Source organism: Bubalus bubalis, chromosome 2 (genome assembly GCF_019923935.1).
Source record: "Bubalus bubalis isolate 160015118507 breed Murrah chromosome 2, NDDB_SH_1, whole genome shotgun sequence".
In the NCBI taxonomy this organism is placed as follows: domain Eukaryota; kingdom Metazoa; phylum Chordata; class Mammalia; order Artiodactyla; family Bovidae; genus Bubalus; species Bubalus bubalis.
The window spans coordinates 68,522,570-68,666,748 of NC_059158.1; the positions used below are offsets into that span (position 1 = coordinate 68,522,570).

The 144,179-nt window shown below is 38.5% G+C and overlaps 1 long non-coding RNA gene across 2 annotated transcripts; it reads right to left on the reverse strand.

Annotated features, from left to right (window-relative positions):
- Positions 1 to 14,674: 14,674 nt before the first annotated feature.
- Positions 14,675 to 109,447, reverse strand: LOC123330746. 2 transcript variants are annotated; one of them, XR_006546841.2, is made up of 6 exons: positions 109,126 to 109,447; positions 66,231 to 66,293; positions 58,289 to 58,339; positions 56,785 to 56,843; positions 16,801 to 16,913; positions 14,675 to 15,998 (listed from the first exon to the last, which is right to left on the reverse strand). It is a non-coding gene; the product is annotated as an uncharacterized LOC123330746 (long non-coding RNA). The 2 variants fall into 2 exon arrangements; XR_006546842.2 differs by lacking the exon at positions 66,231 to 66,293.
- Positions 109,448 to 144,179: the final 34,732 nt, after the last annotated feature.

Below are 144,179 nucleotides of genomic sequence, written 5' to 3' on the forward strand. Positions count from 1 at the left end.
AAAAGAAGAGTAAATACTGTTAGGAAACCATTCAAGTTTTGTAAGCTAAATTCAGTTTTTGCAAGTACAAATATTACTACAAGTGATTTAAACAAAACATCAAAAAAGGTCTTACTCTACTTTTTGTTCCCATGCATCTACTACACGGTACAGTCAAATATACTACAACTCTTAGCTTTCATTATCTTCCCTTCTATGAAGGCAGGGACTATCCCAATCAATTGTCTATTCATAGTGGCCAGCATAATTTGTCCACCATTTAGTAGAGACACAAAATTAATTTTTGAATAAATGCCAACTGAAAGAATGAATCAACAATCTTAAAGCACCAGTCAATGTTCTCACTATCTTCAAGGAGCTTAGAGTAAGTCCTTAGAAATTGTTTTGGAAAAGAAACATCTTACCAAAAAAGTTCTTTAAATAGATTAACATATAAGTACGTGTATTGGTTGACCCTCTTTCCAGCCTGGTATATAAATTGTTGTATCTGTTTTAATACTTATAATTGCAGGAAAACCTTTTTTGTCAAAAATAGCAGGCCCTCTGCTATGACACTCAGTCGTCTAATTGTAGTCATCTAATTGTATTATAACTACTATTTATTCTGTATGTCTCAAATACCTGATAGCCTGTACCCTGTGCACAGGTTCACCCACCTAATTCACTACCAATGAAAGTTTTAATGACTGGACTACTAGATTATGCTTGCACTTAAAATTATAGTAGCTATAACACAATTAGATGGCTGTTTCTAAGTGCCAATGATGCTCTAAAGAAAGATATTGTGTAGCAAAAGGTAAGTGACAGCCTATTGAAATCCAGTATGAAAGGAGTATGTACCAACAAGGATGTCTCTCAACTTGTAATAGCAGAGGAACTCAAGCATGAACGATCAGAGGGCTGAAAAGTGTTGTCCCAGTGAAAGGTTACCATTCTTAATTCATTTTTCAGACTTGAGCTCTTTCTTAGGCACATAGCACAAAGACTGAAGACGTGGTTGCTTTCTTAGAGGGGAGGATCTTACAAACTACATCAAGTTTACACAGTAATGATCCATCCACTCCTTCCCTATAGGAATCTATGATCATCTACTCAGACAACTGTCATTTGTAGAAAATAAGATATATGCAGACATTTTAAGGATAGTCACACAAAAGGTCAGAGTTGACATCCATACCTGGAGAACTTAAATGTCAAGGAATCTCTGGAACAGTGGGGACATGCGTCAGATCATGCCATGAGCCATGCCGCGTAGGGCCACCAAGACAGACGGGTCATGGTGGAGAGTTCTCACAAACGTGGTCCACTGGAGAAGGGAATGGCAAGCCACTTCAGTATTGCTGCCTTGGAAAGCGCAGTAAACAGTGTGAAAAGGCAAAAAATATGACACTGAAAGATGAACTCCCCAGGTCAGTAGATGCCCAAAATGCTACTGGATAAGAATGGAGAATTAACTCCAGAAACAATGAAGAGATCGAGCCACAGTGAAAACAATGCCCAGTTGTGGATGGGACGGGTGATGAAAGTAAAGTCTGATGCTGTTAAAGAGCAATATTGCATAGGAACCAGGAATGTTACATCCACGAATTCAACGTAAATTAGAAGTGGTTAAACAGGAGATGGCAAGAGTGAACATTGACATTTTAGGAATCAGTGAAGTAAAATGGACTGGAATGGATGAATTTAACTCAGATGACCATTATATCTACACTGTGGGCAAGAATCCCTTAGAAGAAATGGGGTAGCCCTCACACTCAACAAAAGAGTCTGAAATGCAGTACTTGGGTGCAGTCTCAAAAACAACAGAAAGATCTCTGTTCATTTCCAAGGCAAACCATTTAATATCACAGTAATCCAAGTCTATGCCCCAACCAGTAATGCTGAAGAAGCTGAAGTTGAATGGTTCTATGAAGACCTACAAGGCCTTCTAGAACTAATACCCCCAAAAAAAGATGGCTTTATCATCATAGGGGACTGGAATGCAAAGGTAGGAGGTCAGATACTTGGAGTAACAGGCAACTTTGGCCTTGGAGTACAAAATGAAGCAGGGTAAAGGATAACAGAGTTTTGCCAGGAAAATGCACTGGTCATAGCAAACACTCTCTTCAAACAACACAAGAGAAGACTCTACACGTGGACTTCACCAGATGGTCAATACTGAAATCAGATTGATTATATTCTTTGTAGCCAAAGATTGAGAAACTCTATACAGTCAGCAAAAACAAGACTGGGAGCTGACTGTGGATCAATCAGATCATTAACTGCTTTTTGCCAAATTCAGACTGAAATTGAAGAATGTAGGGAAAACCATTAGACTATTCAGGTATGACCTAAACCAAATCCCTTATGATTATACAGTGGAAGTGACAAATAGATGTAAGGGATTAAATCTGATAGATTGCCTGAAGAATTATGGATGGAAGTTTGTGACTTTGATAGGAGGCAGGGATCAAGACTATCCCTAAGAAAAAGAAATGCAAAATGGCAAAATGGTTGTCTGAGGAGGCCTTACAAATACTGACAAAAGAATAGAAGTGAAAGGCAAAGGAGAGAAGGAAAGATATACCCATTTGAAGGCAGAATTCCAAAGAATAGCAAGGAGAGATAAGAAAGCCTTCCTCAGTGATCAATGCAAAGAAACAGGGAAAAACAATAGAATGGGAAAGACTAGAGATCTCTTCAAAAAAATTAGTGATACCAAGGGAACATTTCATGCAAAGTTGGGCACAATAAAGGACAGATGGTATGGACCAAACAGAAGCAGAACATATTAAGAAGAAGTGCCAAGAATACACAGAAGAACTGTACCAAAAAATCTTCATGACCCACATAACCACGATGGTATGATCACTCACCTAGAGTCACACATCCTGGAATGTGAAGTCATGTGGGCCTTAGGAAGCATCACCAGAACAAAGCTAGTGGAGGTGATGGAATTCCAGTTGAGCTATTTCAAATCCTGAATGATGATATTGTGAAAGTACTACACTCAGTATGTCAGGAAATTTGGAAAACTCATCAGTGCCCACAGGACTGGAAAAGGTCCAGTCCTTGAGTCCAGTCCTTGATTGGATTTCATTCCAGTCTCAAAGAAAGGCAATACCAAAGATTTTTCAAACTACTACACAGTTGCATTCATCTCACACACTAGTAAAGCAATGCTCAAAATTCTCCAAGCCAGGCTTCAACAGTACATGAATTGTGAAATTCCAGATGTTCAAACCGGATTTAGAAAAGGCAGAGGAACCAGAAATCAAATTGCCAACATCCGTTAGATAATAGAAAAGGTAAGAGAATTCCAGAAAAACATCTACTTCTGCTCTATTGATTACGCCAAAGCCTTTGACTTTGTAAATCACAACAAACTGTGGAAAACTCTTCCAGAGATGGGAATACCAGACCACATGACCTGCCTTTTGAGAAATCTGTATGCAGGTCAAGAAGCAACAATTAGAACTGGACATGGAACAATAAACTGGTTCCAAATTGGGAAAGGAGTACATCAAGGCTGTGTATTGTCACCCTGATTATTTAACTTCTATGCAGAGTACATTATGCAAAATGCCAGGTTGGATGAAGCACAAGCTGGAATCAGGATTGTCAGGAGAAAAATCAATAACCTCAGATACACAGATGATACCACTCTTACGGTAGAAAGTGAAGAGGAAATAAAGAACCTCTTGATGAAAGTGAAAGAGGTGAATGAAAAAGCTGGCTTAAAACTGAACATTCAAAAACTGAAGATCATGGCATCTGGTACCACTACTTCATGACAAATAGATGAGGAAACAATGGAAATAGTGAGATACTTTAACTTTCTTGTGTTCCAAAATCACTGCAGATGGTGACTGCATCCATGAAATTAGAAGACACTTGTCCCTTGGATGAAAAGCTTTGACTTACCTAGACATCATATACAATTATGTAAAGTTTAAAAATAAAATAAAATTAAAAAAAAAAGAAAGCCAAGACATTACTTTGCTGACAAAGATCTATCTAGTCAAAGCTATTGTTTTTCCAGTAGTCACATATGGATGTGAGAGTTGGACTATCAGGAAAGTTAAGAACCAAAGAATTGATGCTTTTGAACTTTGGAAGACTCTTGAGAGTCCCTTGGACTGCAAGGAGATCATATCAGTCAATCCTAAAGGAAATCAGTCCTGAATATTCATTGAATGGACTGATGATGAAGCTGAATTCCAATACTTTGGCCACCTAATGGAAAGAACTGAGTCATTGGCAAAGACCCTGATGCTTGGAAATATTGAAGGCAGGAGGAGAAGGGGATGACAGAGGACGAGATGGTTGGATGGCATCACCAACTCAATGGACATGACTTTGAGCATGCTACGGGAGTTGGTGATGGACAGGTAAGCCTGGCATGCTGCAGCCCATGGTGTTGTAAAGTCGGATATGACTGAGTGACTGAACTGAACTGTGCCAGATCAGGTGCTCTGAGAAATAGATGCTAAATTGGGATAGAAATGAGAGAAATTTATTGGAAGAAACTCCTCTAACAGACAAAGAAAAAATGGGAGTAAGAAAAGAGTGAGTTTTGCCCTAGATCTTTGTCATTTCTCTTGCCTCCTTTCATGCATGTGGGATGATATCATACAAAACACTACTTGATTCATTTTACTGGTGACCTTCCAGATGAGGAAGAGATGACCAGCACATTGGAGGTCTCAGTAAGTCACATGTACTCCAGAGGGAAGGAAATAAACTTTATTAAGATTCAGGGACCCACCATAACCATAAAATTTTAGTAGCTAAATGGTCAAGGTCTGTCATGACACCCTCTTCAAAGTAAAGAACAAATTATCACATTGTGTACATCTTATCTGGAGAAGGCAATGGCACCCCACTCTAGCACTCTTGCCTGGAAAATCCCATGGATGGAGGAGCCTGGTGGGCTGCAGTCCATGGGGTCACGAAGAGTTGGACACGACTAAGCGACTTCCCTTTCACTTTTCACTTTCCTGCATTGGAGAAGGAAATGGCTACCCACTCCAGTGTTCTTGCCTGGAGAATCCCAGGGACAGGGGAGCCTGGTGGGCTCCCGTCTATGGGGTGGCACAGAGTTGGACATGACTGAAGCGACTTAGCAGCAGCAGTACATCTTATCATGATGCTCAAGATGTAATATTTAGATAAAGAATCACTGTGCCGGTGGGCTTCTTCCATCTTTGTAATCAGTGCATTTCACATCAATATCCAGGATAAGACTGTCAGCTTTAAGTGAGTCGCAAAGCAGGAAAGAGCTCTGCTGTAGGTCTTGGCTATAGTACAAGCAGCCCTCACACTTGGACCATATGATCTGGTCCACCTTGTGGTGTGGGAGGTACCACTGGTGGGAAGACATAACATATGGCAAGTTCCAATTAAAGATTCATAAAGTGGGTCTCTTGAAGTTTGGGGGCAAGGTATTGCCACTTGCGGTATAAAATTATACATCTTTTGAAAAATAATTCCTGGTGTGTTGCTGGACTTCAGTAAAAATGGAATATCTGACCATGAATCACAAAATGAACATATGGCTAAACTGTCCATCATGAGTTGAGTCCTATAAGACTTACCAATGATAAAGTACTGTGAACTCAGAAACAATCCTTTATAAAGTGAAAATTGTAGATCTGCAACAGAGCACAAACAGAATTGGAATCAACCACTGTTACACCATGTCCCTTCTCAGCTCATTCTTACATCTGTATGATGAATCTCAAATAATGAGCTAGAGGAGGAAGAAAATCCTCTAAATGGACAGTTTAGGTTCAGTGTACCTTTTTTTCCATTTTGGATAAAATCAGTGAGTTTATAACACATTCAGAATTATAGACAATGGTAAAAGCCCAACTAACTCTTCTGGGATATGGAAAGAAAAAGACTATAAGTTTCAGTAGGAGATTGGATTAAGCATGTGGATTATCTACGAGATAGGCATATGTAAATGGGCATTAAGTATGAAGATCTAAGTATCATGAGTCAATGTTCACTAAAAAATATCTACCATAGAAGATGCAGTAATCAACCAAGTAGGCAAAATAACTCAACCAATTAATGTCAGCCAGCCTCTGTTATCAGTCAACTCAGTGTTGGCCTGAGGAACAGATGAATGAAGTGGCAGAAAAGAACATGAATGCACCAACACCATGGACTCCCACATATCAAGGCCAGTTGAGCTACTGGATTTCCAGCCTGTCAACAGTAGACATCAATGTGGAGCCCTGATATGGCACTGTTCAAGGAGTGCATCTAACTACACGAGCCATCTCCATCTGAGAGGGACCATTAGTTTATGTTCATAGGACTAAATAGAACAATGTATTCCAGGCGTGGGTTTGATTTTATTTTATTTTTTTGTCCAAAGGCCTCAGCCAGCACTCTAGATAAGAGATTATGAAAAGCTTGAGCCAAAGTATGGAACATATTAAAAAAAAAAATAACTAATAAACAGAAACCTCAACTAAACAGATTTAGAAGACCAGAATTTGAAGCTCTCATGCTCCATGATGATAGCAGAGTCCAACAGGAAGAAGAAAGAATCCTCTTCTTTCCTGACAAAGACTCAGCCAGTGAAAAGCCATAGACTGTTTTCTACAGCTCTTTAACTTCTTTTTCCTCTCTATAAAAAGCATTCTTCTTCCCTTGCTGTGGGGGAACTTGCATGTGGTTCAACATGGTTGCAGATCCCAAACTGCAGTTCTCTGCTGATCATGAATACATCCATATTTCCTGGAGTAACATATGACAACCTATTGTTTTAGGTCAAGATTTTGGTGTGACCAGAGAAGACTCCCAGTGGCTCTGGGGCTAGTGAGCAAACAGTTGTGGTACCCCAATTGAGTCCATTAGTGCTCACTGTTTTTATCTCTGACCTTGAAATTTGAAGAGATGTTTTTCCTTGGAATTGATCCCATGATCTCCTTGTATTTGAAGCCCTCTAGGTTTTATTCAAGATTTAAAACTTTCATCTTTCTTACTAAGGCCTTGTTCTGTATGTGAGAAACAGTTTGAGACTTCAGTCTGATCAGATCATTTCAACTAAAGCTGGCTGAAAATGCCTTCAGCCTAGCTCCTTTGGAAAGGGGCTACTTTAAATGAAACTGTGCCAATGCAACCTCTCTTTTGGAAAGGCTATTCTTTAGAAACTAGTTGAAAAAGCCTTTGACCTAGCTCTTCCAGAACTAAGCTGTTTCCTTTGAACTGACTTGTATTCAGGCTTGCAAGCTGTTTGAACTGAGCTGGCTGTGCTGTAAGCTGCTTAAATTGTTTCAAAATTGTTCTTTACTGTAGAGGAAAGGCCTCTAGGGAATGGGATCCCAGTTATCTAAATATAATGAGGGCTCCCCCGGCACATGGACTGCAGCCTGTTTTATGTTTAAGAACTGCAATCCTTCTTTATGTGCATTTCTAACCAAATGGACCAACCTGACCAAAGGCGGTTTAGAATACCATTATAGAGAACTTCTGAAATCCCTAAGCTTAATTTCCTTAAAACTGAATTGGATTATAATAGTTCAAAAATTTCCAGAACTGAGTGGAACGCTTATTTCAAATAGTAATTGGAGGTTTCTCAATCTTACCTCATGCGAAGAGTTGACTTATTGGAAAAGACTCTGATGCTGGGAGGGATTGGGGGCAGGAGGAGAAGGGGACGACAGAGGATGAGATGGCTGGATGGCATCACCGACTCGATAGATGTGAGTTTGAGTGAACTCCAGGAGTTGGTGATGGGCAGGGAGGCCTGGCGTGCTGCAGTTCATGGGGTCACAAAGAGTCGGACACAACTGAGTGACTGAACTGAACTGAACTGAATCTTATCAGGAATCTAAGACTACCACTCTGCAAAACACTATTTTAAAACTGTTTGAGGCAAACAAATGATAAAATGACCCCTTAAGCCCCAGGCTCTTCTTCCATGGCTTTTTTTTCCCCTTGGGTTCCACCTCTGGTGCCATCTTGTCTCTCTTACTCAGCTCATCATAGCAAGACTTCCCCTCCTTTCCATCTTCCTCCATCCCTTCTACCCCCATGCCTCCACTATAACTTCAAGTCCCCACACTAATTATTTCACCAAGTTTCCCCTTTTTACTGAAACTATCCCCACTCTCTTTTCTTCTGAACTTGTCAGAATGTCTTCCTTTAAAATTAAGTCTTCTGATAACTCCGGGAATTGGTGATGGACAGGGAGGCCTGGCGTGCTGCAGTTCATGGGGTCGCAAAGAGTCTTTCACGACTGAGCAACTGAACTGAACTGAACTGATGATCCAGAAGCTAGACTCTTAAATTCTTATATTCCCTGGACTAAAGTTGAACTGCAAACCACCATCAAAGATTCTCCCAAAGTAATGAAAGATTCTCACAGATTTTCCAAGTAGTTCAATATGTTATTTGCACTTATCAATCTAGTTCCTCTGACTTATATCAGCTAGTTCATATGACTGTCAATGAAGGCCAGGATCAGCATGGGGAAAATTCTGAAAGGTATCTAGAATTAAAACTGGGAAACCATCCAATTAACTTATGATGTGATTAGGCTTAGACAATCTCTAGGCAACTTCATCTAGCAATTTCTAGGGGCTTTCCAAATTCTGTTGATTAGAACAAAATTCATGTTGCACATAAAAATCTGACTAATCTGTCTATGATTATTAAAATCAATTTCAGAATGTTTTTAATGAAAATTCTGATCTTTCTTAAGACATTGATTCTACCTGGGTAGCTTCAAACATTTTATTAATGGGCTCAACCAGGATGTTTCTCTTTTAATAAAAAGGACTGGGATGAAATAGGAAATTATGTCCACTCCAGATTTAGTTAATTGAGCAAGCCAATTTGATCATACTCTAAATGTGCCACCTCCAAGGAAGATAGATAAAATTCTTAATCTTCAACTCCTGTAAATGAAGGCTTCTAAATGAAACCAAAATCCTCCTAGTTTATGCCATTACAGCAAATAGCCACGGTGTTAGGGATTGTTACAAATAAGAGTTTTAGTTAACTTCAGCCCTCCAACCAGCCTTTTCTGTATCCTCCCAATTTTTAATGAAAGGGCTCTGAGGAAATACAGGGGTTCTTTCCAATCCTTCTTCTTAACAGTTTAGAGAAACATTTCTCCTGATTGGGGATGAATCTCTTCTATGTATAATTGACTAGAACCACACACTTGGTACCCAACTCTACTACTATAAAACAGCCTCTGTTTCATAGTACTAACTCATTTCAAATAATTGGGATTTCTGATGAACATCAAGAGGTTCCTATCTTGGAATGCATTTCCTTTTTTTTAAAGGCTCTTTGAGAGATATATACACCCTTTTCTCCTTAGTTCCTCTGCCTTTATCCATTTATTACATCAAGATTTTTTAGAGGGAGGAAAATGTTGGCATTCTCCCAAAAGGGGGAAGTAATTCTAGATTTTGACAGTAGTTATCAAAGAAAACAATCAGGTGAATTAAAAGACATTTCAACATCTTTTATTTATTTCATCTCTGATGGTACTAGAGCAGATTCTGGAAAGACTAATCATTTGACCTTAATAAATCACCTACCACTTCCTTATGGGCAAAATCTCCAACAGATGTTGGCAAAGCTCAGAGTGCACTTCCCATTAAAATTCAAAAACTCCCCACAAACCTCTCCCCAGAATTAATCCATAACCTATAAGTGAAGAAGCCCTTCAAGGCATAAAACTCATAATAAAAGATTACAAGTTTCAAGTCTTCATGATTCCTTTTACTGGCCCCTGTAACATTCTCATTTTACCAGTGAGAAAACCTAAAGACCAAGGGTGATGATTTACTCAAGCCCTCTGAACGATAAACAGTAAACAACATTGTTATCCCTCAACACCCTGCTGTTCTTAGCCCTCATACATTACTAACATCCATTCCCACCAGAAGTAAATTCTTTACTATAATTGATTTATGCAGTGTGTTTTTTAGTATTTCAGCTGATGAAGCTAGCCAATACCTTTTTATTTTCACCTGGGAGGAAAAACAATTCACCTGGACAATAATGCCTCAAAGCTGTTAATAGTCCTTATTTTTTTTGCAAATTCTAAAGGCTGAACTGGATGACATAAAGTTCCTTAGAGTGTTACTTCGTTATAACATGTGGATGATTTGCTTTTTTGCTCCTCTTCTCAAGCCTCCTCCCAGGAAGAGAGCATCTACTTGCTAAGGCTTTAGCCTTAAAGGGACAAAAGTTTGCCCCCAAAATTGCTGTTTTCCCAAACTCAGGATTGATATATAGGGCATCTGATATTAGATATCAGGACAGGAATTATTCCTAGATCCAGATAGACTTCATGGTGTTCTAAGTGTTCCCAAACCCAAAATTTAGCACCAGCTACCAGGTTTTCTGAGGCCAATTGGTGGTTGCTGAAATTGGATCCCAAATTTCTCTCTTATGGCCAAGCCTCTGTATGTTTTACTCAGCAACAACCCCAGCCTAATTTTATGTGAAGAACTGAATGAAGAACTTAGGCATCCCAATTATCAGATTCCCTTTTTTACCCCTTTTTTCTACATGAAAAAGAAGGGAATGCCCTTAAGAGGACTCCCTAACATGGGGACCACCATCATTTATCCACATTCAGTTGGCAACTGAGTCTTCATTGCCCAACTTAAAATCATAATCAAAGATCCATGAGAACTTTGTGCTCCTTGTCCCTATAACTCTGAAGGGTTTAAAGTCCTATCTACAGAAGGGTGACAATTTTATCAGAGGAAAACATACAAGCTATGATGTCTGTCTAGGGATTTGGGGCAAGAAAAGGAATCATCATCTTGGTAGGAATTAGATCATCAGGAAGAGACAGAATTGCTGTTACAGAATGGGGCTAGAAGAGATACCTATGGGACCCAGCTGACCCAGTTTGGGACCTTGTGGTACTCTCTTGCCAAGCTAAGTGTAAATAGACAGATATAGCAATGCAGGTACAAGAAGAACATGGTGACCAAGGGATTGGATGGCTGAAGAACAACACTCTAGGTCATGCTACCAGATGAGCCACAATCAGCAGAAGTGGTGGTAATGGTGCAAGAAAACTAAAAACAATAGTACAGGGGAAAGAAAGCAATTGTGGCCCTAAGATCAACTGTAGCAGCAGGGTTGGAATTAATTCTGTTAACCTCCATTTTCAGGCCCACAAGAATCCTGGAGGAGCAGCCCCTTAAATATATACAGAAAAGTAGATACATAGGCGGAGAAGGCAATGGCACCCCACTCCAGTACTCTTGCCTGGAAAATCCCATGGACAGAGGGGCCTGGTGGGCTGTAGTCCATGGGGTTGCTAGGAGTTGGACATGACTGAGCGACTTCACTTTCACTTTTCACTTTCATGCATTGGAGAAGGAAATGGCAACCCACTCCAATGTTCTTGCCTGGAGAATCCCAGGGACAGGGAAGCCTGGTGGGCTGCCGTCTGTGGGGTCGCACAGAGTTGGACACGACTGAAGTGACTTAGCAGCAGCAGCAGATACATAGGAGAAAAGGGGAGAGGGCTATAATGAATATTAAGATGTGCTACTCAGATCCTCCTTCAGGGAAGGACTAGCTGCCTTCAGGATTTGTTACAGTTTTATGAGTTATCTATTGCTGCTATCAAGTTATCCACCAAACTTAGAAGCTTAAGAATTTATCTCAGATTCTTGTAGGTTATCGATTCATATATGGCTTAGCTGGGTGCCTTTTGCTCAAGGTCATTCATGAGGTTGTATCAAGCTGCTGGCTGGGGCTGCACCTGTGTCTGAAGATTCTACTATGTGGGGTATTTGGAGGGTCACTTCCAAGCTTAATGACATGGTCCTTCAGTACCTTACAAGTGACCCTTTCTAGAGGGCTATCTCACAACATGATAGCTGGTTTCCCCAGGGTGAGTGGCTCAAGAGAAAGTGTGAGAAGGACCATCACCCCAGGGTAGCCACAGTTGGTGACAGAATGAGGAACAGAACAAAAAGGCCCAATCATTTCATTTTAACATGGGTGGTTGACAGGCAACACACCTCCAGGCTCTGTGCCAGACTGGCCTGGGCACTGTCAGGCCTGAATCACAGTTCAAACTTTTCCTCTGGCCAATCCTACTTACCCCTCCTTCGTCTCATAAGAGTTGATCCCTAATAAACGTCTTATACTCCAAACTTCATCTTCTTTGTGTGCGTGGTGGGAGAAGGTGGTATTATTTCCTTTCTTCTTCTTCCTGAGTGTTTTCCTCCCAGGAAATTCCAAGTCTCCTTTTCTAATTCACTACTTTCTGCCCACTGACCATGGCTCTAGCACAGTGGACTGGAAAGTCCAATCACCCCTAAGCCATAATGGTCTTGTAATATTTTTTTCCCAAGGTAGCAGCTACCACCTGGTCTTATACTTCATATGGTTTTGGTTATAAAGATGGTAGAGGAGTTAGGGAGACGTTCTCAGAGGATTTTCTTAAATTAAGAGATCCGCTTAGAAATTAAAGCTAGAGACAAAACTAACTTTCAAATGGCAATGTTTTTTTAATTTCACCAAATCTATTTAGTAAACAAATAATGATTACCATATGAGAGGTTCTCTCATTGAGATACATGGAAAAGTGGCAGGAGGCAATGAAATAAAGCAAACAACTCAGTTTAGTTTTTACTTTTGTTAATAAATTAGTAATGGTTTTTTTTTTAATTTAGAATGTACATACTACTTAGGTTCAACCTCTCAAGATATATTATTCTTCAGTGAAATAATTCTCTAATTCTTTGGAGAGAACATAAAAGACCAAATGTAATACATACAATTTAGAAGCAGAGTTATAATGAAAATGCAAATTAATTCAAAGGTCCATAGTGAGATCATTCAGCCATCTGGTCGCTAATGAAGTTCTTAATTGTTATAGCATCAGCACCCCAGTCAGAAGACAAGATGGAGAAAAAAATCTGTTGCCTTTTAATATTTAATATCTGCTGTCTTATAATATTTTTAAAATTTTAATTAAATTTCAAGAAATAGTTTCCAGCTCTGAAACATTTTTTAATACCATGGAGCACTGCAAACCTTGTAAATACAAAACTTAGAATTTTTTTTTGAATAATTATTTCCCATGCTGTGTAATGAATAGAAAACTTAAACACTATATTCATAATTCAGCATACAAAATATGTAGCAATAGGGATTCTGTAAAGAATAACATTAATTCATCTAAGACATATTTATTAGCATCCATACTGTGCCAGAAACTGTTACAGGTATTGGGCAGATACAGTAATAACCAAAGTAGACAAGATTCCCTGCCTTCATGGCGTTTGCATTCTACCCCAGGAGACACAGAGTAAAGTAAATAAATAAAATACATAGTACTTTAAATTAGTTAAAAGTTATAAAAATAAAAGCAGAGAAGAGTGATATGAAATGTGACTGAGGGGTGGGGAATGAGAGTTGAAAGTTTAGATTCTGTGTTGAGGAAAGACCCCACTGAGACACTGACTTGAGTGAAGACCTAAAGGAAGTGAGGCGATGAGCCTCACACACATTTTAGGGAAAGAACGCCTACAAGCGGAGAGAGCAATTGAGAAATCCCTGAGGCAGGGTTCAGTCTGGCGTGGGTAAGAAACAGCAAGGTGGCCAGTACTGCCATCGAAGAGTGAAGGAGGGCACGATACCAGAGATGAGGTTTGAGATGGGGAGGGCAGAAGTATGCACTGAGGGGCACAAGGAGGACTTGGGCTTTACTCTGAGGAAGATGAAGAATTTTGAGCACAGGTGACATGGTAGGATCTCACTGAGTTTTAACAGAATTACTCCAGTTGTCCTGGGGAGTTGTAAATGGAGCAAAGTTAGAAATGGGGACCCAAGTTCAGAGCTACACCAAGAAGAGAGGTGATGGGGATTTGTCCAGGATGATGGCATCCGTTGTTGTTGTTCAGTTGATAAGTTGTTTCTGACTCTTTGACACCCCATGAATGGCAGCACACCAGGCTTCCCTGTCTTTCATATCTCCCAGAGTCTGCTCAAACACATGTCCTTTGAGTTGGTGATGCCTCCCAACCATTGGATGATGAAATGTCATCCTCCGTCACCCCCCTTCTTCTCCTACCCTCAATCTTTCCCAGCATCAGGGTTTTTTCCAGTGAGTCAGCTCTTCACATCAGGTAGCCAAAGTTTTGGAGTTTCAGCTTCAGCATCAGTCCTTCCAATGAATACTCAGGGTGGATCTCCTTTAGGATTGACTGGTTTAACCTCCTTGCAGTCCAAGGGACTCTCAAGAATCTTCTCTGGCACCACAATTCAAAAGCATCAGTTCTTCAGCACTCAGCCTTCTTCATGATCCAGCTCTCACATCCATACATAACTACTGGAAAAACCAAAGCTTTGACTATACAGACCTTTGTCGGCAAAGTGATGGCAACAGAGCTGGTGAGAACTGGTCACTTTCTCAGGTAGAATTTTTCATTTAGTGAGGACTTCAAATACTCAGAACATTTTACTTTACTCTGTAATCTTTGTCATATACAAAAGTGAAAGTGAAGTCGGTCAGTCGTGTCTGACTCTTTGCGACCCCATGGACTGGAGCCTACCAGGCTCTTCCGTCCATGGGATTCTCCAGGCAAGAATACTGGAGTGGGTTGCCATTTCCTTCTCCAGGAGATCTTCCCAACCCAGGGATTGAACCCGGGTCCCAGCATTGTAGGCAGACGCTTTACCATCAGAGCCACCAGGGAAGTCTGTTTCAAAAGAACCAATACATGTGACAGCCTAGGACAACCTTAGTAAAGTGACCCAAGAGCCCTTCAATATCCAGTCTTTTTCTCCTGGCTGCTTCTGCTAATCTCTTAATCTGTCATGCTTTTTCTGTCCCTTCCTCTTTCCCTATCCTACCCTTGAACTCTATTTACAATGGTTAAATTTTTGTATTAACTTGACTGGCCCAGAAGATGCCCAGGTATTTCAGTCAAGCATTATTTTTGGTGTGTCTGTAGAGTATTTCTAGAAGAGATTAGTACTTGGATCACTGGACTGAGGAAAGTAGATTGACCTCCCCAATGGAGGTGGGCACCATCCAAGCCACTGAGTACTCAAATGGAATAAAAAAGAGAATGCAAGTGAATTCTCTCTCTGCATGACTGTTGAGTTGAGACAATGGTTTCCTGCTCTTGGACTGGCACTTTACACTCTTGGTACTCAGGCCTACAGACTCAAACTAGAATTTACATCACCAGTTTTTTGGGTCTCCAGCTTCAATGTGGGATTTCTCAGTTTCAGTAATTTCATGAGTCAGTTTCTTATAAAAAAATCCCATTTAACATTCTTACCTACTTATCTGTCTCCGATTTGTTGTATTTCTCTGACTATTAATATACTACTCAACCCCATGTATCAAGACTCATTATGGAAGTGATTCTTCTTATATTACAGCTTTCTTATTTTTTACAACTAAAAGGAAATTAATTCCTCTTTGCTCCAACCACAGGTGTCTTTCTACATCTCTCATTTCTCCCTTTGGCATTGTACCGCAGTACAATCCTTATCACAGCCATTAAAATACCATCTCTGTACCTTCCAGTTTCATGAACAGTGTTGTGGATGTTTCTTGAAATTACTTCATATCCAATGGGCATTTGTTCATAATTAGACCTAGCCAAAAAGTGAAGACCAATTCTTTATACACTTGGCATTGCCATGGTTGTTAGGGATACTGATATCAATTGTATGAAATTAGCTCTGTGATTTTTTTTCCCAAGGTAAAAAAAGCCAAATTATTAGCATCTTAAAATGGCTGGTAAAAAGAAGACTAAAGAGAGAAGAATAAAGTGATGTAGTCATGGATACCAACTAGGTAATATAATAGGGTCTCTAGACAAGAGCAGAGTGTAAGATTTGGACTAGAGACAGAAGCAAAAATTGGAAAGGACCTTGCATATAGGACTTCATACCAGAAAAATCAAATAAAATTCAAAACTCATGAAGGGAAAATTAAAACAAATAGAATTAAAATGATTCTAAAGGTATAAGATGATGACACAAACCTGCCAAAAAAAAAAAAAAAAAGGATATATCATACAGAGTCCATCAGGAGAAGCTCATTTATTGTTCAAACAACTATAGGAATAACAAACCAAATGTATGTTGGAAACATTTATAATCAGTCAGCTATAAAAGTAGAAACTATAGATGCCTTTCCCAAAATAGAAATATAATCCCAGTCATGAATAAGTTGAAATCAAGGTCAAGAATATATCAGTATGACATATTTTGGAGGTAGAAAGTCACTAAAGTCTTGGGAAGAGTTCATTGTTATTAGTTCAATCTAAAATGAACCTCTTAAAAATAAATAAATAAATAAAATGAACCTCTTAAAGAGAAGTCGAAGAAATGAGTCAATACACAGGATCAGATTGTCAAACTAGATTCATATGACTCAGGTTTTACTCAATATCAAATTTTACTATATAATTGTAAGAATATTAGGCATTCAAGAAGCTCAGATGAAGCAGAGTGAGTTCCAGGACATTAACAGTAATTCCCTAGGTCCTTTCTTCCCACACGAAGAAACATATGGGAGACGTGCACCTCTAGCCTAGGATAAAGTCTGAAAGGGTGGCTCTTGGATTCCTCATGTAGCAGGCCATGTTTAAATTATGAAATGTCTCAATTTAATACTCAGCAGCTTTCCGTACTCTATGTGTACCTTTCTGTACCCATTCTCCAAAGAGCCATGTCATTTTTACTGGGTTTCATTTATTGTATGTAATCCTTAAAGATATCCCTCTATGGTCACTTAAAAAATAAGGTCTATACCTCCTAGCAAAATAATATTAGTCTATTTACCCAGAGGTCCATTTGGCAAGGAGACTAAAATGGTCATCTGCCTTCTTTTCCCATTTGGTGAAGGAAGAGAATGAATCCCATGGATCCTGGCCAACTGCTTTAGCATCTTCCTCCTAGGAAGTATAAGACGATGTTTCTTATGACAGTGTGGTGCTTTTTGTAAGAAAATACAAAGTGAGTTTCGGAAAGGGGAGTGAGAGGTGTATCATGAAAGAATTAAGGTAAATAAGTATTTACAAAATCCGTGAGTCTACAATTTAAAGAAAAGAATGTGAGAATGGTATTTGGAAGAAAGATAAAATAAATGATAATTCTATTGAGGATACTTTTCATAGGGTGGGGAGAAACACAGGCTAAAGTGTTTAAAAATACAAAGAATGTAAAATGGTCTCACATTATTGGTAGCGACAACAATTCCCAAGCTGGCAATTTGCCATTAGCCATGAACTAGATCACCTCCCTTCATAAACAACTTACATATGTTGAAAAAATAAAAACCACATGTGACAGAATATTAAAATGAGATCCTTCCTGCTTCCTGCAGCTGAACAAGAAGATAATGGATGCTCTATCCCTGGGTGAGTGTTACGCATCATGACCTAGAACCCATTAGATGATGTGAGATAATGGGACCCCAACAGAAGACACTTTTTGAGGAGTGTTCTGCCCCAAAAGCCAAGGGTCATAAGAAAAGCTGTAGCAAAGCTTCAGTCTGAGGGAAATGTAGCCTGCATCCCAGGAAGATGCAAGGGGATGTTCTTAGAGTGTCTCAGAAAACCCTGAATGTGTTCCCAGAAAGGGGCAACTTCAAAATCTGGAGGCTCACAGAGCACCAATGATCTTAGGTAATAGCTTCCCTGTCCTCCTGCCCCATCCCCTCTCTCTTTCTTCTACCTGCAGATTTCTCCCATTAGCCGCCTGAGAGAAAATAGAAACTCTATAACAATATGGAAAGAGAGAGGAAAGATCAATTTTCCTGTATTTAGGGTCTGCCTTTCAGTCTCAAAAGTTTGATTATTATCTGAGACAGGACTGTCTTAATTACTGAATTGAGATATGATGTGTGTGTGGGTGCGTGTGTGCACACACATGTGTGTGTGTGTGTGTGTGTGTGTGTGTGTGATTTCTATTACCTAAAAGTAACCAGAAAATATATTATCCAGTTGTCAAGGTAGGGGTAATACCCACTGATCAGATTTAAAGAGACTGTGAGGGACAAAATGAAATTGCTTTGCAAATATACCATGTGAAAACTGCTTGTTCAATGTATTGGTCACATTTACTTACTTGGTTTAATCTTAATATCCCCACAGAAAACATAATTAGCCTAAAGTAACTTAACTGGAAAAAAAATGAAAAAATTCAAACTGACTCTAAAGGAAAAGCATATGATTTAAGCTACTGTTTCCATTCATTAAAATAATGAATCAATAATTGGCATGTAATCAAAAAGTGCACATTTGTTATTTTACAAACTGAGGAAATGCATAGAAGAAAAACAAAAGAAAAATAATTGCATTCTATCTTGCAGCTAATAACCACTATAATAGCACTTTGGATTGCATCTTTTCAAATATTTCATAGATGAAAACCTCTGAATATTTTTTCTACTAAAAAGGTATCATTTCCATATTAATAAATATAACTTTTAATATTTTTGTGACTCTTTAAAAATTTATTTTTAATTGGAGGATAATTGCTTTACAATATTGTGTTGGTTTCTGCCACACATCAACATGAATCCTCCATAGGTATAGGTATGCGCCATCCTTCCTGAACCTCTCTCCCACATTCCATGCCCTGCCACCCCACTAGGTTATCACAGAGCATGAGGCTGAGCTCTGCATCATACAGCAAATTCCCTCTGGCTATCTATTTTACATGTGTTAGTGTGTATGTTTCCATGCTACTCTCTAACTTTGTCCCACTCCCTTCTTCCCCCACCCTACCTGCAAGTCTGTTCTCTGTATCTGTGTCTCTAGTCCTGCAGGAAAATAGATTCATCAATACCATTTTTCTAGTTTCCATATATATAAGTTAGTATATGATATTTGATTTTTCTCTTTCTGACTTACTTCACTCTGTATAACAGGCTCAAGGGTCATCTACCTCACTAGAACTGACTCAAATTTGTTCATTTTTATGGCGGAGTAATATTCCATTTTACATATGTACCACACTTCTTTATCCATTCATCTGTCAATGGACACCTAGGTTGCTTCCAGGTCCTGTCTATTGTAAATAGTGCTGCAATGAACATTGGGGTGCATGGCCTTTAAGAATTGTGGTTTTCTCAGGGTATATGCCCAGTAGTGAGAGAGAGAATTCTAGAAAAACATCTATTTCTGCTTTATTGACTATGCCAAAATCTTTGACTATGGGATCACCACAACAGTTGAAAATTCTTTAAGAATTGGGAATACCAGACCAGCTAATCTGCCTCTTGAGAAATCTGTATGCAGGTCAGGAAGCAACAGTTAGAACTGGACATGGAAAAAGAGACTGGTTCCAAATAGGGAAAGGAGTACATCAAGGCTGTATATTGTCACCCTGCTTATTTAATTTATATGTAGAATACATCATGAGAAACATTGGGCTGGATGAAACACAAGCTGGAATCAAGATTGCTGGGAGAAATATTAGTAACCTCAGATATGCAGGTGACACCACCCTTATGGTAGAAAGCAAAGAACTAAAGAGCCTCTTGATGAAAGGGAAAGTGGAGAGTGAAAAAGTTGGCTTAAAGCTCAATATTCAGAAAACTAAGGTCATGGCATATGGTCCCATCACATCATGGCAAATAGATGGGGAAACAGTGGAAACTGTGGGTGACTTTATTTTCTTAGGCTCGAAAATCACTGCAGATGGTGATTGCAGTCATGAAATTAAAAGACGCTTACTCCTTGGAAGAAAAGTTATGACCAACCTAGACAACATATTAAAGAGCAGAGTCATTACTTTGCCAACAAAGGTGCTTCTAGTCAAGGCTATGGTTTTTCCAGTAGTCATGTATGGATGTGGGAGTTGGACTATAAAGAAAGCTGAGCACCGAAGAATTGATGCTTTTGAACTGTGATGTTAGAGAAGACTCTTGAGAGTCCCTTGGACTGCAAGGAGATCCAACCAGTCCATCCTAAAGGAAATCAGTCCTGAATGTTCATTGGAAGGACTGATGTTGAAGCTGAAACTTCAATACTTTGGCCACCTGATGTGAGGAACTGATTCATTTGAAAAGACCCTGATGCTGGGAAAGATTGAATGTGGGAGGAGAAGGGGACAACAGAGGATGAGATGGTTGGATGGCATCAGTGACTCAAAGGACATGAGTTTGAGTAAACTCCTGGAGTTGGTGATGGACAGGGAGGCCTGGTTTATGAGGTTGCAAAGAATTGGACATGACTAAGCAACTGAACCTCAGATATGCAGATGACACCACCCTTATAGCAGAAAGTGAAGAGGAACTAAAAAGCCTCTTGATGAAGGTGAAAGTGGAGAGTGAAAAAGTTGGCTTAAAGCTCAACATTCAGAAAATGAAGATCATGGCATCCGGTCCCATCACTTCATGGGAAATAGATGGGGAAACAGTGGAAACAGTGTCAGACTTTATTTTTCTGGGCTCCAAAATCACTGCAGCCATGAAATTAAAAGATGCTTACTCCTTGGAAGGAAAGTTATGACCAACCTAGATAGCATAAAAAGCAGAGACATAACTTTGCCAACAAAGGTTCGTCTAGTCAAGGCTATGGTTTTTCCTGTGGTCATGTATGGATGTGAGAGTTGGACTGTGAAGAAGGCTGAGCGCCGAAGAATTGATGCTTTTGAACTGTGGTGTTGGAGAAGACTCTTGAGAGTCCCTTGGACTGCAAGGAGATCCAACCAGTCCATTCTGAAGGAGATCAGCCCTGGGATTTCTTTGGAAGGAATGATGCTAAAGCTGAAACTCCAGTACTTTGGCCACCTCATGTGAAGAGTTGACTCATTGGAAAAGACTCTGATGCTGGGAGGGATTGGGGGCAGGAGGAGAAGGGGACAACAGAGGATGAGATGGCTGGATGGCATCTCCGACTCGATGGACATGAGTCTGAGTGAACTCCGGGAGTTGGTGATGGACAGGGAGGCCTGGCGTGCTGCGATTCATGGGCTGCAAAGAGTCGGACACGACTGAGTGACTGATCTGATCTGAAGCAACTGATCTGAAATGAACTGATGCCCAGTAGTGAGATTGCTGGATCATATGGTGATTTTATTCATAGTTTTTTGAAGGAATCTTCATACTGTTCTCCATAGTGGCTGTATCAATGTACAATCCCACTGACAGTGTAGGAGGAGTCCCTTTTCTTCACATTCTCTCCAGCATTTATTTTTTGTAGATTTTTTGATGATGGCCATTATGACTGGGGTGAGGTGATACCTCACTGTAGTTTTGATTTGCATTTCTCTAAGAATAAACAATATTGAGCATTTTTTCATGTGTTTATTAGCTATCTTATGTCTGCTTTGCAAAAATGTCTGTTCAGGTCTTCTGCCCACTTTTGATTGGGCTGTTTGTTTTTCTGATATTGAGTTGCACGTTGTTGTTGTCATTCAGTCTTTCAGTTGTGTCTGACTATGACCTCCATGGACTGCAACATGCCAGGCTTCCCTGTCCTTTACCATCTAGAGTTTGCTCAAACTCATGTCCCTTGAATTGGTGATACCGTCCAACCATTTTGTCCTCTGTTGTCCCCTTCTCCTCCTTCCTTCAATCTTTCCCAGCATCAGGGCCTTTTCTAATGAGTTGGCTCTTCCCATCAGGTGGGCAAAGTATTGGAGCTTCAGCTTCAGCATCTGTCCTTCCAATGAGTATTCAGGACTGATTTCTTTTAGGATTGACTGATTTGATCTCCTTGTTGCCCAAGGGACTCTCAAGAGTCTTCTCCAATACCACAGTTCAAAAGCATCAATTCTTCAGTGCTCAGCCTTCTTTATGATCCAACTCTCACATCCATACATGACTGCTGGACAAACCATAGCTTTGACTAGAAGCACCTTTGTCAGCAAAGTAATGTCTATGCTTTTTAATATGCTCTCTAGGTTTGTCATAGCTTTTCTTCCAAGGAGCAAATGTCTTTCAATTTCATAGATGCAGTCACCATCTGCAGTGATTTTGGAGACCAAGAAAATAAAGTCTGTCACTGTTTCCATTGTTTCCCCATCTACTTGGCATGAAGTGATGGGACCAGATGCCATGATCTTAGTTTTCTTAATGTTGAGCTTCAAGCCTGTGTTTTCACTCTCCTCTTTCACCTTCTTCAAGATGCTCTACAGAGAATTACAGTTCCTCTTCACTTTTCTGGCATAAGAGTGGTGTCATCTGCATATCTGAGGTTATTGATATTTCTCCCCACATTCTTGATTCTAGCTTATGCTTCATCTAACCCAGCATTTCACATGACATTCTCTGCATATAAATAAGCAGGATGACAATATACAGCTTTGATGTGCTCCTTTCCTAATTTTGAACCAGTCTGTTGTTCCATGTCCAGTTCTAACTGTTGCTTCTTGAGCTGCATACAGATTTCTAAGGAGGCAGGTCAGGTGGTCTGGTATTCCCATTTGTTGAAGAATTATCCACTTTGTTGTGATCCACACAATCAAAGGCTTTGGCATAATCAATAAAGCAGAAGTAGACATTTTTCTGGAATTCTCTTGCTTTTTGATGATCCAGTGGATATTGGCAATTTGATCTCTGGTTCCTTTGCCTTTTCTAAATCCAACTTGAACATCTGGAATTTCATGGTTCATGTACTGTTGAAGCCTGGCTTGGAAAATTTTGAGCATTACTTTGCTAGCGTGTGAGATGAGCGCAATTGTGCGGTAGTTTGAACATTCTCTGGCATTGCCCTTCTTTGGGACGGAAATGAAAACTGACATTTTCCAGTGTGGTCATTGCTGACTTTTGTGTTTTTAAAAGTTTACTGGAAAAATCTTTTCATAAATGAGACCTTTTAGTTTTTTTATACTTTAAATGTTGTAAATGTTTTCCCATTTGTCATTTGCCCTTTAATTTTCCTGATTATTTTTCTCTTTTATTACATAAAAGTTAAAAAGCTTATTTAATCAAACCTAGAAACAGTTTTCTTTGGGAGCTCTGATATCAGTGATAAAAAAAAATCCACCTGCTTACAATATTACATTGATAATTATGTAATTTTATTCTAGTACATTTCTGATTTCACTTCATTAAATATTTCATTTTTAGTCTCTGAAATTTATCTCAAGGAAAGATGTTTTATATATAAAAAATTCCAACTTTGCATACATAATTATATTGTTAAACTCCAATCAGCCAGAGACTAGAACAGGAACAAGCTTATAATTCAACAGAATCAGATTTACTGACCTAGTGAGATGAGACACTCCAGAGGAACCATGGATTGCTACCTTTTACCAGAGAGAAAGGACAGAAATGTCTTTTGTAAGCTTTGAGTTCTCACATAGTATTATGAAGAGGAGATAAGTGGCTCTGCGATCAGTTATGAATTGGTTACTATTTCTGAGGTGGGACTGGAGAAGCTGGGTTAATTTGGATTGGGTGCTGTCACCAGACAAGGATGGCTTAGAAATTGTGTATCCCCAGTAACAGATGAGTGCAGCAAAGTGGTCCAGGGCATCATTAGTACAAAAATGATAGTTACGCAGAGTATTGATTTGACACTTTTCAGTTGCTGTATAACCTCAGAAGAAACAGTGGTTCCTGTCAACTTTGGAATAGGTTTTTCCTGTGTCTGTACCCAAAACCCTCATAAAAAACTGCATTTCTTTTTCTGTACAAGATGATTTTCATTCTTTCAGCCCCAGAAAAGCTTTTAGTCTTTCTATATTTAATATACACATTTGTATATGTATATATTTAATAACAATCTATTGGTCATTCTTTAACACACTAATCTGAAATGTATTATTAATCATATTTCTATATATATTTGAACACTTCTTTTTATTTTATCCTAATAACCTTTCTGATCATAGTGGCTCCAGAATTCTGATTTTAAAAGAGATACAATATTCTCTTCCTCATTCTAATGTCTGATTCTTTTCATTTTTTTTATCTTGAATTTTAAGTTTAATATTAATATTGTAAAATGTGCTTATCAGTTAGGATTAACTTCAACTATGAGTATGAGAAACCCCAAATGACTCTTAACTATTCTGGAAGGTTAGTGGTCCAGGACAGGGTGCTTTCTGTGTCAGGGAACAGGTGCCTCCTGTCTTTATTACTCAGTTGTGAGTAGACTGAAGTTTATGGTCCTGGATAGGTGTAACCATGTTCCCAGCTGCAGGATAGGGAGAGAAATGAAGGCTGAGGAAGGGATAAAGATGAAGCAGAGAGCAAAGAGCACATAAATGCTTTTCTTAAGGAAGGTTTTGAGATGCTTATAGGACACTATAAGCTTACATCTCATTGTCTAGAGATGTCACGTAGCTATACCTACTTGCACGGAAGGCTGATAAATATGGTTTTTATTCTAGCCTCCTATGAGCTGAGCTAAAAATTCCGTTACCATGGAGGAAGAGGTTTTCAGAAATATGGGATCCACTAGTAGACCCTATAGTAATGTACCCAATGTCTCTCCTCCAATTCTTTTGTAAAATTTATTTTTTCCTTTCATTGGTATCAATTTTTTCTGTCTTGTATTTGTTTAATACATTTTGATTGAAATAGTTAATTTACAATGTTGTGCTATTAACCAATTCAGATATAGAGTAAAATGATTCAGTCATATATATGTTTAGATTCTTTTCCTTTATAGGTATTACAAGATATTGATATAGTTCCCTGTGCTGTACAGCAGGTCCTCTGTGGCTACCTATTTTATATATAGAAGCGTGTATATTTTAATCCCAAATTCCTAATTTATTCATTCCCCCCTTCTCCTTTGGTAACCATAAATTTGTTTTCTATATCAGAGAGTATATTTGTGTTTTGTAAATAAGTTTATTTGTATCATTTTTTTAGATTCCACATAAGGGATAATATACAATATTTGTCTTTCTCTGTCTCACTTTCTTCACTTAGTAAGATAATCTCTAAAGTTTTTGCACAGCAAAGGAAACAAAAAGACAGCTTAAGGAATGGGAGAAAATATTTGCAAAGAATGCAACTTACAAGAGCTTAATTTCCAAAATATATCAAAAACTCATAACTCAACATCAAAAAAGAAACAACCCGATGATAAAGTGGGAAGATACAGATAGATATTTCTCCAAAGAAATACAGATGGCCAACAGGCACAAGGAAAGATGCTCAACATTGCTAATTATTAGAGGAAGGCAAATGAGAGGTGAGGCAAATTAGAGGAAGGCAAATATGAGGTGAAGTTATCACCTCACACCAGTCAGGATGTCCATCATCAAAAGTCTGCAAATAAAAATTGCTGGAGAGGCTGTGTTAAAAAAGGAATACTCCTCAACTGTTGGTGGCAATGTAAACTGATATGTCCACTTCAGAGAACAGTATGGAGGTTTCTTAAAAAACTAAAATATTTTTACCATATGATTCAGCAGTAGCATTCATGGCATCTAGCTGGAGAAAACTATAATTTGAAAAGATACATGAACTCCAATGTCCGTAGCAACACTATTTATGATAATCAAGACTTGAAAGCAACCTGCTGCTGCTAAGTCACTTCAGTCGTGTCCGACTCTGTGCGACCTCATAGACGGCAGCCCACCAGGCTCCCCCATCCCTGGGATTCTCCAGGCAAGAACACTGGAGTGGGTTGCCATTTCCTTCTCCAATGCATGCAAGTGAAAAGTGAAAGAGAAGTCGCTCAGTCGTGTCCGACTCTTAGCGACCCCATGGACTGCAGTCTACCAGGCTCTTCCATCCATGGGATTCTCCAGGCAAGAGTACTGGAGTGGGGTGCCATTGCCTTCTCCATGAAAGCAACCTAAGTGTCCATCAATAGATGAATGGATAAAAACACTGTGGTATATATACATAATAGAATATTACTCAGCCATAAATAAGAATGAAATAATGCCATTTGCAGCAACATGGATAGATCTAGATATCATGTTTTTTATATTTGTTATAGAAGAATGTACCAGAAATTATTATTTTTTTTTTACTGTCCCAAGGATTCTCTCTATATCCTCCTTAGAGGCAACCACTATCAAATCTTTTAGTATTACATTCAAAAAATATTTTTACAAAACATTAGGTTTATGCTGCCATTTAAAAAATGTTTGTTTTTACTGTAGATGATAAGGATTTAGTGTTTTTCACCACCACTTTCCCCAACCACATATTTCCCATCCATCTAGGACCCAGTTTATTCTTAGTTATATCAGCTTATATCAGTAATTATCAGCTTAGTTATATCAGGAATTATAATTCTTAGTTAGATCAGGATTCATTTTTCATGTAATTATGAATAGGTAAATATTTAAAGCTGAGCCATGTAGTGTAAAATGATTACATTTTTCTTTTACAACTTCTCCCAACTAATTGTTTTGTTTTACTTAGTTTTCTAGTTTTTCTCTATATTATCTGCTGTCAGTCATTCTCTCAATTTAATCTTCTTCAGATCAGATCAGATCAGATCAGTCGCTCAGTCGTGTCTGACTCTTTGCGACCCCATGAATCGCAGCACGCCAGGCCTCCCTGTCCTTCACCAACTCCCGGAGTTCACCCAGACTCACATCCATCAAGTCAGTGATGCCATCCAGCCATCTCATCCTCTGTCGTCCCCTTCTCCTCTTGCCCCCAATCCCTCCCAGCATCAGAGTCTTTTCCAATGAATCAACTCTTCGCATGAGGTAGCCAAAGTACTGGAGTTTCAGTTGCGGCTAAGTCGCTTTAGTCGTGTCTGACTCTGTGCAACCCCAGAGACAGCAGCCCACCAGGCTCCCCTGTCCCTGGGATTCTCCAGGCAAAAACACTGGAGTGGGTTGCCATTGCCTTCTCCAATGCATGAAAGTGAAAAGTAAAAGTGAAGTCGCTCAGTCGTGTCCAACTCCTAGCGACCCCATGGACTGCAGCCCACCAGGCTCCTCTGTCCATGGGATTTGCCAGGCAAGAGTACCTCTCTATATACCTCTGCTCCAATCTGTATTGATACATCATTAGCACACATCTTTCATCCTTTTATTTCCCTTAATTATCACTAAGAGAATTCTTCTTACTTCTCACCCTCTGATTCCTGATCCTAGGTTCCTCTTTTTGGTTCAATCCCACTTTTTTGATGGGAGTAAAATATTTCAGTAGGTAATAAAGATTGTTGTTTGGCATGAGGAAGAAGGGGGAAGGTTTTCAGAACCTTCCCTTTTGAAAGTATGATGGAAATTTGTTCTTAATCTATTTCATGTTTGAAATTATATGCTGAAACTTTTGATATCTAAGTGATAGAAATAACTTCTGGACTTGTTATATGCTATGAACTACTTATAAGTCTCTTGTTGTTTTTTAGTCACTAAGTCATGTCTGGATCTTTGCAATCTCATGAACTGTACCCTGCCAGGCTCCTCTATGTCCATGAGATTTCCCAGGCACGAATACTGGAGTGGGTTGCAATTTCCATCCCCAGGGAATCTTCCCAAACCAGGGATCGAACCTGTATCTCCTGCTTTGGCAGGTGGATTCTCTACTGCTGAGTCATAGCAGTGTTGCTTACCAATTGCTTTAGTCTACCAAACCATCTGGCAGCGTTCAGGAAAAAGTTGGGAAATGTTAGGTTTGAAGCTCTGATTAAATCCAGTAAGATCAATAGATCTATGCCATGCAATTGCCATATATATCAATCTGTGTATATACATATGAGTGTATGTGAGTATATATATATTTATATATATAGTCTTATTCCATGACTACGTTGTGCCCAACTCTTTGCAACCCCATGAAATACAGTACACCAGGCTTCCCCATCCTTCACCAATTCTTTGGACAGAGATCCTTTAGAGTCAGGAAGCATTTTCCTGTATTCAGGTGAACAAACCCTTGCAAAAAAAAAAGGGGCGGGGGAGAAAAGCCCACCATTAACAGTCTTTCTATTTGGGTTAGCCATGTATTTAATCTTTTCCTACTGAAAAATCTGAGTGAGTGCCATTGTGGACTTTTGACAGGATGAGGGTTTACACTAGAGGGCTCTTATCCCTCCTATGGACTCTATGCACCTTTCTATGTACAGAGTTTGCTTAGATTTCCATTTCTTACTACTCACAATAGCACATGACTGTATCTGGAAGAAGAACTGGAGTTAAGCTGATTTCACCTGTATTTACCTAGCCATATTAAAGTTAACAATGCAATATTAGTGGGATTTTTTTTGCTTGCTTCAGCAATTAGTTTCAATTAATATTGTTTACCCTGCCCTCCCCACCACTCTTTGATAATTGTAGTCTTTTATTGGAGGAAACTTTTAGAAATTTGCTCCTCTTAGACTTCCCTTTATTTCTGCAATTTTAATTGTTCAATGGCACCCCACTCCAGTACTCTTGCCTGGAAAATCCCATGGACAGAGGAGCCCGGTAGGCTGCAGTCCATGGGGTCATGAAGAGTCGGACACTTACTGAGCGACTTCACTTTCACTTTTCACTTTCATGCATTGGAGAAGGAAATGGCAACCCACTCCAGTATTCTTGCCTGGAGAATCCCAGGGATGGGGGAGCCTGGTGGGCTGCCGTCTATGGGGTTGCACAGAGTCGGACACGACTGAAGCGACTTAGCAGCAGCAGCAGAGTAAAGACAAAATAATAGCTGTACAATAAGTTAAAATTTCATCATTTTGATTTGAAATTTTGAAGAAAAAACACAGCACTATTTTTTTTTTAGAAATTAACAAAATGGTAATCTTTTTTTTTTTTTTCCTATTTCACCAGAACTGGTTACTAAAATCCAGAGTTGAGGACAAAACTTTGCCAAGTACCTGATTTTCTGAAGATAGCAAAATCAGGGAGGAAAAAAGAAAGACACTTCTGAATTCATTAGAAGACAGACAAATGATTTCTATTACCTTCTACTCTTATCCCTGAGCTTCCTAGCCCCAGTCTATATATATTTAAAACTAAATAGGAGAGAGTTGTGAGAGAGGAGGAGTCACAAAAGTCCCAAGGCATTGACTGTGTTCAAAGGAAGAGTCCACAGAGAATCAAGGGGAAAGAGATCCTGAAGAATCACTCATAACAGCTGAGGATGCCAGTGAATAAAGAAGACTAGCATTTCATTCCTCTATTAGAATACTTCTGAAGCATCAAATTTACTGATCTTCTCTCTGCATTTATTTGAACTAGAGAGAAAAGAAATAGAGACAGCAGGGCAGTGAAGAGTTCAACCATGTAGCAATCTTCACTTCCCTCACTTGGCATGTCTAGCCTGTGGCTCAATTAGATACAAAGAAAGTTAGCCTGACCTTTATCCAAGATTATCACCTGCTTGAAAAACAACCTCAGTAACAAGTAGCTATGAGTACTCTGCTGGGGTATATATGAAAAAGCAGAAGTGAAAAAATCTTGGCAGGAATGAGGATATCTCCATAGGGCAGCTGAAGAACTCAACCATGCCTTCAATGAAAGTGATAACATTTGTGTGTCTGCTGGCAAGACAACATCAATGGCCAGTCAGGACTCTCCAGAAGAGCAGCAATAGCAGAGAGAAGACCACAACACCACCTAAGAAAGAGACATTTGTCCTTTTCCACCTTTCATATTCCCTCTTACCAGACTCCAGCTTCAAAGAGATATTGATCTAGAAGGCAGAGTGGGGAAATGAATGGAGAAGACTGTTCGTCCTTCCTACTTCAAGATGAAGCTCAGCTATTCTTGGAAAGAGGTGATAATGAAATTGAATATGAGGTAGATGCTTTTAAACTGGGTTCAACCAAAAATAACTTTTTAAATAATGATCAAAGGGTTATAGGATCTATCTGAGATAGCTTTGGGGGATGATAGTGGGTAAGTCTGCATGGTCCAGTTGGGACAACCACTGGAGGAAAAGATTAAACAAGTATTATTATGTTCATATCCTCTTAGGTTTATCCTATTATGAGGAATAAATGTAGAATAATAATATAACTTTATAAGGCCAAAGAGAAAAGAATATAGATGAATTTGGTTTTCTTTTTTCTTTTGATTAATAAGGATATAGGCAAGGATGTCAAAAGAGATACTGAAGAATTTTGACAATTTAAAATCGCCAGCAAAGAATTTTATGTCATGATTCTTAGAAATCAGCTTTTGGTTGTCAGAAATTAAAAAAAGTCTCAGAAATATTTTCACATTCTATTTTTCAAATGATTGAACATCTCATGTACCAAACATCGGCTAATTCACTGAGACATAACACATCTCCTCCTGTTCTCCTGAAACTTTTTTTTTTCCTTCGAGATGCTCAAAAGAAAAAACTTCTCAGGACACTTAACAAGGGCAAAGAAATCTCTAGGATCGATGATCTTTCATGTGAGAGAAGAAAGAATGTCTAAGTACTTGCTATGCACTAGATATTTTTATGATCACTGCATAATTTAATCTTCCATGTATAAGTATTTGTTCCCATGTAGGGAACAGAATTATTAAGTAACTTGCCCAAGTTCAAGGGCAGTGGCCGGGAGGACCAACCCCATGTCCAAGGAGCCATGGCTGTCGAGGGCCTAGAGGAGCTATCCCACATTGAAGGTCAGGAAGGGTGGCGGTGAGGAGATACCCCTCATCCAAGGTAAGGAGCAATGGCTGCGCTTTGCTGGAGCAGCTGTGAAGAGATACCCCATGCCCAAGGTAGGAGAAACCCAAGTAAGACGGTAGGTGTTGCAAGAGGGCATCAGAGGGCAAACACGCTGAACCCATACTCACAGAAAACTAGTCAATCTAATCACACTAAGACCACAGCCTTGTCTAACTCAATGAAACTAAGCCATGCCTGTGGGGCAACCCAAGATGGGTGGCGGGTCATGGTGGAGAGATCTGACAGAATGTGGTCCACTGGAGAAGGGAATGGCAAACCACTTCAGTATTCTTGCCTTGAGAACCCCATGAACAGTATGAAAAGGCAAAATGATAGGATACTGAAAGAGAAACTCCCCAGGTCAGTAGGTACCCGATATGCTACTGGAGATCAGTGGAGAAATAATTCCAGAAAGAATGAAGGGATGGAGCCAAAGCAAAAACAATACCCAGTGTGGATGTGACTGGTGAGAGAAGCAAGGTCCGATGCTGTAAAGAGCAATATTGCATAGGAGCCTGGAATGTCAGGTCCATGAATCAAGGCAAATTGGAAGTGGTCAAACAAGAGATGGCAGGAATGAATGTCGACATTCTAGGAATCAGCAAACTAAAATGGACTGGAATGGGTGAATTTAACTCAGATGACCATTATATCTACTACTGCAGGCAGGAATCCCTCAGAAGAAATGGAGTGGCCATCATGGTCAACAAAAGAGTCCGAAATGCACTACTCGGATGCAATCTCAAAAACGACAGAATGATCTCTGTTCGTTTCCAAGGCAAACCATTCAATATCACCGTAATCCAAGTCTATGCCCCAATCAGTAATGCTGAAGAAGCTGAAGTTGAACTGTTCTATGAAGACCTACAAGACCTTCTAGAACTAACACCCAAAAAGATGTCCTTTTCATTATAGGGGACTGGAATGCAAAAGTAGGAAGTCAAGAAACACCTGGAGTAACAGGCAAATTTGGCCTTGGAATATGGAATGAAGCAGGGCAAAGACTAATAGAGTTTTGCCAAGAAAACGCACTGGTCATAACAAACACCCTCTTCCAACAACACAAGACAAGACTCTATACATGGACATCACTAAATGGTCAACACCGAAATCAGGTTGATTATATTCTTTGCAGCCAAAGATGGAAAAGCTCTATACAGTCAGCAAAAACAAGACAAGGAGCTGACTGTGGCTCAGATCATGAGCTCCTTGTTGCCAAATTCAGACTGAAATTGAAGAAAGTAGGGAAAACCACTAGACCATTCAGGTATGACCTAAATCAAATCCCTTATGATTATACAGTGGAAGTGAGAAATAGATTTAAGGGCCTAGATCTGATAAATAGAGTGCCTGATGAACTATGGAATGAGGTTCGTGACATTGTACAGGAGACAGGGATCAAGACCATCCCCATGGAAAAGAAATGTAAAAAAGCAAAATGTCTGTCTGGGGAGGCCTTACAAATAGCTGTGAAAAGAAGAGAAGCGAAAAGCAAAGGAGCAAAGGAAAGATATAAACATCTGAATGCATAGTTCCAAAGAATAGCAAGAAGAGATAAGAAAGCCTTCTTCAGCGATCAATGCAAAGAAATAGAGGAAAACAACAGAATGGGAAAGACTAGAGATCTCTTCAAGAAAATCAGAGATACCAAAGGAAGATTTCATGCAAAGATGGGCTCGATAAAGGACAGAAATGGTATGGACCTCACAGAAGCAGAAGATATTAAGAAGAGATGGCAAGAATACACAGAAGAACTGTACAAAAAAGATCTTCATGACCCAGATAATCATGATGGTGTGATGACTGACCTAGAGCCAGACATCCTGGAATGTGAAGTCAAGTGGGCCTTAGAAAGCATCACTATGAACAAAGCTAGTGGAGGTGATAGAATTCCAGTTTAGCTATTCCAAATCCTGAAAGATGATGCTGTGAAAGTGCTGCCCTCAATATGCCAGCAAATTTGGGAAACTCCGCAGTAGCCAGAGGACTGGATAAGGTCAGTTTTCATTCCAATCCCAAAGAAAGGCAATGCCAAAGGATGCTCAAACTACCACACAATTGTACTCATCTCACACGCTAGTAAAGTAATGCTCAAAATTCTCCAAGCCAGGCTTCAGCAATACGTGAACTGTGAACTTCCTGATGTTCAAGCTGGTTTTAGAAAAGGCAGAGGAACCAGAGATCAAATTGCCAACATCCTCTGGATCATGGAAAAAGCAAGAGAGTTCCAGAAAAACATCTATTTCTGCTTTCTTGACTATGCCAATGCCTTCGACTGTGTGGATCACAATAAACTGTGGAAAATTCTGAAAGAGATGGGAAATACCAGACCACCTGATTTGCCTCTTGAGAAATTTGTATGCAGGTCAGGAAGCAACAGTTAGAACTGGACATGGAACAACAGACTTGTTCCAAATAGGAAAAGGAGTACGTCAAGGCTGTATATTGTCACCCTGTTTATTTAACTTCTATGCAGAGTACATCATGAGAAACGCTGGACTGGAAGAAACACAAGCTGGAATCAAGATTGCCGGGAGAAATATCAATAACCTCAGATATGCAGATGACACCACCCTTATGGCAGAAAGTGAAGAGGAACTCAAAAGCCTCTTGATGAAAGTGAAAGAGGAGAGTGAAAAAGTTGGCTTAAAGCTCAACATTCAGAAAACGAAGATCATGGCATCCGGCCCCACCACTTCATGGGAAATAGATGGGGAAACAGTGGAAACAGTGTCATACTTTATTTTTCTGGGCTCCAAAATCTCTGCAGATGGTGACTGCAGCCATGAAATTAAAAGACGCTTACTCCTTGAAAGGAAAGTTATGACCAACCTAGATAGCCTATTGAAAAACAGAGACATAACTTTGCCAACAAAGGTCCGTCTAGTCAAGACTATGGTTTTTCCTGTGGTCATGTATGGATGTGAGAGTTGGACTGTGTAGAAGGCTGAGCGCCGAAGAATTGATGCTTTTGAACTATGGTGTTGGAGAAGAGTCTTGAGAGTCCCTTGGACTGCAAGGAGATCCAACCAGTCCATTCTGAAGGAGATCAGCCCTGGGATTTCTTTGGAAGGAATGATGCTAAAGCTGAAACTCCAGTACTTTGGCCACCTCATGCAACAAGTTTACTCTTTGGAAAAGATTCTGATGCTGGGAGGGTCTGGGGGCAGGAGGAGAAGGGGACGACAGAGGATGAGATGGCTGGATGGCATCACTGACTCGATGGACGTGAGTTTGAGTGAACTCCTGGAGTTGGTGATGGACAGGGAGGCCTGGCGTGCTGTGATTCATGGGGTCGCAAAGAGTCGGACACGACTGAGCGACTGACCTGATCTGATCTGCCCAAGTTCACTCAGCCATATAAATGCCAGAGCAGTAATAAGACACCATATTTATCTGGTTCCAAACCCTGTGTTTTTTTTGACTACAATCAAGTGGCTTCTCTATGAAATAGCAACATAGAAGTAAACTATATATGTAGAAGAGATATCTATAATTTACAACTTGGGGATCAGAGCATAAGGGACCACAATACTGAGCGTTATAGAGAAAATTCCATATAACATGAAGTCGTTTAGTATTTTATCCTTAAGGTATAATTCCCTACTATGTGTATATGTTATCACTCAGTCAAGTCTACTCTTTGCGACCCCATGGACTGTAGCCCACCTGGCTCCTCTGTTCATGGAATTCTCCAGGCAAGAATACTAGCATGGATTACCATTTCCTTCTCCAAAAACTGCCTACTAAAGACCCATAAAAAAATGAGTGCCTGTGTGAAAATGAAAGCGTTAGTCACAAAGCCATGTGCAACTCTTTGCAACCTCATGGACTGTGGCCCGCCAGGCTCCTCTGTTCATGGAATTCTCCAGGTAAGGTTGGGATGCCATTTCCTACTCCAGGGGATCTTCCCAACCCATTGATCGAACCTGGGTTCCCCACATTGTAGGAAGATTCTTTACCCTCTGAGGCACCAGAGAAGCCCGAGTACATGTGTAACTAAAATCATATGAGGTAATTTCAATAAAACCATTTTGAATTATTTAGAGGAAATGTAATTATTTTAATGAGAACTTCCATTTACTATAGAATTTTCTAATATAACTATTGTAACCATAATTTTCAAATACTTACAGAAATTAATTTCCCTTGTTGCATTATCATATTGCCTAGAAAATTTGCAACATATTGCCTAGAATTTACAAACATGAAAAAAAGAGAAAAATAATCTTCTCAGGGTAAATATTGCTGTAACTCTCATCACAGAGGGACACACACCATGGTTTTGTATTGAGAGCTTCCCTGGTGGCTCAGCTGGTAAAGAATCTGCCTGCATGTGGGAGACCTGGGTTTAATCCCTGGGTTGGGAAGATGCCCTGGAGAAGGGAAAGGCTACCCACCCCAGTATTCTGGTCAGGAGAATTCCATGGACCATATAGTCCATGGGGTGACAAAGAGTCAGAAGCGACTGAGCGACTTTCACTTCACTTTGTATTGAGAAGTATCATAAAGACAAAGTAGTCAGAAAGGCTACATTCTGACCTTGGGTATATACTGATGTTCCCAATTATTATATGATATCATAAGAAAATGCTTATACAAGTAATATTTATTCTTATCTATATACATCCTGGCATTTATAACTTTAATTAGGATGTACCTAATTTCGAACGTTTATTTATTTGTCAAGCATTTTTAAGGAAGCTACTCTCAGTTTCTATGAGAAATGAGAAATAAGAACCAATAGAATCTCTACCAGTAGGTGATTAGTATGGAGTAAGCCACATGGAATGTATACATAATTTCTGTAATACAGGATTATATCTGAAAAGTGCAAGAAATAAATGCAGATATGAAAGTTCAAAGCAGCGGTTACTTTCAGCCAAAGGAATCAAGCATGACTTTTTGAAAGAGGCAGCATTTCAACTAGGCTTAAAAATGATCTTTGAAATATATTATATGCCTGTTGAGTATTTAAGTGAGGTTAAAATAATGTTTTTCCTGTTTTGACAAATTTATATAGCTTATTTAATAATTTCTTATTAGTGAGTCATCTGTATATATCCCTGTAAGGAAAAATACATTTTAAAATATGCTGGATTCAACTTACTCGTATTTTATTTTGAACATCTGTACACATTTACATATATTCCAGGAGACTGATGGGGTTTTCTTTCTATGTACCATCTTTATAAAATTTTATTATCAGGTTAACATAAATCATGTAGCACCCCATCATTTTCCATGCGCTGGAAGAATTTATCATGGGGATCATAGTCCCTTGGAAAATAAGAAATGATCCTAGTAAACACATCCTGCTTTGGACCCATTTTCCTTTAGAAAACTCTTATGGAGTTTTCAGTTTCCTCCATTGCTACGGACACACCAATAACACTGTTCATGTTTGTTATTTTTTTCTAAGTTCATTGCAGTAATCAATATTCTATAGAAAATTACTGAGATTTTAGAATTCATTTTCATAGAATTTTAGTTTTCTTCCTCCTTGCAGTCTTTTAACAGACTTCTTTTCTGTCTCTGTAACTCTGTTCTTTCTCTAATTTTGTTAATTGAGTCTTTTAAAAAGTTATCTATTTTCACCAGAAGGGCTGGTCCTCTAGATGTCTGAGATTGTAAGGTACAAATGTGGGCAGGGAAGGATATGCTAATTGCATTGTAATAAAGACATTAGAGGTAGCAAAAAGAAAAATATTTTTAAAATGAATGTATTTTAATTGGAGGGTAATTCTTTTATAATATTATGGTGGTTTTTGCCATACATTGACATGAATCAGCCATGGGTGTGCATGTGTCCCCCATCTTGAACCCCCCTCCCCACTTCCTCCCCATCCCATCCCTCTGGGTTGTCCCAGTGCACCAGCTTTGAGTGCCCTGTTTCATGCATCAAACTTGGACTGGTCATCTAGTAACATATGGTAATATACAAGTTTCAATGCTATTCTCTCAAATCATCCCAACCTCCCCTCTCCCACAGAGCCCAAAAGTCTGTTCTCTATATCTATGTCTCTTTTGCTGTCTTGCATATAAGGTCGTCATTACATTCTTTCTAAATCCCATTTATATGTGTTAGTATACTGTATTGGTGTTTTTCTTTCTGTCTTACTCCGCTCTGTATAATAGGCTCCAGTTTTACCCCCTCATTAGGACTGATTCAAATGTGTTCTTTTTAATAGCTGAGTCAGTGAACTGAAATGGACTGGAATGGGTGAATTTAACTCAGATGACCATTATATCTACTACTGCAGGCAGGAATCCCTCAGAAGAAATGGAGTGGCCATCATGGTCAACAAAAGTCCAAAATGCAGTACTCGGATGCAATCTCAAAAATGACAGAATGATCTCTGTTCGTTTCCAAGGCAAACCATTCAATATCACCGTAATCCAAGTCTATGCCCCAACCAGTAACGCTGAAGAAGCTGAAGTTGAACGGTTCTATGAAGACCTACAAGACCTTCTAGAACTAACACCCAAAAAAGATGTCCTTTTCATTATAGGGGACTGGAATGCAAAAGTAGGAGTCAAGAAACACCTGGAGTAACAGGCAAATTTGGCCTTGGAATATGGAATGAAGCAGGGCAAAGACTAATAGAGTTTTGCCAAGAAAATGCACTGGTCATAACAAACACCCTCTTCCAACAACACAAGAGAAGACTCTATACATGGACATCACCAGATGGTCAACACCAAAATCAGATTGATTATATTCTTTGCAGCCAAAGATGGAAAAGCTCTATACAGTCAGCAAAAACAAGACAAGGAGCTGACTGTGGCTCAGATCATGAGCTCCTTGTTGCCAAATTCAGACTGAAATTGAAGAAAGTAGGGAAAACCACTAGACCATTCAGGTATGACCTAAATCAAATGCCTTATGATTATACAGTGGAAGTGAGAAATAGATTTAAGGGCCTAGATCTGATAGATAGAGTGCCTGATGAACTATGGAATGAGGTTCATGACATTGTACAGGAGATGGGGATCAAGACCATCCCCATGGAAAAGAAATGCAAAAAAGCAAAATGGCTGTCTGGGGAGGCCTTACAAATAGCTGTGAAAAGAAGAGAAGCGAAAAGCAAAGGAGAAAAGGAAAGATATAAGCATCTGAATGCAGAGTTCCAAAGAATAGCAAGAAGAGATAAGAAAGCCTTCTTCAGCAATCAATGCAAAGAAATAGAGGAAAACAACAGAATGGGAAAGACTAGAGATCTCTTCAAGAAAATCAGAGATACCAAGGGAACATTTCATGCAAAGATGGGCTCAATAAAGGACAGAAATGGTATGGACCTAACAGAAGCAGAAGATATTAAGAAGAGATGGCAAGAATACACAGAAGAACTGTACAAAAAAGATCTTCACGGCCCAGATAATCACGATGGTGTGATGACTGACCTAGAGCCAGACATCCTGGAATGTGAAGTCAAGTGGGCCTTAGAAAGCATCACTACGAACAAAGCTAGTGGAGGTGATGGAATTCCAGTTGAGCCATTCCAAATCCTGAAAGATGATGCTGTGAAAGTGCTGCACTCAATATGCCAGCAAATTTGGGAAACTCAGCAGTGGCCACAGGACTGGAAAAGGTCAGTGTTCATTCCAATCCCAAAGAAAGGCAATGCCAAAGAATGCTCAAACTACCGCACAATTGCACTCATCTCACATGCTAGTAAAGTAATGCTCAAAATTCTCCAAGCCAGGCTTCAGCAATATGTGAATCGTGAACTTGCTGAAGCTGGTTTTAGAAAAGGCAGAGGAACCAGAGATCAAATTGCCAACATCCGCTGGATCATGGAAAAAGCAAGAGAGTTCCAGAAAAACATCTATTTCTGCTTTCTTGACTATGCCAAAGCCTTTGACTGTGTGGATCACAATAAACTGTGGAAAATTCTGAAAGAGATGGGAATACCAGACCACCTGATCTGCCTCTTGAGAAATTTGTATGCAGTTCAGAAAGCAACAGTTAGAACTGGACATGGAACAACAGACTTGTTCCAAATAGGAAAAGGAGTTCATCAAGGCTGTATATTGTCACCCTGTTTATTTAACTTATATACAGAGTACATCATGAGAAACGCTGGACTGGAAGAAACACAAGCTGGAATCAAGATTGCTGGGAGAAATATCAATAACCTCAGATATGCAGATGACACCACCCTTATGGCAGAAAGTGAAGAGGAACTCAAAAGCCTCTTGATGAAAGTGAAAGTGGAGAGTGAAAAAGTTGGCTTAAAGGTCAACATTCAGAAAATGAAGATCATGGCATCCGGTCCCACCACTTCATGGGAAATAGAAGGGGAAACAGTGGAAACAGTGTCAGACTTTATTTTTCTGGGCTCCAAAATCACTGCAGATGGTGACTGCAGTCATGAAATTAAAAGACGCTTACTCCTTGGAAGGAATGTTATGACCAACCTAGACAGCATATTCAAAGCAGAGACATTACTTTGCCAACAAAGGTTCGTCTAGGCAAGGCTATGGTTTTTCCTGTGGTCATGTATGGATGTGAGAGTTGGACTGTGAAGAAGGCTGAGTGCCGAAGAATTGATGCTTTTGAACTGTGGTGTTGGAGAAGACTCTTGAGAGTCCTTTGGACTGCAAGGAGATCCAACCAGTCCATTCTGAAGGAGATCAGCCCTGGAATTTCTTTGGAAGGAATGATGCTAAAGCTGAAACTCCAGTACTTTGGCCACCTCATGCGAAGAGTTGACTCATTGGTAAAGACTCTGATGCTGGCAGGGATTGGGGGCAGGAGGAGAAGGGTTCAACAGATGAGGTGGATGGATGGCATCACTGACTTGATGGACGTGAATCTGAGTGAACTCTGGGAGTTGGCGATGGACAGGGAGGCCTGGTGTGCTGCGATTCATGGGGTCACAATGAGTCAGACACAACTGAGTGACTGATCTGATCTGATCTGATATGAAGAATTGATTCACTGGAAAAGACCTGGAGGAGAAGGGGATGACAGATGATGAGATGGTTGGATGGCATCACTGACTCAATGGACATGAGTTTGGGTAAACTCTGGGAGTTGGTAATGGACAGGGAGGCCTGGTGTGCTGCAGTCCATGGGGTCGCACAGTCAGACATGACTGAGTGACTGAACTGAACTGAATATTCCATTGTGTATATGTACTGAACTTTCTTATCCATTCTTCTGCTGATGGACATCTAGATTGCTTCCATGTCCTAGCTATTATAAACAGTGCTCTGTTGAAAAAGAAAAATAGTATTTTTATTAAATGAAATACTTCTTTAGTAGTAAGAGTAAAACAAGTTTGGGTTTTCTGTGGATGAGAAATATTGTCAGTATTGGTAACACAATAATGTTTTCAATATTGTATTATCCCCATTTAAATAACTATTGTATATTGATAGGCAAGTATATTTATCAATCAAAATATCTTCAAATATAGGCAATATGGACTAAGGCTTATATTTATCCAGAAAAAAGTACACTGAAAATCAAGAAATGTGTTGGCTGGTCATGATACAAGGATGGGAAAACTGTTTTAAGCATTTTAGCTTCTTCTTGTTCATCCTGTACCAATAGGGGATGATCCTGGCCCCATCTTCAGCCTCCAAGGGTATTTTGACAATGAGTAAGGAAATATACAAAGTATTTTGAATTTGTATAAATGGGTGGTTAATAAGAAAATGCAAAGTTGTTTAAAAAATATATTTAAAGACATATCTTTCCTGGCTAAGATTAATATATTTGGATCTTGACCAGAATATTTATCGTGTGCTTTAATTTGTTTTTGACCAAGCTAAATGAAATCAAGGTTATTAAAGAACTGCAGCCTCTCATCTCAAAGCAGTGTTGTAATTCCTCCCTTAGGTACAGGGAGCTGGCAATGTTCAACATCAGCCTGTCTCCATATTGAAATAGCTAGAGCTGCTTCCCAAGGAAGCCTCCCTTATTTATATTGTTGGCCCTCTCCTCTTCTATCAGCAAGCACAAGTACAATGAGATCCCAGAACAAATGAGCTTATTAAGATCATGCTTAGACATATCGTTTTTCAAATCACACTCTACAAGACAGATATGCTGGCAAAGCTGTAATAAATGTCAAGGCTCAAGGCATCCACCATTCTTTTCAGCAGCCGATGGCTTGGCTAGAAAAGCTTTTCATAAATTTTAGTGCACACCTGTCAACTGGCAGGTGTGATAGTCTGCTATCACAGAGCCTGAGCTGTGATTTCTGGGCTGGCAAAGCCATCATCGTTTTCAGAGCAATCATGTGCTTTTCTCTGTTTGTGACCAATGAAATCTATGTGATCACACTGAGAATCGGTGCGTCTTGGCAGACCCGCCAGCGCAACTCATCACATAGAGATTATTTTAGATCGGCTGCCATGAAGTGTTATTTCCCATTTGTTAACACAATGGGGTTTCATGACAACAACTGAAATACATTCATTTGTGTATGGGTTTTGTATTTACAGTTACCAAACCCATTCCACCTTTCAAGTACTCCTTTAACCATCCACAATAAATCTTCTACCTGAAACAACTGCGAGCTAATTATGTCACATTTTATGTTAGAGAGGAAAAAAACTTTTATTTTAATAAGGTAAATTTGTGAGTTAGAAATAAACTTTTGATCCAAATCACGTGAACTAAAATTGTATGCCATATGCATGCATATACGTGTGTGTGTGTGTGTGTGTGTGTACATGTGTATGTGTATGTTTAGAAAGTTTCTGAAAGGAAATTCAAACTGTTAATAGTGACACCAGTAAAGAGAAAAGGAGATTTGGAGATAGGTAAGTCAAGGATCTTCCATTATCTTTGCTATATATTATGATAATACTTGGATTCCATGATAATATATTCATATATTCCTTGTGTAATAAAAAAGTAAATTTTAAAACAGAGAATCCTAAATATTGATATCAAGAAGAAAATAGGGCCCCAAAGGCCACAGTTAGATCAACAACGCCATGCATTTATGGAGTGCTTTCATATATACTGTATCGCTAAACCCTCACAGACACTTGGTGGGATGATTGAATGAGATAGCATTCTCACTTACATAGGTAAAGCCTGAAATTTAATGAGGCTCAGAGACATGGCTAAGTTTTCAGTTAAGTTCCTAAGTTAGGACTAAGAACCTGAGTCTTCCAGCATGATTGAGGCTTCAGTTGCCTAAAGTAAGCCCTACTCTCTTCTTCATTTTCTGCTCTGAAAGCATCAACAGCAAATATATTCTTACTGTCCTTATGTTTGCTATAAAACTCTTTTTTTCATTTTAAGTACTTCTGACATATATATATATATATATATATATACACACACACACATATACACACACAGTATATATTTCAAGTTATCAATATAGTCACAGTTTTATATTAATCAAACAGATCAATCACTTCATAGAATTTCTTAGACATAAACAGATACAGGAACATTCACAAAAATTTTAATACTAAGATTTCCACTTAAGAAAAAAATAACTGTAATTATGTTCAGCAAAATTTTTTTTTTTTTTTTCAAAATCATGGCAAGTGCAAGGCCTCTGGTTTTTCTAATGGATGCTTGCCATAAATACCATTCAAGAAAATAGCTCCTAAGTGAAGATATTAATTTCCATTAATGGCATAGTCCATCAGAATTAATAGCAATTCAGCAGTTGAGCACAGGTACACTTACAAAAGAGTAATCTATTAACCAATAATTCCTTAAGACAAAAGTTTCATGTGAAAATTTTAGGAAAATGCTCACCTTCCCACCCCTTCTATATCTCCAAGTCTCTACATCTTTATAGTAATAAAATAATTTATAATTATTTTCCTTTTCTCAACCCCTTTTGCAAGTGATTTAGAGGAGAGAATAGACATCGGGAAAGGGCTCATATTTGTTTTGACACAAAACATAACAAATATGCCAATTTACATGCACAAAGACTGCATTCGCATACTAAAGATTCCCTATATAGCCCATGGAATTCTCCAGGCCAGAATACTGGAGTGGGTAGCCATTCCCTTCTCTAGGGGAATCTTCCTAACTGAGGGATCGAACCAGGTCTCCTGCATTGCAGGCAGATTCTTTACCAGCTGAGCCACCAGGGAAGCCCAAAGATTGCCTGGTGACCTATAAACCACACCTGCAGCCTTGGCAAGGAGTCTGGTGATTGCTAACTCTGTTCCTGGCCCTCTGAGGAACTACAGTTGAGGGTGTGGATGAGGGGGAAATGTTTTGGAGGGGGATTCAAAATTTCCAAAGTCAAGGAAGTCAACCACAATGAACCATCACAACTACCAGATAGCTAGATCTCACATGCTTTATGAAAGCACCATGCTGCTCTTCAGCTCTGTCACTGTTTGAAACTGGCCCCCTTTACGCTTTCCTCAGAAGACCAGGTACAAGCAACTAGCTGACCTCCCTTTGGGGCTGCCACCCGAGCTTCTGAACTGGAAACATCAGCTCTGCTCTCTGCCAGGTCATAGGGTACTCTCAGTCCCACCCTCACTCTGGCAGACGTTGACCAAAGCCATTATCGATTGAACACAAAGACATGTTACACTCTGTCATTTTGGAAACACAATTGTAAAGGGGAGATGATAAGCAACAGCCGCAAAACAAGGATTGAGAACTACTGCTCCATTCCTTCCCCAGTTGAGCCCACCTCTGCTGCTTGCCTGGTGACTCTTGGGAATGGGCAAGCATTTACCATGACTACCTGTTGAACTGAAACATCCAGGCCCTGGAGATGACTATGATTTCTGCATCCTGTACCTTCTTCCGATGTCCCTAAATCTGCACTAGCAATTACCCAACTAGGGTCTTCCTGAATGGAAGAGCTACAAGAGTCCTGTCTTTTGTTTATGTGAATTTAGAGGCAACACAAATTCATCACATTTAACAAGTGACAGCCATTTTGATCGGAGAAGGCAATGGCAACCCACTGCAATACTCTTGCCTGGAAAATCCCATGGGCAGAGGAATCTGATAGGCTGCAGTCAATGGGGTTGCTAAGAGTTGGACACGACTGAGCGTCTTTGCTTTCACTTTTCACTTTCACGCATTGGAGACGGAAATGGCAACCCACTCCAGTGTTCTTGCCTTGAGAATCCCAGGGGTGGGGGAGCCTGGTGGGCTTCCATCTATGGGGTCGCACAGAGTCGGACACTACTGAAGCAATTTAGCAGTGGCAGCAGCCATTTTGATATTTGTCTTTATTTCCAACATTTTTATGTCTTCTAATAATTGCTACAATGTATTTAATGTGTATGAGGTATATTTTTAACAGCTTTACATTGGTTAAGTAAATAACTTAATCCTAAAAACAACTCTAAGAAGATACTACTATTATCCACAGTTTATAGATGAGCAAATCAAGCCCTAGAGAGACTAGGGAATTTTTAAAGAGCAGATATATGGTATCATCTTGCTGTTGAGTCTGGGATCTGAACTGCTTTTTCATTTCTTAATTTCTCTGCCCACTTGCTCTTCCTCTGCCTGTATTTCCAGACAGAGGACCAGAACACTCAAAATTTCTAGGTTCCCTAGACATCTTATATAGTTAGCCTCATGTACTGAAAAATAAACTAATTAAACAATTTATCCTGAAATTAAAAGCCTTGAGATTTTATCTTACTGTATTTGACAATCTGAAAGAGTAACTAAAAGCTGGCCTTAATAGTTAAAATATTTTCCCTTAGAATGCTTAGGTGATATACTCCCAAAGCCAAGCAATTTACTGAGAAGTGTTATAGTTTATAAATTACTTTCTACCCTAGGGTCCTAAGAAAATGGGAGAAGGCACATCTAACCTTGAAATCCCTGCTGACCTCCTCAGCTCCTTGTAAGAAATGTTCTAGTTCTGTGCACATGCAACTTTCCTTTCAGTCGCTATTGAAGTTGCCACTTGATGAGGGATTGAGAAGGCTTCTGAATAAAACAGAAAGGACACTTGCACTAATTCCATCCCCAGACAGTGACATTCTATCTCAGATGAAATAAAGCATCAAACATGTTGGTTTTAGAAAAAGTTTAAAGGAAGCCCTGGCACTTAAACGAATCTACAGCTTGGTTTCCAGCGTGAAAGGGATGTTTTAATTAATGTCTTACTCTGCTACATTTTGGTTGGGCATTTTCCTCTTTCCTTCTTCTCCCCTAGCACTAGGAGCCCAGCACTGGTCTGGGTACCAAAAGCACAGAGACAGTGCCTATGGTATCATCCCTGCTCTCCAGGATTTCAATTGGTTTCTACAGCAATTTCAGCTCCCTGAGACACATTGTTTCCAGGGGCAGATTTATTTTCATATTTTAGGCTGCCAGCTTCCCAAGCTCAAATTTTAAGTCACATTAATTGTTCCATTGTTCTCTCTAACTGTCATCCCAATGGCCTCGGAAACAAATACCTACATCTTGGCCTAAACTGGTGATCAAAAATTGTAAGTAAATGAATGAAGCAGTGGAGACTATCAATCCAAAGGAAATGCTCATTAAATGCTGACATGGAAACCATTAATGCCTGAATAGTTGCAGGGAGTGTAATCAGACTCCTGATTAATTCAAAACTGTGTTCTTCAGGCAGACTATGCAATCCTGAACAAAATGGGGCTTTTCCCAATCTAGCTAGATTCCTATGAGGTAAGGATTTAAAGGAGACATAGGATCTATAAATAGCTTCTCTGCTGCAAGGATCAATAGTTGAGAAATTTAAGCAGACAGTAAATAGCTCAGCTGGTTCATTTCTCTGATGTTCTTGCAATAAAGACTTGGCTGACTGCCTTTTAAAATTTTTTTAGGGCTTTGTTGCATTCAGTTTGATATGAAATGGTAGCTTTTACCAAAGGAAGGTGTAGGGTGATTTTTTTTTTCATTTGTAAAATATAACCAATGTGTTAGTTGTCAAATTGTAAACAAGCTAATGTTTCCCTAGCTGCACTGCTAGAGGCTGTCCTCACACATTAGGTCATCTTCTGGCTGCAGTTCTAATATCCCTCACTGAAGGTAGGGCAGCTCAACACACACAGCTTTACGATCACCCCAAGGCTCTGATTCCATTAGTATTTGACCAGGCTGGGGTGAAGAAATAATATAAAAATCTGAGGTACCTTTATAGACAACTAGGTGAGGAAAATGCTATTTAAAAAAGGTAAGAGAAAAGGAAAAAAATAAATAAACAGGTGCCGTGTACTGAGCCCAGTCACATAGTAAATGCTCAGTAAGTATGCGATTTCATTGTTGACACCGTTACGGACTCTAACAGAACTGTGCTACTACATTATAGACTCTACAAAAATCACTTTTTACAAATATGTGAAATAAGTACTATTGTTGGTTCCATTTACAGATTAAAAAAACTGAGTCTAAGAAAGACCAAATGATTTAAGTTCACTCAGCTAGTCAGCGATCCAAACGAAATGGGAACTCCAGTCTGATTCCAAAGCAAAACTCTAACCTGGATCAGGCTGCTATTGACAATGAGATACTAATTCAGTATAAGTTGTTAGTTTCTTGGATAGCATAGAAAGTCAATTTGCAGTCACTTTGGGGTTAAATAATACACCCAAGAAAATTAGAGATCCAATACACCCAAGAAAATTAGAGATCCAATACATTCAAGAAAATTAGAGATACCAAAGGAACACTTCAAGCAAGGATGGGCACGGTAAAGGACAGAAATGGTATGGACCTAACAGAAGCAGAAGATATTAAGTAGAGGTGGCAAGAATACACAGAAGAACTGTACAAAAATATCTTCATGATCCAGATAACCTTGATGGTGTGATCACTCACCTAGAGCCAGACATCCAGGAATGTGAAGTCAAGTGGGCCTTAGGAAGCATCACTATGAACAAAGCTAGTGGAGGTGATGGAATTCCAGTTAAGCTATTTCAAATCCTAAAAGATGGTGCTGTGAAAGTGATGCGCTCAATATGCCAGCAAATTTGGAAAACTCAAAAATGGACCCAGGACTGGAAAAGGTCAGTTATCATTCCAATCCCAAAGAAAGGCAATGCCAAAGAATGCTCAAATTACCGCACGATTGCACTCATCTCACAAAGTAATGCTCAAAATTCTCCAAGCTAGGATTCAACATTACATGAACTGTCAAACTCCAGATGTTCAGGTTGGATTTAAAGAAGGCAGAGAAACCAGAGATCAAATTGCCAACATCTGCTGGATCATTGAAAAAGCGAGAGTTCCAGAAAAACATCTATTTCTGTTTTATTGCCTATACCAAAGCTTTGACTGTGTGGATCACAACAAACTGTGGAAAATTCTAGAGATGGGAATACCAGACCACCTGACCTGCCTCCTGAGAAATCTGTATGCAGGTCAAGAAGCAATAGTTAGAACTGGACATGGAACAACAGACTGGTTCCAAGTTGGGAAAGGAGTAAGTCAAGGCTACATATTGTCACCCTGCTTATTTAATTTATATGCAGGGTACATCATGTGAAATGTCAGGCTGGATGGAGCATAGGCTGGAATCAAGATTGACAGGAGAAATATCAATAACCTCAGATATGCAGATGACACCACCCTTGTGGCAGAAAGTGAAGAAGAACTAAAGAGCCTCTTGATGAAAGTGAAAGAGGAGAGTGAAAAAGTTGGCTTAAAGCTCAACATTCAGAAAACTAAGAACATGGCATCCAGTGCCATCACATCATGCTAAATAGATGGGGAAACAGTGGAAACAGTGACAAACTTTATTTTTAGGGGCTCCAAAATCACTGCAGATGGTAACTGTAGCCAAGAAATTAAAAGACGCTTGCTCCTTGGAATAAATGCTATGACCAATCTAGTCAGCATAGGTCCGTCTAGTCAAAGGTATGGTTTTTCCTAGTCATGTATGGATGTAAGAGTGGGAGTATAAAGAAAGCTGAGCACCAAAGAATAGATGCTTTTGAAATGTGGTGTTGGAAAAGACTCTTAAGAGTCCCTTGGACTGCAAGGAGATCCAACCAGTCCATCCTAAAGGAGATCAATCCTGAATATTCAATGGAAGGACTGATGCTGAAGCTGAAACTCCTAAAGTTTGGCCACCTGATGCAAAGAACTGACTCATTGTAAAAGACCCTGATGCTGGGAAAGATTGAAGGCAGGAGGAGAAGGGGACAACAGAGTATAATATGGTTGGATGGCATCACCGACTAGATGGACATGAATTTGAGCAAGCTCCAGAAATTGGTGATGGACAAGGAATCCTGGCATGCTTCACTTGTGGGGTTGCAAAGAGTTGGACATGACTGAGTGACTAAACTGAACTGAATACACTCAAACCTTACTTGCCTATTGTGGCAGCTCACAATAAAGTAACTGTATGTGTGTGTATATATATATATATATTTTGAATAAAAATGGGGTCACTTTTTATATTACATATGTAATTTTTCTTCTTATTACAGCATTTCAGTGCATTCTTTCAAGTTAGCACATACTGATCAACGTATTTTTCTCATAACTTCATTCCACTTCATAGTAGAATAAACTATTTGCATCTGAACATTCCTCTATTAGAGAGCATCCAGGTTGTTTCCAGATTTTACTTTGACAAACAATGCTACTATAAAGAGTCTCTATATGTGTATACAAGATACACACACACACACACACACACACACACACATTCATACATATATTTTTATTTATTTATATGTATATGTGTTTGTGTTTGTGTGTGTGTATGCATACACACATAGACAAATACATTGGAGACTGTATTCCCATTGATAGCTTCCAAATGTAGAATGACTGACCAAATAGGTACAATTTTTTCTGAACTGTTTAATTATGTTTTATATCCATCATAAATGCATGTATGTTTCTCCATTTCTTCTCTATATCTGACTTATTCCTATTTTGGGGTTTTGAAAATCTGGTTGTTAAAAAGTGACTTCAATATTATTTTTATATTTCTTGATTAGTCAAGATGTTCCCAGGTGGCTCTGTGATAAAGAATCCTCCTGTCAACGCAGGAGAGGCAGGTTTGATCCCTAGGTCAGGAAAATCCACTGGAGGAGATCATGGCAATCCACTCCAATATTCTTGCCTGGGGAATCACATGCACAGAGGAGCCTGGTGGGCTACAGTCCATGGGGTCGCAAAGAATCAGACAACTGAGCAACTGAGCACACAAAGATATTAAAGTATAGTTACATTTTACTATTTTCTACTAAGTCTTCATTATAAAGTTGTCCAGTTTTCTATTCGGCTGTGTTTTTGGTAAGTTGTATAAACTCACAGTGTGGTACTGTTAAGGGCTGTGAAGATCTGAGATTTTGTCCTATTTGCAAGCAAACAGGTAGTCTACTGTAGTTCTGTGGATGCTGGAAGAAGACACAAGATACCTGGATCAGAGCCAAAGGGCACTGTTTCTCATATCACAGGAGGCCTCATGAGTGTCAGCATATTTGTGTCAGTCCCCCGCCTCCAAATCCCTTCTGGGTGCCAGATGATGCTGCACATACAGTGGGTTGTACTACAGGAAAGAAACCTGGCCATAAGCATGCCTGTTCTTTGCCTTGGAGGGAGACACTATCTCTATCTTCCAAGGATATTTGCTAGTCATACATCTTTGAAAAAATTAGTCCTGAACAAAACACAGTTAATGCCTCGTTCGTAAGACTGGCAGAAACACAAAAGACCCAAGGAAAATAGGCTCCCAGCTATTAGTGAAATCAGCCTTTGATCAAGTATATTGCACACTTTTTCTCTCAATCACTACCTACAATAGCATTTGTATTTTGTCAATGTCTTTCCTCCTTCCTGTCATTCTTGGTCGGCTATGCATACTATTTTCATGTTAGATTTAGAAGTGTTGTTCTTGTTCAGTCACTCAGTTGTGTCCAAATCTTTGCAACCCCATGGACTGCAGCACACCAGGCTTTATGTCCTTCATCATCTCCCAGAGTTTGCTCAAACTCATGAACATTGGGTCAGTAATGCCATCCAACCATCTCATCCTCTGCTGTCCCCTTCTCTTCCTGCCTATAATGTTTCCCAGCATCAGAGTCTTTTCCAATGAGTCAGCTCTTTGCATCAGGTGGCCAAAGTATTAGAGATGCAGCTTCACCATCAGTCCTTCCAATGAATATTCAGGGTTGATTTCCTTTAGGATTGACTGGTTGGATCTCCTTGCAGTCAAAGGGAGAAGATTCTCAAGAGTCTTCTCAACACCACAATTCAAAAGCATCAATTCTTTAGCACTTAGCCTTCTTTATGGTCCAACTCACATCCATAGATGACTACTGGAAAAACCATAGCATTGATTATATGGACCTTTGTCAGTAAAGCAATGTCTCTGCTTTTTAATACCCTGTCTAGGTTTGTCATAGCTTTCTTTCAAGGAGCAAATGTCTTTTAATTTCATGGCTACATTACCATCCACAGTGATTTTGGAGCCCAAGAATATAAAGTCTGTCACTGTGTTTCCATTGTTTCCCCATCTATTTGCCATGAAGTGATGGGACCGGATGCCATAATTTTAGTTTTTTGAATGTTGCCTTTTTCACTCTCCTCTTTCACCTTCATCAAGAGGCTCTTTAGCTCCTCTTCACTTTCTGCCATTAAGGTGGTGTCATCTGCATATTGAAACAATATCCCTAATTTTGGTACAAATTATTGCTTTCTTCCCGGTTTAAATGAAAACAGGTTATTTTCTAATTGCCACTTTATGAAAGCTGCCAATTTACATGTCCATTATTTCTGTTTTTGTACTGATAAATGTGTAATAAAAGGCATAGAAAGGGAAGCCCATGTGGACTTTTGCCCCATCAAAATAAGGACTTAAGGTTACTAACTCCTTTCTATCAACTAAATTGCCACAAATTCAAACGATTAGCAATATTAGAATCATGCACAGAATAAGATATAGATACTGAAGCAGATCAATGTTTTGTGACACTTGAAGTGGTGTTTGAAGTATGAAAACACAAAATTACAAATACAACATCACTCCGGCCTATACAAATGTGAAGTTCTGAAGTGTCAGCCAAGCTCGTTCAGATTCACAGTAAATCTGCTCTATCTGGTAAAGGATATGAAAAAGAAAGTTGAAACCAATCACAAGATGAAGTTTTTGCTTTTCTGGGCCATAGTACTGCTTTATGACTCAGCTAAGTATGTAGCTTTGATCCCTCATGGAAAACTTTCCACAGTCTCTGCCCTTTCTGCCTTCATATTATGGTGAACTTCAGTCCACGGTGAATGAGGTTTTGTGGAGTATATTCACTGGGTGCAAAATAATCACATCAGATCCAGCAGAATTACCTAAGTACTGGGGGGCAGGGGGGACAGGAATGGATCCTAAAGCAATTCATCCTACAGGTGCCTTCCTGTGACCTCTCAACAGTTTGTAAGTGTGCTAAAATCTGTGCTAAATGGATTTGGAAGGCAAGCAGAGAGTTTCAGAAGTACCAGAATATATGGAGTGACCTTTAGGAATGTGCATGAAATGAACTGGGATGAAGTATTTTCAGACAAGCTTAGTTCTTCCTGTATGTCTTTATGTCTCCATACATATATATCTTAATACAACAGCAATTGGCCTAGCTGTCTCTTTTTCTCTGAGTTGCTCCAGTCACTTGGTTCATGTTTTACAGTTAGCTGTAAAACATAAATAATATTGGTTGAATGCCTAATATGTACATGGTATTCTATAAACCATAAACACATAAAAATTATTATAACACTGCCAAATGGCAACCCACTTCAGTATTCTTGCCTGGAGAATCCCATGGACAGAGGAACCTGACTGTCTACAGTCCATAAAGTTTACACAGGGTCAGACATGACTAAAGCAACTTAGCATGCATGCCCAAGTTTTATAAAGCTTACAGTCTTCTTATAGAAATAAGGGCTTCCATGGTGGCTCAGTTGGGAAAGAATCCACCTGCAATGCAGGAGACCTGGGTTCAATCCCTGGGTTGGAAAGATCTCCTGGAGAAGGGAATGGATACCTACTCCAGTATCCTGGCCTGGAGAATTCCATGGACTATACACTTCAGCTCAGTTCAGTTCAGTTGCTCAGTCATGTCCAACTCTTTGCGACCCCGTGAATCGCAGCACGCCAGGCCTCCCTGTCCATTGCCAACTCCCAGAGTTCACTCAGACTGACTTTCATCGAGTCAGTGATGCCATCCAGCCATCTCATCCTCTGTCATCCCCTTCTCCTCCTGCCCCCAATCCCTGCCAGCATCAGAGTCTTTTCCAATGAGTCAACTCTTCACATGAGGTGGCCAAAGTACTGGAGTTTCAGCTTTAGCATCACTCCTTCCAGAGAAATCCCAGGGCTGATCTCCTTCAGAATGGACTGGTTGGATCTCCTTGCAGTCCAAGGGACTCTCAAGAGTCTTCTCCAATACCACAGTTCAAAAGCATCAATTCTTCGGCACTCAGCCTTCTTCACAGTCCAACTCTCACATCCATACATGACCACTGGAAAAACCATAGCCTTGACTAGACGAACCTTTGTTGGCAAAGGTTCTCTGCTTTTGAATATGCTATGTAGGTTGGTCATAACTTTCCTTCCAAGGAGTAAGCGTCTTTTGATTTCATGGCTGCAGTCACCATCTGCAGTGATTTTGGAGCCCAGAAAAATAAAGTCTGACACTGTTTCCACTGTTTCCCCGTCTATTTCCCATGAAGTGATGGGACCAGATGCCATGATCTTCATTTTCTGAATGTTGAGCTTTAAGCCAACTTTTTCACTCTCCTCTTTCACTTTCATCAAGAGGCTTTTAGTTCCGCTTCACTTTCTGCCATAAGGGTGATATCATCTGCATATTGAGGTTATTGATATTTCTCCCAGCAATCTTGATTCCAGCTTGTGCTTCTTCCAGCCCAGCGTTTCTCATGATATACTTTGCATATAAGTTAAATAAGCAGGGTGACAATATACAGCCTTGACGTTCTCCTTTCCCAATTTTGAACCAGTCTGTTGTTCCATGTCCAGTTCTAACTGTTTCTTCCTGACCTGCATACAGATTTCGCAAGAGGCAGACCAAGTGGTCTGGTATTCCCATCTCTTTCAGAATTTCCCACAGTTTATTGTGATCCACACAGTCAAAGGCTATGGCATAGTCAAGAAAGCAGAAATAGATATTTTTCTGGAACTCGCTTGCTTTTTTGATGGTCCAACAGATGTTGGCAGTTTGATCTCTGGTTCCTCTGCCTTTTCTAAAACCAGCTTGAACCTCTGGAAGGTCACGGTTCATGTGTTGCTGAAGCCTGGCTTGGAGAATTTTGAGCATTACTTTACTAGCATGTGAGATGAGCGCAATTGTGTGGTAGTTTGAACATTCTTTGGCATTGCCTTTCTTTGGGATTGGAATGAAAACTGACCTTTTCCAGTCCTGTGGCCACTGCTGAGTTTTCCCAATTTGCTGGCATATTGAATGTAGCACTTTCACAGCATCATCTTTCAGGATTTGAAATAGCTCAACTGGAATTCCATCACCTCCACTAGCTTTGTTCATAGTGATGCTTTCTAAGGCCCACTTGACTTCACATTCCAGGATGTCTGGCTCTAGGTGAGTGATCACACCATCGTGATTATCTTATCTCACACTTACATGTACCCTTTTTGATATCTCAGGTTTGTGCTTTCCATACTAGCAATTCTAATAAATTTAATGGTCTCTTTAAAATATTATATGCATAGTATGTGTGTGTATGCTAAGTTGCTTTAGTTGTGTCCAGCTCTTTGTGACTCCATGGACTATAGCCCACCAGGCTTTTCTGTCCATGGGATTCTTCAGGCAAGAATACTGGAATGGGTTGCCATGCCTACCTCCAGGGGACCTTCCCAATCAAAGGATCAAAGCTATACCACTTATGTCTCTTGCATTGGCAGGTGGAGTCTTTATCTCTAAAGCCACCTGGGAAGGCCAATATGCATAGTACATTTGTAATTATTGATACTCATTATTGAAAATATTTATGATGGGAGAGAAACTTCTATTTAGACCTGATAACAGTAAGAGCTGTATCTTCTGCTTACAATTGCACACATCAGCTTTTTGGAAGAATTTACCACAGATAACTCTGACTCTGTACATTTCTACCCTTGTTTCTCTTGTCTTCCCACATATATCCCACAACAGGATCTCTGGGATGAGTTCATATCAAAATATGACCTCCAATCCTGCACATTTCTGAGAAGACATCAGGTGAGGTGGTATGGTGGAAAACTTCTAGAAGCAAGCCCTACTTTGATTCACAGATGTGATAGCATACCTCATAAATATATCTCCTAAACTACAAACAGAAATATGTCCACCCAAACTAAATGTATCCCTGAGTTTACTTCCCATGTCTACATCCTCAAAATTTCTGTAGTCACACAAATCTTGTCATACAGGACAGGATAGATTTAGGATCCTAGTAGGAGACAGAGTTCTTGACCAAGAATAGTCAAAATGCCTTTGTCTGCAAATATTTAAAAACCATATGCCATATGAATACACTGCTAAGGTCATCTCTGGTCCTTGGAAGCAACCCAAGCAAAAGAGGGCTCTGAGCTTAAGATCAATTAGCCTCATAGTAAGTCTGTCTCTGAATCAATGATGTATGAAACCAAGGAACAAATATTCACTTTGTTGGCCTTTTTCATGAGTATCACAGGAGAATAAGGTCAGGTGTAGATTGCTGCTGCTGCTGCTAAGTCGCTTCAGTCGTGTCCAACTCTGTGCAACCCCATAGACTGCAGCCTACCAGGCTTCCCCGTCCCTGGGATTCTCCAGGCAAGAACACTGGAGTGGGTTGCCATTTCCTTCTCCAATGCATGAAAGTGAAAAGTGAAAGTGAAGTCACTCAGTCGTGTCCGACTCTAGTGACCTTATGGACCGCAGCCTACCAGGCTCCTCCACCCATGGGATTTTCTAGGCAAAAGTACTGGAATGGGGTGCCATTGCCTTCTCCACAGGTGTAGATTAGTGATAGTCAAATTATACTTCTTCAGGCTTGAGCAAGGATTAGGGTGTGAAATCAAGCAGATACAAAAAAGAAACTTTAACAGGAAAATAGGATGACAGAGTTGAGATTCTAATGAAGAGGTAGAAAGTATCAGATGAAAGAGATGGGAATATGAAAATGAGTATCAGAGTTCAGGATTACCAAATGAAACCACAGATGCCACTACACCCAGAGATGCCCTCTCCATTGAAACCTAGTTGTCTGGTAACACCTGGATACAGCCAAAGGCATTCAGTATAAGAACTTGTCCACTCCCAGAATATGAAAGAGAAGGTGTTAGTCTAAGCGGTTAAACAGTGACATACATCTCTAATCACCCTGGTTTGGTTGACACTCTAGTGGTTTTCAGAGGAGTTTCTTTCAAATGCATTACTCTGAATGAGTAATCCAGCTGAGGAGATTAGTGCTTATATGGGTCTATTAGTAATGGCACTGACTTATGTTAAGAATTTCTAAACATTTTCTTTTAGGACTATCAGACATTTTTGAGCTTGGGAATTTACAGTCACCGGCTATGGAGGGTTAGGGTTGGCACCATCAGGGAGAATCTTTTTATTACCAAAAAGTAAGCAATCTTCCCTAACCACCCTCCCCTGCCAAAAAACACCCTACATTTCCAGAAAAACATCGCCATGCTCTTTGAGTTTAATGTCAAATCTGGGAAGGGGATACCAGTAGTGAAGTTTAGATTAGAGGCCCAATACTTGGTGTGGGTAGTCTAATGCTCTTCTTAAAATAATCTTTCCTGGGAAAACTACAAAAATTTACAGGGTTCAGGTAGGAGTCAGAGAGCAAACCGAACTACACACCCCCTTCCACTGAAACAATGTTGCTTAAAGGGATGACCCGAGGTTCACCTGTATCGGAACTTCTAAGGGTGCTGGTTTAAAATGAAAAAATCGCCAGCTCACAGAGACTTAAGGAAATGCAAACTCTGCATATGGGTCTCACACACATGCATGGCTGACAAGCATCCCAGTGAATTTTTACAGCCTTTGCACTAACACCTGAAAAGTGGCAAAGGCTGCCATCAAGGAGTGAGGCTGGATTGAAGGAAGGATCCTTAGCCACCATCAAACAGTTCAAGGAATTGCCTCAAATTACATGGCCAGAGTCATAGAGAATTCCAAAGTGGAGACACTCACATTTGAATTGTCTCTTCCCTCCTCCCTGAGCTATGCTTGCTGAAGATTAATGCCTTACTCTTTGCGACACCAATTTGACTTTGCTGTTTCCCATTATGGCTCCTTTGCTTTCATTCTCTCCCTCTTTTGACAGATACAACTTTATTTGGATGTTCCCATGGTCCTCCTGTGCTTTCTGGACTCACTAGATTGAATGGAATCTCAAATCCAACCTACGCTCAGTGATATTTTCTCCCTCTGTGACATTCCTAAAATGTTACCATGTGATTTTGGCTTGATTGGCAATTGAAAGGGAACTCTGGGGCACTTCTCTCTTTTTAAACACTGCTAATCATCAAAACCATGGTCCTTATCACATATCAAACTATATCTCTCTATAATTAGCACCATTGCTTATAGGTCTGCCTTCTGTTAATATACTTCAGGTAATTGAGTTCCTCTTCCACATGACAGCTATAGCTATATTCTAACTGATAAGTCTTTAGCTTTGCATGTTTTATAATGTTTGCATTTCCTTAAGTCTCTGTGAGCTGGTGATTTTTGTGCACGTGAAATGAGAATTGTCTCAATTGCCATCCCTATGATTATACATTCCTAACCATGCCCTCATTAGATAAAAAACTCCAACAAAACTGTCCTCAGAAGAGGTTTTGTTTGTGCTGTTTCAATGTGTGCATGGTCAATCACTTTAGTCATGTCCAAATCTTTGCCACTCCATGGACTGTAGCCCACCAGACTCCTCTGTCCATAGAATTCTCCAGGCAAGAATACTGGAGTGGATTGTCATGCCCTCCTCCAGGGAATCTTCCTGACCCAGTGATCAAACCTGCATCTCTGTGTCTCCTGCATTGTAGGCAGATTTACTAGCTGAGCTGTGGTTGTTTCAATAGTGGTTCTCCAACCAGGGCAGTTTTCTCCCCCACCTCCCACTCTGACTACAGGGAACATTTGACAATGTCTAGAGACACTGACAGTGCCTACACCTGAGAGGGGTCTTTTGTGGACAGATGCCAAACACACAAACATCCCGCAATGCCCAGAATGTCGCCCCACCTTCCCCTTTCATCCCTACAACAAAGAATTATAGAATTATCCAGACTAAACTGTCAAGTGTTGAGGCTAAGAAAACTTTGTTAGAAAACCTCAAGTCAATATAGAAAAATGTGTACAATGATTTACTTGCTACTCACTCTTCCTTGAGATTCCTTTCAAAACAGGCAAAATTTTCACATTCCATGTCACCTTTCGCCTGGAAAATTGTTAAAACATATTTTTACAAGTTAGGATCATCACTGACAATGTTATAAGCTACTAACATGTTTATCTCAGTGGAAAAGGGGAAAATTCTGGTTCTTTGGACATATTCCGTTGAATGTTTTGTCTGTACATAGTCTCCACCTGGTCTGAGAGAATCATTTGCCCTTGACGTCTAAAACAAAACAAACAAACAAAAAAAAAAACAGAAATAAAATAAAACAAATGTCAGCACATGAGAATCTGGCTTGGAGGTAAGATATTCAAAATCAGCCTTCTATAAACACTATCTTTAACTCTACTCCAATAAAAATAGACATTAAACACATTTAAATTGCCTATGAAGTAAAGATGAAGCCCACTTTAATTCATTTGCATTTTACAATCATTCATGAGGTATTTAATATGTGCTGAGTGCTAGGTCAGATGTTAATGATATGAGAGAAAACAAAATCTCTAACTTTGACAAAGAGTCTGCTGAGGGAGAGAGAAATATAAACTGTTCTCAGAGCAGATGACATTCCTGTTCCATCAAAAAGATGACTCAGAAGAGTCGTTCTTCATCTTCTGCCACCAAATCTTCCAACCCACCAGCATCTCTAAAACTGTATGCTCTGCCTGTGCGGTGACTCAGTGGATTCACTGTCCATGTTCTACATAGACCAACTTCTCTCACCTCTGTCTAATCAATGACTTTCCTCAGGTCATTGATTATCAGGTCATTGATATCTCCTTTCTCTTCTCTCTCATTACATCATGTTTTGCTCCTCTTTTCTGTATCACTGATATCATCATAAAAGCATGCTGTACTATCTATAAGTCTCAGTCTCATCTCTATACCCTCACCTCTTCTGATCTCCTTTCACCCTCTTAGCTCAAACTATCAGTGTCCTTTGATACAGATCATCTCTGTCTCCTCCTTAAAAAAAAAAAAAATATATATATATATATATATATATATTTTAACTTGGTATTTTGTACACCATATATTTCTGATTTTTTTCTTACCTATATGGTTGCTACTTCTCAGTCTTCTCTGCTGGAACTTTATCTCCCCAACCTTGAAATGCTATAGACCCCTTACTCTTAGATGATCCTATCCACTCCAATGGCCTTCAACACATTCTATGTGCTGATGACCCTCAGATTTCTATTTCCAGAATGAATCTTTCCTCTAAATTGTAATACTTTGTACTAGGATGTCTAATGGGCGTTTCAATCCTTGCAAATCTGAAACTGGGCCCTTGATTCACCTCCCTACTGCTTGCCAAACATGTTTTTCCTCTAGAGATTCTTATCACAGTAGTTACTGCCATAAAGCATCTTATGTCAAAAATCTGGTGTCATAACTTTTCTTCAAACCCATCAAATGAATATTGATAGAATTAGATTTGAATAGTACCCTGCCCTAACCTAATGTCTCTCTCTTGGGTTCATCACCTGGTACTCCAAGAAGTCTCTGCTCTGGTAAATCAACAGCCAGTTCTGCCCCTAGAAGCCAGAGAAAAATATTTTTAAATGAAAATTATATCACATCACCCAGGTCCTTATGACAGAACACAAAGAATAACTAAAGACCCTCTTGATGAAAGTGCAAGAGGAGAGTGAAAAAGTTGGCTTAAAACTCAACAGTCAGAAACTAAGATCATGGCATCCAGTCCCATCACTTAATGGCAAATAGATGGGGAAACAATGGAAACAGTGACAGACCTTATTTTCTTGGGCTCCAAAATCACTGCAGATGGTGACTGCAGCCATGAATTTAAAAGACGCTTGCTCCGTGAAAGAAAAGTTGTGGCCAACCTAGACAGCGTATTAAAAAGCAGAGACGTTACTTTGCCAACAAAGATCCATCTAGTCAAAGTTATGGTTTTTCTAGTAGTCATGCATGGATGTGAGAGTTGGACTGTGAAGAAAGCTGAGTGCCGAAGAATTGATGCTTTTGAACTGTGGTGTTGGAGAAGACTCTTGAGGGTCCCTTGGACTGAAAGGATGTCCAACCAGTCCATTCTAAAGGAGATCAGTCCTGGGTGTTCATTGGAGGGACTGATGCTAAAGCTGAAACTCCAATACTTTGGCCACCTGATGTGAAGAATTGACTCATTGGAAAAGACCCTGATGCTGGGAAAGATTGAAGGCAGGAGAAGAAGGGGACAACAGAGGGTGAGATGGTTGATGGCATCACTGACTTGATGGACATGAGTTTGAGCAAGCTTTGGGAGCTGGTGATGGACAGGAAACACCGGCATGCTGTGGTTCATGAGGTTGCAGAGTTGGACATGACTAAGCGGCTCAACTGAACCCAGCTCCTGGACACTGTGTGGTAGTTTTCCAACATTCAGAATAAAATCATAGTCTTTACCTTTTCGGGCTCAATTTAAATTCTCACTTCCATTTCCAGTCATTTTCTCCTTGCTCATGACACTCTGTTGGCCTTTTTGCAAGTTTCACCTTCTTACCTCAGAATCTTTATAATCACTGTAACTACTTCCTGAAACAATTTTTCTCCAGGAAATCACATGGCTCATCCCTTACTATGTTCATGTACTACTCAAATATCATTTCCTAAGAGACAACCCTCTTAATATTAACTTTTCGCTAACCCCATGCTATGCTATGCTATGCTAAGTCACTTCAGTCATGTCTGACTCTGTGCGACCCCATAGACAGCAGCCCACCAGGCTCCCCTGTCCCTGGGATTCTCCAGGCAAGAACACTGGAGTGGGTTGCCATTTCCTTCTCCAATGCATGAAAGTGAAAAGTGAAAGTGAAGTCGCTCAGTTGTGTACAACTCTTAGCGACCCCATGGATTGCAGCCTACCAGGCTCCTCCGTCCATGGGATTTTCCAAGAAAGAGTACTGGAGTGGGGTGCCATTGCCTTCTCTGTACCTTGTTATAATTTTTTCTAGCATTTATCACCACCTGATTTGCATTCTAATTTACTTGTTTGTATATTTACTGTTTATTCCACTATTATATAAATGCCATAGCCACAGGATTTTTGTTTTGTTCTCAACTCTATCCCTAGAGAAGGAAATGGCAACCCACTCCAGTGTTCTTGCCTGGAGGATCTCAGGGATGGGGGAGCCTGGTGGCTGCCATCTATGGGGTCACACAGAGTCGGACACGACTGAAGTGACTTAGCATAGCATAGCAACTCTATGCCTAGAGCTAAGAATTGTCCTTGGAGTATCTTGGGCACTCAGATATTCATTTGACTACTGAATGAACTAGTCTCCATATTCAGCAAGATAGCACCTGGTACACGCTTTCTTAACTTTTGTAAACTTTATTCATTTCTCTTATTTACCAAGCTTATACTTTTGGAAGCAGTATACTAACCCTATGTTGTTTATAGGTAACTGGAAATAAGCATTCATTTGTAATACTTTCTATATTTGGGCACATCTTACCCTGAGGTAGAAATCAAACAATATATGATACAGTGAATACAACATACCACAGCACATCAATTAAGTACAAATAAGTGATTAAAATAATTACCAAGACAATCACATTATTTTAAATAATCTAATTTTTAATACTTTTAGTAATTAGGAAAAATATATTTAGTAATTAGGAAAAATTATATTTATATATATTAGAAGTTTGTATATTTAAGGGATGAAACAAGATGACCCAAGATGCCATTCTAGAGATGGGTGCAATTTGAGCTCTTCAAAGAGGAGGGCATGGCCACCCACCTAGTATTCTTGCTTGGACAATGCCATGGACAGAGGAGCCAGGTGGGCTACAGTCACAAACAATTGGACAGGACTGAGCACCTAACACTTTCACTTTCAAAGAGAATTGTAGTATATTTTGTGGTTGGTCTTAAATATTTGATACAAGAATCAGTGTCTGTCTTTTCTGAATTAGGTTTTGATGTGTTCCCTGACATGTAGGATTTGAAGTTCAATGAGCTGACAATACTAGAACTTTGCTTTCTTAGTAACAAATGAGACATGTACTTGAAAAGTAGCCTAATAACTGTGTAATCTAAAAAATATCTGAATAATGGTAGCGAGTCATAACTTGCAGAGAAAGAAATTGATGTTCCCACTGTTCCTGAGCAGACTTAGATTAATTGTCAAACTTTCAATGAAGGAGTGAAGAGCTGCTTGCCTCAATCTTGTTGAGAATAAAGATTCTGACACTTCTTATTTCACATTACAAAGGTAAATAAACATATTTAATGCAATATATTAAAGCACAGCGTTGGGAGGAAAGAGGAACTGGCTTCTAATTTTTGCTCACCCCCTGAGAAGTAGTATGACCTTGAGCCCCAATTTCCCCATTTTTATCATTAATAACAGGTGAAGGGAGTGAGATAAAATAATTCTTTGTGTCTTCTACTTGAGACCAATTTGCAATATAAACCACAAAGCCACTTATTGGCAGTTCTACAGATTATACTGAATGTAAGATCATTTTTGTGCCTTTTAACATGGACAAAGATATAAAATATATCCATGGCATAAAATTTTTTCATAAAATCAATTAGAACAATAGGAAAACCCCCCAAAATCAGTTCCTTCAAAACTCAAAAATTAACCAATGGTCTGTAATAATCCAAGGAACATTCATTCAATAAAATTGGCTCAATCTTGGTAAAAAGCAGCGAGCTTTGTGGTGTCTTAACTTGCCCTGTCCCCATCTGCTCTTACCACCTCTGTGATATCTTTAAAAACCAACAGCTTTGCAGTCTACTGTGAAAATCTTCAGTTTAGCAGTCACTTGGTGGAGCAGAATGAATTCAGGGCTCCCCACAAAGTCAGAGAATTATTGTTAGTTGATCTGCCTGACAGCTGCCTGAAAACCACCACTTAAAGGACTTGTATTTATTTCACTGGATTCAGAACTTACTCGATGAGAAAAGCCCTTTGGAAGGGGTAGTATTTGTCTAAAATGATTAGGGGCAATTGTTTAAGATTGCAGCTGCCCAAAGTAGTGATAACAGTTGGGGAAATCAAGAGGCTCACCAGAAAATATAAAAGGAAACACTAGAAATTAGATGTCCATATGGGGCTTTTAAAAGTTCTGACATTTTCTTGGAAAAGAAGGCCACTCATATGTGCAGGGCTGCACTCAGGAAAGACTGTATTCAGGACTGTGTAAGTTCTGAGGAAAGCCTCAAAAAAGTCCTAAGCTCTCACTGATAGCTCTGCGTAATCAGGAAGTGAAAGTTGAGACATAGTGTAAATTGCCAGAGCATTTGTGTCCAAACATGCACACAAATCCCCTTAGAAAATACTGGGAGAATTATTGATTCATTACATGTGAGGAAATCTCTATCCAATCATCAGCTGACCACTGAGGTAACTAAACAGAGACATCAGAGGCTTCATGTGACAAAGAATACAGAATTGGTTCAGTTCAAACAGAAAGACAATTCTTTGTGAAGATGGCAAGAGTGGGTGGGATGTGATTTCCAGAGTAACCACATATTAGTAAAGATGTCCAGTTTTCAATTAAAAAATCATGAGACATGAAATGAAACACTAAAGTATATTGCATATGCAGGAGAGATTAATAGAAACTGCCCCTAAAGAAGCCCAGATGTTACTTAATAGAAAAAGATATTAAACCATTCATTATAAATATGTTGAAAGAACTAAAGGAAACAATGTCTGAAAAATGAATGGATATCAGAGGAAAGATGTCCCAAATAGAAAATAACAAAAAAAGAGATGTAATTTTTTTTTTAAGAGTGAAATAGAAACACTGGCATTAAATTCAAACAATTTAAGTGAGGGAAAAAAAAAAAAAAAAGTACCAGGAAGTATCAACAACAGCTATGAGCTGAACAAAGGAAAAATTAGCAAACTTGAAGATAGGTCAGTTAAGAATATGTAGCCTGAGGTACCGAAAATAAAAAAGAATGAAGAAAAATGAGCAGAAACTCAGACTTATGGGATAACACGTAAAAAATGAGAGTTCTGAAGCAGAGAAAGAAAGAGGCAGAAAGAATACGTGAAGAATCAATGGCATAAAACTCCTGAAATGATAAAAAATATTCATCTACCTATCCAAGAAGCTCAATAAATTCCAAGTAATAAACTCAAAGAGATCCACAGCTGCACACATAACAGTAAACATTTTGAAAGCCTAAGACAATAACTTTCAGTGTAGCAAGAAAGACATGACCAAACATGTACAAGGGACACTCAATAAAATTAACAGATGATTTTTCATCTTCAGCTATGAAGTCCAAAAGGCAGTGTGATGACATTTTCAAAGTGCGGAAATCAATAATTCCATACTCAGCAAAACTATTCTTCAAAAATGAAGATGTTAAGATATATCATGGACAAATAAAAACAGAATTAATTGATAACAGATGTGTCCCACAAGATTTAACACAAGGAGTAAGGACACTAGCAAGAAATTCGGAGAAGGCAATGGCAACCCACTCCAGTACTCTTGCCTGGAAAATCCCATGGATGGAGGAGCCTGGTCGGAGTCAGGCACAACTGAGTGACTTCACTTTCACTTTCATGCATTGGAGAAAGAAATGGCAACCCACTCCAGTGTTCTTGCCTTGAGAATCCCAGGGACAGCGGAGCCTGATGGGCTGCCGTCTATGGGGTCGCACAGAGTCAGACACGACTGAAGTTACTTAGCAGCAGCAGCAGCAGCAAGAAATTTGAATCCACAAAAATAAGAAAAGAGAAGTTAACTATATAGGTACAGATAAAAGAGACTAAGTATCTTTTATATTCTCTTACCTTGTTTAATAACTGTTGAATAAAGCAATAATTATAAAACTATGTTGATGCTTGTAATGCACAAATATGTAATATAAAAATATTAATGTATAAAGATTATAATAATAGCATAAATGAGGGAGAGGAACTATAGATATGTTGGTGTAAAATTCCTGCCTTCAATTGAATTTAAGCAGGTATGAATTTGAAGTAGATCATTGGTGTCAACATGTTGATTGTAACACTCAGGGGTACTTGGGGATTACATATAGTCAAAAATATATTAAAATAAATGAAGTGAAGTGAAGTCACTCAGTCATGTCCTTACTCTTTGTGACCCCATCGACTGTAGCCTAACAGGCTTCTCCGTCCATAAAATAAATGAGGGAATGAAATGAAATATTAGAAAATATTTAACACAAAAGAAGAATGGATGAGCAAAGGAAGAATAAACATACAAATGACATATAAAAAATCAAAAAACAAGTTAGCAAAGTGGATAATAAACAATTTCCAGCTACATGCTGTTTAAAAGAAACATACTTTATAAGACAAGTTAAAATTATGAAAATTAAAAGGATGGAAAAATATATACCATGCAAATAGCAAAAGAGGTATCATGGCTATGTTAATACCAAACAAAAGAAACTTAAAGACAAAAGTTGTTACTACAGAAAGAGGAGGATATTTTATAATAAGATGGTCAGTATTATTATTAGGAAGGCATAATTATAGCCAATATATATCAGACAACAGAAACTCAAAATATATGTTAACAAAAATGTATGAATTTAATAAGAGAAATAGACAATTCAACAGGAATAGAGCATTCAAGACTCCATTTCAAATAAGTCTTCTACTACATGATTATATCAGAAGAAATAAGGAATATAAAACTTGAACAACACTACAAATCAACTAAACTTAACGGGTATATATGTATTTAAAGTATTCCACATAACAACAAAAGAGTACACATTTTTCTCAAGCCCACATGGCTATACTCCAGTAAAGAATGTTTATGAGGCCATAAAAAAGCCATACTAAATATAAACTGCTGAGAATTATTCAAAATATGTTATTTAATATCTGACTACAAAAATAGAATCAAACTAGAAATCATTATCCAATGAGAACTTAGAAAAGTCACAAATATTTGAAAATTAACACTCAGTGGGTCAAAGAGAGAATCACAATTAGAAACTATGTAGGTATGATTGAAAACAAAAACATAACATATTAAGTTAAGAGCAGATTGTGAAAGCAGCATTTAGTGAGAAACTTACAGCTGTAATAGCCAGTGGTGGATTCAGTTTGATATTTGGCAAAACTAATACAATTATGTAAAGTTTAAAAATAAAATAAAATTTAAAAAAAATAAATAAATAAAAATAAGAAAGATGCAAAACAAAGTATATACATTGTATAGTCCTTCTGTTTCTGTCATTTGTCAAGGATTTATAAACCAAATTCACTGTTCTTCATAAATCTGACCTCATTTCAGTTATTGACCCTTCATTTGAGAGAGTACCAGCAATTGTGATTAACTCGGTTAACTCTCGGAGAAGGCAATGGCACCCCACTCCAGTACTCTTGCCTGGAGAATCCCATGGATGGAGGAGCCTGGTGGGCTGCAGTCTATGGGGTCACTGAGTCGGACACAATTGAGTGACTTCACTTTCACTTTTCACTTTCATGCATTGGAGAAGGAAATGGCAACCCACTCCAGTGTTCTTGCCTGGAGAATCCCGGGGACGGGGGAGCCTGGTGGGCTGCCTTCTCTGGGGTCGCACAGAGTCGAACACGACTGAAGCGACTTAGCAGCAGCAGCAGCAGCAGCTGTTAACTCATGTACTACTGCTGCTGTCGCTTCAGTCGTGTCCGACTCTGTGCGACCCCATGGACGGCAGCCCACCAGGCTCCCCCGTCCCCAGGATTCTCCAGGCAAGAACACTGGAGTGGGTTGCCATTTCCTTCTCCAATGCATGAAAGTGAAAAGTGAAAGTGAAGGCGCTCAGTCGTGTCCGACTCAGCAACCCCATAGACTGCAGCCCACCAGGCTCCTCCGTCCATGGGATTCTCCAGGCAAGAGTACTGGAGTGGGGTGCTACTGCCTTCTCCGAACTCTTGTACTAATTCCTGAATAAAGCATAGACTCATCAGATCAATTTTTTTTATCATGAATGTTTGTGATCATGTTATAATTCAACAATTTCATATGCAAGTGCTAGCTAGCTTCACTGCTCAAAATTTAGAAGAAGAATAAAAAATTTAAAATGAATTTTTAAAAGCAAAACTGACACATGTATGAGGTGCATTTTGCTGTTGTATAATTGTAAGCACGCCTATAGGGATGACCACTTTTTATTTACTGCACTACACTCATAAGAACCCTTTTGGTTAGCTGTCTTAAAATTTAAATCAAGACTATTTATTTGAAATATATATATAGTATCTTCCCATTCTATTTCATTGCAAATATTGAGATTTGTCTTCTCTACCTACTTAATTGATATTTCATGTTTGATTCTCAAATACTTTGACATGGTGAATAATCATACCTGAGGAATTGTACTTCATTCTTTCAACAAAATAAGCTGTTTTCCAAACCCCATTTAGCAGATTAAAATTAGCACACTTTCAGTTATTCAATGTTAAAAATTTGTGTACTTACATGAGGTCTTTAAGGTCATAGGTGATGCAAGAATCAATTCTCCTCCTGTATCAGTCACAGTTACTATATACACGGCCATGATGAATATGTGGAGGAAAAAATATTCAGATTTATACACTTGTACAATTTTGTATATTCTGATTCTGTAAAAATTGATTTATTTTTTATAGGAAAGAAAAAGCCGGCTGTGATAAAGCAGCAAGAAGACCAAGGGTTTTATCATCAGTGCTCAAGGGCACTGAAACTTTGCTAGCTTACCAATTCACATGGCTGACTTAATATACTAGAGTAATAAATTTTTAAAAGCCATTCTTTTCTGTAGCTTTGGTATTAAAGTGCCAATACTATGAATAATAAAGGGAGAATCATAAAGGAGAAAACCAGAAAGTTTCGGTTGTGTTTGTGTTACCTAAAGAAGCAATGGGGAGGCAGTTGTAACCACCCAACTATCACTTGGATAGTGTTGATTTAGACCCATCCATGCTTGCATTTTGTGTTTTTCATACATAAGTGTATTACAAAAGGTGAACTATTTTACTATTTACTTAAATAATACCATCCAAGATATACTAGAAATTTCTCTAATAGATATAACTGAGTTGCATCTATCAAAGAAAAGAAGAAAAACCTTAAATCAATAACCTAAATTTACATCTTAAGAATCTAGAAAAGGCAGAGGAAACAAGATCCAAAGCAAGCAGAAGGAATGAGGTAATAAAACTTAGAGCAGAGATAAACAAAATAGACAATAATGAAGTAACAGAGAAAAATCACCGAAACCAAAAATTTCTTCTTTGAAAAATCAAAATTAACAGTTAACACATTACATAACAAAGGAAATTTAGAAGTTCTCATTAAGAAATAGCTACCGACAGATTCAAGAGGAAAGAGTTTCCTCTTTTGATGTATTAACAAGTAAAGAGATTAAATAAGATAAAAAATATATCACAAAGAAAGCCTGAGCCCAGACGGCTGTAGCGATGACTACGAAACGTGTAAGGAATAACTAAAATGAATCCTTCACAAATTCTTCTCAAAAGTAGAAAAAAAGGGACTACGCCACAATTCCCTTTTGTAAGGCCAGTACTACAATGATAACAAAAACAAAGACATAACGAGAAAACTATAGACCAGTATCTGTTATAGATGCAACAATTCTCAAAATACTAACAAACTGAATTCAGACACATGAAAAAGATTATACATGATGACCTAATGGGATTTATCCCTGGGAGGCAACATTGGGCTGACATTCAAGAACTATTAATGTAAGTCACCATGGCAAAAGACTAAAAGACAAAAGTATATGATAATTTCAGTTAGTGGAAAACATACCAATAAGTATTCAAGATCTAAATAAATGGTAAGATATCCCATTTTCACAGATCAGAATTAATATTGCAAAGAAGGCTGCTGCTGCTGCTGCTGCTGCTGCTAAGTCGCTTCAGTCGTGTCTGACTCTGTGCGACCCCATAGATGGCAGCCCACCAGGCTCCCCCGTCCCTGGGACTCTCCAGGCAAGAACACTGGAGTGGGTTGCCATTTCCTTCTCCAATGCATGAAAGTGAAAAGTGAAAGTGAAGCTGCTCAGTCATGTCCGACTCCCAGCGACCCCATGGACTGCAGCCCACCAGGCTCCTCTGTCCATGGAAGTTTCCAGGTAAGAGTACTGGAGTGGGTTGCCAGTGCCTTCTCCGATTCAACACAATCCCCCCAAAAATTCCATCTGGCTTATTTATAGACATTGACAAGTTGATCCTAAAATTCACATAGAAATTCAAGGGTCAAAGGTAGCCAAAACCATCTTGAAAAATAGAAAAAAATTGGAGAAATCACATATCCTGATTTCAAAACTGACTCTAGAATAACTTCCAGTTTTTGGTTCTGCATGTAAAGAACTTGAAGTCACCATTCAATGCTAATGAGTAAAATGCTAACCAGAATGAAAAATCAGTAACTCTCCTATGATCTATAAGAAAGGGCAGGACACAACAGCTGCTCTCAAGACAGGAGAGATGAACAGGGAAGTACAGAGATTTGTGGCTTGTTAGAACAGAATCTGATGAGTAATAACTACCACAGGAACCAGTGCTGGGGTAGGACAAGCTGAACGATAACTTACGAATTGCTTAAACAAGTGAACAAGTCTCAGAGTTAAAAACTCCAGAAGCAGAGAGTCATGGGGAGAGATGCGGGTGCTCCACGATATGATGAGATTTATCTTCAGTAAATCAACCAGATACCCACAATAAATATAAGAGAAAAAAAATTCTGTCTTGCTTCTGGAAGGGTGAGGGAAAAAGGGAAATATTTTTAAATAGGCCAGAGCACTGTGCTGTTCTTAACAAGGCCTGCCTTCAGGGAAAACTACTTAACCAAAATCTATATTACTGGGGTTTTATCAGAGTCTAACTGAACCAGGAAAGGAAAACAAACACCCAACTTACACTCACTATTGCTGTCCTGTCCCATCTAAGCTGTGAAAAGAAATTGAGAAACACATGTTAAATTCACAGTTTAAAGGCACAGACATTAAAAGACTGACCTAATCAAAGACTAGAGAATGTTTTCCCTATTCCCATATCTCACCACCATATTAGTAAAGGCTTATTTAGAGAGGTTTCTTTTACCCAGTACATAATGCCTAGCTCGGAGAAGGCAATAGCACCTTGCCTAGCTGCTGCTGCTGCTAAGTTGCTTCAGTTGTGTCCGAATCTGTGCGACCCCATAGATGGCAGCGCACCAGGCTCCCCCGTCTCTGGGATTCTCCAGGCAAGAACACTGGAGTGGGTTGCCATTTCCTTCTCCAATGCAGGAAAGTGAAAAGTCAAAGTGAAGTCGCTCAGTCGTGTCTGACTCCTAGCGACCTCATGGACTGCGGCCTACCAGGCTCCTCCGTCCATGGGATTTTCCAAGCAAGAGTACTGGAGTGGGGTGCCCCTGCCTAGCTACTCAGAAACAATTTTAAGACACACCGAAAGGCAAACAACAACAAGAAAAAATAATTTAAAGAGACAGTGTCATAGGGAAGAACAAATCTGACCCCATCATGGATGTTTCTTTTACTTTAACCTTTGTATTCTATTGCTTTTGGTGCAAGTTAAGAATGTTGCCTCAATATTTAAGGAAATCTGGAAAACTCAGCAGTGGCCACTGAACTGGAAAAGGTCAGTTTTTATTCCAATCCCAAAGAAGGGCAAAATGTCAAAGAATGTTCAAAGTACCACACAACTGCTCTCACTTCACATGCTAGCAAGGTAATGCTCAAGATCCTTTAGGCTAGGCTCCAACACAGTATGCGAACTGAGAACCTCCAGATGTACAAGCTGAAATTAGAAAGGGAAGAGATAGCAGAGATCAAATTGCCAACATCCACTGGATCATAGAAAAAGCAAGGGAATTCCAAAAAACCATCTACTTCCGCTTCATTGACTACACTAAAGCCTTTGACCGTATAGTTCACAACAAACTGTGGAAAATTCTTAAAGAGATAGGAATACCAGACCACCTTACCTGCCTCCTGAGAAACCTGCAAGCAGGTTAGAAGCAACAGTTAGAACAGAAACCTGTAAGAAGCAACAGTTAGAACCAGACATGGAACAATATACTGGTTGAAAATTGGGAAAGGAGTACTTCAAGCCTGTATATTGTCATCCTGCTTATTTAACGTATGTGCAGTTCATTATAGGAAATGCCAGGCTGGATGAAGCACAAAGTGGAATCAAGATTGTTGGGAGAAATATCAATAACCTCAGATATGTAGATGATACCACCCTAATGGCAGAAAGTGAAGAGCAGCTAAAGAGCCTCTTGATGAATGTGAAAGAGGTGAGTGAAAAAGCTGGCTTAAAACTCGACATTCAAAAAAGCAAGACCATGGCAACCAGTCCCATAACTTCATGGCAAATAGACAGGGAAAAAATGGTAACAATGATAGATTTTATATTCTTGCGCTCCAAAACCACTGCAGATGATGACTACAGCCTTGAAATTAAAAGAGGATTGCTCCTTAGAAGAAAAGCTATGAAAAACCTAGACAGGGTATTAAAAACCAGAGATATCATTTTGCTGCCAAAGGTCCCTATAGTCAAAGATATGGTTTTTCCAGTCGAGAAACTGAAGAATTGATGCTTTTGAACTGGTACTGCAGAAGACTCTTGAGAGTCTCTTGGACTGCAAGGAGATTAAACCAGTCAATCCTAAAGGAAATAAACATTGAATATTCACTGGAAGGACTGATGCTGAAACTTAAGCTCCAATGCTTTGGCTTTTGCTGCTGCTGCTAAGTTGCTTCAATCGTGTCCGACCCTGTGCAACCCCATAGACGGCAGCCCACCAGGCTCCCCCATCCCTGGGACTCTCCAGGCAAGAACACTAGAGTGGGTTGCTATTTCCTTCTCCAGTGCATGAAAGGGAAAAGTGAAAGTGAAGACATTCAGTTGTGTCCGACTCTTAGCGATCCCATGGACTGCAGCCTACCAGGCTCCTCCATCCATGGGATTTTCCAGGCAAGAGTACTGGAGTGGAGTGCCATTGCCTTCTCCCATACTTTGGCTACCTGATGTGAAAACTCAACTCATTGGAAAAGACCCTGATACTGGGAAATATTGACGGCAGGAGAAGAAGGGGATGACAGAGGATGAGATGGTTGGATGGCATCATTGACTCAACGGACATAAGTTTGAGCAAACTCCAGAAAATAATGAAGGATAGGGAATCCTGGTGTACTACAGTCCATGGAGTTGCAAAGAGTCAGACACAACTGAGTGACTGAACAACAAGAATATAGCCTGAAATATACAGGATAGCCAAGGCTCTGACCCTTAAAGATATGACATGATCCCATTCAAATAGACACAAGAAGTTTCATAACAGGGAATAACATTTGTCTTGGAGGTTTATAGGAACACTGTGACTGGACCTACATGGACAGAGGCAAGAACGAAGGCTTCTGGAACCAAGAAGTTTGCAACAACCAATCGCACCCATCCTCTCTTACTATTAAAGAAAAGCCTGAATTGTAACTCAGGTAAGATGGTTCTTTGGGACCCTGGTCCACCATCTTCTCTGTCTGCTGGCTTTCAGAATTAAGTTGCTCTTCCTTGCCCCAGCAACGAATCTCTTGATTTATTGGCCCATCATGCAGTGAGTGCTACAAGCCTGGACTCAGTAACAGTGGCAAGCACTAGAACCAAGCATTGCAGGGCTGGTGGAATGATCAAACTGGAATTTTAAACAACGGTGATTAATATACTAAGGACCCTAGTGGATAATGTATACAGAAGGCAAGAAAATATGGGCAATGTAAGCAGAGAGAATGAAGACACTAAGAACACACCGAAAAGAAAGTCTAGTGATTGAAAAGAAAAACAAACAAACAAAAAAACTGTAGCAGAAAAGAAGAATGTCTATAATGGACTTAGTACTGGGCACATGACTAAAGAAAGACTCTTTCAACTAAAAAGGATATATCAATAGGATCCTCAAAGAAAAAAGAAAAGGCAGGAAAAAAGAAAACCCACAATAGATTATCCATGGACTATGGGACTGTGGAATGTCTAACAAAAAGTACAACATAATTTGTAATGGGACGACCAGAGAAGAGAGAAAAGGAGTATTTAAAGCAAGTTTACTTTCAACATGAAAAAATCAATTAATGTAATCCATCACATCAAAAGACTAAAAACTGAAAACCATATGATCTTATTAATAGATGTGGAAAAACAATCAACAAAATCTAACACCCTAAATTAAAATCATTTAATTAATGATTAAAAAAAAACCCCTCCAAATTAACAAGGAATAGAGGAGAATTATCTCAATTTGATAAAAACCATCTCCAAAAATCCTACAGCTAACATCATATCAATCGTGAAAGACTAGAAGTCTTCCCATTATGATAGGGTACAGGACAAGGAGATCTCCTTTCATGGCTCCTTTTAACATTGAACCAGAAGTTTTTACTAATGCAACAATGTAAGAAAAGGAAATAAAAGGTATACAGATAGAGAAAGAAGACACAAACTGTCTTATTTCACAGATGGCATAGATAGAAAATACAAAATAACTGACAAAAAACCCTTGGAAGGAATAAGCACTTATAGCAAGACTGCAAGACACAAGGTTAATATAGAGAAGTCAGTTGCTATGCACCAACAAACAAGCAGAAATTGAATTTAAAACAATATCATTTATATTAGCACCCAGAATAAAGTACTTAGATATAAATATATATGTGTGATTTATATGAGGAAAATTACAAAACTCTAATGAATGAAATCAAAGAAGAATTAATTGGTAAGACATTCCATGTTCATGGATAGGAAGAATCAATATGGTCAAGATGTTAGTTGTACCCAACTTGTCTATAAATTCAGTGAAATCCCAATAAAAATCCCAGCAAGTAATTTTATAAATAATGACACACCAAATTTAAAGTTTCAGTGTAGAGGCAAAAAAAAACTCAGAACCAACGCAGTCTGCAAAGAAAAGAACAAAGTTAGAGAACTGACACTTCCCAATTTCAAGACATATTATAAAGCTACAGTAATGAAGACAGTTTGGCACTGACAAAAGGACAAATATATCAGTGGAAAAAAAATTTTAAAGAGCCCAGAAATATATACCCCATAAATGCAATCTATTGATATTTGACAAAAGAGCAAATGTGATACAATGAAGTAAAGATAGTCTCTTCAACAAATTATGCTAGCGTTCATATTTTGCATGTGAATATAGAGACAGATATTACTGCCTTCACAAAAATTAATTCAGAATGGATCATATACCTAAATGTAAAATTCTAAGCTAAAAAAACCCTCAGACGACAACATAGGGGAAATCTGGATGAGCTTTGTTTTATTATACAAAAAAAAAGATACTTTGCATGGAAAAAAAAAAAACTAATTTATAAGCTGGTCTTCATTAAAACTAAACTTCTTTCTCTGTTAAAAAAACTGAAAGAATGAGAAGACAAATCAAATACTGAGAGGAAGTACACCTGCCAACACATGTTATATCTTTTTAATTACAGCCATTCAAACAGATTAAGCCAGATATAGAAAAGCAAATACTGTATCATACCACTTATATGTGCACCCTGAAAAAAAGAAATCAAACTCACTTAGAGACAGCAGATTGGTGGCTGACACAGGTAGGGGTAGGGGTGGGCAAAATGAGTAAAGGGGATCAAAAGATCCAAACTTCCAGTTATAAGATAAATATGTCCTGGGAATGTAATAGATATCATGGTGACTATAGCTAACAATTCTCTCCCGTATATTTGAAAGTTTCAAAGGGAATAAATCTTAAAATTATTTTTTTCTTGTGATGAGAACTTTTTAACTCTTTGGGAAAAGAAAAGAAAGAAAAACAGCGAGACACTTTTGAGTGAAAAGTGTGAAATAGTGTGAACAGTTACTAGCCATTTAAAACTCTGGCTCTTAGAACTTTTCTGAAATATATGGAAACTCCCAACATGAGAAATAGTTGTAATTAACCACTGACAAAGGAAAACACAGACAATGGAAGTAATCAACTCTGTCTACTAAATAAAGCAGTTAAAACTACTAGAATCATCACGGACAACTGGGCAACGTTAAGTAAGAATGGAACTAATGTTTCCAGGAGTGAAGAAGCAGACCTCTAGATTTGATCTTCATTGTTTACTTTTTGGGGATAATTCAGGTACTTCTGCAAATATGTTAACTCCTTCTCACAACAGGAGACAGCATGATTTGAAAGAAAAAGTAAGTTTTAGAAGTGCCCCTCCCCCTACTCAAGTTCCAATTCTCAAAAACTTGCCCTGAGGCAAGTCACTTAACCTCTCAGAGGCTTAGATTTTTCATCTGCAAAATACATTTAATAATATATTATTGAACAATATGTGAGGATTAAATGAGACTTTTAGGGTATGTTAACAGAACCGGGCATTATAGTAAAGATTAAATAAATGCATGTCAAACAGATTAATGTGTTAAATTAAATAAATGGCCTGTGATTTGGGATATTTTTCAAGATATAGAACTTGTTTTAGAAATTCCAGTTCTTACACCAGTTCTTACACTAAACTCTAGTGATCTGAAAGAGTATAGGCTTAATGTAGAGATGTCCAAAGTAGTTTACCTATTGGGAGAACCTAGTTCAGTGACCTGTAAAAGCATTCCCCACTCCTTTCTGAGTATTAAAGGATTTTATATCTGTACCTTCTTATGGAAAAGGTTCTTGAGAATGTCAGGTCTGTAGTGCACAGTATCCTTCTTGAGGACAAAATGTCCATTTACAGCCCTAAGTTAAGGATTCTCCACAATAATGCTGTTTCTTCTTAAAAAGAGAGGAACAAAGAGAGTATTTACCTATCTTAAATTGGTCTTTTTTGAAATATGCTCAAAGCTTCAGCAGGTCTGTCAGAAGCTGACCTATGTCCACTTGAGGTTTTTTTCATTATGTGACTGTCTATTTCAATCTCCCAGATATATTAATATTTCAAATAAAAATAATACAGAGAATGAAAAATTGCCACTTGCAGCAACACGGATGAACCTAGAGATTATTAAGTAAGTCAGACAAAGACAAATATGATATCACTTACATGTAGAATCTAAAAAAAGTTATACAAATCAACTTATTTACAAAACAGAAACAGACTTACTAGAAAACAAATTTATGATTACCAAAGGCAGAGAGATAAACTAGGAGATACAAACCATTATAAAGAAAATAGATAATAAGCAAGAATTTAGAGTTTGATCAATATGATAACCTATAACGGAATAGCCTCTAATGGAAAAGAATCTGAAGCTGTATACTTAAAACTGCTGCTGCTAAGTCGCTTCAGTCCTGTCCGACTCTGTGCGATCCCATAGATGGCAGCCCACCAGGCTCTCCCGTCCCTGGGATTCTCCAGGCAAGAACACTGGAGTGGGTTGCCATTTCCTTCTCCAGTGCATGAAAGTGAAAAGTGAAAGTGAAGTCGCTCAGTCGTGTCCGACTCTTAGTGACCCCATGGACTGCAACTTACCAGGAGTACTGGAGTGGGGTGCCATTGTCTTCTCCATATTTGAAACTAGCATAATACAAACATTTGCTAAATTTTTTAAAAAACAGAAGGAAAAGCTCTAATTTAATGTGATTTATTTTTGAATTTTTTTCAAAATGATCAAATATATCAAAGAAAGCTACATGAATGAAAGAGAAGAGGTATTTTAAAATATAGAGGTGCTAATCAGAGGGAACAAGGTCAACTAATAGAAGTCAGTTAAAAGTTAAGCTTATCAAAGTTTAACCTAATTTTCATCCAGTCCTAGATATAATATGATGCTGAATTGCAAGTCATTTCAGTTTAACAAATGTAGTGCTTACTATGTACATGGCACTACTGCTAGCTACCTGACTTCTCTCATTCCCTACTCCGAGTATTGTTAGATGTGGTCCTTTTAAGAATCCATTACTACTTTCTAAAGGAAAAAAAAAAAAAAAACAAATGGGACCTCAGTTCAGTTCAGTCACTCAGTTGTGTCCAACTCTTTTCGACCCCATGAATTGCAGCACGCCAGGCCTACCTGTCCATCACCAACTCCCAGAGTTCACCCAAACTCATGTCCATCCAGTCAGTAATGCCATCCAGCCATCAACAGATGAATGGGAAAAAATGTGGTATATTTATAGCATATATTCTATATAATGGAATAGCACTCAGTCATAAAAAGAATGAATTTTGTCATTTGTAACAACATGGATGGATTTGAAGGGTACTATGACATCACCAACTCAATGGACATGAGTTTGGGTGGTCTCCTGGAGTTGGTGATGGATAGGGAGGCCTGGTGTGCTGCAGTTCATGGGGTTGCAAAGAGTCGGACACAACTGAGTGAACTGAACTGAACTGATGCCAAGAGAAATAAGTCAGAGAAAGACAAGTACTGTATGATATCACTTATATGTGGAATCTAAAAGACAAACTAGTGAATATAATTTAAAAAAAAAAAGAGGGAGAGAGACTCACAGATATAAAGAACAGAGTGTGGTTACCAGTAGGGAGAAGGAAAAGGGTAGATGCAAGACAAGGCTAGAGAATTAAGAGGTACAAACTAGTGGATTGGCCAAAAAAGTCCATTCAGGCTTTTCGTAGCATTGTAGGAAAAGCTGAATGAACTTCTTGGCCAACCCTAATATTTATGTATAAAACAAATGAGCTACAGGGATATATTGTACAGCATAGGGAATACAGTCAATACTCTCTAGTAACTATAACTGGAGTACATAACCTTTAAAAATTGTGAATCACTAGGTTGTACACCTGAAGCTTATGTAATATTGTACATCAACTACACCTCAATAACTTTTTTAATTTAAAAAACCACTACTGCTTTTGACTTGCCTCTCAGAGTATTAAAGACAATGAATCATGGTTTAAAACAAACAAAAAAAAAAACTTTGGGTTTCAAAAAATAACTTCAAGTAAATGATAAAAACTATATCTGATAAGGGACATCATATAAGTCATATCTTGTAAAGCAGTTTGTATCCATAAAATACAGAGGACTCTTAAAACACTAAAAAAGACAGCCTAATTAAAACATAGGCAAAAGGTTTACACTGACATTTCTCCAAAGTAGACATATAAATGGCCAATGAGCATATGAACAAATGTTCATCATTTATCACTTCAGTTCAGTTCAGTTCAGTCGCTCAGTCCTGTCCAGCTCTTTGCAACCCCATGAATCGCAGCACGCCAGGCCTCCCTGTCCATCACCTACTCCCTGAGTTCACTCAGACTCATGTCCATCGAGTCAGTGATGCCATTCAGCCATCTCATCCTCTGTCGTCCCCTTCTCCTCCTGCCCCCAATCCCTGCCAGCATCAGATTCTTTTCCAATGAGTCAACTCTTCGCATGAGGTGGCCAAAGTACTGGAGTTTCAGCTTTAGTGTCACTCCTTCCAAAGAAATCCCAGGGCTGATCTCCTTCAGAATGGACTGGTTGGATCTCCTTGCAGTCCAAGGGACTCTCAAGAGTCTTCTCCAACACCCCAGTTCAAAAGCATCAATTCTTCGGCACTCAGCTTTCTTCACGGTCCAACTCTCACATCCATACATGACCACAGGAAAAACCATAGCCTTGACTAGACGGACTTTGTTGGCAAAGTAATGTCTCTGCTTTTTAATATGCTATCTAGGTTGGTCATAACTTTCCTTCCAAGGAGTAAACATTTTTTGATTTCATGGCTGCAATCACCATCTGCAGTGATTTTGGAGCCCCAAAAAACAAAATCTGACACTGTTTCCACTGTTAGGCAATACAAAAAGAAATATAATGAGATACAAGGTCACAATCAGTAAAATGACTAACATACAAAAGATAGAGAATATCCAGTGTTGGCAAGGATATGGAGAAATTGGAACCCTCAATAAATCTCTATAAATGTAAAATGGTACAAGAAGTTTGGTGGTTACTTAAAATACCAAACAAAAAGTTACTTATTATCTAGCAATTCCAAGAGAACAGGAAAACAGAAAAATACCACTACACAAAAATTTATACATGAAGGTTCATAGCAACATTATTCACAAGAGCCAAAACGTGGTAGCAATCCAAATGTCTACAAATTGGTGAATGAATAAACAAAATTGTATATACATAAACACAGTATCATTCAGTCATAAAAATAAATGAAGTTCTGGTATACATGCCATAACAGAGATAAATTTTAAAAATGTGCTAAATGAAAAAGGTCATACAGAAATGGGCATACGCCTATGATTCCATTTATATGAAATTTCGGAAGAGACAAATACACAGAAATAGAAAATAGAATAGCTTTTGCCAGGGCCTGGGATAAACAAGGAATGGGTTATTGTTAATGGACACACGAGTTCTTTTTTAGGGTGATTAAATGTTTTAAAGTTAGTGGCAATGGTTGTTCAACTATGTGAATATCTGAGTTACACGCTTCAAAAACATGAATTTTATGGTATGAGAATTATATTTAAATAAAGCTGTTATTATGGAAAGCAGTCTGAGTCATCTTTCATTTCAGATATACTCTGTTAAAAAAAAATGGACATTTTCACTCGTAACCACACAAATACATGTTTATGAAGATTTGGAAATGTGGATATCTGACTTTTCCATAATTGATGAAAAAATATCCTCGTGTTAAAAATCAGCCAGTCATTTCTGTGTGCATCTATAGATCCCTGGACAGTCATAAAACTTATTTGACTATTTCTGGTATTCATCCAACATACTATCATGCATATGGATCATTCCTGGAAAGGCTTCCTATACCTTCAAAACTAAGAGACATTAATAAGTTATATTGAATTTTATTAGGCCAAGGTTGTTGTTCAGTAGCTCAGTCATATCCAACACTTTGTGACCCCATGGACTGCAGCACATCAGGCTTCCCTGTCCTTCACTGTCCCCCAAAGTTTGCTCAGACTCATGTCTATTGAGCTGATGATGTCATGCAACCATCTCATCCTCTGTTGCCCGCTTCTCCTCCTGTCCTCAATCTTTACCAGCAAAAGGGTTTTTCCCAAAGAGTCAGCTCTTCACATTAGGTAGTCAAAGTTTTGGAGTTTCACTATTCAGGACTGATTTCCTTTAGGATTGACTGATTTCATCTTCTTGTTGCCCAAGGGACTCTCAAGAGTCTTCTCCAGCACCACAATTCAGTTCAGTCGCTCAGTCGTGTCTGACTCTTTGTGACCCCATGAATCACAGCACGCCAGGCCTCCCTGTCCATCACCAACTCCCGGAGTTCACTCAAACTCATGTCCATCGAGTTGGTGATGCCATCCAGCCATCTCATCCTCTGTCGTCCTCTTCTCCTCCTGCCCCCAATCCCTCCCAGCATCAGAGTCTTTTCCAACGAGTCAACTCTTTGCATGAGGTGGACAAAGTATTGGAGTTTCAGCTTCAGCATCATTCCTTCCAATGAACACCCAGGACTGATCTCCTTTAGGATGGACTGGTTGGACCTCCTTGCAGTCCGAGGGACTCTCAAGAGTATTCTCCAATACCACAGTTCAAAAGTATCAATTCTTCAGTGCTCAGCTTTCTTCGCAGTCCAACTCTCACATCCATACATGACCACTGGAAAAACCATAGCCTTGACTAGATGGACCTTTGTTGGCAAAGTAATATCTCTGCTTTTCAATATGCTATCTAGGTTGGTCATAACTTTCCTTCCAAGGAGTAAGCGTCTTTTCATTTCATGACTGCAATCACCATCTGCCCATCTGTGATTTTGGAGCCCCCCAAAATAAAGTCTGACACTGTTTCCACTGTTTCCCCATCTATTTCCCATGAAGTAATTGGACAAGATGCCATGATCCTAGTTTTATGAATTCTGAGCTTTAAGCCAACTTTTTCACTCTCCTCTTTCACTTTCATCAAGAAGCTTTTTAGTTCCTCATCATTTTCTGCCATAAGGGTGGTATCATCTGCACATCTGAGGTTATTGATATTTCTCCTGGAAATCTTGATTCCAGCTTGTGCTTCTTCCAGCCCAGCATTTCTCGTGATGTACTCTGCATAGAAGTTAAATAAGCAGGGTGACAATATACAGCCTTGACGTACTCCTTTTCCTATTTGGAACCAGTCTGTTGTTCCATGTCCAGTTCTAACTGTTGCTTCTTGACCTGCATACAGATTTCTCAAGAGGCAGGTCAGGTGGTCTGGTATTCCCATCTCTTTCAGAATTTTCCACAGTTTATTGTGGAATTGTGTATTGTGGAAATACAGTTAGAAAGCATCAATTCTTTGGTGCTCAACCTTCTTTATGGTCCGACTCTCACATCCATACATGACTACTGGAAAAATCTTAGCTTTGACTAGATGGACATTTGTTGGCAATGTAACATCTCTGCTTTTTAATATGCTGTCTAGGTTAGTCATAGCTTTTCTTCCAAGATGCCAGCGTCTTTTAGTTTCATGGCTGCAGTCACCATCTGAAGTGATTTTGGAGCCTAGGGAAATAAAGTCTGTGACTGTTTCCATTTTTTTCCCATCTATTTGCTATGAAGTGATGGGACCAGATGACATGATCTTAGTTTTCTAAATGTTGAGCTTTAAGCCAATTTTTTCACTCTCCTTTTTCACCTTCATCAAGAGGCTCTTTAGTTCTTCTTCACTTTCTGCCATTAGGGTGGTATCATCTGCCTGTCTGTGGTTACTGACATTACTTCCAGCAATCTTGATTATACCTTGAGCTATATCAAGTTTGGCATTTTGCATATAAGTTAAATAAGCAGGGTGTCAATATACAGGTTTGATGTACTCTTTTCCCCCTTTTGAACCAGTCCATTGTTCCATGTAGGGCATCCCTGGTGATCAGATGGTAAAGTTTGCCTACAATATTGGAGACCCGAGTTCAATCCCTGGGTTGGGAAGATCTGCTGAAGAAGGAAATGGCAACCCACTCCAGTGTTCTTGCCTGGGAAATCCCATGGATGGAGGAGCATGGTAGGCTACAGTCCATGGAGTTGCAAAAAGTTGGCTACGACTGAACGACTAACACACGTTGTTCCATATATGGTTCTAACTGTTGCTTCTTGACCTGCATGCAGGTTTCTCAGGAGGCAGGTAAGGTGGTCTGCTATTAGCTCAATGCCGTTTTATGAAAAATTTAAGTATTTAAACTTTGTCAGCCAAAAGCATATCTTTATATCATTAAACATATGCCACTAGTTATACAGCTAAGAGAGGTGAAAAAGTTCAAATTAAAATATTTGCACTGTTATTCCTTCCCCCCAAATTAACTCAATCTGGACAGCATTATCACTTCTGCCGAGCAGTAAATTCATCCACTTTTATAGGTCATGCTTATTTTTCTCTTCTACAAATTTCTTATCTATTTCACACAGGCTCTTTCTGAGAAACCACTAGGATGAAATGAGCAACAGATGTGTGAATTTTCTAACACCTCTTTCTGTCCATATTTTCTTTTAAATTTTCCCTTGTTCAATTACCACTTGGAGCTCAAGTCATTTTCTAGTCAATACCTCTTTGTAGCTTTTGACTGAACCAAGAAATAAGGAGACCCTGTAAAGATAATCAAGTCATGACTGGCCATTGACAAAAGAGTCAATTATAGTCAGAAATATACCAGTTTGTTTTACTTGACAATTAAACTAGTGGAAGAAAACTAGCTTGTAAATACTGGGACTGACATAGTACACACTGAAGACAACAAATTAAATTGTCAGTTTCATACGAGAAAATAGTACACAACTAATTAAAATATTTAGGATCTTGTGATGCATGTCATATAATCAGCAATGTATAGCGGAATAATTTAAAATATTTTAATATTAACTCTAACAAACTATTATAAGTGTTAGAATAAACTATCAACTTTATTCTAGTACTTCATCATATTACATAATATTAAGACTTGTCATCATTATATGAATGGCAAATCATAAACTTTATTATAATAAAGATCACTTTGGGAAATTTTTATATATAAAGTTTTTATGAATAGGATTATTATAAAAGTAAATCCATTTAGGGATAGTATCATTAGCTAACCTTTTACAAAAGGAAAGTAAAATACTAAAATTATAAATATCACAGTAATCCAAGTCTATGCCCCTACCAGTAATGCTGAAGAAGCTGAAGTTGAATGGTTCTATGAAGACCTACAAGACCTTTTAGAACTAACACCCCAAAAAGATGTCCTTTTCATTATAGGGGACTGGAATGCAAAAGTAGGAAGTCAAGAAACACCTGGAGTAACAGGCAAATTTGGCCTTGGAATATGGAATGAAGCAGGGCAAAGACTAATAGAGTTTTGCCAAGAAAATGCACTGGTCATAACAAACACCCTCTTCCAACAACACAAGAGAAGACTCTATACATGGACATCACCAGATGGTCAACACCAAAATCAGATTGATTATATTCTTTGCAGCCAAAAATGGAGAAGCTTTATACAGTCAGCAAAAACAAGACCAGGAGCTGACTGTGGCTCAGACCATGAACTCCTTAGTGACAAATTCAGATTTAAATTGAAGAAAGTAGGGAAAACCACTAGACCATTCAGGTATGACCTAAATCAAATCCCTTATGATTATACAGTGGAAGTGAGAAATAGATTTAAGGGACTAGATCTGATAGACAGAGTGCCTGATGAACTATGGAATGAGGTTCGTGACATTGTACAGGAGACAGGGAACAAGACCATCCCCATGGAAAAGAAATGCAAAAAAGCAAAATGGCTGTCTGGAGAGGCCTTAAAAATAGCTGTGAAAAGAAGAGAAGTGAAAAGCAAAGGAGAAAAGAAAAGATATAAACATCTGAATGCAGAGTTCCAAAGAATAGAAAGAAGAGATAAGAAAGCCTTCCTCAGCAATCAATGCAAAGAAATAGAGGAAAACAACAGAATGGGAAAGACTAGAGATCTCTTCAAAAAAATCAGAGATACCAAAGGAACATTTCATGCAAAGATGGGCTCAATAAAGGACAGAAATGGTATGGACCTAACAGAAGCAGAAGATATTAAGAAGAGATGGCAAGAATACACAGAAGAACTGTACAAAAAAGATCTTCACGACCCAGATAATCATGATGGTGTGATCACTGACCTAGAGCCAGACATCCTGGAATGTGAAGTCAAGTGGGCCTTGGAAAGCATCACTAGGAACAAAGCTAGTGGAGGTGATGGAATTCCAGTTGAACTATTTCAAAACCTGAGAGATGATTCTGTGAAAGTGCTGCACTCAATATGCCAGCAAATTTGGAAAACTCAGCAGTGGCCACAGGACTGGAAAAGGTCAGTTTTCATTCCAATCCCAAAGAAAGGCAATGCCAAAGAATGCTCAAACTACTGCACAATTGCACTCATCTCACACACTAGTAAAGTAATGCTCAAAATTCTCCAAGCCAGGCTTCAGCAATATGTGAACCATGAACTTCCTGACGTTCAAGCTGGTTTTAGAAAAGGCAGAGGAACCAGAGATCAAATTGCCAACATCCGCTGGATCATGGAAAAAGCAAGAGAGTTCCAGAAAAACATCTTTTTCTGCTTTATTGACTATGCCAAAGCCTATGACTGTGTGGATCACAATAAACTGTGGAAAATTCTGAAAGAGATGGGGATACCAGACCACCTGATCTGCCTCTTGAAAAATTTGTATGCAGGTCAGGAAGCAACAGTTAGAACTGGACATGGAACAACAGACTAATTCCAAATAGGAAAAGGAGGACATCAAGGCTGTATATTGTCACCCTGTTTATTTAACTTACATGCAGAGTACATCATGAGAAATGCTGGACTGGAAGAAACACAAGCTGGAATCAAGATTTCCAGGAGAAATATCAATAACCTCAGATATGCAGATGACACCACCCTTATGGCAGAAAGTGAAGAGGAAGTAAAAAGCCTCTTGATGAAAGTGAAAGTGGAGAGTGAAAAAGTTGGCTTAAAGCTCAACATTCAGAAAACGAAGATCATGGCATCTGGTCCCATCACTTCATAGGAAATAGATGGGGAAACAGTGGAAACAGTGTCACACTTTATTTTTCTGGGCTCCAAAATCACTGCAGATGGTGATTTCAGCCATGAAATGAAAAGACGCTTACTCCTTGAAAGGAAAGTTATGACCAACCTAGATAGCATATTCAAAAGCAGAGACATTACTTTGCCAACAAGGGTCCATCTAGTCCAGGCTATGGTTTTTCCTGTGGTCATGTATGGATGTGAGAGTTGGACTGTGAAGAAGGCTGAGTGCCGAAGAATTGATGCTTTTGAACTGTGGTGTTGGAGAAGACACTTGCAAGTCCCTTGGACTGCAAGGAGATCCAACCAGTCCATTCTGAAGGAGCTCAGCCCTGGGTATTCTTTGGAAGGAATGATGCTAAAGCTGAAACTCCAGTACTTTGGCCACCTCATGCAAAGAGTTGACTCATTGGAAAAGACTCTGATGCTGGGAGGGATTGGGGGCAAGAGGAGAAGGGGACGACAGAGGATGAGATGGCTGGATGGCATCACTGACTCGATGGACGTGAGTCTGAGTGAACTCCGGGAGTTGGTGATGGACAGGGAGGCCTGGCGTGCTGCGATTCATGGGGTCCCAAAGAGTCAGACATGACTGAGCGACTTATCTGATCTGATGACCTTAATTTCAATATACAATCAACTGTGTACATCAATGAGTTTAAATATAGTTCATCTATATCATTCATTGTAAATGAAATCAATTGACTTATTAGTTGGATATCCTGATTTCCTCCATGTCTAATTATTGAGACTCCTATCTTTTTCCAATAAGTAAGACTGAGGGCTTTTGTGTATGAAGAGTAAAATTCCTTTTTTGACCCTTTGAGGTGTTTGAAAGACAAAAATAATTGACTGCCAAAAAAGAGATTTAAGTTGACATTACAATTTTAAGGTTGACCAGATGCATGCTAGCATGCTTCGAAAGTAAGCACAACAATCTGAATATCTTTTTTCCCCCTCTGCGCAATGCCTTTTAGTTAATTAAGTGTGAGGGGTGTCAAACTAAAACTCTGGCTTTAAAAAAAATGTAACAATAAACTCATCAGAAAAGTGAACACTTCAATAAACAAAAGTCAAAATTTAGAACAATAAAGACAAATATTCTCCACAAAAGTATGGTTTTTTTTTTTTTTTCCTGTTTCACACTCTATTTATTTTTTTTTTGTTCTTCAATTTTATTTTATTTTTAAACTTTACATAATTGTATTAGTTTTGCTTCCTATAAAATTTTTCCACAATTTTAATTTATCTATGATTAAAAATTGGGATTTTCACAAAAATTTTTGAATATCTGAATTTTGTTTAAAAAATTCCTACCTGGCAACTACAGTCCCATTTTTCACACATAGCAAGAAAACAGAAATAAGTAAAACATGCTTTTTTAGATGTGGGCACATCAGAAGCATCTCTAATTCAAAGGACATGAACTTGGGCAAACTCCAGTAGATGGTGGGGGATAGGGAGGCCTGGCTTGCTGCAGTCCATGGAGTCTCAGTCAGACACGACTTGCAACTGAACAGCAACAACATCAGAAGCATTGTTTTCAGTCTGTTTATAGGATTTACAGCATCATAATTTCTTAGCTTTACTGATTTATATGACCTATACCTCTAAGCATCTAAATTTATGCCTCTCCCACCAAAAGAATAAACAAATAATTTGGTTTCAGAAAGTTTAAAATCCTAAAAGTGTATCTTCAATGCATTTATTTTGACATAAAAAATGATTCTGATCACTTTTTAGAAGTACTGTACACATTTCTGGTCATACGTCTAGCTTTCAAAGCACAGTGGAAAGGAAGCCTTAAAGACTTAGGTACATTGTACTCTCTGCTTCCTAAAAACTATCTCTAGAATCCACACTATGACTGACGACAAAACACACATGGAAATGACTAGGGTTAGAGAAGACAGAAAGGAGAGCAGTCCTTTCAGATTCAGTTCAGTTCAGTCTCTCAGTCGTGTCCGACTCTGCAACCCCATGAATTGCAACACGCCAGGCCTCCCTGTCCATCACCAACTCCCGGAGTTCACTCAGACTCACGTCCATCGAGTCAGTGATGCCATCCAGCCATCTCATCCTCTGTCATCCCCTTCTCCTCTTGCCCCCAATCCCTCCCAGCATCAGAGTCTTTTCCAATGAGTCAACTCTTCACATGAGGTGGCCAAAGTACTGGAGTTTCAGCTTTAGCATCATTCCTTCCAAAGAACACCCAGGTCTGATCTCCTTTAGAATGGACTGGTTGGACCTCCTTGCAGTCCAAGGGACCCTCAAGAGTCTTCTCCAATACCACAGTTCAAAAGCATCAATTCTTCGGCGCTCAGCCTTCTTCACAGTCCCAACTCTCACATCCATACATGACCACAGGAAAAACCATAGCCTTGACTAGACGGACCTTTGTTGGCAAAGTAATGTCTCTGCTTTTGAATATGCTATCTAGGTTGATCATAACTTATCTTCCAAGGAGTAAGCGTCTTTTAATTTCATGGCTGCAGTCACCATCTGTAGTGATTTTGGAGCCCAAAAAAATAAAGTCTGACATTAGTCATATACAATATTTGCCCAAAGTCAAAACTACCTATTTCAAGATCTAACCTGGAACATAAACTACTCTTAGCATTAATATATTAAATATTGATGTAAACATTGACAAGATGACGTGCTGGAAGTTTAATAAAATTTTTCCTAGAACTAAGTTCTTTTCAAAAAGACATAAACACAGTCTACTGACCTACCATTTAGAATATCAAATGGTATAAGCTGAATATTATTAAAATGTCTTGGAAAAAATATACACTCTTGAACCAAACAATTGTATATGTAGCATAGAACTTCATATCATAAGAAACAATCACTGATTTATCCAAAGATTTATATACAAGGAAGTTCTCATAACCTTATTTATAATAACAAAAAGGAGGGGGCAATATACCACCTAATTCATCAATAGAGTATTGGTTGATACTTGGTACACTGGAAATGTGAAGTGTAGATAATTAATTAACGCCACAGTACCAATTCACAATATCAAATGAAGTAAGCAGGTCCAAAGCCGTATGTGTACCAAGATCCCAGTTTCATAATAGACCTGAATGAAATAAAAATGAAAGCATGTGTATCAAAATACTTTATATACCTAAGATTCGATTTTAGGTATAGTGGGTTGAATAGAGTCCCCTCAAAAGTCATATACATGTGAAACGACAGAATGTGGCTTTATTTGGAAATAGAGCCTTTGCATACATTATTGGAGAAGGAAATGGCAACCCACTCCAGTATTCTTGCCTGGAGAATCCTATGGAGAGAGGAGCCTGGCAGGCCATGATCCATAGGGTTGCAGAGAGTCAGACTCTACTAAAGTGACTAAGCACTCACGCATATGTAATTAGTTAAGATGAGGCCAGACTGGACTAGGGTGGGCTCTAAATCCAATGACTAGCGCCCTTATAAGAAGAGATAATACACAAAGACAAAGCAGAAGAAGGCCACTTGAAGACAAAGGCCGAGATTGGGATGATACAGTCACAAAGGAATGCCAATGATTGCTGGGAGCTTCCAGAAGCTAGGAAGAAGCAAGGCAGGATTCTTCCCCAGAGTGTTCAGAGGAAGCATAGCCTTGTTGACACCTTGATTTTGGATTTCTTGTCTACAGAACTGTGAGAAAACACATTGTTTTATTGTTTTAAGTCACCAAATTTGAGGTCCTGTGTTCAGGCGGCCCTGGGAAACTAAAACAATAAGTGATATTTATTTTCCTCTTCATGTGTATGGTTTTTATTCTATTTTATATATTAATATAACTTTCATAATAATAAAAGCCAAAGATATATTGTGACCTAATAATTAAATATCTAATAACTGATAATTATATATTCTTTTGAACTGAAAGTTCTAATCCACATATTTTGCAGAGAAAAATCTGTCTTCAAACATACTCTATAATACTAATGAATATCTGAAGCCCCAAAACTATCTTCCACATTTACAAGATTTGGGGATAAGCAAAGAAATCTAAGAACGAACAAACATCACTAAAATGTATTTATAATAAAATCAAAGTAAACTAAGCCGCTCTGTAAAAGCAATAAAGAACTTCTGGAACAGCAATCATGTTTGGTTCATATAATATTGATTTGGTTTTAGTAAACAGAGTAATTTCTCAGGTGGGCATTGAGAGAATTCAATATGGAACAAATAAGATAAAATACACTTGGATACAAGACAGACACAATACAAATAAACTTTAGAACTGGAAGCCTTAGAAATTTCACCTAGTACATCTTCCAAAATTTCAAGAATCCTTCAAACAACATTCCTGACAGGAGATAATTCATTCAAGGGAATGAAATTTTCCAAGTACCCATCACTTGCCAAGAATAAATAACTACATCATCCAGTAAACAGTTCCAAAGGTAGAAACTCACGTTGTCAGAAAGCTGCCTATTGTGTACTTCCACAATTCTAGTTGTTAGAAAATTCTTATGTTGAGATAAAATCTTATTTCTGGGATAACTAAAATATTTTTATTCTCCTTTTATACTCTTTCTTCATTTTTCCATTCATTATTCATAGACAACTTGGATCATAACTTGAAATTATACATTTAAAGAGTTTTAGAAAGGAAATAAAGAGATTACTAACTTCTCACCAATGACAACATTCCCTTTACAGCATTCTTTACCTAACTGCTACACCCTCTGGTTTTGAACACAACTTAAAAAGAACAAGTTCCCTCATCTGTAAGCAGGTAGATCTATTTTAGGCATGTTTTATGTAGAGCTGAACTTTGCCTTTCTATGAATTTCACTGATTGGTTGTATTCCTTCCTGCCAGAGCACAGTCAACTCATCCATGTGAAAGCTAGCCAGGTATAGAAAATCACCATCAGCTCTCCCTTAGGTCTCTGCTTAACTCAGCAAAACATGCCTGGTTACCCTTCCTGGTTTCGAGAATCTTCAGTATTCACCCTCCTTCACAGTTTTCTGAATAAATCTGATACATCCATGTGTCTATCTACAGCCTAGTGCCTGGTACTCAATATGTTCCAGGTGTGATATGTCCACTGGGAGTGATAGCCCTAACGTGGCCACTGTGTCAGAAATCCTATCAACCATAGTTAGGGGCAATAGCACACTTCCTATTGACTGTTTAGCTAAAATCCTGGAGTATTTTTCACTAGAATCCCCTTAATTCTTGTTTCCCCCCATTTCTATAAACAGGTAGTTTTTTTTAATAGAATAACTAAAAGGCAGAACGTGGTATTTATCCCTACTGAATACCATTGTATTAGTTCCTTCCTTTCTGGCTGGTTTTTCAACATCTCTCTGATCCTTAATTCTTCAATCCAAATGATATTCTTTAGAGACTTGCACCATTCACAAATTTAACAAGGTCTTCCACGTCTTCCCTTAGGCAGAGAGTTTTAAACATTTTAACTAAAATTCTGAAGTTCCTCCAAAGCTCTTCAACCATTAGTCATAATGCTGCTGCTTCTACTACTGATGATAGACAATGAGTACCTCTTTCTACCAAACATTGTCCTAAGTACTTTATTTATATTATCACATCTAATACTCGTAAAAACCCTGTGAGATAATGACGACTGCTCCCGCTCATTTTACAGATAAAAGCATGGCTAGTGGAGTGACAGAACCAGAGTTGGTTATAAGCTGGTGCAGCTATCTCAGGTCTTCATGGCCTCCATCCATTCTGACTGGACAATGCCCTCATTACCAGTTGCTAAATATTTGTAAAATAACTATTGTGTGGAGCCAGGATTTGGAATCCAGCTCTCTGATTCCACAGTCCATCATTGTAAGCAGATTCCATTCTGGTTCCACATTAATGGATAAAGGTAAGGCCAAATAATCCCATCTCCCAAGTGTGATTCAACTATAGATGCTCTAATTTTATCTCACTGAGCATTTTCCCTAAGCATTTGATGATAAGTTAACTTAAAAAATATCTGCTACCAGAAGATTTAAAGAACTAAAGGATAAAGAAAAACACAGTAAATAACTGAACATAAAATGCATATAGCTCATCCTATACCACTCTAAATTAATATCAAATATGTCATTTAAAATAATACTGAAAGTACATGCAATACACTGTGTGTGTCTGTGTGTGTGTGTGTGAGAAAGCATTTCTTCTCCCTTGTGGTTTGTAACTTTTATTAGATGGGTTACAGATACACAAAAAGTCAACATTGTATAGGATCACCTCTGATGAGTTGTATACCTAAATTTGTCCTTTATTTCCAAGGACATGAGACAATAGAAAAACTCCTTGTTGAAATCAGATGAACTCTGATTATAATTCTCAAGTTCAAGAATTTGATCTTGAATAAATTTCTTGTTGCCTCTGAGTCTCAGTTATGCATTTGTGAAACTGGGAGAATAGTACCTATCTCAGATTATTGCAAGAACAAAATGAACTAATATATGTGAAGTACTTGGAACAATTACTGACAGGCAGTTGGTACTAAATATATATTAGCAAATTTTTATAAGGAATGTGGTGTGGCAGAATTATCAAAGCTAAAGGATGAACAAGGCGTATCTTCCTGTATGAATTATATGTGAATTGGGGAATTATTTATATAGTAAAACAAATAGTTTATTATTAATAATATGAAAAATCATTTGTTTGAATATTCAAGACAAAATGGGGGACCTGGAAATCCCTTCATGAAGCAGATCTCCTCTGTTGGAACACATTAGTAGTAACTTCTGATAAGTACTAGAGTGGGAATTCTCTGACAGCAGTTTAATAACAATCTCAAAAAAGGGGGAAACCTTTTCAGTCTAATAATAAAAGGAACTATTTAAGAGTGATAAACTCTACTATATAGTTTTGGAATTATTTGTGGCACATATTGTCAGAATACAGTTCTCCATTGGTCCCTAATATTCTTGCATGTTTTGGGAACCAAGACACTGAAAAGCTTTTCTGAATTAGCTTTTCAAGAATGTTTATTCAGCAACAGCCTTGGGAAATAGAGATAGGGTATGTTTGTCTGCTCTCCAACATGTATGTCTCCCTCTAGGGCAAATACTGATCAGAATTCTTTCTATTATAAAATATTGGGGTTTTCTAAGCTTGGGGTTGCTGCTAAGTCTCTTCAGTCATGTCCGACTCTGTGCGACCCCATAGATGGCAGCCCACTAGGCTCCCCCGTCCCTGGGATTCTCCAGGCAAGAACACTGGAGTGGGTTGCCATTTCCTTCTCCAATGCATGAAAGTAAAAAGTGAAAGTGAAGTCACTCAGTCGTGTCTGACTCTTAGCGACCCCATGGACTGCAGCCCACCGGGCTCCTCCGTCCATGGGATTTTCCAGGCAAGAGTACTGGAGTAGGGTGCCATTGCCTTCTCCAAGTTTGGGGTTACTATCCTGTAAAATAAGGATGTTACATGTGCAAATATCACCTGGCCCTTGTCAAGTTGCCCTGTGGGAACTGGGGCTTGTAAAATCAGCTTAAGAAAACTGCTGACATTCTGTTGACTACTATTGCTTTAAGTATTCAACTATACATTTTCTCTGATCCAGAAGTCTCGTGTCTTTTGCCACTGTCCATGAAATTGTGACAAGCTAACTCATTAGCTTCCAAGTAGGATAAAATCTTAGATCCATCAGTTATTGATATATGTGTATATATTGCAAATAAGCTTGAAATATAAATGATAAACAAGAAGACCTATTTAACCATATGAAGACAATGGGCTAATAGCCTAAAAAAAAACTTCTGAAAATAAGAAAAAGATGAATATCTAAAAATATTGGCTAAACATATGAACATACATTTATTTAAAAAGTAAATATAAATGTAACATGCTAATAAATATATATATAATTGCAGAAAAATTTAAACTTGGAAAAAACTTTTAAATTCAATGATAACATTGAATTTAATATAAATGTTCAGAAAATGTCTCCATCATTACCAGCTGGTAGGAGTATAAATTGTGAAACATTTTTTGTAGGAATACTTGTAATATATGTCACAGTCCCTAAAAAGAATGCGTACACTTTGATACTATCATCCCACTAGAGAAATATATCCTATAGACATAATTATATATTTCGTCATTTTTCATAATTTCTCACAATAGGAAACAGTATAGATTTCCAATGACAAATTAATTTTTAACTTTTAATTACTATATAGAAATATAGTATAATAAAACATGCTACTGATAATTTAAACACACACATAAATGTGAAAGAAGAAGGCATTTATGTATTTTGAAGCGGAAAAAGAAACACCACTTGGGACTTTCCTGGCAATCCTGTGGTTAAGGCTCACCCTTCCACTGCTGAGGGGGTGGGTTCAATCTCCAGTGTGGAAACTAAGATCCCACATGTTGTGTGGCCAAATAAATAAATAAATAACATCTTCAAAAAGTGAAAGAAACACTACAGGAAAATTTCTATAGTAGAATCTCAATTTTGATAAAGAATTTTTTATGTATAATGTCTTTTAAGGAATTTGAAAGCCTATAACCAAAATTGTTAATAGTCTTTATCTAAATGCTAGGACTCAAAGTAGTTTTAATTAGGCTTTTTTCTGTCTGATGTCTTTGTAACTTTTATGAACTTCTACAATTCTAATAAAAAAGAAAGTTATCTTTCAACACTCTGCTTTGTCTGCTTGGCCCTTGTATCATGATATCTTTACCAAGTGGTCTGAATCCATCTGTTAACATGGATTTTTTACTTCTCAATACACAGTCTTCAGTGTTACTTGTCTGAACAATCTGCAGTTTGCCTTCTCCCACAGTTTAAAAACTACATGAGTCTTTCTCATTTTCTCTTCCTTGGAGTCATAGAGTATAAGTGTACACCCTCAGATGTATAACAGCTCTTCAAATATTTAAAGGCCTTGCCTATTTTCCCTAACCTGTTTCCATCTTCTCTGATTAAAACCTATGGCTTTGTCAATCATTCCTTATATGACATAATGCTTGACCCTTCTCCATCTCAGTCACCTGTTCTCACATTTCCTGAAACTCTGTGGTCAATGTCTTTTGAATACTTCAGAGAAAATATCCCTCCATATCCAGTTTCCAAATACAGAGTCCAAAGACCACAGTTTCCATCCCTTGTACATTTCCCTTAAAACACCTCTTTTTGCAACCTTTTAAAAGTAGTCATATCACTCTACTGATGCACATTGAACTTTTCACTTACTGATACTATCTATCTTCATAAAAATGCTGCCAAATTATATCTCCATGGCTTTGCATTTCTTAATTGACTTTGTACATATGCATTTGAATTTGTGTATTCATACCTAAGTAAATCTAGGAGTTCACATATCTTCCTATTATATTTCATTTTACTGACTCTGGTTCTTATCCCAACAGAAAAAAGGAATACATCTTTTAAGCTTAATAAATCTAGATGGATTTTGTGTGCCTCTGTGCACCTTTGTATATTTCTTATATACATACATCTTATTAAATGTAATCAAGAGGCTTGTTTTTCCTTAGAGAGTAAGTTGTCCCCTTGAGAGGATCCTAAGTGAAGCATACTGGAAATTTAAAAGGATGGACAGATCACTTTAACAAGAAGGAGCCTCAAGCCTTTGAAGTTTCACAAACTCAGAAGCAGGTAGTATAAATGAGTAAACAGGTTCATGCTGGAGAGCACTTGTGCATCCACTCAGGGCAATTCTTGACCTCTGCCACAGGGGAACATGGCTTATAACTGACTTTTCATGAGAATCCAGAAAGCTGAGTTTTTATGTGGAATTGTCCAATTTTCATATTGTTTCATTTAATTAAAAAAGTAAACAAGCTCTGTTTTCCAAATTAGATATATCCACAAGCCAAATATATTCTGTGTGGCTAATATGTGACCTCTGAATAGGTAGAAGCTAAGAGAAGGAAATGAGAGTCTTAGCATCGTTAGCATACCCCACTACTGATGGCATGCCAAGATTGATAATTTCATAATTTGGCATTTATTAACCAAGAATTCTAGGACTTCCCTGGTAGCTCCACTGTTGAAAAATCTGCCTGTAATACAGGAGACCCTGAATCCGGAAGATCTGCTGGAAAAGGGATAGGCTAACCACTCCAGTATTCTTGGGGTTCCCTGGTGATCTAGCTAGTAAAAAATCTATTTGCAATGCAGGAGACCTGGGTTCAATCCCTAGGTTGGGAAGATCCCCTGGAGAAGGGAAAGGCTACCCAGTCCAGTATTCTGGCCTGGATAATTCCATGGACTGTATAGTCCATGGGGTCGCAAAGATATGGACATGACTGAGCGACTTTTGGGAGAAGGCAATGGCACACCACTCCAGTACTCTTGCCTGGAAAATCCCATGGACTGAGGAGCCTGGTAGGCTGCAGTCCATGGGGTCGCTAATAGTCGGACACGACTGAGCAACTTCACTTTCAGTTTTCACTTTCATGCATTGGAGAAGGAAATGGCAACCCACTCCAGTGTTCTTGCCTGGAGAATCCCAGGGACGAGGGAGCCTGGTGGGCTGCTGTCTGTGGGGTCGCACTGAGTCGGACACGACTGAAGCAACTTAGCAGTAGCAGTAGCAGAGCAACTTTTACTTTCACTTTTCTTTCTGGATTCTTAACTGAGCATTAATTCCAAAAGAACTTACTGAATTCCTTCTATAGTTTTTAATATTATCAGTTAAAAAATTAAACATAATTAACAGTAGCATCTACTTAGAATATATAATAATTTCAAGAAAGTCCAATTCACAGTTTCAAGTATGAGTCCCTCTAAAAGCCTTCATAAAAATCTTAGGATCAGGATTTAGCATGAAAAATGTTTACTTAGTATCTCCTAATTACCATAAGGAATATTAGACTCATAATATGAGTATTTCATAATCAAGAGATATTTCAGTGCTTTAGAATTTTTCATGAGACTTTCTGGGAACCTCACTTTGTTAAATATAACTAGTTATACAACCCTTGACACAATGTCAAAATTCCAAGAGCAAAAACGCTCTCTTCTTTGACCCATAGCAACTGTACAATTCTATTTCATGCCTGACAGCTGATTCTCACAAGGCCTCTGACATGCCTAACATAATCCATGACAGCTGATTCTAGCAAACAGCAATCATAGCAGACAAATAATTTTTTTGACTAGTTGTCTGAAAGAAGCATGAATAAATAATATATTTGATTTGATCATATATAGAGATAGCCTTTTATTAGATCCAAATCTGGAATTATTAAGTAAATTTTTACTTGGTAAATTAACATGCACAAGAAATGTACAAGAATAATTTGATGCTTTATATTCCAATACCATTGTTTAGCTTTTTCTCCATCCTCCTCTAGCAGTCATTCTTTAAAATAAAGGGAATTCTGTTTAACATGCAGGTTCAGAGGTCAAAAACCCAAGTTTCAGTCTTATCTAGAAGTGGCCCAGGAATCTTCGTTTCATTAGACTCTCTAGGGGATTAGGAAACAAAACATCTACAACGTATATTTTGAGAGGCACTACCTAATCCTATCAATCCACTAAGTGTTACTCATATTAAAACTGTGCCCACCCTCAATTCTCCAACCCCCTGATTTGCAAATTACATACTATTCATATCACTTTCAGAAAATATAATATAAAGACTGGACAACACATAGGCACCAAATTGTCTAGTGACTAACAGTCTCTACTAGATTACCTCCAACTCCTTCTCTCATCTCAGAAACTGTCTCCAAAAAACTGGCCAAACTTTGACTTTTTCTAGTATAAGAGATTTTTAATAATGTATAGAGATACACAATAAAGGTTACTACTCTCTCCTATATGAGTGACTTTAAAGCTAGCCCAGCTTCAGCTCCCAGCATACCTGATGGTGCAAGCTGCTCAATTCTGTCAGCCTCCATGGCCAAATGACACATTGCCAAGAATCCAAGAAAGATAGGTCTGAAATGTATTTTTAAGAGTTTCGGCCCTAAACTAAAAGACCAACAGAGCAAGGTCAGACTTCATGCATGAGTTTGTCTGGCACATAGTATTCACCAGCTGTGGACAGTGAAATTTGATGGAGTATCCAGGCCCTTTTGATTGACTTTCTCAAAAGAAGTTTCAGCACTGGGAATAAGCTCCTCTAAGTGGAAATGTGGGCTTATCTGCTGGTAAATAGAAAAAAGAACCAATTTTGTAGGTAAGGACATGAACACTAAGCATTACAAATTTCTCTGAAAAATATGTAACCCAGTTGTGTTACTAGCCATTTTACCTACTCAAGTATTGCTGCTGCTGCTAAGTCGCTTCAGTCGTGTCCGACTCTGTGTGACCAAATAGACAGCAACCTACCAGGCTCCCCATCCCTGGGATTCTCCAGGCAAGAACACTGGAGTGGGTTGCCATTTCCTTCTCCAATGCATGAAAGTGAAAAGTGAAAGTGAAGTCCATCAGTCGTGTCCAACTCTTCGCGACCCCATGGACTACAGGCCACCAGGCTCCTCCATCCATGGGATTTTCCAAGCAAGAGTACTGGAGTGGGGTGCCACTGCTTAGGTTGGTGTAAAAGCAATTGTGGTTTTGCATTGTTGAAATTTGCCATTTGATATTGGAATACATTCTTAAATAAATATGGTTGTGCTATACACCATTTTAATGTGCATTTCTTTGTTTATGGTTTTTGCTAATGGCCTTATTACTTGCTGTTAATTTTCTCTGTATTTTAGACTATGGAAATGATATTAGACAAGAAGCAAATTCAGGTGATTTTCTTATTCAAGTTCAGAATGGTCATAAAGCCACGGAGACAACTTTTAATATCAACAATGCATTTGGCCCAGGAAAGGCTAATGAACGTACAGCACAGTGGTGGTTCAAGAAGCTTAGCCAAGGAGATGAGAGTCTTGAAGATGAGGAGTGCAGTGACCAGCCATTGGAAGTTGACAACAGCCAAGAGCATCATTGAAGCTGATCCTCCTACAACTAAACAAGAAGTTGCCCAAGAACTCAGCATTGATCATTCTATAGTCATTTGGCATTTGAAGCAAGTTGGAAAGGTGAAAAGGCTTAGTAAGTAGGGGTCTCATGAGCTGACCAGAAAAAAAAAAAAAATCATCTTTGTGAAATGTCATCTTACTCTATGCAACAACAATGGACCATTTCTCAATCAGATTGTGATGTGTGATGACTAGTGGATTTTATATGACAACCAGCAATGATCAGCTCAGAGGCTGGACCAAGAAGACGCTCCAAAGCACTTGCCAAAGCCAAACTCTCACCAAAAAAAGGGTCGTGGTCACTGTTGGTGGTCTGCAGCCAGCCTGAGCCACTACAGCTTTCTGAATCCTGGTGAAAGCATTATATCTGAGAGGAATGCTCAGTAAGATGAGGTGCACTGAAAACTGCAATGCCTGCAGAAAGCATCGGTCAACAGAAAGGGTCCACTTCTCCACGGCAATGCCCGACCGCACATCACACAACCAATGCTTCAAAAGTTTAATGAATTGGACTACAAAGTTTTGCCTCATCTGCCATATGCACCTGACCTCTCACGAACCAGCTACCACTTCTTCAAGCATCTCAACGGCATTTTTGCAGGGAAAATGTTTTCACAACCATCAGGTCACAGAAAAATGCTTTCCAAGAATCTCAAAACAAGGATTTTTATGCTACACAAATAAACAAACTTAGTTCTCATTGGCAGAAATGTGTTGATTGTAATGGTTCCTATTTTGATTAATAAAGATGTGTTTAAGCCTAGTTATAATGATTAAAAATTCAGGATCTGAAACCACTATTACTTTTGCATCAACTTAATACTTTTACAAGAGTGCTCACCATCACTCCTCTTATTAAACATTGTACTGGAAGTCCTAGCTAGAGACATCAAGCAAGAAAATAAAGGCAATCAAATCAGAAAGGAAGAAGTAAAGTTGCCCTTGTTTGAAGATGATATGCTCTTATATATAGAAGATCCTAAAGACTCTACTAGAAAACTGTTGGAATTAATAAACTCAGCTGAGTTGCATAATATAAAATCAATACACAGAAATCAATTATAGTTCTATAAACTAGCAATGAAATATCTGAAAAAGAAAACAATCTCACTCTAAAAAGCAAAAAAGACAATAAAATACTTAAGAATAAATTTACCCAAGGAAGTGAAAAATCTATACAATAAAAACTATAAGACTTTGATTTTTAAAAAATTAAAGATACAAACAAATGGAAAGATATCCCATGTTCCTGGATCACAAAAACTTGGACTTCCTTTTTTTTTTTTACATAAAGAATGGGATTATATTCAAAAATGGCAAAAGATTTCTCCTCTGATACTCTATTTCATTCAAATGCAGATTCCCTTGCAGTATTATTTAAATATTTCATTAGCATATTTCACCAACAAAACTGTAAGTTTCATGGTGATATTGTGTCTTATACTTGTTTTCTTTATCACATCTGAAAGCACATGCTCTTTTCATTCACAGAATTTGGTAGATGGTTAAAAGTTATTCTCCCCCTTGGAACACACAACTAAATTCTATTTTCTGTCCCCACCCCCACCTTGATCATGTGACCGAATTGTGAACAACAGAATGTGAACTGAAGTTAAGTTCTGGAAAAGAACTGAGCTATAAGATGAACGGTACTTCTGTTCCTGAGTTGTTGCCCATAAAGAACTACCTAGATTGCTGCGTAATACAGGAACAACCAGGCTGAGCTATAGAATAAGTAAGAAATCAACTCTTTATCATGTAAACACTCTGAAATGTGGAGATTTTAAAATATGAGCATTTAGGTACCTATTAATAATACTAACACTTATCTCAATTGCAATTATACACTATTTATTTACTTATCTCCCTAAGAAGTCTAAAAGCTCCCTTGAGCCTGAAACTGTGCCTACTTTTGCTCACCAGCAAGTGTCTAGCTCCTAGCCCTGTGCCTCATGTGTAGCAATGTCTCAGTAAATCCCATGGAATGTACAAATAATGGAAAACATGTTCAACAGGTGTAAGTTAATAAATGCTTGGTTTTTATTTTAATTTTTTATTTTATATTGTGTTAACTCCCAAAGAAAGGCAATGCCAAAGAATGCTCAAACTACCACACAATTGCACTCATCTCACACACTAGTAAAGTAATGCTCAAAATTCTCCAAGCCAGGCTTCAGCAATACGTGAACCATGAACTTCCAGATGTTCAAGCTGGTTTTAGAAAAGGCAGAGGAACCAGAGATCAAATTGCCAACATCTGCTGGATCATGGAAAAAGCAAGAGAATTCCAGAAAAACATCTATTTCTGCCTTATTGACTATGCCATAGCCTTTGACTGTGTGGATCACAATAAACTGTGGAAAATTCTGAAAGAGATGGGAATACCAGACCACCTGACCTGCTTCTTGAGAAACCTATATGCAGGTCAGGAAGAAACAGTTAGAACTGGACATGGAACAACAGACTAATTCCAAATAGGAAAAGGAGTACGTCAAGGCTGTATATTGTCACCCTGCTTATTTAACTTATATGCAGAGTACATCATGAGAAACGCTGGGCTGGAAGAAGCACAAGCTGGAATCAAGATTGCCAGGAGAAATATCAATAACCTCAGATATGCAGATGACACCACCCTTATGGCAGAAAGTGAAGAGGAACTCAAAAGCCTCTTGATGAAAGTAAAAGTGGAGAGTGAAAAAGTTGGCTTAAAGCTCAACATTCAGAAAACGAAGATCATGGCATCTGGTCCCATCACTTCATGGGAAATAGATGGGGAAACAGTGGAAACAGTGTCAGACTTTATTTTTCTGGGCTCCAAAATCACTGCAGATGGTGACTGCAGCCATGAAATGAAAAGACGCTTACTCCTTGGAAGAAAAGTTATGACCAACCTAGATAGCATATTGAAACGCAGAGACATTACTTTGCCAACAAAGGTCCGTCTAGTCAAGACTATGGTTTTTCCTGTGGTCATGTATGGATGTGAGAGTTGGACTGTGAAGAAGGCTGAGTGCCGAAGAATTGATGCTTTTGAACTGTGGTGTTGGAGAAGACTCTTGAGAGTCCCTTGGACTGCAAGGAGATCCAACCAGTCCATTCTGAAGGAGATCAGCCCTGGGATTTCTTTGGAAGGAATGATGCTAAAGCTGAAACTCCAGTACTTTGGGCCACCTCATGTGAAGAGTTGACTCATTGGAAAAGACTCTGATGCTGGGAGGGATTGGGGGCAGGAGGAGAAGGGGACGACAGAGGATGAGATGGCTAGATGACATCACTCACTTGATGGACATGAGTCTGAGTGAACTCCAGGAGTTGGTGATGGACAGGGAGGCCTGGTGTGCAGTGATTCATGGGGTTGCAAAGAGTCGGACACGACTGAGAGACTGAACTGGACTGAACTGAACTATAACAATGTTCTGTTAGTTGAAGGTGTACAAAGTGATTCAGTTATACATACATGTATATGTGTGTGTATATATATTCTTTTTCAGTTTCTTTTCCCATATAGATGATTACAAGGTATTGAGTAGAGTTCCCTATGCTATTATACAGTAGGTCCCTGTTGATTATATATTGTATATATAGTAATGTGTATATGTTAATCCCAACCTCTTAATGTATCCCTTTCTCCCACTTTTCCCTTTGGTAACCAGAAGTTTGTTTTCAAACTCTGTGTGTCTGTTTCTGTTTTATAAATAAGTTCATTTGTATCAGTTTCTTAGATTTCATACATAAGTAATATCATATGATATTTGTCTTTCTCTGTCTGATTTACTTCACTTAGTATGGTAATCTCTGGGTCCATCCATGTTGCTGCAAATGGCATTATTTCATTGTTTTTAATGGTTGAGTAATATTCCACTGTCTATATGTACCACATGTTCTCTATCCATTCATCTGTTGATAGACATTTAGGCTGCTTCCATGTATTGGCTATTGTGAATAGTGCTACAGGGAACATTGGGAGTGCATGTATCTTTTCAAAATATGATATTCTCCAGATATGAATCGCTGGGTCATGTGACTGTTGTATTTTTAGTTTTTAAGGCACTTCCATACTGTTTTCCATAGCATCTGTACCAATTTATGTTCCCATTAGCAGTGTAGAAAGGTCCCCAGTAAATGCTTATTGAATTGAAGTACAGAAGCAGAGAAAGAAATTCCAAAGTAAAATTTAGAAACTACATTTCAGTTCTCATTCTGTCTTTCCTCTTCTGACCCAAAATGTTTCAAAATACTTAGAAATGTATCTTGGTAGGTTTTGTAAGTGCTTGAATAAATTCCACCCTATCATGGCTACTTCATCAGTAGTCTATGACATTTCCTGTTCTCACACCATTCCTATGTAACTTTTTATTCTTTTACTGAGTGTGACTGTGTGGCCATGGGACATATTCTAGCAGTCAGCCAATATTGCACCTGTATTGGCACCATTTAACTGCTATGTTAATTTTGCCTGATGTGTTCTGATTTCCAATGACTTTCATTCAGCCAGACAGTTCCAGATGCCTGCCTAACACAACTTGCATCATTATATGAGCCCCTGTATAGATCAGATTAGATCAACAATCCCAGCACACAATGTTGAAAGGTAGTCTCTTTTGGTCTTCTGACTGTAAAGCCAAATCAATGCCAAAAGGCATCTTTCATGTTACTGCACTTACTGTCAGTAAGTGCCAAAACAACCATCTTAACAGGGTTAGGAGAAGCACTGAGGTACTTAAAGTTTGTGTGCTGCCAGGACAACAGGGTATATTGCATCTGTTGCCTGGGATACACATCTACAACATTCAACAAATAAACTATAGAATTTAGTGTTTGAGAAAAGCCAAGAACATGAATATGAAGCAAATAGTTGAAGAATTGCCTTAGAAGGCAAGCACAATCCAAGTGCTCACAAAAGGAACAGAGGTCAAGATACCAGTGAAATAGCAGTTCAGTATATCAGATTTTCATAGGGAGAAATCTATAATGATCTCTTACTTTTTAACATGTTATTTGACCCAGTAGTAATCTTTTCTAGACAGTGCTTGTTCAGCAGGACTGCACTTGTTCACTGAGGTGAAAGAATAATTTGACCATAAGTAATAATTTTCCAGTGGCCTGAAAAGGTCATGCAACTATACATATTCACAGTTTGGGATTTTTGGAAGATTCCTTTCCTTAGTATATTCTGTTTGTACTTGAAAGGAGCCAGATGCTTGGAAATCCTCATCAAGAGATAAATTATATCTACCTTCCTTTTCAATCTGGGCTGGCTTATGACTATTTTAACCAAAAGTACACAGTGGAAGTCACACTATTCCAGCCTTAGACCTAATCTTTAGGATGACTGGCAGTTCCCACATTGATCTCTTGGAAACCCGAGCCTCCTTGTAAGAGATTTGAAATCCCACTGAAGAGACTACATGAAGAGGTCCTACAACTACATGGAGAAAAAGAGGAACCCAGCTGAGCCCGGACTTTCAACTGCTACCATCAAAACACCAAACCTGTGAGTAAAGCAGTCTTGATTCCTTCAGAATGTCCAAGACAGCAACTGGGTACCACCAGGGGACCCCACATAATACCATATGAAGCAGAAGAATCAGACAGCTAAGCCCTGATAGAATCCTGACATACAAACTTCTTATATATAAAGGTACTATGTTTTAAAGAATTTTTCTGTACAGCAACACAGTAGATAATTGAAACACGTGGACATCAAACACACAAATTTGGTGGTGTGGCTTTTATATGAATTTAGAATCTATACATTGATGATTACACAGTAAAATTACTCCATCAGGAGAATGAGGAAAGAATCTGGATAGACAGTTACTTGCTGCAGGGGTAGGTCGCATCAGAGTTGGCCACCAGAAACAGCCCTCTTAACAGTCAGCTCAGTCACCATTCCTTAGCTTCTACTGACTGGCCAAGGGGATTTTATTCCAAAAGCCATAAAATTAAATTAGAATTCACTGCTTAAGCATAATGACTTCCCACTGTTTATGTGGGTTATCATTTACAACCAACTGGCATTTAATCAACCACTATTTTTTCTCAGGACCAGAGACCACAACATTGTGCTTTTTCTCTTCCTCCCTGTTGAGTTAAGTAGCTCCATCCCAGTTATGAAGGGATATCAAATTGTTTATGAAAAAAATCAGCATGTAGTATTGTTTTCAAATATATTTATGATTTCACACCAACCTAGGAATGATTTAATTCATTTCACTGATGTCTTCAATTTTACATTTACATATATAATAATATCAAAATCTCCTGGAGGAAAAAGAATTAAAGGAATACAACCATATTCTGATATAAACTTACCTATAGAACTAGTTATGTCTCCAGATTCACATTCTTCTCTAAACTGGAGAATGTCAAGAATATGCACGTAATTGCCTCACCCAAGCGAACAACGTGCATTCTCACCTAAAGCCTCCCAAGTCCACACTCTTGCCCCTACCACTCTTTCGCCCAGATGCCCTCCCTCTCTCTGTATTTCTGCCTCTTAGAATCAGCCAGAACCAGCTAAATACAAGGTCTGCTATGCCCACCATGCTATGCAGATAAGTGGGCTTATCTGCCCTGAACACCTCCTTGTAATTCTGAGGAATACTGCTCACTTTCTATCCAAGCTCTGTCCTCCTCCTCACTCTGACCCCCAAATATCTAAACAACTCCAGCAAAACAAATCACGTTTCTTGTTTTAAACTAACCCGGGTTTATTTCTGTCATCACTTGCAATCACACAAGTCCCAGGTTCTTCCTTTGGAAGCTTTTCCTATCTCAAAGGGAAAACTGTCATCTCTGAATGCCTATAGTTATATGTTTATTCCAGTCTCAAAGTTCTTTTTTTTTAATTTTATTTTATTTTTAAACTTTACATGATTGTATTAGTTTTGCCAAATATCAAAATGAATGTTATTTCAAGTTAACATGTAATAAGTTAATGTTCCTTGTGGTAGGTACCTGATTGATTTTACTTTCCCCAAGTCTTCCTTGCACTTAGTATGTTTTTATTTAGCAAATGATGTTAAATAATATAAAATCTGTCAAAATTTAACAAGTGAACTATGGATGTTCTCCTCTTTCCATTAACAAACTGTAATGGCAATTGAAATGCAAAGTTGGTAATGTACTAGTTGGTTATTATGAAAATTACCTATGCAACCCCCCTCTCCTTCTATCATGACTTAATAGTACTAATGCTGTGGGAAAGGGAAAAGTTCTGCCTATTGAATAACTGTTAATAATAGGTTTGCAGTGTCTGTATAATTTGAACCATGAAATAACCAATATCATCTAACTATATTATGACAAGCCCAATTAATTTATTTACTTCAAATAATTCATTGGCTTCATAATTTCTTCAGAGCTCAAAAGATAAAAGTTTTGAAAATGTATAAAGCTTGATGGTGTTTCAGGTAGATCACTAGTTTAATAAAGCAGGTACAATAAGAAGGGTATTTGCATATATGGGCAATCTCAGTTCAGAGAAATGCACATTTTATTTTACACGTGCTAGTGGCTGTCATGGTCGCGCTACAGCTGTTAGAAATTACAGGTTTTCAGTAACAAGCGTCAGCCGTCGCTGTAATTATTATTATTTTATCAAACAATTGCAGGGAGTATTTTAGGCTGACAAAAGCCTTCTAGGTCTTTGTTTATTCACTGCACCGTTTGCTCTGCCCTCCACACCGACTGAGTTAAAGTTCTCTTACTCCTGATTTAAAACCTATTATTAGAGAAAGCAAAGGTTCCCATCTTTAGCACAACGGAAGATTGGTGCTTGCATGGAGAGAACACTGGTCTGGGAATGTAAATAAGAGCACACAACCTGAGAAGCCTTATTTAGTGGGTTCCCAGCAACATTCCCAGATAGGGACCACAGACCACCCTGCAATGTCAAGAAATAAGAATTGAAGCAACAGGCAAATGCCAGTTTAAATGGATTTATAATCTCAGATGCAAGACTAGCAGCTCAAGGAGGTCAAGTTTTCTATCTAAGCAGCAGGCACAGCAAAAGTTCTACCTCCATGGCCATATGTTGCCCTCTACTAGGGAAATATTGGTGTAATGAAAAGTTTTTTATGGACAAGAGGGACTTCTCCTTTAAGCAACAGTCAAGGTAGAGAACTCAGTGATCTAGGAGAAAGGGACATCAGAAACCAGCTGCTGCACAAAGGAACTGCCAGCTGGTCACTGGATGTTCGAGTGGAACATTCTAGTGTACATTATAATCTCTGTAATTAGCCAACTTTTATAACTGTGTATATGCATTAAGATTACACGTATTTTGGTGCCCAATTATGCCAAGGGCAGAGTAGGAGGATAATGGAGGTTTTTATTTCTTATCCCCTTACCTAGGAAGAGAGATGCTTCACCTCTGCTTACTGAATAAAATAGAAAAATTCTAAAGCCCTTAGTCCATGTTGTGCAAAGAACTTCAAAGGTTTCAATTCATGGTGTGTAGTTTCTGAGGAGCTGATGCCATGGGAGAAGAATGACATCATCCCTAGAAGGCCGTAGAACAGTACGCTCAGGTGAAGCTGGATGCCATTCGTTGGCTTGTAGAATCTCAAATTTATGAACAACAAGACAAATTGCAGTCCTGCCATGATCTTTTGAAATGCGAAGCACATTTTCCACATGCTTTTCTGTGTAAATTAGGTACTTTTTTCTAGTAGAACTCCGAGTTATAGTATTAAAGTTAATAAAGGTTTATAAAGATTTTGTGTAACAAACATAGCACTCGAGAACAAACAATCCATTCAGATGCTGAAATGCTATAATACATTTACCAAAGCTCAAATATCATTAAAGTATTATATTAAAATGTAATGTGCATCATTATATTTCAAGCTTATGTTTGCTGTTACTATTTGCTTCTTTTAAGAGCTTCCCACATAATCCTATTACCATACTCAAAGTAGAAAGTTCTATTTGAGGCTCAGTTGCTGCACGAGCCAAAGCTGGGCCTACTTAAAAATCACATAATTGCCCTTAAGTTGGAAAGGATGGTTCTCAGGAAAATCATAATTTAACTCCACTAGTCCTAAGAAAATTTTTATAAGAAGAGTCCAATTTGGGTCACTGATCTGTCTTTTAGGTGCCAAATTGAAAGGCTATTCTACAAGGTCATAACTGAATATTTAACCAAGTCAAATTTTCTCCTATTATTTTCACAGTCCAATGGTCTCACCATTAATTTCTCCTGCAAATTAACCTTGACATTTCTCCAAATGATTCTATTCTAAAATTAGCAATTACTCTCCTTCTTTGTTTTTTTTTTTAATTCCAAAATCTTTTAAAAGACATAGAAAATAAAAATTCACACATCACAGAAGTAGACATCAATATCATTTTCAGGAAAATATTCTAGCAAGGAGGAAATGCACCATTTCTAAAAAGCATCTGGAAAGAAAGGTATGGGGGACAATGGTACTTTCAAAAGTAAGAACTGAACTAAAAAATGATGCAAAAAAATAACATAAGCTCTAAAGACATTGCAGTCAGCCATGGGAAGGAGTTAAGCTGTATATTACTCAATTTATATAAAGAAAAACACCACAAATGTCCAAAGTGCCTCCAGATATAAAATGTTTATTGTTGGCAGTTTGATGAGATTCAAACTCCGTGGAGAGGTATTGCGCTACCAATTTGTTATATCAAGGTAAATCTGAAATAAGTACTCAAATGTGCCCAGAGCACTAGGAATAAAAATCAGATTCTTTCCTCTTTTCTGAGTCAGAGGACAGGCATCGTGCATCATTTTCTCAAGTCTCCCTACACAGGTAGTTAACACACAGAGATATTCCTGTACGAAAGATGGCAAACGCACATCATGGCTGTCTTCTAGTCACCTAGTCCTAACTCGGTTTAGAAATAAGAAATGAAAACCACCAGAGGGAAGGAAAGAGATCTGCTCCAGACAACATCAGAAGGTAACACCAAGATGAAAATGTTATTTCCTCCCCATATTTCTCTGAACAAAAGTGTTTGAGAAGGAAAAACAATATTTCCCCAAATTGGGAAAGTTTGGATTGCACTAAATGCTTACTGACATTATTTTCTTAGGTGTGATAAAATACTGAAAATTATGTACAAAAATGCCTTTATACTTAGGACATGTATACTAATCAGGGATAGATTCTAGGGAAAAGAAATAGGAAGCAAGAAAGGAAAAAAGATAAAGCAAATATAGCCAAATGCTAACTTTTTTGAAGATGTGACAATTTTCAGAGCAAAAATGTCAAATAAATATTGCACAAATAGAAAACTGTAATGGATGTTGTGGATCTAAATTCTTGTGAAACAATTTCTAGTTATACGTAAGCTCCTGATCACTCCTTTTTAATTAGTCTATTCATCATAAAGCATGGTTTCTGGCATATATCTTTCAAATAACCACATTAGCTTTCAATCTGATATATATCTTTCAAGCCACCACTTTAACCTTTTGATGGTATGCCTGGTGAGACCTGAATGGGGATAGCTCTCAACTCTGTGGAGCAGAATCGTGAACCAATTTGTTCTATCAGGGTTGATCTAAAATTGCACATAGAAACAGAAGTGCTGACAGGGGTCAGAGGCTCAGGGGAGGACTGCTACATTGGGATTGAAGTAAAAGTCATTGATCTCTCAGGAAAACTCTAAATGAGGAATGGAAAGCATAATGCTTGCTAGACAGGATGAGGTGAAGGGGCCAAGTCAGAGGAAGACCACAAGTTCTATAAAATACTTGGTTTTTTAGCCACAATATACGTGAGTGAGTGATAGTTGCTCGGTTGTATCTGACCCTTTGTGACCCCATGGACTGCAGCCTGCCAGGTTCTTCTGTCCATGGGATTCTTCAGGCAAGAATACTGGAGTGGATAGCCATTCCCTTCTCCAGGGAATCTTCCTGACCCAAGGATTGAACTCATGTCTCCTGCTTTGCAGACAGATTTTTCACTGTCTGAGTCACCAGGGAAGCCATGATTACACTATTCTTTTAGGCAAAATTTATTATTATATTAGGTTTTCCTTGGGAAAAAAAAAAAAGAACCTGGGGTCTTGAATGAGATGTACTTAAATGCATAATCTGGGGATGATTTAAGTGTTTGAAATATTGAGGCTTTTGTATGAAGGAATGCTTTCTTTCATGCCTCAAGTTCTATAACCATTTTCACATAGGCCCTGGCCACTTTTGTTAAGTTTCTTCTGAAATATTGTCATAACTATTGTTGATGTCATTTCTATAATGACTAATTTTTGCCATCATATTTTTAGTTGGTTATTATCTTTGCAAGTAAATTGTAAGAGATTAAACTCAGTAAAAGGAGAGAGAAATCCAGAGATATCTGATAGCTTGTTCCTCCCCCTACATAAGCACAGAAATCATAATATACCTTACTCCTCAACTTTGAAGAGTTGTTTTTTCTAGGAATAAACAAAACATAAATATCAAATGAAAAAGAATGTGATTAAATTCTAAGTACAGAGGTAATGTTTTTATGTTACAAATAAATAGTACACTTAACTCTATAAAAGAAATCCCACGTTTAACTTGAAGTATGGAGCATTTTAGTGGCAAATTCTCACACCTGAACTTAGTTCATCTCAACATTATTTCCTTAATTTACCTATCAAATCTTGTCAAAAGCCATGTAGTCATTCTGACCCCATAACTTAACCTTCATTAGACAGTCATACCTCATTTTATTTCACTTTAATTGCCAATCATGAGGGACTTGTCATTGCTTCAACCAATGTGCTGTGACTATGAGAACTCAGTTATTTCTAGAAGTTGGTAATTGATAAAAATTTTCCATTGCAGTGGTTGACATCAGCCTTCTGTTTGTTGGCCCTGGATTTTTATTATTATTATTTTTAGGTAAACATTTCAGGCAAAGCCCTGCTGCTGCTGCTGCTAAGTCGCTTCAGTCGTGTCTGACTCTGTGCGACCCCATAGACGGCAGCCCACCAGGCTCCCCCATCCCTGGGATTCTCCAGGCAAGAACACTGGAGTGGGTTGCCATTTTCTTCTCCAATGCATGAAAGTGAAAAGTGAAAGTGAAGTCGCTCAGTCGTGTCCGACTCCTAGCGACCCCATGGACTGCAGCCCACCAGGCTCCTCCGTCCATGGGATTTTCCAGGCAAGAGTACTGGAGTGGGGTGCCATTGCCTTCTCTACTCAGCTGCTATTTCATTTCTAAGAACATAATGGTCTATTAGTCATCGACACAGTTTCTCTCAAGTCAAGGCATCCTGGTTGCTACTCTGACTTTACTGCCTATTTTACATCTTGCTGCCCTTAAATAAATTCTGTCATTTGATCCTTTTCTATTTTAGAAGGCTATTCATTCAACTAATACTGAAGAGCCTAGTTAAATGGCAATAACCCCTATTGTCAACACTGGCTTGACAGTAGGAGATAACAACCCCCTGTAAGCTTTTCAGAAATGCAAACACTCACCAGGTCTTTATTTCTTGATGTCTTAATGAAGGAAGTTTCTTCCTGGCCCTGGTGAGGAATCTAGTAATCTAGAGGGTACTCTCTTCTCACATAGTAAACCCAACCTAAAATCTTCCCTTCTCAAGCCTTCAAATCCCTTTCTTAATATTCTGCCAAGGCAGGGCTAGCATCTCTCCCCAGTTAACTGCACGTCATTGTGTCCATGCCTCAAGGAGCCATCCCAGCAGCATATTAGGGCCAACTCCAAGCGTCCTTGCCAGAATATTAGACCATGAGTCATAGAAGAGTGCTGCCAATACAGTTCTCCCTACCCAGCCTTATATCTCCCCTCTCTGGTCCAATTCCCTCAACATCGCCTCCCACATATGTTACCATAGTTCCAGCTGGAACACATTAGCCAAACCTTATAGTCCTTTGGGTCAGTATATTGTTTCCTGGTCTGTGCTATCCTCTGATTTTAATTAATGATATTGAGTCAATTGTTGGGGGAGGGGACAATGTTGCCAATAAGCATCATTTGTGAGATAGCTATCACTGCCAGGATAGTTTGTAGGTCTCCAGGCAAAGGGAAGCAGCTCACTTCTAGAAAGGCTGAGGAAGCCACTGTTCCTCACTTGAAGGGCTTGGGAAAATAGGGGGCTTATCAGGTTACATTTGGTGCAGTCAGTAACAGCCACAGCAAAAAGGTGGACTGAAAAGCTATAAGGCAGAATGTAAGTATCTGAAAAACTGATGAAGCATTTAAGGTAGGTTTTGGTTGTGAGGAGGTAAGCTATCAATATACTACCAAGGATTTAATGAAAGAACACCCCACAGTAAGTGGCAATAAACACAATCAAGTGTGAAGGAACAGGAGGCAGACCCTACTAGTGAACTGGCTGTTACTAAAGTCAAAGTCAGAGCAAATAGCAGACAATGCAAAAAAGCAATCCTTGTTCAAAACACTAATAGAATCTTTCCTATTTAGTACTCAGTAAATCACTAGAGAGCAAATCTGAATTAAGAATTAGCAAAAGCCTCATCAGAGAGCAGCTTGATAACTTGACATTTAAAGATTAGGAAATTGCACAGAAATATGCATTTAGGGGCTTTGAAATAGCTCTGACTTTCCCCCAAATTTAAAATCCAGGTTAAAACAGAAAAAAAAGTGGCCATTTCAGAAAAATAAATAGATTTACAATCTATACATCTAGATTTCAACTGATGTATCCTTAATTAAATGGTTCAATTGTAGAAACATTTTTTATCATTTATTTTTAAAAATAATTATCCAAAGAGGAAGGAGTTGGTTCTAGTAGGATGGCATAGCACCCTAACGCCCATCCTTTCCTCTTATTGAAACTAAAAATTCTGTATAAAACAGAAAAATCAACATCTAACTATCTAGTTGGGCTTCCCTGATGGCCCAGCTGGTAAAGAATCTGCCTGCAATGCAGGAGACCTGGATTCAATCCCTGGGTTGGGAAGAACCCCTGGAAAAGGTAGCACCTACCTGCTTCAGTATTCTGGCCTAGATAATTTCATGGACTGTATAGTCCATGGGGTCGCTACCTAGTCAACTACCTGGTTGAAAATTCTACAATAAACAGAGGGGGATCATTCAGGAGAATGAAAACCTTAGAGAAATGACCAATCTGTTATTTTCTTTCCCAGCTTTACCTTTGTAACTGGAAAGGGTTAATTTTGAATTCATGCGGGATCTGCCTCTGTGACTTTAACCCCATTTTTCCACTTTTGTTATTATAAGCATACATAGTGACCTGCCTCAGGGAGATAACCTGACCCTGCCCACCTGTGAAGGACTGCGTGTACGTGCGTGCCAAATTGCTTCAGTTATGTCCCACTCTGTGCTACCCTATGGACTGTAGCCCACCAGTTTCCATGGGATTCTCCAGGCAAGAGTACTGGAGTAGGCTGCCATGCCCTCCTCCAGGTTCTGTTCGACTCTATGGATTGTAGCCCACGAGGCACCTCTGTCAATGGGATTATCCAGGCAAGAATACTGGAGTGGGTTGCCATGGCCTCCTCCAGGGGATCTTCCTGACTCATGGATTGAACCGATGTCTCTTACATCTCCTGCATTGGCAGGTGGGCTCCCCTTTGTGGCTCAGCTGGTAAAGAATCCACCTGCAATGTGGGAGACCAGGATCCGATCCCTGGGTTGGGAAGATCTCCTAGAGAAGACAAAGGCTACCCACTGCAGTATTTTGGGCTAGAGATTTCCATGGACTGTATAGTCCATTGGGTCACAAAGAGTCGAACACAACTGAGCTCCTTTCACTTTCACTTTTTCTTCACCACTAGTGCCATCTGGGAAGCCCTGTGAAGGACCGTGACTCTCCTGAATTCTTTGTGTGGCAAATGGCACAATGCCCTGCATTTCTCTTCTGCTACTTACCGGCATGGCCCATAAATTCACTTGTGGGGAGGCCAGAATCACAGATAAATGTGACATCTCTGTTTGTTGATATAACAGGAGATATTCCATTTCACACCACCCATGAAATGACTGTAAGGAAGTGAAACTAATACATCCTCTCTCCGAGGCTTGCCATCCTAGGAGTCTTTTGCAGAAATCAAGTGATCTTTTTACTTTGTTTCCTCACCTCCCCCCATGTCTGATCATTAAAAGAATCTGGCATCCAGGCCCTGACAAGATGGTTATTTTGAAGCATGAGACTGCTATCTTCTCAGTCAGCTGGCTCCCAAATTAAGTCCCTTTCTCTTCCCAATACCACATCTTGGATTCACTGACTTATGATGTGGCAAGCAAAGTGAGCATGACTAGGTAACTCCTTAAGAAAGGTCCCAGTTGCAGAGTAATGTGCCATTGTGGGCTTTAAAAAACCTGATAGAAAATAATCTTTTTGGCCAGAATAATCAGGAAAGCCAGGCTTCAATAGTAAGTGAACCGTGAACTTCCAGAAGTTCAAGCTGGATTTAGAAAAGTCAGAGGAACCAGAGATCATCAAATTGCCAATATCTGTTGGATCATCAAAAAAGCAAGAGAGTTCCAGAAAAACATCGATTTCTGCTTTATTGACTATGCCTAAGCCTTTGACTGTGTGGACCATAACAAACCCTGGAAAATTCTTAAAGAGATGAATCTTAAAGAGATGATCAGGTCAGACCACCTGACCTGCCTCTTGAGAAATCCGTATGCAGGTCAGAAAGCAACAGTTAGAACTGGACATGGAACAACAGACTGGTTCCCAATTGGGAAAGCAGTATGGCAACACTGTATATTGTCACCTTGCTTATTTAACTTCTATGCAGAGTACATCATGAGAAACGCTGGGCTGGAAGAAGCACAAGCTGGAATCAAGATTGCTGGGAGAAATATCAATAACCTCAGATATGCAGATAACACTACCGTTACGGCAGAAAGTGAAGAAGAACTAAAGAGCCTCTTGATCAAAGTGAAAGAGGAGAGTGAAAAGGTTGGCTTAAAATTCGACATTCAGAAAACCAAGATCATGGCATCTGGTCCCATCACTTCATGGCAAAGAGATAGGGAAACAGTGGAAACAGTGACAGACTTTATTTTTTAATCATGGCAGATGGGGACTGCAGCCATGGAATTAAAAGACACTTACTCCTTGGAAGAAAAGTTATGACCAACCTAGACCAAATATTAAAAAGCAGAGACATTACTTTGCTGACAAAGGTCCATATAGTCAAAGCTATGTTCTTTCCAGTAGTCATGTATGGATGTGAGAGTTGGACTACAAAGAAAGCTGAGTGCTGAAGAATTGATGCTTTTGAACTGTGGTATTGGAAAAGACTCCCTTGGACTGCAAGGAGATCCAACCAGTCCATCCTAAAGGAGATCAGTCCTGAGTGTTCATTGGAAGGACTGATGTTGAAGCTGAAACTCCAATACTTTAGCTACCTGATGTGAAGAGCTGACTCATTGGAAAAGACCCTGATGCTGGGAAAGACTGAGGGCAGGAGGATAAGGGGATGACAGAGGATGAGATGGTTGGATGGCATCACTGACTCGATGGACATGGGTTTGGGTGGACTCCAGGAGTTGGCGATAGACAGGGAGGCCTGGCATGCTGCAGTCCATGAGATCGCAAAGAGTCAGACACGACTAAGTGACTGAACTGAACTGAATCAGGAAAAGAGCTCTATGAACAGATAGTTTGGGGCAGGGGGTGTTAAGAAGTCTGAAGGAGAGAAATTTCCAGGAGACTGCCTAATTCTCAATATGAATCCTTACAAGGCTCAGCCTAAACCCTCAATAATGCATTTACAAGATGGACCTAAGCCATGATACAGAAGACTTAAGAGATTTTAACTGAAATCTGACTGACTGCCCACAGAAGACACAAACAGATGTATAGACAACCCTAGACAGGTTGATGGCCTGTTAACACGCAAACAATATATTCTGAGACCTATAACAGGACTCTGAGTCTGAACAACATCCAAGACACAATCCAAAATCATGTGACATAAAAAGAAGCAGAAAATATCAAGGGAAATCTCAAGTGAAAAGATAATCAAGAGATAAAAACCCTGAGATATCCCAGATGTTAAAACAACTAGTCAAAGTCTTTATAGTCCATTATAACTGAGTCTCATTAGATAAATGAAAAATACTTAAAGTGAATAAAAAAGCAGTCTCCTCAACAGAATAATAGACATTAAAAACAGAAAATATGGAGTTATGATCCAATATGGTAACATGGGAAGCTCTTGAAATTACCTCTTCCCATGGACACAAGAAATCAACAGCTACAGCTACATGTGGAACAAATTCCTCTGAAAGAAATCCAGAAGATAGCCAAGAGACTCCTACACATTGGGCAAATTAAAACAAATCTACATCAATATAGATAGGAAAGGCTGAGACACACTTTTACCAAAAACCCCACACCCAGTGTAATGACATCCGGGAGAGGACACACAGTTCTCAGCTTCTCCATGAGGCAGCAGGTTGCCATCTCCACATTCTCCCTCTGGCCCACACAAAGCAGAACTGTGTTCAGTATAGTCCCACACGACTATAACAAATGGTTACTAACCATCTATCTCCCAGGGCTCAACGCAGAGGGAATAGACAGAACTGGCCATTTTCAAGTCTTTCCCTGAAATAGGAAACAGTGTCAGACTTTATTTTTGGGGCTCCAAAATCATTGCAGATGGTGACTGCAGCCATGAAATTAAAAGACGCTTACTCCTTGGAAGAAAACTTATGACCAACTTAGATAGCATATTCAAAAGCAGAGACATTACTTTGCCAACTAAGGTCCGTCTAGTCAAGGCTATGGTTTTTCCAGTGGTCATGTATGGATGTGAGAGTTGGACTGTGAAGAAAGCTGAGCACTGAAGAATTGATGCTTTTGAACTGTGGTGTTGGAGAAGACTCTTGAGAGTCCTTTGGACTGCAAGGAGATCCAACCAGTCCATTCTAAAGGAGATCAGCCCTGGGTGTTCTTTGGAAGGAATGATGCTAAAGCTGAAATTCCAGTACTTTGGCCACCTCATGTGAAGAGTTGACTCATTGGAAAAGACTCTGATTCTGGGAGGGTTTGGGAGCAGGAGGAGAAGGGGATGACAGAGGATGAGATGGCTGGATGGCATCACCGACTCGATGGACGTGAGTTTGAGTGAACTCCAGGAGTTCTGATGGACAGGGAGGCCTGGCATGCTGCAATTCATAGGGTCGCAAAGAGTCGGACACGACTGAGAGATTGAACTGAACTGAACTGAATACTTTAAAAGCTGCTGCCTAAGGGTCTCTTTTACAATCAACCTGCATTTCAGTGCTGACTGATATCCTCTATTTTAAGACAATGACAGGTTTTGACACACCTTCCACTACTGGGAGCCACTAAAACAACAATAGAAAAAGGCAGTTTACACAATGAAATGATTTGAGAGACAGCCTAGAGCTCAGGCTGGGCTAAATAATAGGATTAATCTCTACACAGGAAGACTCCAGTAAGACTGGGAAAGGTGACTGTTTTATCTAAGGCCAGAAACCAACCAAGAGCAACAAGGATAATGAAGAAGAGAGAAAATTTTCCAAACAAAAGAACAAAATAAAACTCCAGAAACAGAGTTTAATTAAATGGAGACACATAATTTACCTAATAAAGAGTTCAAAATAATGGTCATAAATGTGCTCACCAAGATCAGGAGAACAATGCATGAACTAAGTGAGAATTTCAACAAAGAAGTAGGAAATATAAGAAAGAATCAAACATAAGTCACACAGTTGAATAATACAATAACTGAACTGAAAAATTCAATAGAGGGATTCAACGGCAGACTACATGAAGTGGAAGAAACGATGAGCAAACTCACACAGGGCAGTTTAATTCATCCAGTCAGAAGAGCAAAAGAAAAAACAGCAAAAAAGGGTGAAGACAGCTTAAGAAAATCATGGTATATCAGCCAGCAGATCAACATTTGCATTATATCAATCCCAGAATAAAAGAGAGAGAAATGGGCAGAAAGTTTATTCAAAGAAATAATGTCTGGAAACTTCCCTAATCTGGGAAAAACACAGATATACAAATCCAGAAAGTCCTAAATGTTCCAAATAAGAACCCAAGGAGACCCACACCAAGACACACAATTAAAATCATGAAAAATTAAAAACAACTTGTCAAGGGAACCCCCATAAGATCATGAGAAGAGTTTTAAGCAGAAACTTTGAATGACAGATGGGAGTGACATGCTGTATTCAAAATACTGAAAAAAGCCCTGCCAATCCAGAAAGTCTCAAAGAGGTATCACACTCCAATATTCATAATAGTATTATTCAAACTAGTCAAGATTTGGGAGCAATCTAAGTGTCCATCAATGGATGAGTAGATAAAGAAAATGATTATATATATATTCTCTATATATAATTGAGTTTATATTATATGTGTGTGCTCAGTTGCTAAGTCACAAAGAGGTATTGCACTCCAATATTCATAATAGTATTATTCAAACTAGTCAAGATTTGGAAGCAATCTAAGTGTCCATCAATGGATGAGTAGATAAAGAAAATGATCATATATATATATATTATCTATATATATAATTGAGTTTATATTGTATATGTGTGCTCAGTTGCTAAGTCATGTCTGGCTCTCTGTGACCCCACAGACTGTAGCCACCAGGCTCAGACTCTGTCCATGGGATTTCCTAGCCAAGAATACTGGAATGGGTTGCCATTTGCTTCTCCAATAGAATTGTAAGATAAGTGTTCAAATAAAAAAAAACTGAAATTAAAAATGGACAGAGTCAGAATTTTAAAACTTAAAAATACACTTGCTAAATTTTTTTTGTAAATCTTCTAAAGTAAACAAGGGGTTTCCCTGGTTGCTCAGATAGTAAAGAATCTGTCTGCAACAGGAGACCCAGGGTGGATCCCTGGTTTGGGAGGATTTCCTCGAGAAAAGGAACAGCTAAGAGTAAAAATAGAAATCTTAGAATACAACTGAGTTTAAAGGTTTAGAATATCTGATTTCAAGACTTATTATAAAGCTATCATGTAACCAAGACAGTTTGGAATTCTTAAAATTCTGTTCCATAGATCAGTGCAACAGAACAGAGTAAAGAAACACATCAACACATGTATGTTCAACTGAGTTGTGACAAAAGAATCAAGGCAATTAAAATAAAGAAAGGAGAATCTTTTGGGAAAAAAATAACCCTAAATAAACAGGGTATCCAAATGGTGAGGGCAGGAGAATGTGGCAAACACAACGCACACAACACACAAAACTTAAAATGAATTAAAGACCAAAATCTAAAAGTACAAAACTTTAAAAGAAAACATGGGGGAAATTATTGCTTTCTTGAAGTACACACAAAGTTTCTTTGAAAATTGAAATTATGAAACATTAAAAACAACTGATAAATTGGACTTCATAAAAATTGACAACTCATTCTTCAAAAGAGTACTGCTGAGTAGCATTGTCATATACATTTGGTTGAATTTTAAAGACATTATGCTAAGTGAAAGAAGCCCGTCTCAAAGGTTACATATTGTATGATTCCATTTATATGACATTCTAGGACTGCTGATGTTTCCCAGAATTATGAGTGGGGAAAGGAGTAACTGTAAATGATAGCATAAGGGAGTTTGGGAAGAGAATTAGAACTAATTTTTTCCCTGAATATGATGCTATGTTTAAGAACCAACATACAAGTTATAATTCATAGAACTCTACACACACAAAAGTCAAACTGGGTGTCAGTTCAGTTCAGTCACTCAATCGTGTCCGACTCTTTGCAACCCCATGAATTGCAGCACGCCAGGCCTCCCTGTCCATCACCAACTCCCAGAGTTCACTCAGACTCGTGTCCATCAAGTGAGTGATGCTATCCAGCCATCTCATCCTCTGTCATCCCCTCTCCTCCTGCCCCCAGTCCCTCCCAGCATCAGAGTCTTTTCCAATGAGTCAACTCTTTGCATGAGGTGGCCAAAGTACTGGAGTTTCAGCTTCAGCATCATTTCTTCCAAAGAAATCCCAGGGCTGATCTCCTTCAGAATGGACTGGTTGGATCTCCTTGCAGTCCAAGGGACTCTCAAGAGTCTTCTCCAACACCACAGTTCAAAAGCATCAATTCTTCGGCGCTCAGCCTTCTTCACAGTCCAACTCTCACATCCATACATGACCACAGGAAAAACCATAGTCTTGACTAGACGGACCTTTGTTGGCAAAGTAATGTCTCTGCTTTTCAATATGCTATCTAGGTTGGTCATGACTTTCCTTCCAAGGAGTAAGTGTCTTTAATTTCATGGCTGCAGTCACCATCTGCAGTGATTTTGGAGCCCAGAAAAATAAAGTCTGACACTGTTTCCACTGTTTTTCCCCATCTATTTCCCATGAAGTGATGGGACCGGATGCCATGATCTTCGTTTTCTGAATGTTGAGCTTTAAGCCAACTTTTCCACTCTACACTTTCATCAAGAGGCTTTTTAGTTCCTCTTCACTTTCTGCCATAAGGGTGGTGTCATCTGCATATCTGAGGTTATTGATATTTCTCCTGACAATCTTGATTCCAGCTTGTGTTTCTTCCAGTCCAGCATTTCTCATGATGTACTCTGCATATAAACTGGGTGTAGGGTAATTTTAAAAATTAAAAATATACCCCCAAAGTGGCTGACCAAATAAATACCCCGATGCATTTCTATTAATAGTGTGAGAAAATCTCCTTGTGTTGCAATTAATGTCCTGGTTTACAACAGAAAATAATAAAACAATTTTCTATCTGAAGTGAAAATACAGCCCTAATGTTTTGATTTGTATCTGTTTAATTTTAACTTTAAAGTCTTTTCCCACATAATGGGAATTTATTGTTCTCTGTCATCTATTTTATTTAGAGGAAAGGTGTGTATGTGTATATGTGTTGGAGCAGAGTATGGGGAATTCTCTTGTTAATTTTCTATTTATTTATAATATATTTCTGGATCATTTTCCCTACCTTTTAAAATATTGTCTTGTATAACCTTCATATAAAACTTGAAAATGAAAAAAGTTGAGTCACTTATTTGGCAGGATTGTAGAAAACATTAATAAGAGTAATTGGAGTTGAGATTAGAGATACTCTGGTGTTTTGTTTTGTATTGTTTCAAAGGTCATAAATGGCCTTGAATGCCATGCTAAGCAGATATTTAGAAATCAGGAGCTGAGTTGGTAATGACCTATATTCTAAACTATAACATCAGAACTCGTGGTATGACTACTGAGCTTTAGCTGGGGACTGAAGTAAATTTGACAGGTATTTATTAAGCTGAAGAAGTCTAAAAAAAGGAACCATGCCTAGAGTAACGTGTGTACCATTATTTTTAAAGCAGGCGGAAAGGCAATCTAAGTGGAAAAACTGGAGTTCAACTGATGGCACACTCTTGATTAAATTTCTGTCCCTGACTATTAAGAGATGTTTCTCTATTTGGTATCATCACTGGACCATAAATTTCAAAAGCAAAGAAACTTACTGCTATGATTCCACTGCTAATGTGAATGTCAGGTAGACCCTTAACCAGATTAGAGCTCCCTTTGGTATTCCAGTGTCCAATATCCTCTGTGCTTCACTCAAATGCTTATCTAGCTTCATGCCTGGGACTTTACCTGAAGTTCTTCTTCTTCTTCTTTTTTTTTTTTTTTTTTTTTTTTTTGAGATAAAAAAGAGTAATACCACCTCCTTCTTTCACAAATATTTCAACCACTACTTTTTATTGTTCTCTAGACAAACTGGCTCCTTTTAAAGTATATTTTTTAATACAAGATAGGGTTTCAGCATCCCCAAGAGCTGTTGTGTTGGCCTATTTATTGTCTAGCTTTGTCACTCATTCTTAGCATTCTGACTTCTTTTGTATGAACAGGAGCTGACCAGCAGAAGATGGTAGGAGGAACACTTCAATTACTCATACCAACCTCAGAATGAAAACTGTGTTGCCAACTATGACTGCTGAAGTGGATGGCACATTAACTAAGATCAAACTCTAAATCAAATTATTTAATTGCTGAAAACAAATACAGTCACATTGAACCACAGAACTAACAAAATAATCTATAGCTTTTCAACTAAAACAGTAAAACACCAATAAAACATCCTCTCTTCCTTAAGATTCTGTATAATTATATGATTAAATACACTTTCTCCCTCTACCCCATGTAAATTAGAATAATGGAATGCTTGGGGAATACTTTCAACCTAAATATTTATTCAGGGAAGTGAGTTACTTGCCGTTTGTATAAACAACTTGTTTAGGCATAATGTTTATTTCTAAGTAGTAGTGTAATGATATAAAACTCTTTGAAGCTGAGTTCTGCAACCGTCTATAATGTTTGCCATTTTGGAGAATATTACTTTTTCCCTCCTGTAAACATTTTTAATGAAGAATTTAAATGCATGCAACCATATGTCTCTTTGCCAAGCAACAACTACTCAGAGGAAACAAAGTCCCCAGTGATCAGTTAGCTTATGTACTAAGTAAAATAATATCCTAAGGAAGACACATGCTAGAGCACTTGAAATACAATGTAGCCTTTACCATATTTCATGTAAATATAAGCCCTAGACTATTTCCACAAATACGTTATTCAAATAAGAATAATCACATATTTTTATTGGAAATTTGACTTCCAAGATTAGATCCATGCCAGGCACTAAGCTCATGGGATGACTTATAAAGGACACCACATAAAGCATTAAAACTTGAAGAAAATGCATTATAGACCACCTCATCCAAGTTTCTGTTATTACTAAGAGACCCCTAATAGCCCATCACTCTGCCAAGGGTATGTTTTTCCCTCTAGCGAGACCTACATACAGACCTTGGATGTAGAGTTCCCTTTGCTTCCCTCAGTTTCTGTCATAAAGCAGGGCTGCTATTGAAACTTATCACAAACATTTTCTGTAATAAAAATCTTGGCAGCCTTAAAACAACTCTAATTTGTACCTTACTTTACAGATAGTCCAAATATCAATAGCAAGTTGCATAGAATCTTCTATTGAGGTCAAGAATATTTGACTAGCATGTTGCTTTGTGTTGACAATTTCGGTTTACTAGTTATGATTCCTTTCAAATGACCATTGACCCTCTTTATGCATTAATGTTTTTCTAAGTGGCACAGATATAACTTGATGGTATAGACTAGAGTTAAATTTTATCTTAAGAGTCTTTATTTATATCTTAGAAGTATCTGCTGCTGCTAAGTCGCTTCAGTCGTGTCCGACTCTGTGCAACCCCATAAATGGCAGCCCACCAGGCTCCTCTGTCCCTGGGATTCTCCAGGCAGGAATACCGGAGTGGGTTGCCATTGCCTTCTCCAATGCATGCATGCATGCTAAGTTGCTTCAGTCATGTCCGACTCTATGTGACCCCATGGACAGCAACCCACCAGGCTCCTCTGTCCACAGGATTCTCTAGGCAAGAATACTGGAGTGGGTTGCCATTTCCTTCTCCACAGATGGATCTAATAAGGCTCAAAAATACACTTCTTTCCCAATCTATTGGATGCAATGCTCATAATATTCATTTATCAAACTTTCAATTCTAATTATACTTTTAGTGCTCTAGCGGAAACATGGAATACCTTTGATTTGATAATGTTTTCCAAATATTATATTTATATTATTAATGAAATTTGTTGTTTACATAATACTATTGATCTGCCCTAATTTGTCTTTATAGTCCTCTAGGTACTGTGTCATTATAGAATTGACTAATGTTCTGATTTTCAAGTCAGAATCCTGCTGAAATACAATGAATATGAATACAACCAGTAATCTCTTTTTAAACACAGTAATATTGAATTGCTTCCACCAATTTCTCTACTCAAATTTGTCTTTGACATTTTACACCTGAATGTAAATTGGCATAGAAGAGTGTAAATCCTTTTAAAGTGAGATTGGTAATAATATGACTGCTGAGTATCTGAAAGATTGATTTAAAAGAAGCTTGTAAACAGAACAAGACAAGATCAGTTCAGTCTTCCGTAATTCAAATAGATGATTAGTCTATTTGCAGAAATCAATACTATAACTCACATCAATAGAGGGTTTTTTAATAAAATAAAAGCTTACCATTAATAAGTAAGTTAAATACTAGTGATTATATAAGAAAAAATACACAATGAATAATAGAAATTTTTGGATAGTATCATCACCAATTGTTTTTCTTTCTGAATAAATGTTGTAATTTACATAATGCACTATAATAATAACAGAATGATGACACCTTTTTTGTTTCCTAGCAGCATCACTACATTCCTATTTATTTTCAACTTTGGTAAACTTTATTTTTATTAGCTAAGAATGTACTAATTAATAATCAGCCAACAGGAATTTAATTGCATGCATTCTTTTCATTCAGATTGAAAAAATGAGGGATAAAAAGCTAAGTTTTAGAAGTACTAACAATGTATAAGATAATAAAAACAAAACAGAAATACTCATAGCAAGTAAAAAGCTATGGAAAACACTATGCAGTTCAGCACTGAATTGTGTGATTCCTACTACAGAATGTAGGATCAGTGAGTGATAAATATGGGGGAGTGGGAGGTAGTACTATGGGCTTGATGGAGAAGGAAAGAATTAAGTTGAGACTTGACATTGGGAAGATTTTGAAGCGATGGGACTAAACCAAGAGTGTTAGAAATGTAACTTAAGAAGGTTACTGGGCAGAGGGATTGTAAATAGGATTTGTGAGGGACTTCCTGGTGGTTCAGGTGATAAAGAATCTGCCTGTAATGTGGGAAACTCTAGTTTGATTCCTGGTTCTAAAGATCCCCTGGAGGAGGAAACGGCAACCTGCTCCAGTATTCTTACTTGGAGAACTCCATGGACAGAGGAGCCTGGCGGGCTACGGTTCATGGGGTCACAAAGAGTCGGACTCGACTGAGCAACTAACACTTTCACTTCACTTTCATAAGGAAAAAAACAGTCTAATAGTAAGTTATTGCTAAAGATGATACACCAGGTAAGTAGGCATTGGATAAACACACAAACCATATATATGTGTGCATGTGTATGTGTGTGTATGCGTATTATATATATTTTATATAATATAAATAATTATATAATATATAATTATATATTATATAATGTATAGTGTTAGTTGCTCAGTCGAGTCCAACTCTTTGTGACCTTATAAACTGTAGCCCAAGACTCTGATGCTGGGAGGGATTGGGAGCAGGAGGAGAAGGGGACGACAGAGGATGAGATGGCTGGATGGCATCACTGACTCGATGGATGTGAGTCTGAGTAAACTCTGGGAGTTGGTGATGGACAGGGAGGCCTGGCATGCTGCGATTCATGGGGTTGCAAAGAGTTGGACACGACTGAGCGACTGATCTGATCTGATATATATATATATATTTAGAGAGAGAGAAATACACAGAAATCCTAATAAAATTCAGTTACTCTACTCAATGGCCATTTTAACTACTTGAACTGAAACAACTGTTGAAAGATAATGTGGAACAAAGAAGTCTATTATGCAAAAGTTAATTTCATTGTTTCAGTCCTGTTGTGTGATTCCACTGACATCCACTGGTGTAATTTAAACTTCTTTAGTCAAGCCCATGAGGATTTAGAATAAAAAAGAATACTGATCTAGTAGTTGCAGTGCCTATGGCTAAAATTAGAGACATAAATATTATAGCTTATTCATGCTATATTAGTATTTTCCTATGCTATCCTTTCCTTATTAACATGGAATTGCCTGGGTGGACATTATTTGGATTCAATTCAACGAATAGTAATTAAGTGTTAAGTACATCGGGGGTCTTAGTAAGTACCAGTATGGTAAGAAATGCACAGAAAGCACTAAGATATTTCTCCCCACTAAGGCCCAAGATTGCAGATATATAATATTCAGTAGGTGAGAAAGACATGGGAATTAAGTTGTAAGTGAATGTAGGACTCAAATAATCAGGGAGAGAATTCCAGACACAAGAAAAGCAGGAGCAGAATACCAAGGTGGAAATGAGTAGATGGTGTTAGAGAAAAAATGAGAGACACTGCTCAAGGGAGTAAGGGTTTCTGTGGTTGAAATACTTTGATTCGACTAGAGATCACATGACCTAAATGAGTTGGAAGCAGACTTGGGAGTTTTTGAAAACAAATCAATTGAGAAGAAATAACATATAATGTGAAAAGCAGACTCTGATTCAAGAGTTGAACTGTGGTATTGGTAATATTGTCATTGACATTAAAGGTTAATAAAAGGTAAGTAAAATGTATTTCTCTCCTTTTAGAGCTTAATCTTGGAGTGATGAGGGGCTTCCCTGGTAACTCAGATGGTAAAGAATCCACCTGCAATGCAGGAGACCCAGGTTTGATCTCTGGGTCAGGAAGATTTCCTGGAGAAGGGAATGGCTACCCACTCCAGTATTCTTTCCTGGAGAATTCCACAGACAGAAAAGCCTGGCAGGCTACAGTCTATGGGGTCACAAAGAGCTGGACACAACTGAGTGATTTACACACACACACACACACAGAGGAATGATGAAAGGATTTGAGAAGATACAATTAAATGTAATTTAAGGGAGTTCATTAAGTATCAAAAAAAGGAACTACATAGACTATGCTATGTGTTCTAAGTCTTCTGGATGTGAAAAAATTATTTTTAATATAAATGGAAACAGTTTGAAAGATAATTCTGAAATCTCTGATATCAAGTATCTAGTTTTCTAAGGTCATCTTTTTCTCCAATTTCCAAATCAGCTATAATTCATATTGAGCTCTGTTGAATAGGAAGTAAAGGTCCATCTAGTCAAAGCTATGGTTTTGCCAGTAGTCATGTATGGATGTGAGAGTAGGACTATAAAGAAAGCTGAGTGCAGAAAAATTGATGCTTTTGAACTGTGGTGTTGGAGAAGTCTCTTGAGAGTCCCCTGGACTGCAAGGAGATCAAACCAGTTAATCCTAAAGAAAATCAATCCTGAATATACATTGGAAGGACTGTTGCTGAAGCTGAAGTTCCAATACTTTGGCCACCTGAGGCAAAGAACTGACTCATTGGAAAAGACCCTGATGCTAAGATTGAAGGCAGGAGGAGAAGGGGACGACAGAGGATGAAATGTTTGGATGGCATCACCGACTCGATGGACATGAGTTTGAGCAAGTTCCAGGAACTGGTAAATGGATAGGAAGGTCTGGCATGCTGCAGTCCATGGGTTTGCAAAGAGTTGGACACAATTGAGCAACTGAACTGAACTTTCTCCCCAAAGCCATCCTCATCAGATGTCTTGCTCCAGATCAATGCTTTGGGAAACCCTCAGCCCCATCACCCCTGGCCATTCCGTAATTGCTTCTCAATGATGCTACTGCTCTCTTTAGTTCTCCTTGGTCCCAGTGACTACACACTGATCACTTGCTTTGGTTTCCCAAGCACAAGTAGATTGACAATTAGATACAGGACTGTAAAGTAAATTTTAAAACTAAATATAACATATCACTGCCCCAAGCCATCTCTCTTCTGAATTTCAACCTCCCATCCTAGTCTTTGGGCCCGCATTCTCCACAAACCACCTTGAGTATTCCCTACCTATGTGCTTATTTCTCAAGGCCCAGCATCCCAGCCAGTCTGTAAGCCTTACCAAATAAAGCAAAAATAAGTTAATATTGTAATATCTGCCAACTATGAAAGTAAGTAATATTTTAGATAGCTGAATAAATTGTTTAATACTCCAAACATTCCTAACTTCTTTTGAAATCCAAACATTCCAAATTTCTTTTGGAATCACTGATTTTAGATTTCTAAATCCATGAGTAGGAAGACTGAATGGCTAAAAATCTCATCAGAGACTTTTAGTTTTCACTTAAATTAATATAGTGCTGTGTTTTAGAAATCTAATTCTTCCTTATTTCAAAAGTAGAAAAGGTAAGAGTCACGCTGTAAGTAATTCATTATTTAAGACTTTAACTGGGCTCTCAGCGTTCTTTATCTGTTATTTTACTGGGTTTTGGTCAGCTCTGTCTACTTTCCTGTTCCCCTCGGTTTCTCAAAGTTGCTTTTGCCTCTCCCACATACTCATGTATTCATCCATCCTAACTCTCTCACAATCTTGACTCCATCCTGCCTCATAACCTTTCCACATTCTTCTAACAATGCTTCTCTCTCTCTCCTTTGCCTTTTCTGTTACTGGTGACTTGACTATCTCCTTCCTTTCATTCAGTTATCAACTTTATCAAGTTTGTCCAATCTAAATATTTATTCTCAGACCCAGCATTCTTGTTCCTATCCAGATTCTTCTTTTCTTCAGTGACAAACTTTTTGAATATTTGGTTTCTCTGTGTTTGATAATGTAATTTAACCTTCCCTCTTGAATGATAGGTTAGCTGGGTAAACTATGTACTACCCACAGGGGTAATGAGCCCCAAGCCTTGCTACTAATGTAAAAAAGTAGTCACAGCCTGGTAAAACCTCTTGATATTGAGCAAAATCAAACATAAGATCCTTGTGAATGATATAAGATCAGCCCCAAACTTGAAGAATACCAACAGTGAAGTTTCATCTAACATATGTTCAAAATCCAAAATGACAAAATATATGTGGAAGCAAGACACCAGGAATGGGAGTCAGAAGATTTGACCAACACTAGGAGTTAAGCATTAAAACCTTCATGTAATGGAACCAAGATCAGCAACAAGACAAGGGTTCCCACTCTCGTCTCTATTACTCAACATAGTTTTGGAAGTCCTAGTCATGGCAATCAGAGAAGAAAAAAAAATAATAAAAGGAATCTGGATTGGAAAAAAAAGTAAAACTCTCCTGCTTGCAGACAATGTGATATTATATATGCTGCTGCTGCTAAGTTGCTTCAGTCGTGTCCAACTATGTGCGACCCCATAGACGGCAGCCCACCAGGCTCCTCTATCCCTGGGATTCTCCAGGCAAGAATACTGGAGTGGGTTGCCATTTCCTTCTCCAATGCTTGCATGGATGCTAAGTCGCTTCAGTTGTGTCCGACTCTGGGCGACCCTGTGGACAGCAGCCCACCAGGCTCCTCTGTCCACAGGATTCTCTAGGCAAGAATACTGGAGTGGGTTGCCATTACCTTCTCCAGATCTTGAGACTTTATTAAATTCATTAATTACCTCTAGTAATTTTCTGATAGTATCTTTAGGGTTTTCTAGTAATTTTCTGATAGTATCTTTAGGATATTATATATAGAAAACCCTAAAGATACTATCAGAAAATTACTAGAGGTAATTAATGAATTTAATAAAGTCTCAAGATACAAAATCAATACATAAAAATCACTTGCATTCCTATACACTAACAATGAAAAATCAGAAAGAGATATTAAGGAATCAGTCCCATTTACCATTGCAACAAAATGAATAAAATACCTAGGAATAAACCTACTTAAGGAGATAAAAGAGCTATATACAGGAAACTATAAGACACTGATGAAAGAAATCAAAGATGACATAAACAGACGGAGAAATAGTCCATGTTCCTGGGTTGGAAGAATCAGTATTTTGAAAATGATTATACTGCTAAAGGCAATCTACAGATTAAATACAATCCCTATCAAATTACCAATGGTGTTTTTTCACAGAACTTGAACAAAAAATTTCACAATTCATATGGAAACACAAAAGGCCCTGAATAGCCAAAGCAATCTTGAGAAAGAAGAATGGAGCTGGAAGAATCAATCTTCCTAACTTCAGACTATAATACACAGCTACAGTCATCAATGCAGTATGGTACTGGCACAAAAACAGGAATATAGACCAATGGAACATGATACAAAGCCCAGAGATAAACCCACATACCTATGGACACCTTATCTTTGCCAAAGAAGTCAAGAATATATAATAGAGAAAAGATAGCCTCTTCAATAAGTGGTGCAGGGAAAACTGGACAGTTACATGAAAAAGAATGAAATTAGAACACTTCCTAATACCATACACAAAGATAAACTCAAAATAGATTAAAGACTTAAATGTAAGACCAGAAACTTTAAAACTCTTAGAGGAAAACATAAGCAGCACATTCCATGACATAAATCACAGCAAGATCCTCTATGACCCACCTCCTAGAGTAATGCAAATAAAAATAAAAATAAATAACTGGAACCTAAATAAACTTAAAAGCTTTTCATAGCAAAGGAAACAAAGAACAAGGTAAAAAGACAACCCTCAGAATGGGAGAAAATAAAAGTAAATGAAACAGCTGACAAAAGATTAAATTCCAAAATATACAAGCAGCTCATGCAATTCAATAGCAGAGAAATAAACAACCCAACCAAACACTGGGAAAAAGACCTAAAGAAACATTACTCCAAAGAAGACATACAGATGGCTTATAAACACATGAAAAGATGCCCAATATAACTCATTATCAGATAAATGCAAATCAAAACTAAAACAAAGTATCATCTCACACCAGTCAGAATGGCCATCATCAAAAAGTCTACAAAAAATAAATGCTGGAAACTGTGTGGAGAAAAGGGAACTCTCTTGCACTGTTGGTGAGAACGCAAATAGATACAGCTACTATGGAGAACATTATGGATATTCCTTAAAAAAGCTAGGAATAAAACTACCATATGGCCCAGCAATCCCACTACTGGGCATATATTCTGAGAAAACCACAATTCTAAAAGACACATGTACTCTAATGTTCATTGTAGCACTATCTACAATAGCTAGGACATGCACGCAACCTAGATGGCCCTTGACAGATGAATGGATAAAGAAGTTGTGGTACATAATCACAATGGAATATTACTCAGCTATGAAAAGGAATGCATTTGACTCAGTTCTAATGAGCTGGACAAACCTAGAGCCTACTATACAAGGTGAAGCAAGTCAGAAAAACAAATATCACATGGTAAACACATATACATGGAATCTAGAAAGATAGTACTGAGGAAGCTACTTGCAGGGCAGCAGTGGACAGAGACCAGACTTGGGGACACAGTGTGGGGAGGGGGAGGAGAGGGTGGGACGAATGGAGAGAATAGCATAGAAACATATACGCTGCCATATTTAAAACAGATAGCCAGTGGGCATTTGCAGTATGACTCAGGGAGCTCAACAGTGCTCTGTGACAATCTAGAGGGGTGGGATGGGCTGGGATGTGGAAGGGGGATTCAGGAGGGAGGGAACATATGTATACCTGTGGCTGATTCATGTTGATACATGGCAGAAACCCAACACAACATTGTAAAGCAAGTATCCTCCAATAAATTTTTTTTAATTGTGTAATACTCTGCAAATCAGACTATACATATATGATTCACACTATTTGTGGACTAAAAGCTTGTGATTTCTGAACTAACACTTGTTCTGATATAAGAGCAAATTCTAATGTCTAATAAATATCTGAGACACAGTCCAGTTCAGTTCAGTTCAGTTCAGTCGCTCAGTCGTGTACTACTTTTTGCAACCCCATAAATCGCAGCACGCCAGGCCTCCCTGTCCATCACCAACTCCCAGAGTTCACTCAGACTCACGTCCATCGAGTCAGTGATGCCATCCAGCCATCTCATCATCTGTTGTCCCCTTCTCCTCCTGCCCCCAGTCCCTCCCAGAATCAGAATCTTTTCCAATGAGTCAACTCTTCGCATGAGATGACCAAAGTACTGGAGTTTCAGCTTTAGCATCATTCCCTCCAAAGAAATCCCAGGGCTAATCTCCTTCAGAATGGACTGGTTGGATCTCCTTGCAGTCCAAGGGACTCTCAAGAGTCTTCTCCAACACCACAGTTCAAAAGCATCAATTCTTCAGCACTCAGCCTTCTTCACAGTCCAACTCTCACATCCATACATGACCACAGGAAAAACCATAGCCTTGACTAGACGGACCTTTGTTGGCAAAGTAATGTCTCTGCTTTTGAATATGCTATCTAGGTCGGTCATAACTTTCCTTCCAAGGAGTAAGCGTCTTTTCATTTCATGGCTGCAGTCACCATCTGCAGTGATTTTGGAGCCCAGAAAAATAAAGTCTGACACTGTTTACACTGTTTCCCCATCTATTTCCCATGAAGTGATGGAACCAGATGCCATGATCTTTGTTTTCTGAATGCTGAGCTTTAAGCCAACTTTTTCACTCTCCACTTCCACTTTCATCAAGAGGCTTTTAGTTCCTCTTCACTTTCTGCCATAAGTGTGGTGTCATCTGCATATCTGAGGTTATTGATATTTCTCCTGGAAATCTTGATTCCAGCTTGTGTTTCTTCCAGTCCAGCGTTTCTCATGATGTACTCTGCATATAAGTTAAATAAGCAGGGTGACAATATACAGCCTTGACATACTCCTTTTCCTATTTGGAACCAGTCTGTTGTTCCATGTCCAGTTTTAACTGTTGCTTCCTGACCTGCATACAGATTTCTCAAGAGGCAGGTCAGGTGGTCTGGTATTCCCATCTCTTTCAGAATTTTCCACAGTTTATTGTGATCCACACAGTCAAAGGCTTTGGCATAGTCAGTAAAGCAGAAATAGATGTTTTCTGGAACTCTCTTACAGTGGACCTCAATAAAGGATTTTTGCACATGTACAGAACAGGGCACAATGTTATTAATATCTCAGTTTAAAAGGTAGCTGAGAATATTGGGAAACTCTGATTGAAGTAGAAGATTCTTTCCTAGACATTAGTCTGCATCTGAGGGACTTTTCTTCTTGCCCACCAGTAGGATTCTGAAGCAAAAACTCCTGGATGACTATCTATGACATACATCTGTAAGAAGATTTGAATTATTTAATTTGTTTTCAGAAACATGTCAGAAAAAAGGAAACTGAAGAGGAAGCTGATGCCTGGGTCCAATATACAAGCATCTTCTGTCCTGAATACAGTATTTTCTTAAGGCAAAATAGAGGATCTTTGAATGTTGAAGATGTTCTTACCAGCTTTGACAGTACAGGAAATGTCTAGATCAAACCCTGAGCCTTTGGAGTGGGAGCACTGACTCCAAGACCCTAGACTACCAGAGAATTAACCCTAGGGTGTATCAGATAGGGAGAACTCACACAAAGGAAAACACTGGAATAAAAGGTAGCTGAAAAAAAATTTTTTTTAATATTTGGGGTTTTTAAAAGTAATAAAAGTATCACATTAACTCATTATTTTTATTCAGAGCACATTAAAATATTTCATAGGTTCTCTTTGTTTTCCTCCCCTCCCCAACAAATATATTTCATACAATTAGCAGAAAAATGAGGTTGATGTGTTACATGTTTCTCCCTTTCTTAGCCCCCTTTGCCTCCACTTCCCAATTCTACAACTTGAATAAACATAAAATGAAATTAATAAAATCCCTTTCATTATAACTGGCCTCTTATAAATTATTTGTGACTCCACAAATATGAACACATGGCAAGCTTCAAGGTTGCTAAATAAGCAAACAAAATATTTACATAAATGGTCTTATGATTTGGTTATAAATTACACAAATTACTCAAACAAAAGGTGCTGTGTAAATGTGAAATAATAAGGGTGATGGAATATCCATTATTAACAATATAAGAAGAAAATAAAACATTTTGTGTATACTTAGCACATAAGCAAATTCTTTTACTAGAAACAATTAAACAGCAAATAAAATATGCTTATGTGCTGGAAATGGACAGCTGGATTTATGCCACTCTTGCAATATCTCCATCTCAAGCCATATGGTTCTTGCTCATTAATGCAACTTTTAAAGAAAATCTCACTTGAGAGTGAGTCTGAAGTATGATAAATAAACAAAAACTTATTATATCATTGTCCTTTTTTTGCATCTTAAGTGTTTTTATTTAATTTACATTGGCAGTGAGTTTACTCCCAGCAACACCTTCAGATACAATCTGACATGTACACATTCTCTTTAACTTAGCAGATCTTATAATTAGGTTTCTCTTTACTAGCAAAAGGTGATTTAGAACAATGAGGCTAATCCTAGTTGATAAAGGCAGCAATAAAACAGCAGTATTTTTAGACACTCTAGGGATTGCTAATAATTTAGTTCAGGTATCTATATTGTTTCAGTCCATACAGTGATTATATTATAAATCCTGATACCCATGGAATGGGCTTCCCTGGTGGCTTAAGTGTTAAAAAATTTTCCTTCAATGCAGGAGACCTGGGTTTGATTGCTGGGTTTAAGGGAACAGCTACCAACTCTAGTATTCTGGTCTGGAGAATTCCATGGACAAAGGAGACTGGCAGGCTATAGTTCATGGGGTTGCAAAGAGTTGGACATGATTGAGTGACTTTCATTTTCACCATGGACTACCTATGGGACTTCGCCTTCCAATGCAGGGCTTGTGCTTTAGATCCCTGGTTGGGGAAGCTAAGATTCCACATGACTCACAGCCAAAAAACCAAAACATAAAACAGAATCAATATTGTAACAGATTCAATAAGGCTTTAAAAATGGTCCACATTAAAAAAATATTTAAAAAAAAATCCTATTATCCAAAAAATTTCTTGAATTTAAGGTTTATAGATTTTTGTTCTTCATTCTAAGACAATAAATTTTAAAATAAAACTACTTTGTAGGGTTTGTTTAAAAAAATAGCTAGTTCTTTGAAAAGGGATTTACTCAGAGAAGAATGGTTATTAAGAAGCCTTTCACAAGTTATATATAAGAAGAGGAATATCTGTAGAAACTACTGTACAAAATTCAGTATTTTCTCTCTTCCAACAGCTTTATATTTGAAGAAACATGTATCTTTATTCCTAATGTATTTAACATGGGCATTTTTAAAAATGTAACTTTTTATTTTGTATTAGGGTATAGCCAATTAACAATGTCCTGACAGCTTTAGGTGAACAGCTAAGAGACTCAGTCACATATATACATGTATCCATTCTCCCCAACTCCCCTCCCTTCTAGATTGCCACATAACATTGGGCAGAGTTCCATGTCCTATACAGTAGGTCCTTGTTAGTTACCCATTTTAAACAAAGCAGTGGGTACATATTCATCCCCAAATCCCTATCCCTTCACCCCATCCTCCCTTTGGCAAATGTAAGTTTGTGTAACGTGCATTTTAATAGATGGTAACAATGGTAATGATAAAACTAATATTGACATTTTTACATTTCCACTTAACTATATGAATATTATAGAAGATAAACATTTAAATTTAAGTTCATCCTAAAATTTGTGGTTGCATAATTCTGACTTCTAGATCTGTATCAAAGCATACAGATTTTAAGGGCCAGAGATCATCATTCTCCTTATTTGCCAAATAACCATAAAGCTGTCAAAAAGAAAATACCTCAACAACATAGGAAATAAATCTAGTATATTCTATATTCTGGAAGGCATTTAACATTATTTAAGAAATGATGTAAAAATATTCAGTCTTTAGGGGTTCTTGGGAAAGATATTGAGCCAAAAGCCAGAGAAATGGGAATCAGTCAGAATCAGCCTCAATTTCCTGATTAATGGTCACAACACAGAACACAAAGTTCAACTTTGGGCGGGGCTGCCTTCTAAAAATTCCTCTCCACAAATGAGAGAGTAAAATTGCTAAATGTATAATCCTTCATTCCAATTCTTGGGAAACATTATAAGTTAAGAGTGTGAAAGCCCTAGTTGCTCAGTTGTGTCCGACTCTTTGTGACCCCAATGGACTGTAACACACCAGGCTCCTCTGTCCATAGAATTCCCCAGGCAAGAACACTGCAGTGGGTAGCCGTTCCCTTCGCCAGGGGATCAAACTCAGGTCTCCTGCACTGAAGGCAGATTCTTTACCATCTGAGCCACCAGGGAAGCTCAACTTAAGAGTAAACAGTCTTTAATTCCCATCAGGTTGTAATATCAGCTGAAGCTGGAGTAACAGGAGGTGGTAAATTAAAGCATTATCTCAAAGTGATTTTCTTCCTAACTCCCAAAATATAGAAGTAATTTCCCTGAATAATCTTTCTCAGATTGAGCAATCAATATAGGTTTAGAACTCACTTACTAGCCTCAGCCTTCTTAACCATGGATTGATCTTTCACCAAAATGAGTGCCAGCAACTCACCACTGGTCACAGACTCAAGTGATTGAAAAAGCACTTCAGAGCTGGCTTCCCATGAGATCATTCTCTAAGAACTAGTGAAATGTTTACAAGAAAAAATAATGACTAGTGGAGACGGGGTACTAGCAATCAATTCAATAGTTTGATCCCCATGAGAAAATTCTATATTAAAAAAAGTTTCCTTCAGCACTTTTGCTATGTTTTGCTTTTTTAGAAGTACAAGCCATATTTATATTTGCTTTATTTTTCTCTCTTCATTTATTTACATGGGGTCTTTTAAAATGTGTCACAATTTGTATACAACATTGAGCAAGTACCACAGCCTATGTACCAGATTTTTTCAAACTGTAGAGTATGAACAGATGCTGAGGACCCTGTGAAGCGCTCTAGGATAAACTTTAGTTTGGGATCGGAAAAGCTGTGGGATATTGAGTCAACACAGCATACTCAGTAGGATAAAGATGATGGACTATGATATAATCAGTACTTTATTCACATTTTAACCAGAAATGCCTTGTCATCAAAGCAGCATCATTTACTTTATTATATTTTTGTTTCAATTGTATTATGTTTAGTTTTTATCTTGAACTAGTATATTTACTTGGATTTCATGTTTATACAAGAGCTGTTAGCATTTGGGATTTTATGTTATGTTTGGACATGATTAATTAACATTATGTTAAAACCAAGTTAAGTCAATACAGAGTTCTATACATATTTGGGGGGCGCTTCCCTTGTAGCTCAGGGAAGCTGCATTGCAGGCAGACGCTTTACCAACTTCCCAATTCCTGGGTCGGGAAGATCTCCTGAAGAAAGGAATGGCAACCCACTCCAGTATTCTTGCCTGGAGAATCCCATTGACAGAGGAACCTGGCGGGGTACAGTCTAAGGGGTCACAAGAGCCAGTTACAATGGAGAGACTAAGCGCACACACACATACACACACATATTTGAAGGAGGGTTTTTGAAAGCAGTACAAATAATAAGAAACTTTTAGATTCAACCATATCTAATAACAGAATTACCTTTTCAAGACTGTAAAAAAAAAAAAAAAAAGAAAGAAAATCAGCTCACCCCAAGGGACTAAATCAAAGTGCTACCTTAATCATAGATCTTACTTAAGAAAAATATTAGAAAATGTGAAAGATTTCCCACTATTATTTACCTCTAATCTATTGGAATTCATGCAGTGAAGTCCCAGGAAGCAATACTGTGTTTACTCTGTAGATAATAAAGCAGCTTATGAGCTTTGCCTTCTCAGATCCTTGTCAAACAAATGAGGCAAGTGTTTCACCTTCCTTCAGCGCATCTACCAGAAGTGTGATTTTATTTAACACAGCTTTCGATTTCATGTGTGCTTGCATGCTCTATCAGTCCTGAAAATTCACTGGAGGGACTGATGCTGAAGCTGAAACTCCAGTACTTTGGCCACCTGGTGTGAAGAACTGACTCATTGGAAAAGACCCTGATGCTGGGAAAGATTGAAGGCGGGAGGGGAAGGGAACGACAGAGGACGAGACAGTTGGATGGCATCACGGACTCAACGGACATGAGTTTGAGTAAACTCTGGGAGATGGTGATGGACAGGGAGGCCTGGCGTGCTGCAGTCCATGGGGTCGCAAAGAGTCAGACACGACTGAGCGACTGAATTGAACTGAACTGCATGCTAATTGCTTCGGTTGTGTCTGACTCTTTGCGACCCCATGGACTGAAGCCAACCAGGCTCCTCTGTCCATAGGATTCTCCAGGCAAGAATACTGGAGTGGCTTTCCATGCCTTCCTCTAGGGGATCTTCCCAAACCAGGGATCGAACCTGCATCTCTTACGTCTCCTACATTTGCAGGCAGGAAGGAAATGGCAACCCACTCCAGTATTCTTGCCTGGAAAATCCCATGGACGGAGGAGCCTGGTTGGCTACTGTCCATGGGGTCACAGAGAGTCGGACACGACTGAGCGACTTCACTATCACTATCTTTACTGCTAGCGCCACCTGGGAAGCCCTTTTCAGTCTCATACACCTACCCAAATGCAGAAATTGTGTTTAGCCTCCCAGAAAACAGCACAAAATAATATATTCCTACAAGTCATAGAATTGACCAGCTTGTCTACTTGTAAACATTTTCTTCTCCTCACCTTATTTACTTGATGTTAGCTGCTTTTCTTCCTATAGACAGGAATGCACCCAGCTGTCTTCCAGATGAGTAGACAAGTCAAATTCTCCATCACTCTACAGTGTGTTAATACTTATTAGATAAAACATGTTTTCTTGGGCCAGTGTTTTCCAAATAACAAGAAGAGGGAAAAAGACATCCTGGCTTCACTCATCTTTCCTCTTAACTACCTCACTTAGCTTTGCAGAAGGGAACTCTTTGCCTAGTTCATAAATTTGGTGTAATCCAGAGAAGTAAGCGTCCTTTAGATGATGAACACTGATCTGATTTGGGGAGTACTGCCTGATAATTTATTAAATCCACAAGAGATTTTTGGGCACTGCTGTAATCTTAGCTGCAAAACATGTTTAGCAAGATCTTAGGACTGAGACTCAATTTCTAGCTGGCAAGTAAATATGTCATATAAGAATTGATTATATGACATAGTAAGATACATAGATGTAAGTAATGAAACCTACCGTTTGGTTACCTTACTGGTAAAATGTCATTGATATGGGCCTGGTGGTGAAGGAGGACCTGGAAGCCCACAGGTCCATTTAATTTGCCTGAACATTTTTTTTTTTTTAATTTATATTTGAAAAGTCTTTACACAAGGCACTCAAAGCTCACCACTTCCTATTGTCTTACAGCAGGCTAGTTTCACCCATTTGTTACCTACCCAGTACTTAGAGGTATGACTTTGCTTTGTAATCCCTGGATAGCCTTTAACAATTCTCTGTTAGAGTTTATGGCTTCTGCCAGTATCTGAAATACTTTTTATGCCTAACAATCCTCTTTGCTATTTCAGATTGGTATAATATTCAATGTACAATAAGTCCTTAGGGGATTTTATGGGAAAGGTCAGCTGTAAGAGCCGATTATTGCTCATTATTATTAAGACTCTTTTGTTGCATACAATCCCTTCATCCAGTTGGGGAATATCCCTCAAGGGATGAGTTTATCTCTGTGTACTTTTGCAATAAAAGCAGTATTCATTTGTGGTCTTTGCCTTCTTTTAATTCCTGCCTAGTCAAAGAAAGCCTGTTTTTCTGATTAATGCTTTTAAATTATTATATTAAAAATCTATCCCTTGTGAGATGTATTAGATTTATCTGAGATGTATTAGATTTATCTTTACCTGCCACCTCTGGACTTACAGTGACTCTGCTTAGACACATGTAACCTCCTGGCTTACATTTTTCCTAAATGTGGCTCTGACTTCCTGGTCTAAAAGACAAAATTAATGATTTTAAAACTACTTTAAAAATCATGTAATCATGACCAATCTTGTAAAATCACCATTAAAATTATTATATTTTGTTATGAAGCCCCCCGCCTTTATCCCTCACTAAGAGTCCCTCTGATGCTGGGAGGGATTGGGGGCAGGAGGAGAAGGGGACGACAGAGGATGAGATGGCTGGATGGCATCACTGACTCGATGGACGTGAGTCTGAGTGAACTCCGGGAGTTGGTGATGGACAGGGAGGCCTGGCATGCTGCGATTCATGGGGTTGCAAAGAGTCAGACATGACTGAGCAACTGATCTGATCTGATCTGAAGAGTCTTATCTGTTATCTTTTACGGTATGTGGATTTTTTTTTTCTTCTAACAGAATATTTTATTCTGTTGAATCTGTGATGACATTATTATGAAAACCACTTTGAACTTCAGAATGATGAATCAGGAAAGGAAGTCTGAAGAAGAAAGAAGCATATTGCAAAGCCTAAATACTAAGCTGTCTCTACCCTGCCAGCTGCAAGCTGGAGGCATCCTTCACATGGAAACTACACTCTTGTGAGCTGATCAATGAGGCCTATCTCTTTAGAATAGGAGTTTTCAGCTGTGAAAGTAGCTGACATGATACATAAGATCTAGAAAAAGCCTCCGAGGAAAAGAAGCCAGAACCATGAATGAGGAGGATTGATTTCCATGACGGTAGAATTAGTCTTAATACTAGCCATGTTTCCCCACTTCTGCTAGATATGCAGAAACCTGGAAAAAGGGATCTTCACCCCCTAACAAGGCTAAGGTAGAAGCCACAAAATCCTAACTTTTACTGACCAAAGAGTTGATAGCCAGGGCTAACAAATTGACTGAATTCCAAATAGGAACAAGCTTCTCTAAAGAGAACATGTAACCTACTTCATTTGTGATAAACCATGAAAGCTAGGAGCAGTCCACCACACCTCAGTGAGGTTAGAGGAAATTAGCTACAATTTCAGAAATTGTGGTCCAGTATCAGCTAATGCATCTCTCTGGAAGAGCTAATGACTTCAAATATTGTTAATTTCCTATTTTACTCACTAGCAAATTTAGGGATTTTTTTGTTTGCTTGTTTGTTTTGTGGGTGTTTCTCCTTTTTTCCTCCTGATGAACCTCTTCTGTGTACTCTAAAGAAAGAATGAAGCAGAGTAGTTCACAGAGGGAACCCATGGGCATAACAGACCTGGGAGTGATTAGCAGATGCCTGGCCCTTTCTCTCACTTCAGCAAAGCCTAGAAGCTACTAAGGAAGGAAAGGCGATGTAAAATCCATGGTCTTTAAGAAACAGAAAAGATCCTACTGTGTTTGAAGCTAAAGTAGGAAAAAAAAAACCTCTCTTTATGCTTGGGGGAAGAGCAGAAAAGTATCCAATCCCAAGGATCCTATCCCAGTATCAAGCAGAGGTGATAAGGAAAGGGCAAGAAACGTTTGCCCAAGATTAACCACAGAAACAGAGCAGAGTTTGACTGCCATGAGAACAAGAGGCCGGAATACCGAGAAAACCCAAGGCCCAGGGCACAGGGCCAAACTAAGACCAGGACAATAGAAACCCACTGCCATCCCCTAGGTGAGTGACAAACAGCTCAGTCTACACTGGGTAAGGAATCACAGTATGGACAAAAATTCCAGGTAAGCATGCCAGAATGGTGCCTCTGGGAGTAGAAATACAAACCTCAGAATGTTCTTCAGCATCATAGCCCTCCCTTTAAGTACAAGGAATGACAGCCCACCACTCGTGGAATTCAAAGAGGTGTTGAAAAACAAAACCTAGGGGCTGTGAACTGAATGTTTGTTTCCTCCTAAAACTCATATGCTGAAATCCTATTCCCCGATATGATGATATTTGGAGGTAGAGCCTTCAGGAGGTTATTAGACCATGAGTGCAAGGCCCACCTGAATGGGTTAGTGTCTTTATGAAAGAGACCCCAGAAAGATCTTTTGCCCCTTCTGTCATGTGAGGATACAGTGAAAAAAATACACTCCTTATGAACCAGGAAATGGGTTCTCAGCAGACACAGACACCAAATCTGCTAGCTCTTTGATGTTAGATTTCCCAGCCTCCAGAACTGCAATAAATAAATTTTGGGTGTTTATAAGCCCCCAGTTCTGTGGTATTTCTAGTATAACAGCCTGAATAGACAAAGACACTAAGTTTAGCACAACTCCTAACTAGATTGACTCAATTTCCCACACCAATGACCTAAGAAGAGTCTCTTTCTGGGTGTAAATAATATTTATAATATTTATCTCAATTTTATATTTTGTTTTAAATTCAAATAAATTTTAAACTGTTAAATACATCCAACCACAAATCCAGGAAACTTAGAGAGAACTGTAAGAAGGACCAAATTCAAACAAAACAAAATAAAAATAAAACAAAACAACAGACACAATCACACAATAGTCAAATTGCAGCAAACCATAAAGAGAAAATCTTGAAGACAACTAAGAAAGAAAATGATATATTACATACTATAAACAAAAAGAAAAAAATAAATTAGAGCAGACTTCTTGTCAGCAACCGTGCAAAGCATAAAACAATGGAGTGACATCTTTAAAACACTAAAAGAAAAATATGTCAACCTAAAATCCTAAAATCAGTGAAAATATCTTCCCAACAATGAAAGCAAAAATAAACATTTCAGAAAAAAACAAATTTTTAGAGATGTTTCATTGCCAAGAGACACTAAAAAACATTAAAAGATGTTCTTCAGGCAGAAAGAAAATAATATGAGATCAAAACTTGGATCTACACATATAAATGATGATCCATGAAACAGAGCAACAGAGGTAAATAATTTTTTCCTTATTTTTAATTGCTACAAAATAATTAACTCTATAAAGTAATATTAATATTCTATTGTGGGTTTTATAAAATAAGTAAAAGTAAAACATATACAATAATAGCAAAAAGGATCAAAGGGAGGGTTTGGAATTAAATTGTCACTAATGTTCTTGCCTGGAGAATCCCAGGGACAGAGGAGCCTGGTGGGAGGCTGTCTATGGGGTCGCACAGAGTCGGACACGACTGAAGCGACTTAGCAGCAGCAGCAGAGCTTTTTATACTTCATGTGGAAAGTTGTAATAATACCCTGTGAACCATATCACATGTTCAAATATTATTTTAAATAAGAAGAAAAAGCTATTAGAGTGTTTTAAGCATAGACATAACAAATAATATGTTTAATTTTGGTCATAGTAGGCTTACATACAGGGTCCAGTTAAATAGTAAAAGTGTTTAAAACTGTTTCCTCTATTACTGCTTCTAACACTTAGTCTTTATTATGTTCTAGGAATTTTGTCAAGAAATCTCCCATGTATTATATACAACAGTCCCGATAGGAAATTGAGCCTCAGAAAATTTGTCACAGGGTCATATAGCATTGAAGTTTCTTACTGTAAACAATGGATTAATGTGGATTAATACACTTTATTGTCTCACACCTCTGAAGGCCAGAAGTCTAAAATGTGTCTGCTGCTGCTAAGTCACTTCAGTCGTGTCCAACTCTGTGCAACCCCATAGACGGCAGCCCACCAGGCTCCCCTGTCCCTGGGATTCTCCAGGCAAGAACACTGGAGTGGGTTGCCATTTCCTTCTCCAATGTATGAAAGTGAAAAGTGAAAATGAAGTCGCTCAGTCGTGTCCAACTCTTAGCAACCCCATGGACTGCAGCCTACCAGGCCCTTCTGTCCATGTGATTTTCCAGGCAATTGGGCTGCATTCTTCTTAGAGGCTTTCGGGAGAGTCTGTTTCCTTCCCTTTTCCAGCTTCTGGAGGCTACATTGCTTAGCTTATGGCCCCTTTCTCCATCTTCCATGCATGTCAATCTAATTTTTGTGCTCTGCTTCCATTATATTCTCTCAGACTCTAACTTTACTGCTGTCCTCTTTTATTAACCCTTGTGATTACACTAAACCAACTGAAATAATCCAGGATAATCTCTATCTCAAGATAGAAAATTTAATCATATGCAAGTCTCTTTTGTCATATAAGGTAATATTTTCACAAGATCTGAAGATTAGGATGTGGAAATCTTTGGGGAGTCATTATTTGGCCTACACACAGTCAGAATTTACCCCCCCCCCCCCCGTCCCATCTTTCAGGGGCAAGATGAAAAATAAATTAATTATAAGAGGAAGGAATCTCTGAACAAAGGATAAGAAAATGCATTCCTTCTCCAAGAAAGGCAGTGAACTGAAAATGATTTACAGATAGATGTAGAGTAAGAATGTAACCTGGCAGGAAAGAGTCCACATATATGGACCAGACTGGTACCATCAAAGAAAACAAGGAAAGAATTAATGTTTATTGTGCTGCCTACCCTATGCCAGACCAAATAAATATGCCCTAAATATATATCATCCCATTTAATTCTCACAGTCAGTAAGTAAAATACATATTATATTCCTAGTTTCACAAGGGAGGAAACCTGAACTCTGTCCATACAAGTCAATGAAGTAGTAGGCCATCATCTATATCTAGCTCAGATTCCAAAGCTTGTTACACTATTTTTTAAAAAATTCAAAATATCAGAAAGAGAATTTTAAGAGAAAATTTTTCAACTGTATTAATAAACTAGGAAACAGATTATTCTGAAGAAGAATTGAAAGAATTGGGGTTAATTAACTCTAGTCATGTATGGATGTGAAAGTTGGACTGTGAAGAAAGCTGAACACCAAAGAATTGATGTTTTTGAACTGTGGTGTTGGCAAAGACTCTTGAGAGTCCCTTGGACTGCAAAGAGATCCAACCAGTCCATTCTGAAGGAGATCAGCCCTGGGATTTCTTTGGAAGGAATGATGCTAAAGCTGAAACTCCAGTACTTTGGCCACCTCATGCAAAGAGTTGACTCATTGAAAAAGACTCTGATGCTGGGAGGGATTGGGGGCAGGAGGAGAAGGGGATGCCAGAGGATGAGATGGCTCAATGGCATCACTGACTCGATGGATGTGAGTCTGAGTGAACTCGGGGAGTTGGTGATGGACAGGGAGGCCTGGTGTGCTGCAATTCGTGGGGTCACAAACAGTCAGACACGAGTGAGCGACTGAACTGAACTGAACTGAATTGAGCTTGAAAGAAAGAAGACTTTGAGAAGATATGATGATATTCTCATGTGGAAGAGGGCTGGGCCTGGCGTATGAAAGTTAGAAAAGAAAAAGTCATACAAGAAATATAGATTTAAGGTGTTTGAATTGCACTGAATTTCATTGTTGAAAAAACTGCAGAAGGCTCTAGACTAGGCTGGATGACTGGATTTTTTCCACTAGGGTTGTTAACAACTCGGGCTCTGGAGCCAGAGTGCCTCTATTTGAATACTGGCCCCACAAATCACAAGCTATGTCCTTGGGCAAAATATTTAACTTCTCTGTGCCAGGATTTCTTTTTCTTAATTATATTTATTTAGTTTTAATTGATTGAAGATTGCTTTACATTATTCTTTCAATTTCTGTCATACATCAACATGAATTAGCCATAGATGTACATATGTCCCCTCCCTCTTGAACTCCCCTCCCACCTCCCATGCTTTTCCACCCCTCTAGGTTGTTACAGAGCCCTGGTTTGAGTTCCTTGAGTCACAGAGCAAATTTCCATTGGCTATCTATTTTATATGTGTTAGTGTATATACTTCCATGCTGCTCTCTCCATTCATGGCACCCTTTCTTTCCTCTCCCCCATGGCCTTGTCCATAAGTCTGTTCTCTGTGGCTGTGTCTCCATTGCTGCCCTGCAAATAAGTTCATCAGTACCATCTTTCTAGATTCCATATATATGCGTTAACATACGATATTTGTTTTTCTCTTTCTGACTTACTTCATTCTGTGTAGTAGGTTCTAGGTTCATCCACCTCATTAGAACTGACTCAGATGTGTTTCTTTTTATGTGTGCCCAGATTTCTTTCTTTTTTTTTTTTTGCTCTGATTTCTTGACTGAGCTTAGTCACTCAGTTGTGTCTGACTCTTTGTGACCCCAGGGACTGTAGCCCACCAGGCTCCTAAATGGGGATAAAAATAGTACCCCACCATATAGGTTGTGGGCTTCCCCTCATAGCTCAGTCAGTAAAGAATCTGCCTGCAATATAGGAGACCAGGATTCGATTCCTGGGTCAGGAAGATCCTCTGGAAAAGAAAATGGCAACCCACTCCAGTATTCTTGCCTGGAATATTCCATGAACAGAGGAGCCTGGCAGACTACAGTTCATGAGGTCACAAGAGTCAGACACAACTTAGTGACTAAACCATATATAGGTTATACATATTCAATGAACTCATAGATATAAAGGGTTAAAAAAGTTTCTAGCAATAATAATTTCTCCATAGGTATTAATTATTGTCATGATATCTGTAGGAAGCTGAACTAAAGGACTGAGTACCAGGTACAAAGAAATATCTAGACATATGGGATTGGTAGATCTACATTACAAGAATTTTTCAAACCAAAATTAAACAATCACAAATAATAGATGCTAAAGAGAATATTCCTGCGTTGTGTAGAAAGAGTAGGTCATCTTTTCTATATTGCACTCCATGAAATGTTAGTGAAATGAGATATTGAAAACTGACCCATGAGTTGGAAATGAGGATATGGTAATTGGTTAAATACTTTTTAAATATGCTATAAATTATATTCTTGTTTTGAGAATTCACCATGTATTAACATGCAAAAGCTCTAAGTCCTACAGAAAAGAAAGCCACAAAATTTCTTCTAAAATCCTGCTTTTCAACTGTGTGTGTCTGTGTAATGCTTGTTAATATCCAATGAAATATTCTTTGAAGTATAGTTTGTGATGTAAAAAATTAATAGACTAGATAATTTTGAAAGTGCCTTCTCCTTCTAAGCCATTATGAGTCTAGGTTTATATAATGTGCTTCCAAATGTATTGAAATAACATGCTCTACAAGGATGTAGATTCTTAGGTTTTAACTCTATTTCAGTATAGCTTTAGGATGTACTGCCCAGGATAAAACTATTTCACTATAGACTGAGGATATACCTCAATTCTTCAAATACTTATGCATATATAGTTTAAATTTTCCAGGAAGACTATTCCTAAATAATAACTTCCTATGACAAGTCTACTTTGGATTCTGAACAGCTGCCTTTGGTTTTTACAACCTGTCTCAACAGTAATTACCTTCTAATTCAGGATGAGCCATAAAGAGATAATGGTATGCTCGCTGGCAAATGACCAGATACATAAAATTCTCACCAGGAA